The 144,179-nt window shown below is 38.2% G+C and overlaps 1 protein-coding gene across 2 annotated transcripts; it reads right to left on the bottom strand.

Annotated features, from left to right (window-relative positions):
- Positions 1–33,402: 33,402 nt before the first annotated feature.
- EFEMP1 (EGF containing fibulin extracellular matrix protein 1) lies at positions 33,403–103,571 on the bottom strand. Of its 2 annotated transcripts, none has more exons than XM_043917976.1 (11): positions 103,162–103,571; positions 101,821–101,908; positions 97,637–97,685; positions 97,072–97,473; positions 51,240–51,362; positions 47,234–47,353; positions 46,168–46,287; positions 44,816–44,935; positions 40,366–40,489; positions 40,091–40,286; positions 33,403–34,025 (listed from the first exon to the last, which is right to left on the bottom strand). In XM_043917976.1, exons 2-11 carry the CDS (start codon positions 101,899–101,901, stop codon positions 33,864–33,866), a joined length of 1,497 nt encoding a protein of 498 aa, XP_043773911.1. In that variant the 5' UTR covers positions 101,902–101,908; positions 103,162–103,571; the 3' UTR covers positions 33,403–33,863. The 2 variants fall into 2 exon arrangements, with proteins under 2 accessions (XP_043773911.1, XP_043773912.1); XM_043917977.1 differs by having other exon boundaries at positions 103,098–103,432.
- Between the last annotated feature and the right edge of the window lie 40,608 nt (positions 103,572–144,179).

Below are 144,179 nucleotides of genomic sequence, written 5' to 3'. Positions count from 1 at the left end.
AAAAAGGAAGAAGGACAACTAAAAACAAACAGGCACTAAACTGATCCTGGTTAAACTGACCATTCCTTAGGCATACAAATAAAGCCCTGATGTGAAGATAAAACTCTCTTCCTTCCCTGTAAGTGTAGCCACTTTCCTAAAGCACTTGGATCTGGTCCCAGTGCAGCATTCCCTTGCCCAGGCTGGACAAGCCAAGCTTCGAGGTAAGTGGAAGAGATGAGCAGCGCAGGCACTGGATACCTTGGAGCCTTGTAATCTTGCTTGCACAACCTCCAGATTGCATGGTTCTTGGCTTCAGTGCAGCTGGGCACAATTTCAATGCACATCTATGGAGACCATGTCACAACAACAAAACAAACCAATGTAGCTGCTAGTTGCATTAATAGCTTGAAAAAACAAGTCAACAGACTTGAAGACTGCTCTGGGAGTCCCTCCCTGGGAGTCAGCCTTTGGCAGAAAGGGAGTTACTGTGCCTCCTTCTTGACATTTTTCAGCTAAGATTATTCTATATAATCTTCACCTTGTCCCTTTCAAAGAGTGTTTGTTTGTTTGTTTTGACAGAGCCCTTATTTGCTTTATTGTTGATCAGCATTAGATCTTCCTGAGGAGCTGAATGTCCTTGACTGCATGCAAGTGCCTTGTCCTAAGAGATGGCTTCCCTGCTGTAGATTTCACACTCATAAATAGTATATTCTTTCTTAAGCTCTTACACTGCTGTTGGTCAAAAATACAGTGAACCAAATTTTCACCATCTTCTGATACTTCAGTTACTGCCTTCTTGTAGACTGGTAGGAAGAGTTTACACACCTTGCAGCAATATCGCATAAAAGAATTCTGAAGATCTGTTGGAGACATCTTGCTCCTTATAGAGAGTACCCTAGTACATGGAAACCAAGGCTGGTAGAACTTTCTCCATTACTGAACTAAGAGCAAATTGGCTTCTTAATGTTAGTGGGTCTAGCCTAAGAGTATATGTAAATTGGAGTCTTGCCAATATCAGGAACCTCCTGTGTTCATATATATATTTTTATTTCTGATTTTTATGAAAGGTTTATGTGCTGCTAACATTAGGATATGTGGCTGAACACATTGTTAGGAAGCTGGTAAAGAGAAGGAATATTAAACATTTTGAAAGGAATCTTAGCTGTTCAATGTGATTTCTTAAAAAAAAAAAAAACAGATGTAACGTATGCTTTATTTTGCACCTTACATCTTGAATCTTTTCTTCTGATTTGCACATAGCCTTGGCTGATTGCATTTTTTACCTCAAAAAATTGAGTTCCCTCACATATAGCACATTATTACAATTCTAATTTTGCCTTATTTAGTAACTGTAAACTTGTGTTAAAAGAACAACAACAACAAAAACAGCAAAGCCATCTTTATTTTCCTTATTTTTCTTTGGTTGTCTTTTTTTTGAAAATCAAGTCTCTCTGACTCATATCCTGGGCTATCTCAATTTGTGCATGTTTCCAGAATTTTTTTTCAGAATTTTTTTTAATTTTCAGTTTTCCCCCAATTCCTTTTTTTTTCTTTCCTGTTATTCATTTCCCAGCTCCTGTTTCCACATATCCTCCCTTTTCTGCTCCATCTCTTCCTATTTCTCTACATCTTTGTGGAGAGATATAACCTTCTTTGCTCTTTTATCACAGAACTTTCATGAAGTTCTATGCCAAGTCTCCTTAAACTATGTGGGACAGATTGCCCTAGCTTAAGGGAACATTCAGGAGAGAAGCTTGGAGTGACTCATGGTTACAGGTATGAAAGGTGATGGGTTATGACCTCTTGTAGGTCCATTCCACTCTTGGGACACCATGATTCCATGAAAAGAAACTCTTGAGATTTGTGTATCATATAAACTTTTTTCTTTTTTTGCATGTCTAGATTCTCCTTCAAATATTATAGTTTGAAATTAGGTTATGGTGAGCTGAAAAATAGATGAAACAATTTCCAAACCATAAAAAATTTTGGCTCTTTTCAGAGAGGTCAAAAGATCAATATTGTCAGATGGTCAGAAATCCTTATAATACCTGAGAAGAGAGGAACTATCAGAAAGGAGAGTAGCTGTGGCAAGAATAACTCCTAATGCAGTTAACATGTCTTGCTCTAGCACCTCCTGGCTTTCCCCACCTGTATGGTAACTTTAATCCCTCTCAGGGGAACTAGAGGTCATTGATCTCTGAAGTTCTTCATGCTCTCCCCTTGGATTCCTGTGGTGAGCGCTTTATTCAGGGTGAAAAACCTGCTTCCTCTATGGGAGTGTGCCCCAAATGGGAACTACATATTGGGAGACTACACATTTATTTATCACAATTGATAAATATCAATTCAAATCTGCTTATTTTGTTGAGGCCGTTCATTTGTGTATTTGTTTCACAGTGCACCTACTCTGTTCCAGGCACACTGTTAAACAGTGGTGAACAATGGTGAGTAAAACCAGGTATGGAGTTTAGAATCCAGTGGGAAAGACAGATGGTAATCACATAATCACACAAATATATTCAAAATGATATCAGTAGTAAGAGTTAAAAAGTGGAAGTACATGGAGCTATTAGAGCATAAAGTAGGTGGGTTTGACATAGTTGTGAGGTGGGAGGAGATCTGAAGAAGTGAGTTACTTGGTTGAAGAGTTGGGTGAGCCATTCTCCAGAGGTTGTGGCCAAGTACCAAAGTTCTGTGACAGGGCACAGGGAAAGAGAGGGACAGGGAATCTGGAATAGAGTGAGGATGAGGCAGCAGGAGGGGCTAATATGAAGATGGGCAGCCGAGCCCAAATCATCCAGAGGCTCGAAGACCATGTTCTTTAATTCTAAGAACAATGGGGCTGTGGCTCTGCTTAGTCGCTCAGTCTTGTCTGACTCTGCAACACCGTGGACTGCAGCCTGCCAGGCTTCTCTGTTCATGAGGATTCTCCAGGCAAGAATACTGGAGTGGGTTGCCATGCCCTCCTCCAGGGGATCTTCCCAACCCAGGGATCGAACCCAGGTCTCCCGCATTGCAGGCAGATTTTTTTTCCATCTGAGCCACAATGGGGAGCCATCAAAATGCTTTGGGGAGAGGGTTGGAAAGGTGATCAGACTTCCATGTCAAAAATACTTATTTTGTTACTATAATAACCACCCTGTGAATTATTGGAGGCCCTCAAGCATTTAAAACTGAGATATGTTTTCTGTTTTATTTTATTAATGGAAGAACACTTAACATGAGATCTACCATCTTAACACATTTTCAGTTTACAATACATTATTGTTGGCTATAGACACAAATATTGTACAGCAGATCTCTAGAACGTATTCATCTTAACTAACATTTTATGGCTGTTGATTAAAAACTCCTCATTTTCTTCTTCTCTTAACCCCTGGTAACCACCATTCTAGTCTCTGGTTTTATGAATTTGACTACTTTAAATATCTCATATAAGTAGAATCATGCAAAATTTGTCTTTCTATGCTCAGTTGCTCAGCTGTGTCCAACTCTTTGTGACCCTATGGAGTGTGGTCCTCTAGGCTCTGTCCATGGGATTTTCTAGGCAAGAATGCTGGAGTGGGCTGCCATTTCCTACTCCCTTTAGTCTTTCTGTACCTGGATTATTTAAGCATAATGTCCTAAGGGCCCACAATGTTGTAAAATATTGCAGAATTTCCTTTTTTTAAAAGGCTGAAGAGTATTCCATTTTAAGTGTATACCACATTTAAAAAATCCATTCTTTGTCAATGGGCATTAAGGTTATTTCTACTTCTGCTATTGTGAATAGTGTTGCAATGAATATGGAGGTTCTAATACTTTTTTTGAGATCCTAATTTCAGTTCTTTTGGACGTATACCCAGAAATGGGATTCCTGAATCATAACAGTAATTCTATTTTTAAGGTTTTGAGAAACTTTCATAATATTTTCCACAGTGACGACACCATTTTATGTTCCCACCAACAGTGTTCAACTGTTTCAGTTTCTCTATATCCTCACCAATTCTTATTGCCTTTAATCATAATAGTCATTCTGACAGGTATCAGATAATATCTCGTGGTTTTGATTTACATTTCCTGGGTGATCAGTGATGATGAACACTCACTTTTTCTGTAAACCTATTGACCATTTTTATGTCTTTGAAGAAATGTCTACTCAAGTCCTTAGCCCTTATTTTTTTTTTTTGGACAGGTGTTCAGTTCATTTCAGTTCAATCGCTCAGTCATGTCTGACTCTTTGCGACCCCATGAACCGCAGCATGCCAGGCCTCCGTTGGACAGGTGACGTTTACTATAAAACATAATTACATAATTTTTTTTACAATGTTTTAAAAATGGGCTAAGCCCATTTTTGAAATCAAATTATTAGTTTGTTTGTTGTTGTTATTGAATTGTAGGATTTTCTTGTGTCTATTGAAGATGAACTCTTTATCAGATATTTGATTTGCAAATATTTTCTCCCAATCCATAGACTGCCTTTCACTCTGTTGATTGTTGCCTTTGCTGAACAGAAGTCTTTTAATTTGATGAGGCCCCACTTTTTAATTTTGTTTTTGTTGCCTGTGCATTTGATGTCATATTCATGAAATCATTGCCAAAACCAATGTCAAGAAGATTTTCCCCTATGTTTCTTCTAAGAGTTTTACGGTTCTGGGGTTTCTATTTCAGTTTTTTTTTTCAAATGGTGTAAGAGAAAGGTCCAGTTTCATTCTTTTGAAGGTGAACATTCAGTTTCCCAAAGTCATTCGTTGAAAAGACTATCCTTTCCACATTGTGTGTTCTTGAAATCTTTATTGAAGATCAGTTGACTATATCTGTGTGAGTTTATTTCTGGGCCCTATTCTGTTCCATTGGTCTATATGTCTTCATATTCATACCATACTTTTTTGATTGCTATAGCTTCATAATCTATTTTGAAATCAGAAAAGTGATGCCTCAACCTTTGTTCTTAGTCAGAATTGACTTGACTCTTTGTGACCTTTGGTGGTTCCATATAAATTGTAGCATTGTATCTTATATTTCTATAAAAATTGTCTTTGGGATTTTTGATAAGGTTTGCATTGAATCTGTAGATCACTTTGGGTACAGATATTTTAGCAGTGTTAAGGTTCCAGTACATGAATATGGGGTGTCTTTCCATTGTTTTTGCCTTTCTTAATTTTCTTCATCAATGTGTTACAGTTTTTAGTATATAAATCTTTGACTTCCTTAGGTAAATTTATCCTTAAATATTTTATTCTTTTTGGTATAAATGAAAATGTGATTGTTTTTCTAATTTCCTTTCTAGGTAGTTCACTGTTAGTGTATAAAAATGCCATTGGTTTTTGTACATTTATTTTGTATCCTGCAGTTTTATTGAACTCCTTTATCAGTTCTAACATTTTTTTTTAAATGTCTGGAGTTTTCTATATATGAGATCATGATATCTGAAAACAGGGATAATCTTAATTCTTCCTTTGCAATTTGTATGTAATTTTTTTCTTATCTAGTTGCTCTGGAACTTCTGGTACCACGTTAAATAGAAGTAGTAAGAGTGAGCATCCTTGTCTTATTCTTGATTTTAGAGGAAGAATTTTCATTTCTTCACCATTGAGTATGAGGTTAGCTATGGAATTTTCATATATAGTCTTTATTATGTAAAGGTATTTCCCTTTATTCCTAGTTTGTTGAGAGTTTTTCTCATGTAAGAATGTTGAATGTTGTCAAACACTTTTTTTCTGCATCTACTGAGACAATCTGGTGACTTAAATTCTTTGTTCTGTTGAAAGAATTCTGAAATTCTTTCATCTGTTGATGAAAATCAATATAATTGATTTTCTTATACTGAACTCCAGGAGATAGTGGAGGACAGGGAAGCCTGGTGTGCTGCAGTCCATGGGGTTGCAAAGAGTCGGGCACGACTTAGCGACTGAACAACAACGACAACAACAAGAGCATACTGAACCACTCTGGCATCCCAGGGATAAATCCCACCTGGTCATATTGTATCATTCTTTTAATGTGTTATTGGATTCTGTTTTGTTAGTATTTCACTGAGGATGTTTGCCTCTATATACATCAGGGAAGTGAATTAACACACATATTGCAATTTTTAGGAAATGTGAGCAGTTGTTATAGCCAAAAAGAAGGCACTAGGAGGTAGCAGTCTTTGCTATGAATTGCATAGTGTTGTATTTTATTTTTTACTTAAATGAACTAATTATAGGCATTCCTAAATGGTTGCTAAATTATGATAGAGAATGTAATAATGAAAGTTTCTTCTTTCTTTCAAAGAGAGTTAGGTACTAGGTGTACCTAACAGAAAACAGAATATTTTGATCCCATGTTTTGATTTTCCTGTTTGATCTTACCATTTTGACTCCATGACATTGATATCAACAGCATTTTGACCCTTCTGCTTTTTACTTAACACTAATAACAAAAGTGAAAAGTATGATAGCTGTGTTTATTGATTTCTAAGTGTCAGACTCTGTTGTAGGTGGTTTGCATGTATTTTCTTGTAGCAATTTATAAGGTATGCACTATTATAACTTTGATTTTATAAATTAGAAAATAGAAACAGCCAGGTCATCAGGTTAAACAAATTGATCAAGATAATTCAGTCAATGATGTAGGATGTAGACAGTTAGCTCTTGGAATACAAAGGTGATTAGAAGTATACAAACCATACAACTGGCTGACTGTTAATAATTAGGTCAATACTGGATTATCTGAGAGAAATTGCTCATTATCATGAACCAACAAAGCAATCAGTTATGTTTTAATCAAGATCATAATGAATATTATATATGTAAAGAATCAATAATAAATAACAATGACAGTTATTAAAACTTCACATTATAAAATGTGTTATTTATAAAATTTAACAGAAGAATAAAATACTGACAAAATTTAGATGGTAAAATTTTTACTTAGTGTGAAAAAAATGGTCTCGAAAAGAAAATTTGGAATGACTGAAGGTATAATCAGTAACATTTGACATATATAAAAATCTCATAAATGATAAAAGCTTCATTGCAAAACTTACCCCCCAAAGAAGTAATCACAATGAAAATAGTATAGAAAGTAAAAATAAAATAGAAAAATTAGAAATACTACAAGTGTATGTAGAAACTTGGTCAAAGAATTATAATGATTTAGTGAAATTTACTACACTGTGTCTTTCTCCATTAAAGATGTAGTTAAACTAGTGGTGCAAAATTATTTTAGACCTATTTTTTTAATTTTTAGGTATAGCTCATGAGCATCTATTATGTTGTCTTGTTCATCATGTTTATCTTACTAAAGTAAGATGCCATGCTTGGTATGCTTAATTTATAATTTTTTTTTGAAATCAGATTTTTACTTTATCTTATTTGAAAAGTGAGAGAAAAAATGAACTGTTGAGACCCATGGGCTACTTAGAGAAGAAGAGCTAAAAAGAAGTTGATCTTACACCTTTAATCAATAAGTAACCCTTTTATTTCTGCCTATAAATAACGTGGATGCTTGTTTGTTACTGGTACTGACTAGTCACATTATATTCAACAAATTCTATTGAATTGTAATTACTCAGATTATTTAGTAAATTGAAAATTAATTTGTTGTTTTTTGACAGTGATTTATAATTTGACACTTTGGAGAATTCTGATCAGCTTAAATGTATGTGATAAGTATTTGACAGAGAAGCTATCTCCTGTTTTGACCATTAAAAAAATTAAGGCTTTTTGTTTCAAAAAGTGGGCTCACTAGTAGTTACAGTTAATTTCTTATTGATAAAATATGTAGTAACAGTTGACATCTTTTATTTACCCTTAGTGAAAAGTAATACCATTTACAATCTGCAATGGGTTATTCCAAAACCTAGCATAATTTCCACTAATAAATTATGAGGACTGGAACAACTTAGGAATGATGACCAAAAGGTAGAGGCGCTAAATCTCTAGTTTAAAAAAAGGCAATCTTTTAGAGAAAAAGTCTGCATTCTTGAGAAATGTTAAAATAAGTCCATACCTTTAGTTCTTAAACTGAATGCAGTCTTATATTAATTAGTTATAAACATTAGCTAGTGAAATGAAATGCAACACATCAGTGGAGAGGACAGCTTGAAAACTGTGGGATATTGTATTATTCTACTGTCTTAGATCAACAGTTCCAAGATCTATATAAAAATAGAAAAATCTTAAATTTTGTATATAGAATAAAACTTTAAGAAATTAAATCAATCTTATGCATGTTGTTTATGGTTGTGTATATTAAGTCTGACTGATGGTGACTGCAGTCATGAAATTAAGAGATACTTGCTCTTTGGAAGAAAAGCTGTGACTAACCTAGATAGCATATTAAAAAGCAGAGAGATTACTTTGCTGACAAAGGTCTGTCTAGTCAAAGCTATGGTTTTCCCAATGTTCATGTATGGATGTGAGAGTTGGACTATAAAGAAAGCTGAGCACTGAAGAATTGATGCTTTTGAACTGTGGTGTTGGAGAAGATTCTTGAGAGTCTCTTGGACTGCAAGGAGATCCAAAGAGTCAATCCTAAAGGAAATCAGTCCAGAATATTCATTGGAAGGACTGATGCTGAAACTGAAACTGCAATACTTTGGCCACCTGATGTGAAGAACTGACTCCTTGGAAAAGACCCGGATGTTGGGAAAGACTGAAGGCAGGAGGAGAAGGGGACGACAGAGGATAAGGTGGTCAGATGGCATCACCGACTCGATGGACATGAGTTTGAGCAAGCTCTGGGAGTTGGTGATGGACAAGGAAGCCTGGCATGCTGCAGTTCATGGGGTTGCAAAGAGTCGGACACGACTGAGCGACTGAAGTGAATGATATTAAGTCTAGTCAGTACAGCATAATGGTTAAGAGGACAATCTCTGAAGCTTGACAGCTTAGATCTAACTCTTTGATTTCTCATTGATTAGCTATAGAACCTGTAAACAATTGGGAAAATTACTTAACCTTTTTGAGCCCTGGTTTCCTCACTTCTAAAATGGGGGTAATAATAATTCTGCTCCATAGGATTGTTGTCAGAATTAGATGTGTTAATACACCTAAAAAATTCCACCTGTTTTTGTTATTATTTTACTAGCTACAGGTGAAACATTTCTGGCCTATTACAAATAACCTTCTTTACAACTTAACATTCAGTTGTCTTTGGAGAATATTCTTTTCTGCCTAAATTATTCTTAATCCCTCTATGCGTGTTACTCCGGAAGGCCTGTTAGCCAACTGTTGGCTCTGTGTGGTTATTAAGATTATAAAGGTAGCTACTCATAGTATTATGTGGTTATTGTCTAGTTGCTAAGTCGTGTCTAACTCTTTTGCGACCCAATGGACTAGAGCCCACCAGACTCCTCTGCTCATGGGATTTCTCAGGCAAGAATACTGCAGTGGGTTGCCATTTTCTTCTCTAGGGGCTCTTCCCGTCCCTGGGATTGAACCCGTGTCTCCTGCATTGGCAGGCAGATTCTTTACTGCTGAGCCACCAGGGAAGCCATTATGTTGTGATAGGAATCTAGTATTACAGGTATTAAAACAGTGGTGGCACAAGAGAATAACTAATTCTGAGAAGATACTTGTAACTACGTGACCTTGGTGAAATACTTTCTCCCATGTCTTGGCTTGTTTAAAAATGTTTCAATTCGTGTAAAATGCTGGCATTGGATTAAATCCTTAGTTTCCTTCTTAAGCTTCAGATTCATAGTACTCTTTCTTCTGTCCGAAATTCTCTCCTTACATGGCTGCTCCCATGTTAATGATGCCATGCCTGCTTGGACACCTGTAGGCTGGGTGGATCGTCTATTTTTAAGCCACTCAGGGATGTCACTGGAAACCACAGGATAAGGGGTAAAGACATCCAGAAGTGAAGTTTGCAATATTATGTGCAATATTAATATAGAGGCAGTGCTGAATGACAACATGACTTGATGAAAAAAAGGGACCACCCAAACTCCTGTGGTGCTGAATACTAACAGGCATTGACTAACGTCTTACTGAACTGAACTTTCTTTAGGCAACATATTCCAGACAGAAACTGCTGGGAATTTTTACCTTTAACTTTCATCTTCACTAGTCTTGTCTTCTCCATTTATAAAAAGGTACTGCGTAAAGGGTTATTTGTTACCAGTGTAGAGTGTTACCACTATCAAGGACCCACTGTTTTTTAAAGTACTTTTCTGGGTATTGAATAAATATTTGCCAGTGTTCTAAATGCCAGGGCCTCTTGAGAACTTAAGAGGAATGTTGCGTAGGCAGGGATGGGGGAGGGCAACTTGCTGAGCTGCAAGTTTTGGAGGTTTAGGCTGAATGTCTTAAAAACATGTACCACATCACTATTGCTTTAACTGTTACTGTGTTGGTGGCTGCATCTCCCTCAAGCTGCCTTGTTGACACCTGAAATGTGAGAATTCTTTTCTCCTTTGGGTTTTGCTCTGTGTTTGAAAAGGGACTCATTTAAATGTAGGTCTGCGAGGGCACGAGAAGGCAGGCAGTTGACCTCACAATGAGAGCTCAGCAAGTTGCTTCGTGTTTTCCATTCAGAGCTGTCTCCTCTGTCAGCTCTTTTGAAGCACCTATAAAACAAAATAGGCTCATTAACTATGAAGGGGTAAGTGAAGCTGGCAGTTGCACCTATTCAAATAGGTTTTCCTTTGTAGATATTTGCCCTCCAGGAAAAAGAACAGTCAGAAGACAAATGCCTCCCTATCCTTGTCTACACATGGCCTCCCTTTTGGGGTGAGTGAGGTCAGTCAGGTTCTGGAGGTTGTGGATATTTTGCTCCAGATCTGTCACTAACCTGGTCCATGAGGTTATTGTCATGGTGAAAAGGCAGGATGAGCTTGTCACCATCATTTCATTCAGTAAGTTTGCATATATGGATAATGACTATATATTTTTCTTAACAATCAAGGGCAATGCTTCATGACTTGTCTGTGTGGACACAGACTTGTCTTAGCTGTGCCGTCTTGCTGACAGGGACAAGCAATAGTTCTGGCCTGTGGACCAGCTCTTCCCATCCATAGATTCTCCTCTTTTCTTGGAGCTTTCACTGCAAATTTGATTCCTTTTCTGAACCTACTGCATTCACATTTTAATGAGCTTAGAGGGATGCCAAGATATATAAGAGGTGGTTTTAACCCTCAAAATCTTAGTCAGTAAATGAGGTAACATGTGATGATGTTCAGTAAATCACCACGCAAATGTGAGGCGATTTGAGACTATCCTTGAAAGAAATATGGTTTCTAGTTGTAGAATAGTTTGAGCAAAGGCACAGAGGTGTTTATAGTCAGGGGACAATCTTTTTGGTCCTGACTTTATTTGGCCTATTTGATACTGTTGACCCTTGGCTTTATCTTGAAATATTCTCTTGGTTTCATGACACCACACTCCGCTGAGTTTCTCTCTGCTTTTCTGACAGCTCTTTTCAGTCTCACCCCCAGGTTCTATGACCAAATGTAGGCTGATGATGCCTCACCTGTGCCTCTAGCCAGACTGCGTTCTCAAGTCAGACCTATATAGCTAACTGTCTTTTATACACACCCACATATCCAACTGTTACTTAAGTACCTTAAATCTAGCATGTCCAAAACTGAACTCCTTATTTTTCTCCCTAGTTATGTATCTTCCTTAGTGTTTCCTTTTTCAGTGAATAATATACATCTAGTTATTTAAGTCTGAAACATGATTTAATCTTTGACTCCTCCTTCCCTAATACCCTCCATATGATAAATCATCACGCCTTTTATATTAGTTTCTCACTATCTCCTGAATTTTTCTATGTCTGTTGGTCTCCACCGTTACCTCCTTGGGCCAGCTCTCCATTATCTTCTACTTGAATGACTACAGTAACCACCTGCCTTCAATATTTCTTCCAGCTAATTTTTCTTTTACAATGTAGGCAGAGAAATCTTTCTAAAGCACAAATGTGGTCATTTTTTTCTTACTTTAAAGCTCTCTAATAGCTCTCTTCTGCCCTAAGGACAGTGTCAAGATCCCCAAATAAGGCTACTGTTCTTTCTTGTTCTGGTCCTGCTGGCCTTTCCTGCCTCATGTCTTGCTACCACCCCTTAAGCGCCCTGATCTTCAGCCATTTTGAAGTGCTCTTGCAGTCTGTGGGCTCCCCAGATGAGTTCTCCCAAAGTTCTCTCCCACGAGTTCTCCCAGTGTGCACAAAGTTCAGGACTTTGTGCACACTGTTCCTGAGATAGCACACTCTTCTCCCTTGCTCTTCCTCTGGTCTCAGCTGGAAAATTGGTGTTCATACTGAATTCTTATGGCCTGTTCACTTGTCTGTATCCATTTAGATTTGTCAAAACCTCTTCTAGAGCATGGAATATTTTAGATATTCAGTAGATACTTTGTGAATGAATTGGTTAGTGATAATGCATGGGATGTCTTTAAGGATGGCAGATGCCCTGGTTTGACTGGAATGTAGGCATTATATGAAGGACAGAAGTGAAAGATATGAAAGGTGTTTGAGGGCTTCCCTGGTGGCTCAGAGGTTAAAGCGTCTGCCTCCAATGCGGGAGACCCGGGTTCGATCCCTGGGTCGGAAAGATCCCCTGGAGAAGGAAATGGTAACCCACTCCATTATTCTTGCCTAGAGAATCCCATGGATGGAGGAGCCTGGTAGGCTACAGTCCACAGGGTCACAAAGAGTCAGACACAACTGAGCGACTTCATTTTCTTTCACTTTGGGGTATCTTAGGTTGGGTTCCCTGAACATAAATTCTGAGATAAAGATTTCAATTTAGAAAGTTTATTGGAGAATGCTCTCGGGGTCAACTCCTAAACTAAACTTTATTAGGCCATGAGCTGCCATTGAAGGTATTTAACAGAGAAGTGATGTGACTTGGAGCTGAGATTAGGAAGATTAATCTGGCTGAGGTAACTAGATTAGATTAAAGGTAGAGAAGCTGGAGACAGGGAGGACAATGGGAAAGTTTTTAAATGGCCCAGGTGAGCAAATAGGCCTGAACAAGGGTGTTGGCAGTGGAATTGAAAAAGGCAGGTGGTTATTTACAATAAATAACAATGCTAGAATCCATAGGCTGTGGGGCTCTTGGAAGAGTAAATATGGGATATATGGAAGAAGAAGGAGACTCAAAAGTGAATCCAAGGTTTTGAGCCTCATTGATATGTAAGAATGCTGGTGTTGGTGATGGAAGTTCAATAAGAATATAGTCTTGATGGTAGACTAGATTTGTTGAATTTGCAGTATGGCAGCCACTCAAATAGAAGTGACCTACAGGTAGCTGGGCAAGGATGATGATGTTCTAAGTGGTGTTCAATGGTTCAAGATGGGGCAGCAAGGTAGCAGTGCATATCACATGTTCAGGGGACCATGGGAAGACCAATTTGGCTAGAAGAGAGAATTGATTGATAGAAATATTGGTAAAAAAGTTGGAAAATTGATTGTGGAGGTACTTGAATGACAGGCCAAATAGCAGTGGGGTTTAGAGGAGTTCTGGAGATTTCTTATAAAATTGCCTTCTTTTCTGAAGTTTGATCCTATCTACTGTCTGAATGTGGGTCTCCATAAACCCAAAGAGCTAGAGTTCTTCACTTGAGAGACACTCTGTTTTTTACACTGAAGTGGTTCTGAAGATTATTGGTCATTGACAGTCTTTTTCATGGAGATTATATGAAGACACATTAAAGGAAAGTCCAGTCTGCATGCGTTTCTGAGATTTTTATATTCAGTCTTTGCTTAGCTTTCATGAGGCACAAAGAATCTGTGGCCTAGTTGGTCAGCTGATTTACTGGCTCACCCTGTAAAGTAAATACTGTATATCTGCAAGTGGAAAGTCAGTATGTGTAATCTAGCTGCCTAGTCACGCCCGCCCAAATGCTGTTGAAAACTTCGACCAAGGGCTATAAAACTGTCAAGAGCCAGGGCCCAAGCTTGCTTCCACACCAAATAGCTCATTATTGAAGCTATTGTGAAGATAACAGGGCATGCATTTGACTTGCTGGGATACCTTCTTTTCTACAGAAGCATCTGGCAGAGCTGAAAAACTTTGTGTTACATAATTTTGCATTTGTTGTTTTTTATTTATCCTCTAGTTCAGTTTATTTGACATCAAAACTTAACCCACCCTCCTTTAAGCACACTCATAGAATATAAAGTGTATCGATATCAGTGCAGTGAATTCAAAATGAAATCTTCAGATTGGCACTCAAATCATTAAAAAAACAAAACAAATCCAAAATTTCTTCGCTGTTGTTGAGTAGATGCTTGATTTTGACCCTCCTCCAAGGTGATCATGGGCTTCCCTGGTAGTTCAGATGGTAAAGAGTCTGCCTGCAATGCAGGAGACCCAGGTTCAATCCCTGGGTAGGAAAGATCCCCTGGAGAAGGAAATTGCAAGCCACTCCGGTATTCTTGCCTGGAGAGTTCCATGGAGAGAATTCCATTCTTGCCTAGAGAATTCCCACCAGAGGAGCCTGGCAGGCTACAGTCCGTGGGGTCGCAAAGAGTCAGACACTACTGAGCGACTTTCACTTCACTTCACTTTACTTGACTTCATTTTACTTCAGTTTCATCCCAGAGTATTTAAAGCATCTCTTGGGAAAAGGATGAGAATTGCTGCTAAAGGGTTAAGCTTTCTTTCTTTTTTTTTGAACAGGAGGAAGTAAATGATACTTACTGAAGCCCAAGGTTATTTTTGGAATGGTCTGCTAGATTTGACCAACACTTGGAGTGTATACACTCTGATGATTTGCAAACAATTACCTCTGCTAAGGTAAAGTGGCCTGACCATATTTGTAGCTTTCTGCACAGCTAATTGCATGAACTTTCACTTAACAGAAGAAAACATGTCAAATCTTGACACATTAAAAAAAATGAAAAAACTAAGCATGTTATTAAGTTGCAACTGATATTCAACAGCGCTACATAAATCTCTGAGAAGCAAAGAAGAGCGTATTTACTCTTTTATTCATTGTTCAGCTTTGCCCAATTGATTTTATGCTTTAGTCCACAGAAATGTTTGCTGTACTGTAAAGGCTTTTTTATATTCATATTTTACTGTTCTTTGGATGTTTGGTCTAAAGAAGGTACAATTCAGTGATCCAAAGAAGAATTACATAAGAGCTGTACATTGTGTTTTCAAACAGAAATCTTAATTGCTTAATACCTTACTTATTCCACTTAGATCCTTCCTGAATCTGGGCTAGTTTTCATGGTTTCTTAGCCATCTCTAGTATAAACTTTTCATTTCTTCCTTATTTACCTTGGCTAGAGATAAAGAAGAGTCAACTTCAGAGCTTATGATGTAATGTTAGGAATGCTGAGGAGACTTCCTTATTTTCTGAATTAACTCTCATAAATATATATATACACACACACACACATATATATATTTAATAGTAATATTCTTTTAACAGGCACTGAAGATCTTAATGTTCTTTACTCACCTATGGTTTCTATTAGCCTCATCCCCGGTAGATAGGATTTTTGGTTTACTGATATGTTTAAAAAAAGAAGCACAGAAAATATTCATGGCCACAGGGAACTAACCACTGACCTGTAATGAAGTGGTTAGTCTTGTGAGCATTGGTGTCAGACTGACTTGGGTTGCAGACCTGGTACCACCACTTTCTACCTTTGTGACTTGGACAGTTTCCCTCTCCAAGACTCAGTCTCTTCATCTTTCAAATGGGATAGAAATGCTCATGTCATAAAATGAGATAATATCTGCAAGCATATAAAGCATTTAGTGCAGTAAGGCCACAGTCAAAAGTATACAATAAGGTGCTCAGGAAATGTTATCATCATTACTATTGAAATATGGAGGCATTAAAAAGTAACTTTCTTGGAAAAAGGTAACATCAATTTGGTAACACTAAGCTATGATGTTTGTTTGTTAAGATGTTTGCAGGCATGCCTTAGATTTTCACCTGAGGCATGAAATTCCATCCTAGGAGATTAATGTGAACTCCTGGCACCTGAATCCTTGCTCCTGACCCTCACTTAACACTTTTTTTTTTTTTTTTAAATTTTTTTATTAGTTGGAGGCTAATTACTTCACAACATTTCAGTGGGTTTTGTCATACATTGATATGAATCAGCCATAGATTTACACTTATTCCCCATCCCGATCCCCCCTCCCACCTCCCTCTTCACCCGATTCCTCTGGGTCTTCCCAGTGCACCAGGCCCGAGCACTTGTCTCATGCATCCCACCTGGGCTGGTGATCTGTTTCACCATAGATAGTATACATGCTGTTCTTTTGAAACATCCCACCCTCACATAAGGTGAAAAGACAGCCGTCAGATTGGGAGAAAATAATAGCAAATGAAGAAACAGACAAAGGATTAATCTCAAAAATATACAAGCAACTCCTGAAGCTCAATTCCAGAAAAATAAATGACCCAATCAAAAAATGGGCCAAAGAACTAAACAGACATTTCTCCAAAGAAGACATACAGATGGCTAACAAACACATGAAAAGGTGCTCAACATCACTCATTATTAGAGAAATGCAAATCAAAACCACAATGAGGTACCATTACACGCCAGTCAGGATGGCTGCTATCCAAAAGACTACAAGCAATAAATGCTGGAGAGGGTGTGGAGAAAAGGGAACCCTCTTACACTGTTGGTGGGAATGCAAACTAGTACAGCCACTATGGAAAACAGTGTGGAGATTCCTTAAAAAACTGGAAATAGAACTGCCATATGACCCAGCAATCCCACTTTTGGGCATACACACTGAGGAAACCAGATCTGAAAGAGACACGTGCACCCCAATGTTCATTGCAGCACTGTTTATAATAGCCAGGACATGGAAGCAACCTAGATGCCCATCAGCAGATGAATGGATAAGGAAGCTGTGGTACATATACACCATGGAATATTACTCAGCTGTCAAAAAGAATTCATTTGAATCAGTTCTAATGAGATGGATGAAACTGGAGCCCATTATACAGAGTGAAGTAAGCCAGAAAGATAAAGAACATTACAGCATACTAACACATATATATGGAATTTAGAAAGATGGTAATGATAACCCTATATGCACTTAACACTTTTAAATCCAAACTGCTCCTGCAACTTTGCCTTTTATATCAACTTGTTCAAAGCCTGGACCTCTTGCTTTGCTTTTGTGTAGCCAAAGTCCAGCCTTTCCCCAAATTCTCTTTTACTAGGAGGTTTGGCTTTGTTATGCCAAACATCTACTGAGGTCTGATTTTCTGGCCTCAGGACTGCCTTTTGGCTTTGCCTTACCAGCACTGATGGACCTGACACATCCACAGTGATGCTCAGTTGTGGATGTGTCTGGTGGTGAAAGTAATGTTTGAAGCATGTAGGTCACCAAGATGTTATCAGTTCAGTCAGTTCAGTCTCTCAGTTGTGTCTGACTCTTTGTGACCCCATGGACCGCAGCACGCCAGGCTTCCCTGTCCATCACCAACTCCCAGAGCCTACACAAACTCATGTCCATCGAGTCAGTGATGCCATCCAACCATCTCATCCTCTGTCGTCCCCTTCTCCTCCCGCCTTCAATCTTTCCCAGCATCAGAGTCTTTTCTAATGAGTCGGTTCTTCACATCAGGTGGCCAGAGTATTGGAGTTTCAACTTCAGCATCAGTCCTTCCAATGAATATTCTGGATTGATTTCCTTTAGGATTGACTCGTTGGATCTCCTTGCAGTCCAAGAGACTCTCAAGAGTCTTCTCCAACACCACAGTTCAAAAGCATCAATTCTTTGGCACTCAGCTTTCTTTATAGTCCAACTCTCACATCCATACATGAACACTGGAAAAACTATAGCTTTGACTAGATGGACCTTTGTTAGTAAAGTAATGTCTCTGCTTTTTAAGATGGTATAGTCCCCAATTAATGGGACTGGTAGGCTCTTACTACTATTGAACAGGCACTCATATGGAAGATTGTGGTAACCACCTCCAAAATTTTAGACTGAACCTTCAGTTTTACTGTCCATTTTTTGCTTAGGAAGCTTTATATAGTTTGACTGTGATTCAGTTCACTTCAGTTCAATTCAGTCCCTCAGTTATGTCTGACTCTTTGCGACCCCATGGGCTGCAGTACACCAGGCCTCCCTGTCTATGACCAACTCCCGGAGTTTATCCAAACTCATGTCCATTGAGTTGGAGATGCCATCCAACCATCTAATCCTCTGTCATCCCCTTCTCCTCCTGCCCTCAATCTTTCCTACCATCAGGGTCTTTCCCAGTGAGTCAGCTCTTCGCATCAGGTGGCCTAAAGTATTGGTGTTTCAGCTTCAACATCAGTCCTTCCAATGAACACTCAGGACTGATCTCCTTTAGGATGGACTGGTTGGATGTCCTTGCAGTCTAAGGGACTCTCAAGAGTCTTCTCCAACACCACAGTTCAAAAGCATCAATTCTTTGGCACTCAGCTTTCTTTATATTCCAACTCTCACATCCATACATGACTACTGGAAAAACCATAACCTTGACTAGATGGACCTTTGTTGGCAAAGTAATGTCTCTGCTTTTTAATATGCTGTCTAGGTTGGTCATAACTTTCCTTCCAAGGAGTAAGGGTCTTTTAATTTCATGTCTGCAATCACCATCTGCAGTGGTTTTGGAGCCCCCCAAAATAAAGTCAGCCACTGTTCCCACTGCTTCCCCATCTATTTGCCATGAGATGATGGGACCAGATACCATAATCTTTGTTTTTTGAATTTTGAGCTTTAAGCCAACTTTTTCACTCTCCTCTTTCACTTTCATCAAGAGGCTCTTTAGTTCTTCTTCACTTTCTGCCATAAGGGTGGTATCATCTGCATATCTGAGGTTATTGATATTTCTTCTGGCAATCTTGATTCCAGCTTGTGCTTCTTCCAGCCCAGCGTTTCTCATGATGTACTCTGCATATAAGTTAAATAAGCAGGGTGACAGTATACAGCCATGACGTACTCCTTTTCCTATTTGGAACCAGTCTGTTGTTCCACGTCCAGTTCTGACTGTTGCTTCCTGACCTGCATACAGGTTTCTCAAGGCGCAGGTCAGGTGTTCTGGTACTCCCATCTCTTGAAGAATTTCCCACAGTTTATTGTGATCCACAGAGTCAAAGGCTTTGGCATAGTCAATAAAGCAGAAATAGATGTTTTTCTGGAACTCTCTTGCTTTTTCGATGATCCAGCGTATGTTGGCAATTTGATCTCTGGTTCCTCTGCCTTTTCTAAAACCAGCTTGAACATCTGGAAGTTCATGGTTCATGTATTGCTGAAGCCTGGCTTGGAGAATTTTGAGCATTACTTTATTAGCGTGTGAGATGAGTGCAATTGTGCAGTAGTTTGAGCATTCTTTGGCATTGCCTTTCTTTGGGATTGGAATGAAAACTGACTTTTTCCAGTTCTGTGGCCACTGCTGAGTTTTCCATCTGTGATTACCTATCATATTTTCAAAATTTCTGTGGCTTCTTTGAGTTTGCTTTAATTTTTAAAAAGAAAACTTTTAATTTGATATGAATATAATTATAAAAAATAAATTACAGATATAAGGAAGCACAGAGAGGAGACTACAATGTTCTTTAGAGCCTATCTCAGAAATAACTGTAATTAATATTTGATGTACTTCTTCTCTCCATACATATATTTATGTAATTGAGATAGTCCTTTATGCATTGCCCACTTAATACTATGTCATAAATATTCTCCACTCCATAAAAATCTTTCACTAAACATTTTAATCACTGCATAATATTCCATTGTATAGGTGTGCCATAATTTAAATGCCCCCATTATTGTACTGTTTAAACTGTTTTCATTTGTTTGGTTACTAAAAATAACATTAAAGTAATCATGTGTGTGTGTTAGTCGCTCAGTCATGTCTGACTCTTTGACCTCCTGGACTCAAGCCCATCAGACTCCTCTATCTATGGAATTCTCCAGTCAAGAATACTGGAATGGGTGGCCATTCCCTTCTCCAGTGAATTTTCCTGATCCAGGGATGGAACTTAGGTCTCCTGCATTGTAGGCAGATTCTTTACTGTTTGAGCCATGAGGGAAGCCCAAAATAATCATATTTGCACATAAACGTTTTCCTTATAAATTTAAAGTACTGATAACCTTTTTTTTTTAACAGTAAAAGAATAGTTTTCTTTCTTTCTGCCTTCCCTGGATAAGAAGTAAACAACTAGACTGAGACAATTGTAGACCCTTAAATATCCACAGAATGGATAGGTATTGAAAAGGTGATTTGCTTTCATTAAAAATGAATACATATGGATGTGGAATTAAGTAATGTTCCTACTTATTCTTGAACACAAACAGTATGGTAAAGAGAAGGGATATAGAGAAAAACAAATGAAACTGAAAAAGATTCCAGGAGTTAGAAAACTGTACTCTGCCCCAATGGAACACTTCCATTGCCTTAAAGAATATATAGTTGGCCTTTGAACAATAAGAGTTTTTACTTAATGGGTCCTTTTATATGCACATTTTTTGGTAGTAAATTAAACAGTACTACACAGTTCACAGTTGCTTGAATCCATGGATGTGGAACCTCAGATACAGAGTATCAGTTCAGTTCAGTTCAGTTGCTCAGTCATGTCTGACTCTTTGCGACCCCATGAACCGCAGCATGCCAGGCCTCCCTGTCCATCACCAACTCCTGGAGTCTACCCAAACCAGAGTAGAAGGAGGGTCAAATGGATTTTTGACTGGTCAAAGGGCTCGTACCCCTAATCGATTTGTTCAATGGTCAACTGTACTCATTTTCTAGCTTCTGCACTGAGGCAGAGACTGCTAGCAGTGACAAAACCCCTTTGCTCTTCTTTCTGTATGCACAGCTAGATAGACTATTTCCCAACTTTCCTCACAAGTGTGGCCAAAGGAATATAGCAGAGTGATGTAAGCCATTTCCAGTCCTGCTCCATAAAAAGTTCTCATTTTCAATCTGCTATTGATCTACCTCTTGATGTAGATGACCACTGGGACCTTGGAAGCCATCAGTTGCAGGCAGTAGAGCCCCCAGATGGAAGAAGCTTGATTCCTGAATCTCTTCTTAGAAACAATTATCTGCCTATTGGGCTACCAGAAACCTAGGCTTATTTCCAACAAGTCCTTCTCCTTAGTCTCCACATCCAACCTATCATTAAGTCCTTTATTTTGTCTCCCATGTACAATCTGTTCATTTCTCTTCATGCTCTCCACCAATTATTTTGTCCAAGTTAGCATATCATTTTTTTCTGGGCTGCTTGTATAGTCTTCTTCTTCTTCTTTTTTTTTTTAGTTCTTTTTTTAAAAAGTTTGAGTATAATTGCTTCATAATGTTGTTACTTTCTGCTGTACAATGAAGGGTATCAGCTGTATGTGTATATATACATATACATATATATGTGTGTGTGTATATATCTACCCTCCCTTGTAGGCCTCCCTCCCATCTCCCACCCCTTCCCACCCATCTAGGTTGTCACAGAGCACCAAGCTGAGCTCCTTGTACTATGCAGCAAGTTCCCACTAGCTATCTATTTTTCACATCGTTGTTGTTGTTCAGTCACTCAGTTGTGTCTGACTCTTTGCCACCCCATGCATGCCCTGCAGCACAGCAGGCTTTGCTGCCCTTCACTATCTCCTTGAGTTTGCTCAAACTATGTCCATTGAATCGGTGATACCATCCAACCATCTCATCCTCTGTCGCCCCCTTCTCCTCATGCCCTCAATCTTTCCCAGCCTCTGGGTCTTTTCCAATGAGTCAGCTCTTCCCATCAGGTGGCCAAAGTATTGGAGCTTCCACTTCAGCATCAGTCCTTCCAATGAATATTCAGGGTTGATTTCCTGTAGGATTGACTAGTTTGATCTCCTTGCAATCCATGGGACTCTCAAGAGTCTTCTCCAGGACCACAGTTTAAAAGCATCAGCTCTTTGGCGCTCAAACTTCTTTATGGTCCAACTCTCACATGACTGCTGGAAAAACCATGGCTTCGACTATGCGGACCTTTGTTAGTAAAGTGATGTCTCTGCTTTTTAATATGCTGTCTCAGTTTGTTATAGCTTTACTTCCAAGGAGCAAGCCCATGGTAGTGTGTAAAAAAAATCCATTCTGACTCCTTTCCAGTTTAACTGAAGATCAAAGGGAGTTTTTCCAAAGTGCAAATATGATGACATTACTTACCTGCTTAAAATATTTAAGTAGCTTTCCATTGCCCTAAGAATAAAGGCACAAATTCTTCAGTGGTACCCTATCTAGCTTTATCTCCTATCCTCTTATGTTTTCAGCTTCACCTACACTGGTATTCCAGTCCCTTGGACTCTGTCCCACAAAATACTTCTTCCCTCTCCAGGGCCCTTGTGTATGTAGGTCCTTTTCTGAACACCCTTCCCTCCCTTTTTATTCGGTTATCTCCTTCTCATTTCCGATAGCTTAGCTCTAGAAACATTTTTCAAGGGATGCCTGGGTAGGTCATTTGATTTCCCCCATTATAGACTCTTGGAGCATCACCTGCCTTTTTGGTAGAATCTGTCATAGTTGCAATTTTACATTTGTTTGTGGGATTATTTGATTATTTGTTTCCTTCACTTAGTAAATTTACTAAAAAATAGGAAGAGTGTTTAAAAAGCGTTTGTATCCATGCTTGTGGAAAGATTAAAATAAGGAGAGATGTAAAGAAAGGTTGGAAAAATGAAAAAACTGGTGGATGGAGTGAGATTTGTCACCACATTATTCAGTATTAGGAGTCAGGATCTTGGTTAACTTAGGAGGTACAAGGCTTATGAGGTTTCTTGACATGTCCCTTGTTGTGTTTTACTTCCTTGCCTTTGTGTGTAAATTCCCCTCTGCAGGAATAACCTTTCTTTACTGGGACAAACTCATTCCACCTTTCAGACCAGCTCTGCTTTCTCTGATGTCGTCCAGTCAGAGTTAAATGCTCTCAGTTTTGTTCCCAGTAGATCATATTAAGGCTCTAGAGAAAGATAGGTCTTGTTTCCAGTTTTGGTCCTGCTCCTGCTTGACATCTGGCCCTAAACAAGTCATTAAATCTGCTTCTTCATCAGTAAAATGGAACTAAACTTCATTGTTTAAAATGGTACTCCTTCTTCATTGGATGAATATGAGGAATGAGGTAATGGACTGAAAGCTCAATAAATAGTGACTATTTAAAAAAATTGAACTAATATTATTGTGTTTAATTTTCTAATCATGTTGTAAGTTCTTTGAGGCCAAGGACTATGTCATATTTACCTTTGCTCCCTTAGTACTTAGCACAGTGCCCTGTGTATAGTGGATATCCAGTGAATGTTTACTGAAGTGAATTACACTGGAATTATTATATAAGGCCTGGAGCTGGGATGTAACTAGGGGCTTGGAAGTTTATCTCTTTGAGGTCTCTGTGAAAGTTGAAGTGAAAGTTGCTCAGTCATGTCCAACTCTTTGCGACCCCATAGACTTTACAGTCCATGGAATTCTCCAGGCCAGAATACTGGAGTGGGTAGCCTTTCCCTTTTCCAGGGGATCTTCCCAACCCAGGGATCGAACCCAGGTCTCCTGCATTGCAGGTGGATTCTTTACCAGCTGAGCCACAAGGAAAACTCTTATTAATGGCTAATCAACAGATCTTAGGAGGAAGTAAAAGCAGATAATCACCGGTAAGAGACGAAGTGGAGGAACAGCATGTTTAATCACTGTAAGAACACACATAACAGAGGCCAGAGGTTGAAAGAGACTTTCAACTTTTGAGCTTGAATCAGAAATTAGCAACTTTAAATACACAATTGCTATTAACAAGATTAATTGATGCCTATGCATTGTGCTGCTAAATTTGAAATAAAGGGTTATTTCCTATACCTTTTTTCCCTGCTTATGCAAGTATTCTAAAGCTCAGATTAAATGCTCTTTTCTATTTTCACAAAAGCCCCATAATTGCTAGGTGCAGGACTACTTCATGTGATGAGGGATGAATCCAGGCTTTGAGCAAAGCCTCCTTATTTAGAGGCTCACGTTAAGGGAAAGAATACAAATTATAAATACAAAATTAGACACAAAAGGGAATTCTTATTTAAAATAACAAAACAAATCACGAGATTTAAAAGCTGACAGTAAACATCACAAAGTCTAGGGAAATAATATTTTTTATTAATTAGCTACCAGAAACTCCTTGGTAATACTTTTCCTCCTGCATTTTGGATACGTACCTTTTGATTGCCTATGGCCACAACTTTGTAACTTCATTTCTTTTTCTTGAAATTTTTATTTTATATTGGAGTTATTATTATATATATATATTATTTTATATTGGAGTTATTATTATGTATTGATTAACAGTGTTGTGTTAGTTTCAGGTGTGCAGCAAAGTGACTCAGTTATAAATATACATGTATTTATTCTTTTTAAAATTTCTTTCCAGTTTAGGTTATTACAGGCTACTGAGTAGAATTCCCTGTGCTCTACAAGTAGGTCCTTTCTTATAGAGAGAATAGAAAGATAACCCAATCTTTCTTCTAGAATGGTTGAGAACAATTTTAAATTGACAGTTTACAAAAAGATTTCTTTGGTTTCAAGAGCCATCTTGGCAATGTCATACAAATTTTTGAAATTGTTGTCAAATTTGGAAACCTCTAGCAAGCTTCTATTATATAAGATATATACAACTGTAAATCACTCCTAGTTTTCTTGTGGAAGAACTAATGTTAAACACCCTTTGAAATGGCCACATTCACTTACTAATGAGTTGTCAATGACCTTGTTGTGGTGGTAAAATGATCAATTTTATGTTTTCTTTACTGATGTTAGTGTTCCATATCAAAGTAGCAGGACCCTTAAATTCCATCCCAGCATGTTCACCTGACTCATTCCTTTTTATTAATTTGATCAATGTAAGTGTCTATTCATTATTTCTACTCGAAATTTATTTCTTCATTTCAGTGAATTACAGTGTTGGGGGGGACTATAGATTTGGGGGGATTATAATTCAATTCTCATTGTCAGAATAATTTCTAGTGAGTTCTTACAGAAATATATGAAAAATATTTTCATGATATGGTGGATTTATAATTGCATATGCTACATACACGGTTCATTGAAGAACAGTGTATTCAAAACCCTAAAGGATGATGCCATCAAGGTGTTGCATTCAATTTGTCAGCAAATCTGGAAGACCTGACTACAGGATTGGAAAAGGTCAATCCTCATCCCAATTCCCAAGAAGCGTAGTACTAAAGAATATGCTAATCATTGGACAATTGCACTCATCTCCTATGCTAGTAAGGTCATGCTTAAAATCTTGCATGCTAAGGCTTCAGCATTATGTGAACTAAGAATTTCCAGATGTCCAAGCTTGATTTAGAAAAGGAAGAGGAACCAGAGATCAAATCACCAACATTTGCTGGATCATAGAGAGAGCTAGGGAATTCCATAAAAACATCTACCTCTGTTTCATCGACTACATCAAAGCCTTTGATTGTTTGGATCATAATAAATGGAAAGCTCTTAAAGAGATGGGGATACCAGACCATCTTACCTGTCTCCTGAGAAAGTTTGTATGTGGGTCAAGAAGCAATAGTTAAAACCCTATATTAAACAACTGATTGGTTCAAGATTGAGAAAGGAGTATGATAGTGTTGTCTGCTGTCACCCTGTTTTTAATCTATATGCTGAACACATCATGAGAAATGCCAGGCTGGATGAGTTACAAGCTGGAATCAAGATAGGCGGGAGAAACATCAACAACCTCAGATATGCAGATGATACCACTCTAATGGCAGAAAGTGAAGAGGAACTAAAGAGCATCTTGATAAGAGTGAAGGAGGAGAGTGAAAGAGCTGGCTTAAGACTAAATATTAAAAAAAACTAAGATCATGGCATCCAGCCCCATTACTTCATGGCAAATAGAAGGGAAAAGGTGCAAGTAGTTACAGATTTCCTCTTCTTGGGCTCTAAAATTACTGTGGATGGTGACTAGAGCCATGAAATCAGATGTTTGTTTCTTGGCAGGAAGGCTATGACAAACCTAGACAATGTGTTGAAAAACAGAGACATTACGCTAACAACAAAGGTCCATATAGTCAAGGCTACGGCCTTACCAGTGGTCGCGTATGGTTGTGAGAGCTTAACGGTAAAGAAGGCAAAGCACCGAAGAACTGACTCCTTCAAACTGTCGTGCTGGAGAAGACTCTTGAAAGTCCCTTAGACAGCAAGAAGATCAAACCAGTCAATCTTAAGGGAAATCAACCCTGAATCCTGGTTGGAAGGACTGATGCTGAAACTGAAACTGAAACTCCAGTATTTTGGTCATCTGATATGAACAGCTGACTCACTGGAAAAGTCCCTGAGGCTGGGAAAGATTGAGGACAGAAGGAGAAGAGGGTGTCAGAGGATGAGATGGCTGGATGGCATCACCAATGCAATGGATATGAACTTGGGCAAACTTGGGGAGATGGTGAGGGACAGAGAGGCCTGGCATGCTGCAGTTCATGGGGTTGGGAAGAGTTGGACATGACTGGGAAACTGAACAACAACATGTTACATAATTAAATATATTCCTGAAAAGGTATCACATAAAAACCAAATCTTTCGGTTTTCATTTTACATCTCTGATGATTGAGCTAATTTTTCATAGATTAGCTTCTGGCTCTTTCAAAACTTGTTTTTCTTCTACTACTTACTCTGGTGCTGGATACTGTGTGAAAGTGTTGGTTGCTCAGTTGCGTTCGACTCTCGTAGGACACATTAACCTGTGACAAGACCCCTAGCCTTGAATCTCTGTGCATGCTGTTAGGTAAAATCAACATGGAGGGTGGGTAGTAGGAATATTTTTAGAAGATATTCCTATGCCAGACAAGAACTGGACTTAAACATACATAGAAGCGATTGTGAACTATATAGGTATATTTCTCTAAGGTGAAGTTAACTGTACTTTCCTAACTCAATTTCCTGAGCTGGATTCCCCAAAATCCTTATGACCATCCCAGTGCTATCTAACACAAGAAGTGTGAAAGGCGGCACCTAAGAGGAATGATCAGTCCTAACCCATTTGGCTACAATGTATTACTTTTAAAATTTTACAAAAATAATATGATAACATGGACACATTCTAGCCTCAGAGCCTTGGAAAGGATGATGCAAGGGAAAGGCCTAGAAGCTTTAGCTTTACTAGCTTCCATGAAAATTCATCTTTGAATGGCAACTAATTTTATCTAAAACTCTATAGTTGGACTTGTACTCTGCAATCAGGCTCATGGTGTTAAGTGTATAATACCACTGTACATAATATCTTGCATGTCTTTGCATCGAATGAACATGTTTGGGGCCTGATTTGCTAAATGAGTGATACACAGAGGAGAAGAAAACTTGAGTTTTTGCCAGAGAAAGGAAGAGAGGGGGAAAAAAGATGAAGACCCAACAGAAAAAGGTTCGGGAAAGGCTTATGTGGTATGAAACCATCAGGCCATGTGCTTCTGTGGTCAGAATCCAAGCAGTGTGGGTATTGCTGCCTGGCAGACAGTCCTTCAGCAGCAAGAGCTTACTGAGGTTTGAAGTAGAAGTTTCTAGCTCCCGGACAACATCCCGTATTAAGCCTTAGTCTCTCTTCTCCTTTGCATGAGGGCTTTCTCCAGTGCCAGAAAGCTCACCCCACTACAGGTAGTAGTAACTGGGTGTGTGTGGCATTAGTGCCCCGGGGGCAACCCTCCCACAGGGATGGGAGTCTGTCTAGCCAGCTTCTGGTGGGAGGCTTTTGAGGAGAGTTCCACACAGTATCTCAGAGGATCCCCAGAGAAACTAAGTACTAATTTGCTCGCAGAAGAGACCCACTCATTTACTCACTCAGTTATTAGCATCTCTCCCTTCCCTGACTCACTTTCCCAGTTTCTCACCTGTGCTTCCTAAGTTAACCTGTCCAACTTCCCACACTCAGTTCTGTGATAGGGTCTTATTCTGGGGCACAGAAACCAAGACACCTGGTTTAAGTCACTTTAAGAAACATAATATAAACACTAAAATAAAAAACATGGAATACAGTTTTTAAAGGAAATAAATAATTTGGTATTCAACAAAATTACTTATTTGTGTTAAATGTGTCTGTTTAAAAAAATGCTGAGATTCTGATGAAATTAATTTAGTTTCTGTGGGAAGATAAAAAAAGAACCAAATTATTGCATTCAGGGCTTTAAAATTCTCTTGCGTTTATAATCCAACTCTGGCTTATTAAAGGAGTCTGTGCTCTGTTAACATACACATGTGCTTATAATATAAACAGCTTAAATAGACATCTGTGTTGACTACATATAAATGGCAGTTAACTTTTTGCCTTGTTTCTGTTCAACAATCCTGATATTTTAGTCTGCTGGCCAGATGAAACAAGACTGGTTTTTTGGTACCAGATGTGTCACAGTTTGCATTTGTATTTTGCAGGTGCTCCCCCCAGCTGGGAAGATGGAAACTTGCCCTCTCTCTGAGATGATGAGTCAGGATAGAAATACAAATGTGTTAAAAATAATTCAACATATTAATGGAAGGCTTTGTCCCTTGTGGGCTTCTTATGTGTAACATATGAGTAGGCCAGCAGCTGTTCTATATTTAAAAGAAGAACTAGAAAGTTAGAGGCATACATGGCCATTCAAAACATAAGCAACTGCTTGCAATCATGGAAACAAGGTTCAACAATAAACTCGTATTTGTGAAGCTTCCCCCCAAATAATAATCCCATTGGGTGGGGTTCAGATGGTCTTAGGGTATTGAACAATCTTTCTATTTCCATCCTTTGCATTTAGTAAAACAACTTCCTTGTAGAGGCAGAGTGGTAGAGATAACTATATTCTTTAGATAAAAATGGGGATTGATTTCTAGCTTATTTCCACCGTCTATATATTTTAAATCACAGTAAAAAGTCCTAACTTTTTTTTGGGGGGGGGGTCATTTTTCAAATTGAGGATGAGGTGAATTAAGTAAGTAAGTGACATCATCATAGTATTTATTTTGGCTGCACTGGGTCCTCAATGCAGCATATGGGCTCTTTGTTGGTGCACTTGGGCTTTCTCTAGTTGCAGTGAGTAGGGGTTTATTCTCTAGTTGCAGTGCAGACGCTTCTGCACTGCATCGTAGTGATGGCTTCTCTTGTGGAGCACGGGCTCTAGGGTGTGTGGGCTTTAACAGTTGTGGTGCACAGACTTAGTTGCCCCACAGCATGTGGGATCTTAGTTCTTGAACAAGGGATCAAACTCATGTCCCTTGCATTGGAAGGTGGATTCTTAACCACTGGACCACCAAGGAAGCTCCAGGGAGATCATTTTAACTTAAACATCGTGAAAGAACCAAAAGTCCCACAGTCGGCTGAGTTGTTAATAAGATATGGTATCTCTTATGTTATTTCAAGCCTCTAAAGCAAGAATGCTTTAGGTGATGAGGTGATGATGTTCATTGTTTGCTCCTTCAATAAACACCCAATGAATGTTAAGTGATATCAGGACTGGCAGTAATCTTTCATTAACCCCTTACCTTCCACTGATCTTATGGGAGGAAGGACTCACTGTCTTTTGGTCTAGTTTCTGAATGAGGAGAATGCTAACCCCTTTCCACCCTTACTGTTGCTCTCAAAACTCCCCTATGCAGAGAGTTCTGTTTGTACATTTAGGAATAGGCTTTCTTTTTTCCTTTTAGAAATTTCTAAGCTCTCAAGTTTAGTAAGGTCTACATGATTGGTCCTTGAGTTTCAGTTTCTAGAGTTCAGAAGTATTTTGTGTAACAATTCTTTTCCACTCGCTGGAGTTTTTTTAGAGAACAAATGAGCAAAGTTTAACAGAGTAAATCAGAATCAGGTTAGTACCTGTGCTATTTCAATCTTTTTTCAGTTAACAGCAGTGGTGACAACTGCTTGTGGTAATCAGCAAAGCTGGTCCACAGTTTGGGGTGGATACTGCAGGAAGAAGCTTGGAAGGAAAGTGATTGCTTGTTGGTGTTGAAACTTGGAGTATAGCCAACAAAAAGAGCCCTAATCTAAGTCATAAGACATTCATTCAAGGCACAGTGCTCTTGCTCAATAAACTGTGACCTTGAAAGTCTTTTTAAAAAAGTTTTGTTTATTTATGATTGGAGTATAGTTGCTTTACAGTGTTGTATTAGCCTCTATTGTACAGCAAAGTGAATCACATTTAGGTCACCATAAAGCACAGAGTAGGTTGAGCAAGTGTTAATAACTTGGTTTCATCAGGTGGCATCTAAGTTTAGAATCCTATTATTATTAAAAAGAAGTGTAGGTAATGGGAGATTTTATGTTTCGAAGAGATGAAGTCTGCATATTGTCAAAAAACCTATTTAAGAGGGAAATTTGGCAGCTTGAAGGGAAGTTATTCTCCTTTTGAGATGTCTTAGCAACCAAGAGGTCTTTTCTAACTGCTATCAGAAAATACCTCTGTCCAGTCAGAGAGCATGGAAGTTTCAGAACCCAGGTATGGGCATTGGACTGGTGATGGAAATTACTAGTTCAGTTTTCATTATTGAGGCTTACTGAGTAAGAACATGTGGTTTTTCTGGAAGCATGTTTGGAAGTGTGGGAACCTATGACTTGAATTTTTTGCTGGCAAAACAAAGTAAAATCATTTTCAGTTTAACATGAGAAATAATATTTCAGTTAGAATCAGTAGAAAGGAGCAAAACATGCATAATTTAACAGTGACAACCAAAAAAAAGTTATTTTGAATTGTAATTTAAAAATTTATAGCTAAACTGGATTATTTCTCATGTCCTTGTCCCTGGCAATGAACTCTCATTTTGAAGACATGTTTTGGGGTAGGAGCTATTAGTTTTCTTTTTTACCAATGTCCAGTGCTTCCCAAGGGAGAAGGCAATGGCACCCCACTCCAGTACTCTTGCCTGGAAACTCCCATGGACAGAGGAGCCTGGTAGGCTGCAGTCCATGGGGTCGCTAAGAGTCAGACACGACTGAGCGACTTCCCTTTCACTTTTCACTTTCATGCATTGGAGAAGGAAATGGCAACCCACTCTAGTGTTCTTGCCTGGAGAATCCCAGAGATGGGGGAGCCTGGTGGGCTGCCGTCTCTGGGGTCACACAGAGTCGGACACGACTGAAGCGATTTAGCAGCAGCAGCAGCAGCAGCAGTGCTTCCCAACAGCCACTGCATACAAAGAAGACTCAAATGTTGTAAAAAGTTTGGCAAATAAAGCCACCTTTTCTCTCAATGCAGCTCAGGTATAAGTAATGGTTATAGTTTTTAAAGATGAAAAAAAAACACCTTGTTTCAATATCCTAGTTTTATGTATAAAGAAACCAAGGTGCCAAGAAGCTAAGTCTCATAACTCGTTAATGTTCGAACTGAGACTCAAACCCTGGTTCGTCTATGTTCCATCACACTGTTAGATGTTGGAAGAGACCACTATAGAAGCTGCTCAATTAATGTTTGCTGCTGAATAATAATGACTCTGATGATGAATTATTTTCATAGTTCTTATCCATGGGAGCTGGTTTAAATCAGTGATTCTCATGGAGGAGGGAAGGTGGGAGTCTGTGTAGTTTGAAAACAAAGCTTTGCTTTACTGCTTTGGTTTGTTTTCAGTGATGATATTTACTTTATTTTGAATTTCAAATTATGTTTGAAGACAGCACAAGATTTTTATGTTTACTGAGGACAACTGTACCTGTAAAATGACTCATGTGTTAGTTTCTTTCAGGATTTTGCTTCTGTGAATAAAATTTATTTTTCACTTGCTCTTCCTTTTAGTTAAAAATGAAACTAAAAATGGGTGATTTAGACTGTAATCAGTTTCCTTTTGGCTACTCCAGATACAAAGAAATTGCAGGTGGAAACAACCTATCAACTATAGTCTATCAACTGATGAATGGATAAACAAATGTGGTATATTTATACAATGGAATATCACTCAGTCATAAAAAGGAGTGAAATACTTACATATGTTACAACATGGCTGAACTTTGAGGACAGTATGCTAAGTGAAAGAAGCCAGACACAAACGGAAATCTATTGTATGATTCTAGTTGGATGTAACATCTAGAATAGGCAAATTTGGAGAGACAGAAAGTAGACAAGTGGTAACTCCCACCAAAGCTTGTGGGAAGGGGGAATAATGAGTGACTGCTAATGGGTATGGACTTTATTTTTGAGTGATGGACATGTTACAAAACTAGGTAGTAGTGATATTTGCATAATATTGTAATATACTAACTGCCACTGAATTGCACACTGTAAAATGGTGCGTTTTTATCCATATTTTACTATTAAAAAGAAGAAAAGGGATTGCATCAGTGACACTTTATCAACCCTTTTCATGTGTTTATGATTTGTGAATATGACTAGGTGTTGGGATGAAAGGGAAACCATCTTGTTTGCAGTTAATGGCTTCTGTAGGTCCAAAAATATATATACACAAAATATATTATTATTTCATCATAGATTATATTTAAACTATATAAATATATAAATTGTAGTGTATAAAATATTTGTAGAATATATTATTGTGTGTGCTTAGTCACTCAGTTGTGTCCGACTTTTTGCAACCCCGTGGATTGCAGCCTGCCAGGCTCCTCTGTCCATGGGGATTATCCAGGCAAGAATACTAGATTGGGTTGCCATGCCCTCCTCCAGGGGGTCTTCCCAACCCAGAGATCGAACCCAGGCCTCCCACATTGCAGGGGGATTCTTTTACTGACTGAGCCACCAGGGAATAATGGGGTGGGTAGTGTATCCATTCTCCAGAGAATCTTCCTCACCCAGAAATTGAACCGGGGTCTCCCGCCTTGCAGGTGGATTCTTTACCAGCTGATCTACCAGGGAAGCCAGAAGTATATATAACCTATGCAGGGGCTTCCCAGGTGGCACAATGCAAGAGGTGCAAGAGATGTGAGTTCAATCCTTGGGCCGGGAAGATCCCCTGGGGTAGGAAATGGCAACCCACTCCAGTATTCTTGCCTGAAAAATTCCATGGACAGAGAAGCCTGGTGGCTTACATTCCATGGGGTCACAAAGAATTAGATACAACTAAGCAACTGAGCACACAGACACATTTTAACACATAGATTATATGTACTTCTATAATTATATATATTTTAGAGGTGGGGGTAGAAGGTCAGGACTTATGCATGTCACCAGAACCTGACCATGCTGGCACCCTGATCTTGGACTTCCAGCCTCCAGACTGTGAGAAATAAATTTATGTTGTTTATAAGCCACTCGGTTAGTCTATAGTATTTTGTTATAGCAACTTAAACTGACTAGTACACCAAGTGTGCTTCTTCTGGTCAACTCCAAAGTGGTTTAGAAATGAATTTGTTTTCTCATCTCCTCCCCATAGATTTCTCAATATAATAATTTTCTAGGGGATATCTTATTCATTGTGGGAATTTTGCTTGCTGTTTTTGTTTATAATCATAACAAAAATTTCTGAAAAAATGTAAAATATAGAAACTACTATACTATGTGATAGTGATTTATTACTATGTAATAAACAACTACATTTAGACTGATCATAAAAGTAAAAACCAACACAAATATCCTCATTTTCTAAAGAAATATATCTTTATTGACTTTTTCCATTTTCTTACAAAGCAGTTAAAATCTCATTCTTGAACTTGCATGCTGTTCAATGTGGCTGTCTCCTTATGAGACTGTCAGTGGAAATGTGGTAAGTTTCCTTAAGCACCACAGAAGACAATCATTGCGTGGTCCCACTTTTCCAGAAAAGAATCCAAGTTTCACTAGAAAGAGTATGCTTAGCTCTCTTGAAGAAGACCAGTTTAGTGGATTAATGTCTAATTTACATACAGTAAGAAAGACAACCTTTGAATCTTTACAGATTAAATGCCCACTTTATACCATGGTGTAATTGTTTGAATTATTCATGAGTGTACAGTATATAGATGTAGATGAACTAGATATGTCTATAAATAAAATAGTGCTTTAAGATAACAATATTCTTTGGCTGGTTTAAATGCCTACAGTGGACTCTTTAAAAACACTAAAATGAAAATGGCCCCACTATTATTGTCAATCTTAACACTGAACTAGTGCGGAAGGTTCCTATACTGTTGACTGTCAGCATCTCCAGGTCCACTATATATTCTCTTGGTCCTGATAGCGACTTCACCAGCACAAGCATTGCACTTACAGGACTTGTTTGCTAAAATGAAAGAAAAATGAGGGAGTGAGAGAATAATTTTTCCTCTGTTGGAGTTTCTATTATTTGTGAATACACTTCCTTATAAGAATTAGGGGAAGAATTCTGAGGTAGGATTAAAGTCACTACTTAGTCCATTCTTGGTTATAATCCTTCTTGAATCTTGTCTCTTGTCCACACAGTCATTAGTTTCAGATATAGGGACATGTTTTTTTGATAGTTCTTTGTTTTCTTTCATCTCTCTGTGTTAATTTTTCTCTTCACTTTTATTGAGTAGTTATATCAATAAGACTTCCCTGGTGGCTCAGATGGGGTAAAGCGTTTGCCTACAATGTGGGAGACCTGGGTTCAATCCCTGGGTCAAGAAGATCTCCTGGAGAAGGGAATGGCAACCCACTCCAGTATTCTTGCCACTCCCCCAGAAAAAGGGGCTCAAAGAAATATTTTGGAGAAGGAAATGGCAACCTACTCCAGAACTCTTGCCTGGAAAATCCTATGGACGGAGAAGGCTACAGTCCATGGGGTCTCAAAGAGTCAGACATGACTGAGCGACTTCACTTTATATCAATAAGAGACTGCAGTTCAAGTGAGAATGACTCATTATAGAGACTGCAGTTTATGTGAGAATCTGATATTTTTTGGACTGATAAAAAAAGTTGTCACCTTTCACTTCTCACCATTGTGGATCTGTTTATATTCTAATAGGTGAAGAGATATATAAATAGTTTCAATAGAATGTGGCAAATGCTAAGATATGTGGGGATATGCAGGGTTACATGAAGATACATAGAGGCATATGTATGTGTATGTGTTAGTTGCTCAATCGTATCTGACCCCGTGGGCTGCAGTCTGATAGGCTTCTCTGTCCATGGAATTTTGCAGGCAAGAATACTGCAGTGGGTTGCTATTCCCTTCTCTAGGGGGTCTTTCAGACCCAGGGATTAAACTTGGGTCTCTTGCATTGCAGGCAGATTCTGTACCATTTGAGCCACCAGGGAAGTCCATATAGAGGTGTATACACACAGGGAAAAAGAGAGGGACTCTGAAGCATTAAGGGAAGGCCTTTGATTGCTTGAGGACAGTCACTGAGAATAATTGGGAGTTTTGTAAAGAAGGATGTTCTAGAGAAATGGATGCAGTTTCATTTTGATGCACAATATGATGGGTACTGGAGACTCCAGAGAGATCAGTTTGGACAGGCAGGCAGGTAGATGTGTGGATCTGGATGCCAAGAGGAGGGCAGGGATAGAAACAGTGGGTTAGGACTTTCGCTGTCACTTCAATTGTGTGCACGCTAAGTTGCTTCAGTTGTGTCCGACCCTTTGTGACCCTATGGACTGTAGCCTGCCAGGCTCTCCTGTCCATGGGATTCTCCAGGCAAGCACACTGGAGTGGGTTGCCATGCCTTCCTCCAGGGTATCTTCCCGACCCAGGGATGGAACCCGAGTCTCTCATGTCTCTTGAATTGGCAGGCGGGTTCTTTAATACTAGCACTACCTGGGGAACACAGTCACTTCAACAGATGGACATTAAACCAAGGGAGAAAATGTACACATGATAATAATGGGTCCAGGAGAGGCCAACATTTAAGGATGGGCAGAAGAGAAACCATCGAAGGAAGCTGAGAAGAAATAGATAATTAAGTAGAAAACAGATGAACAGCAAGAAGTGCCCAGTAGAGCAGGGGAGGATGAGGGTGACTAGAATTGAAAAATGCCTCTGAATATAGCAGTATGGATGCTGTTGGTGGCTTTTTTTTCCAGAGCAATTTCAGTAAGGTAGTGGGAATAGAAGGCGGAAGAGTAACTAGGAAGTGAGAAAGTAGAGACTGTGATTACAGACTATGCTTTAAGAACCTTGGCTAGGAAGGGAGAACAGAGAGAGGAGGCAACATCTAGAGGGAAAACAAGTTGGATATGTAGGAGGTATATTAGAATTTAATAGGGTAAGTTCCCAAAGGAAATGGAATGAAGAATACAGGGGTGAGTTGGCCAAGAAGGATAGAAGGGGGACACATGGAGTTAAATTTGCAAGGGATAGGATGATAAGTTCAAATAATTCATGACTGTTGGTTTCAGTGGTTTCAGAAGAGCAGGAGGTGAGTTCACCTACTGAAAATAGAGGGTGACTCCATGGACATGAATTTGAGCAAGCTCCAGGAGTTGGTGATGGACTGGGAGACCTGGTGTGCTGCAGTTCATGGGGTTGCAAAGAGTCGGACATGACTGAGCAACTGAACTGAAGTACTTAAAGAGTATGGGGACATTTGCAATCAGCGACTGAAGAGAAGGAACAGAAAGAAACAAAGGAAGTAAGAGGATTGTTGAGCATACTGAGGACACATCTGAAGATTTAAAATATTAACAATCTGTGCTGACGAGGTGGGTATGAAAATAGATATGGATTATGTGATTGATCTAGGGTTGCTGGACAAGGAGTGGAGGTGCTGATGACAGTAGTTCAGGGGTCCACCAAGAAGCTGTAGGCTGTGAGAAAATGGGGGATGAGGGGTCAGAGGACTAACATCACTTTGAGGGTAAAGTGAGGGCATGAAAGAGGAGAATCGGTCCCTGAGGGGATCACTGGAGACTAAGCTTCCAGTGTGGAACTGTTCTGAATGATAAAAGTGTCCATCATTTGGCTATAGGGTGGTGGCAGAGTGACATGAAGCTGAAGTTCATCGGAGATGACATGGCCCCCATGTCATTTGTAGGCTAAGGTCCGGATGACTATAATAGTGCCCAATTCTGAGTGAATTGAATCTTACCTACTCCCTACACACTCCCTGAGTGAGCTCATCCATAGCCATGGCTTCAAGTATGACAAATCTGCCAGTGACTTTAAAGTCTATACTATGAATTCCAAGCCCACATATCCAATACGTTACTCAGATTTACCTGGAAGTCTCAAGGCAACCAGTACTCCATGTGTCCAAACTGAACTCCTTGGCTTCCCCTCCATACTAACTCCTTCCTTATCTCAGTAAATGGTCCCACCATCTACTGTTGCTCAAGACAGAAACTTGGAGGTTATCCATGATGTTTCACCCCCCTTCACCTCCCCATAAAAAATGGCTTACCAAGTCATGTAGTTCTTTGTATATTATCATAAATCTGTCCACTTCTTTTGGACACACTGCTATCACCCTAGACCCCCATCTTTTGAATTACTGGTCTCTCCATTTCATTTTTGCTCCACTTCAATCCAGGCTCTACAGTGTAGCCAGGGTTTCTTTCTTTCTTTTTTTAATGAAAATCTGATAGCAACTCCTCTTCTTGAAACCCTTAGTATGGTCTGTCATGCATTATGTGATATAGGCCCTGCTCATCTCTCCAGGCTTCTCTCAAATCACTCTGACTATAGCACCTGGAGTTGTAGATCAACTTGTTTGCTTTTTATTCCTTCCATTTGCTAGTCTCTAACTGCTGGTCTTTAGTTCAAATCTACTTCCAGGAAGCTCCCAGACCACTGCTATCTTGGTTGGGGTGGACATGTAGTGTATTCATGAGGAATTTGCCATGTTCAGTTGAAACATTCAGCACACTTGTGAACACTTGTTCAATGTCTTGACCGTAAGCCCTACTGGGGCCAAAACTCGTTTGGTTATATCACTGCTCTATCTCTAGAACTTAGCATGGTACTTGCCTCTTATAGGTAACAGTGATACCTTGAAGGTGTTGATTGAATTAATTCATTCATTTAAAAATATTTTTGAGCACCTGCAAAATGCCAGGTACCATTCATTCTATGTGCTGTACATGGAAAAGTGAACAGATAGACAATGTCTCTGCTCATTGTCCTCACACTGTAGTAGGTGACACAGACAAATAAATATTATGGAAGGTGGTGCTAGGGGTTATGAACAAAAATAAGTCTCAGTGAGGGAGGACAGATATTGGTTGGTGTGGGTGAAGGATGGTATTCTACCTTCAATTTCGTGTATTACTTCTTTCTAATGTGTTCACTTTTCTAAGGAAGATTTTCTCAGTATTCTCCCAAAAGGAATATAAATAAAATCCTATATCCCTCAGATTCTTTCAAGTTTAAGGTCCAGTCTCATCCTTATCAAGAAGACTCCTAATTCTTTGATGTCTTATACCATGGAATTAAACACAATTAAACACTGCTGCTGTTTTCATAGGTGTTAACTATGCCACAAAGTAATATTTAAAGCTCTTTGATATAAGGAACTGTGTATTACATACACCTGGGATGGAACTGAGCATATAATAAGTGTTTAATTAATGCCTGCTGATTGTAAATGGCCTCAGCACAAGTGGAATTTCAGTGAAGACATTTTGTAGGATTTGATACAATGACTTTTTGAATTATGTGATAAGAAGTAGTCTTGAAATATCTTTTTATTTTAAATGCTTCTTTTTGGTTTTCAAATAGTATTTAACTCTGGGATTATAAAAGTTGACAATATTTTATATCATTCGTTAAAAGGGATTTTACTTGAGAAAAATACTGTGTTTATATTTGACAATATCAAGTTGATAAGTGCATTGATATGAATCATAAAACTTTAATAGTGCCATGTTTATTAAAAAAACATGCAGGAACTTTGCATAACTATTTGTTGATACTCCTAGGAAATTTTTTTTCTTAAATTATACCTAAGAGTTCCAAATGGAAAATTATTTTTAAAGCAGATTTTAAGATGAACCTATTTTGTTGCTATGGGTTACAAATAATGTGATTTCTTTGGGATAAAATTATGAAATTGTTATTATTTGAACTGTGTGAAGTTCCTTTAAAGTAAATTTCTTATAAATATCTAGTGTATCTCAAATTTAAAGCAGCAAATGTTAAATAAGTTTATTTTTAGTTATTAGAAAAAAGAATAGTAACAGATTGTATTTGGGTTGGGTTTTTCTCTTCAGAAGTTGGTCATGAGAAATTAATCATTTCTAATTTACTGGCAAAGAAACAGAATCACATAATTCTGGAGCTGGAAGGGAACTTAATATATCAAAGAACAGGATAAACGTGTAAACATTAAAAATCTGTAAACTCTACCACAAGGATGAATTTCCCAATTTACTTTTCATATTCTCAAAATGAAATATTGACCTTAAAATTCGATTAAAAATGAAGAGTGCCCAAAGGAGTTTTGAGAAAATTGTAACTGGATGAATAACATCCTTAACATGAAACAGTTACCGTAACCCTGCAAACTGGTTGGTGGGGTGCCATCATTTTCACATGAAGTGGTGAGCCATATTTAAAATGTCAAAATTTTAACCTAAAATGAACTTGCTAAGATTTTGCAGGGGGGCTGGACTGCTGAGACATTGGAGTCAGGAAGATCTGCTGGGAAACCCCTGGAGGGATTAGAGAGGAGCTAAGAGACAGTTTAAAGGAAGAGAGTCAGGGACATGAGGAAGCAAAGATAACACAGGGGACACTGTGAAGAGAAAAATGGCAGAATTCAGAGAAAGGTTTAATATAGGCAATGAAAGAAAAGGAAAACATAAAGGTGACCTCACATTGCCTTCCTGGAAATTTGCAAGAATGGTACAACTTATTGGTTGTATACATGGTACAAGGGTGGGAGGTTGAGGCCACTTCTTAGATACTTCTGGGTCTTAGTTTTGGTGCAAATGTAAATAATCTTGTGAATGTAACAATAAGGAATTCAGGGTTTTTGAAAAGTTCTGTAGGAATTAGTTTTTATATGTCCAATTAAATAGCTATCACTGATTTGTAGTATCTATTTAGTGTGTGTGTGTGTGTGTGTGTGTGTGTGCGCACGCATGCAGGCGGGCTTGTGTTTTGGTGGTCACATATAACTCTGTTAGAGTCTATAATTTTTATCTGAGTGAATTTAGAGAAGCTATTTCATCTCCCTGGGTCTCACTTTTCTGTAAAATATGGAGATAAATATTAATCTTACCAAGTATCAATACTACCAAGAGGATTATGAGATAATGCATACAGGAAGGCCTTACACAATGCCTGCACATAAAAACTCTTTAAATGTTGGCTTTCTTTCCAAGTGAATTACTATCAAACAACAACAAACTTGAACCATTCTCAGCTAAGGTTGCCCTCAGGATACTTACTCTTAGGTAGAACTCTCCATTTTCATTTCCCGATTTAATCCGAAAAGTGTTGATAGTGTTGGCATAAATGGTTGTAGCCTGTATTTGGAAGATGTCTGATGGTACAGACCTATCAGATCGAATGCTCATGTATTTGTAGACGATGGATTGAGGAAGTTCTCTGCACATTGCGTTTGAAACTGGGCAAACACATCGGCTGCAGAGACAAAAGTATTCACTGTTAGGCTTGGTAAAATCAGAAGATTCTCAGTTTCAAAAGTTCTGGTTTTTCTTACTTCTCTGATGTTAGAACATAGGGATCTTGACAAGGATTTCGTGGGTAACAACGGAAGCCGCCATGATAATTCCAACACATTTCATCTTCCCGACATTCATTTGTGGTCTCACACTCATTTATATCTGTAGAGATGCAGAGTCAAAGAGTTTACTGATATAAGTAAATTGCCTAAGTGGCAGATGCGAGTTTGCCACCAGAAGGAGGTATATGAGAATCTGGACTGTTTAATTTGATTTTAGGCCTAAAACTTGGTGGGACCTGAATTCATTGCATTTGATTCAGAACAGACGTAGTGAAACCATTCTCGACAGATTAATATGTGTCATTTCATCGTATTTTATCAAGCATCTATTATTCATCTGTTGAATTCAAAGCCAAATTCTAGGCCATTGACTGCTTAAATAAAAGTGAAAGACACCACTTCTTGGGGGATTAGGGAAGGCTGAAGGAAGGAGGAGCCCTCTTAACTTGGCCTAGAAAAGGTGGTGGTTAGACAGGATTTTTATCATGGAGGTGGGGAGGGCCTTCCAGTGTGAGAAAGCAGCAAACAAAAACTGGAGATGGTAGTTTGTTGTCAGGCTCAGGAGCTTGAAGAGAGGGAAAAGCTAGAATGTGGTTTCAGTAAGTTGTAGCATGCTGCTGGATAGTTGGTGCTCTGGGAGTGGGTTACACTGTCCTTGGGAAGCTGTTTACAGGAACGGAAATGAAGCTATGAAGCATTCCAGCATGCGAAAGTGAAAGTCGCTCGGTTGTGTCTGACTTTGCAACCCCATGGACTATACAATCCATGGAATTCTCCAGGCCAGAGTACTGGAGTGAGTAGCCGTTCCCTCCTCCAGGGGATCTCCCCAACTCAGGGATTGAACCCAGGTCTCCCACATTGTGGGAAGATTCTTTACCAGCTGAGCCACAAGGGAAGCCCAAGAATACTAGAGTGGGTGGCCTATCCCTTCTCCAGCAGATCTTCCCGAACAAGAAATCAAACCGGGGTCTCCTGCATTGCAGGCAGATTCTTTATCAGCTGAGCTACCAGGGAAGCCCATAGAATGTGGCTATTTAAAGATCATGGGGAAGAAGAGGAATTAAGGAAGGGGCTGTCAGCAGTGAGAAGCAACCCAGGAAAATGTTCAAGGAGGTCAGAATAGAGAGAGAGAGTCTCAAGAAGGAGGGTTGTGGAAAGGTCAGAATGGACAAAGACTGAGTTTAGATTTGTGAATCAAGAGTTTCCAGATGACATCTGAGAGAACAGTTTCTCCAGAGAACCATTACATTTACAACAATGACAAAAATTACATTAATATGCACATCCTTATGTGTGCCTCTCTTTACACTTAAATAATGATAAGATTTTATCCAATATAAGTCTTTTCTGAATCATTCCTTCCACACAATCAGATATTTTCATTCATTAATTTACGTATTCCATAAATAATTTACTGAATTCTTATTAACAAGGCAGTCATAGCACAGTTGCTGGGATGTGATCTCTTTCTTCTCTCTGAATTCTTATATCTCATTTTTCCTCTTTTGGGGCCTTTATTGGTTTCTGCTTTGCATTATTGAAATCTGCATGTTTGTTTCAATCCTTCTATTAGCTTGTAAATTCCTGGAGGGTAAGCACCATCGTGCACATCTTTTTATCCCTTTTCACATAGCATTAATGCACTGGAGGCACCTGGATTTTAGCAAATATTAAACTGAATGTGAGAGTTGGACTATAAAGAAAGCTGAGCACCAAAGAATTGATGCTTTTGAACTGTTGTGTTGGAGAAGACTCTTGAGAGTCCCTTGGATTACAAGGAGATCCAACCAGTCCATCCTAAAGGAGATCAGTTCTGGGTGTTCATTGGAAGGACTGATGCTGAAGCTGAAACTCCAATATTTTGGCCACCTGATGTGAAGAGCTGACTCATTTGAAAAGATCCTGATGCTGGGAAAGATTGAGGGTAGGAGGAGAAGGGGATGACAGAGGATGAGATGGTTGGATGGCATCACTGACTCAATGGACATGAGTTTGGGTAAACTCAGGGAGTTGGTGATGGACAGGGAGGCCTGGCGTGCTGTGGTTCATGGGGTCGCAAAGAGTTGGACACGACTGAGCGACTGAACTGACTGACTGACTGAAACTGAATTAAGTTGTTCTTCACACAACATGTGGGGATTGTGAGAAAGATATCTCTATTGGGCATGAAGGAAAAACAAATCAGGGTTAAGTGGCTGACCCAAGTGTAAACAGATAGTGACAGGCATCTTTCCACCACAAGGTACAGCATCCTCTAAATGAGAATAATTCCATTCTTTGTCTTTGGAGAAAAAAAAACTTTCTTTTAGCTTCCAAACTGGCAAGAGCTATCTGGAACCCAAGAGGAGACTGGAAAAGCCATGCAGTTTCCAAGAGTCAGTTACAAAAAGTATCTTCTTTTGGACTGGCTGTGGCTAAAGAAAGAACTTAGATTCCTCAGAAGAAATCATAGCTGACTTGTTCTTTCAATATTTTTCACTTTTTTGAAAAATAAAGATGCTGCTTAACTACAGGACTGGTTTGTTATATGGAGTTCAAAAGTGGCAAAAGGAAACTTTATGTAGTAATTTTATTTATTACTTCCAGTAATTTACAGCCTAGCATAATCAGCTCCTTAATCATTTTGGAAGGTTTTTCAGAAATGATTAATAGTATTAAAATATTTCATGAGTGTGTCTGTGTATCTGAGTATTCTCTCTCTCTGTTTCTCTTCCTCACCACTGTCCCTTTCCCTCCCCACACCAACCAGCACATACACAGAGAGTTTTCATTTTTGCAAGACTGTGGAAATGAGAACAGTTACTTCATCCCCCAAATAAACTTTTTAGGGGAATCGAAACTCTTTTGGTATTAATTTAACCTGTGGACTGTTGGGAAGGGATGCTTTCAGTGGGGTAAACCAGTTGTTTTATATCTTAAAAGAATGGTCTCTGTCACAAAAAATGTTTTAGTTTAACAAATATTCTTCAAGATATAACACTGATGAATCCCTTATTTGCAATTCCACTGCATTTCACCTTTCATCATAACAGATACAAATGTTTCCATATAAATAAAGTAGGCAGGTAACTGAGTGTTAACTTGTTTCTGTCTTTTGCTGGGTATCAAGTCCACTTTTTGATTTAAAAAACACATAGATATTTGTTTGAAGGGCTCCAGGGAAATTGGTTAAGATAACCCTCTGGCTAACATTTTCCTGCATGTAATATTCATGTTAAAAGTCTCAATTAGAGTTCAGAAAATAAAACCTTTGAAATGCAATGTTTTTCCACAATTAACATTACAGAGTCTCTAGTAACCTTGAAAGGGGTAGAAAGATGTTACTTGTGTAATGAACTACATTCTGATTATACTCATGTTTTGTGGTTAGATTCTAGTTGAATAATCACATGCATGCTATAAAGAATCAGGTAATAGATGTTCCTGTGAGTTAATATTTCCCTGCAAAATCATGATGCAGACTAAGAATCTTATCTCCTTTCCTAGATATTTTCTTTTCTTAGCAGAATTTTACTGTCCTTTTAGAAAAAATTTGCTAGGTCATTTATATTGCTAGGTAAATTTCATAAAAACATCTTGAATTTTCCAGGCTTTATATCTTATAGTTTTTCTGTGTATTATTCCATTTCATTCCCTCAACTCCCTTTTCCAAATGAGAAAGTTCAGGCTCAGAGAAGTCTGATAATTTGTTAAAATTGTATAGATAGAATGTCATATAGTTGGGTCTTCAACAGATTTTGTGTCTTCAAATTCAGTCATTTTTTTTCACTTATTTATATAAACATGTGTTTGTACCAAATTTTCCAGGATTTTCAAATCTTTCAGAGAAATTCTGAAATTATCCTATGTAGGGAGCTGCATCTTCTACCTATATGTCACTATGAAGATCACCTGAATATTTATTTTAAAACTGGATCGAAAGACATTAGCTATTTTTGGATTAATAGTTTCTTTTTTTGACTGAAGAATTCAGGCACATTTTAATACACATGATGCTGATTTTGTCAACACGTATTACTATCCAGTTTATAATCCTAATGTTTTAGAGAATTGAGATCTTTTTGAGGTACACCTAACCACACATTAAGCTTATGTTCTACACTGAAATTCATGGTGAAATATTTTAATAATTGAATAATTTTTGGTGGATGATTAGAGGATGTATATCATAGGAATTATGTAGGCTATTTAGAAGGCATATTCATATTTTATTAAAATTATTTCTATTTTAAGAAAAAAATTATTACTTTAAATTTCAAAGAAAGATAACACTGAATATCCTCTTTATGAGGTGTGCATGTCTCATGACCAACAGGGGAAAAAAGAGCTCAAATTGTAAAAAACGAGAGTCTGTGGTAGAGATTCCAATACTTCCTCCCTGCTTTTCTTGGTTAAAACTTAACAGATCTGAAAACGATAAACTTACCCTGACATGTTCTACCTCTCACCACCTGGTATCCTTGGGGGCACATACATGAGAATTTCCCAGGTTCGTTTACACACTGATACTGACACAGGTAGCTCGAAGTTCTGCATTCATCAATGTCTGTTGAACCAGACAAAAGCAACAACATAGAGCTGAACACTTACATGTCATTATTTTGGTAATTTTTTAAAAAAAACATTGCAATCTCTGAAACAGAAATGCAATACTTTATAAGAGGCTCAAATGCAAGTTCTAACAATATCAGCTTATTTCTCATGGAACTTCACAGAGCAGAAAATTTTCTTACCATCAGTTTTACTCAATTACTGCTGACACTTTGGCAAATCCTGGAACTAACCATCCTAGCTGAGCAGACTGAAAGAAGTGGTTTGTGGTTGATGATCCTCGTGTTGTGCTTGGCAGACCCACCCTTGATGCAGATTCATATTTGCCTTCTCAGAAATTAGGTGGCTCTGCTTCCAAGTTCATCTGAGTTTTGAACTCCCAAGTTCCATCCCTGTGCAAGCTTCTAGAGGTTGATGCCCTGGCAGAAGGCTTTGCATTTCTCAATGGTGCTGTTCTTACAGTTTGCTCAGAAGGGCAGAGGCAGCCGTCCAAAGCCAGCCCCTTTTGGTTTTGAGCACAGAGGCATGATGGGAGGCCTCTCTGTGTAGGGTGTGACCTTTGTGGCCCCAAGTAAAGCTGGGACAGTTTGTGAGGAAGTCAAGAGTGTGAAGTGTCAATGGCATCCCCCTCAGGATGTCTTAGGCCATTTGAAGTACACAGTGGAGCGAGCATGTGCAGTGGACTCTGATGGTGATCCCTCTGGTTAAATGGCCCTCTTCTTGATCACGTGGAGAGTGAAACGAAGGCACCTTAAGAAATGTGCCCCGGGCACACAGTGGCAGGGATGCCTAGGGGCCAGATCTTTTGGTTTCTATTCTAATGTTCCTGACATGCAATCAGCTACTTTTGAACTTAAATATGCCACTAGTCCCCTGGAATTCTCATTAGACACAGAATTTGATTCAGTAGGTCTGGACTGGGGTGTGAGAGTCTACAATTTCACAGGCCCCTAGGAGGTGCCTATTCTGCTGGCCCATCACACTTGAGAAGCAAGACACTGGAGTACCCTTGCTAATTATAAGACCCAGCCTACATCTAGTATTTCAATTATTTTTTCTCCTTTCTTTTGATAACATACTAAAAAGACAGTGTTATAAGTGAACTAAGTTAACTGGATTTTAGAACATAATAAAAATTTGCTTTCTTAAACAGGTATATACTCGGATAAAGCAACAGCAAAAACAGGAACTGTGCTATTACTACCAATTATTTGGATGATATTTTACCTTCACAGTTGAGCCTGTCACTGCTTAGCTCATATCCTTGATTGCACTGACAGATGAATGAACCAAGAATGTTGTAGCATTGCTGAGCACATTGATTGCTGGCATCACATTCATTTATATCTGAAAGGCAAGGTCATACACACTTATATATTTATGACTTTAAACATAGCCTTGCTCTTTTGTACCTATGTCATCAGATGATAAGTGAGTAATTCCCTAGCTGGATTCTTTGCCTTGCAGAAGCTCACTGGAGAACATCCATTCAGGTCTCATATTTATTGGAACAACTTCAAACATCTGTCATGTACTTCTTTTAGAAATACCAGAATATTTTTTTTCCTGGGAATGACGGTTAGTTTGGTGTTTGATGAATCTTTCCAAAAGAATTTAATGATTCTAATAAATATACATTCCAATATCTATTTTCTTTTATTGTTCAAATGCAAAATGCCAAGTCTATAAATAATTGATATAAGACACATACTGATACGGTCTCTCAGCATGCTGTAGTGAAGATTTATCTGTGCTATTTATTACTTTTTAAATGGGTCCTGTTAAATTCCATTGCAATTATAACATAAGCCTTTGAGACCCATACAGAGTTTTGCAATGCTCTAAGGCACTGAAAATATTGTGAAAAGGCATTTTTCCTGCACTAGATTTTTTCCATGTCATGCCAATCTTAAAACTGTGTGCTGTGACATTGCATTCTGAAAGGGTAGAAGCAGCATGTGAAAATCAGATGCACTCTCAGCAGAAAGTTTATGTATCTGAACTTGTAGTAAACACTTTGGCACCTTCAGTGTTTGTATCACACACTGTTGACTAACTAGTGTGTGTATATCAATTGATCTATAGTTAAAACCTTTTTTTGATACTGTCACAGAGGAGAACTAAAACCAAAGTTAAAAATTTTTACCATTTACATCTTGATGTGTTTTTAGAAACCAGACTGGTTATTGTCTTTTCAGCTTTATGTGGGGAAGTTGATGGAAACCATGAATATAGAAAACTGGAGATACTGCTGGGAACACAGAAATTGGTTGGCTGTTTCCAGAAGACTTACCTACACAGGTATAGTTGTTTGCTGCCAACTGAAACCCAGGACTGCACTGGCAATAAAATGATCCTGGCGTGTTCACACATCTTTGGTGGCAATATGGAGGGATGGCGCATTCGTCTATATCTAGGTTATTAAGCACACACGCAAAGAGAACCAAATTACCGACTATCCAAATTACTATTATTGATCTGTTTAATCTCAAGTTCTCAGCAGAACATTATCTAGAAAACCTGGAGACCTCATTTTAAAAGTAATTATTTTTCTTTTTAAAAAATTAGGGTATCTGTGCTTTAAATATAACTTTTGTATGCCCTCTGTAGCTAAATGAGATGTTAAGAACAAAGACTTCATAAACCTGGCTGGATGGGTTGAGATTTAAAGAGGGAAAAGTAATTAAAACTATTTCACATATAAGTAAGAATGTCAGGCTGGGAATATAAAAGCTTATTTATAATTATAGAAGTAGAAAAGAACTATGGAAGAATTGAGATATAGTATAAAACCAAGAAAGGAGGCTGCTGCTCAGCTGGTGACATTGGTGAAGTCACTTAAATGTTCAGTAGTTCGTTTTTTCTTCCGTAAAATGTAGACAGTAATGTTTGCTATGTGTATCTCATGAAGTTTCTGTGAGAATCAAGTGAAAGAATGCTGTGGAAGGAATGGGATACTAAACAAGTTAATTTTTGAGAGTGCCTTTCTGATACACTGATCAAGTGTTCCAGCCTGTGTCCTTCTCATATAAATATTTCCAAATATAAAATGCTCAGTTGAGAACTTGCATGGCATGTGTAATTTAAAATAATAATTATATACTATCAATGCAATGATACTATCTTCTGGGAAAAATGAAAATAAAACATAACTTTATGTTGAACTCTTCTGGTATTTTAATAACTATAAGTGTGGGAGGCAGTGTGCTCAAGTAGGTAGTGTACCACGAGGTAACCTGAGTTTAAGTCTTTGTTCTGGCATTTACTAGCTTGGTCTTAACCTCTCAGAGTTTTCATTTCCTCTTTTGTGAGTAATAATACAACAATGTGGTAGGGTTGTTGGGGGGATAACATGAGATGATGTAGGCGAACTTCCTTGCACAAAATAGGTAAAAACAAATGGAAGCTATTATGAATAAGCTGCAAATATATGTGATTTAACTTGAATATTAAATAAACAATAACAGTGTTCACATAGCTTCCCTCCTAACTTATTTAGCTGTCTGATCAGATGTTATGTCAGGGAGGCCATTTCTGTCCATCCATATAAAATAACTTCTGCTCCATCTACCCCTAATCCTGCTTTATATTTCTTTGTAGCCAGTGACACTCCCTGCCATTGTGTTATGTGTTTATTTGCTTCTTGTCTGTCCTCCTCACTATAATGCATGGCAAATAAGATCCATTTTCTCCCCTTGAAGTGGAGATAAAGTATTTTTTGTCTGTTGTGTGCTTAATACCTAGAATAGGGTTTGGCATGGTAGGTGCTCAATAAACATTAGTTGAATGAATGGAAAGTTCATACTAATTAAGAGCAGTTGTGGCACAGTCCTTCTTGTACCTAGTATCATAGCCAGGTGACATATCAATAGCTAAGTTAACTGGTATTTTCTAATAGCTCCATGAGGGCCGTGATTCTGTAAAATCTGTTTGTTTACCACAGTGGTCCAGCACCTAGCACATAGTAAGCCCTCAATAAATATTTGATGAATAAATGGTGTATGTCTTTTCAACAAGTAAACATTCACTGAACCTTTGTTATTTGTTAGCATTGTGGTTGGCAATGTAGGTTTACACTGCTAAACATATGATGATAATCATATGTATATTCTACTCCATCTTGTATGGAAAACAGGCATGAAAACAAATTATTGCATGGAATTATAAGATCAAGAATAGAAAAGTGTACAAGAGATAAAGGGAGCACCATTTCACTCAAAGTGTGACTTGCTGACCACTGCTGGTCTATTTGGGCCAGTCCACAATGAATAAGTATAGAAATTGGGAGCATGTGTTTAGGAATAGCAATTTGGTGTTACTGCAACATTCTTATTGTACTCTACAGAAGTATTGATATATAACAGGCTAGAAATTTACAAAAAGAATCCACCAAAGTTTGAGAATTACTGGCATAGAGGAGGGAGTGACTATATTTGGGGAGATCATGGAACACTTCCCAGAGGAAGTGACCTTGACCTGGAATTTAAGACTTGAATAGGAGTTTGTCAGGAGCGCATGTCTCTGGTACTGAAAGCTTATACAGAGGTAGCAAAGTGTGACACTGTGTGATGTATTGGGGAACTATAACTCGTGGGACAAAGCTAAAGTGTAATTGTTTTGGCAGGAGAAGGGTGTTGTTACAACAGAGTTGGGCAAGGATCAGATGGGGGAAGACCTTATATGCTGTTGAGGAATGCAGTGTTAATTCTGGGGGTGAGGGGAACAGCAGGGAAGTCACATGATTAGATCTGAATTTAAGGACATCTCCTACCGTATCATAAAGAGCTCTAACCATATGTTCTATTTACTTTGATTCTTCCCATAGTAGGCTGGGTTTGTTCCTCTTCTATACTTATTATACCCTCAGTTGTTTATTTTCCTGACTAATAGAATGGGCAAAACTTTGGTGCCTATGAATTTTTCCAAACAATTTTCTCCTAAATCACAGCTTCAGTCACTGCAAATTCCTGGTCCTTCATCCGAGACTGGACACTAGCCCCAGCACCTAGCAGAGCCCCAAGGCAGACAGAGCAGGGCCAGGGCCTATGAGAGCTCAGAGTGGACACCCTGACACCAACAGCTCACATTCACTGGTGAAAATTGAATGTGGTGTTGCCTGTCCCCAGAGATTTTTATCCTCTGTTCCTAAGAGAAAATAAGGACTCTTCACTGATCTAATGGTATGAGGAAGTATGTAAGTCAATGGACAAAGGGGGTCAATTACAGAGTTTCATCCTAGTGCTGGGCCTCAAGATTGCACCCAGAACACTTTAGTTGACTTCTTATTTGCTAGCCTCCCCATATTGTGTTCTCCCAGTCATTCAAAATGCATGCATTGAGCATCTACTTGGCTGGCAGACTTCAGGGACTGGGGAGACAACAATGACACAAACCAGACCTGGCCCCTGCCCTCAGAGAACTCAACTGGAGCTCTCAAGAAGGACTCACGTGTTGCGGTTCTAGTATTGGAGCCACTTGTAACATAAAGAATGTTTAGTACAAGTCTGTTAACTCATTACATAATGATGGCACACAACTATTCAACCCAGGACCAGGCACCATTCTAAGCATTCCTGCACATGAGATCTTGAGATAGGGGCTGGTTTTATTTCCACAGTACAAAGGAAAGAAGTGAGACACAGAGGATTTAAGTAACTCAAAGTGAGTTAGGGATGGAGCTGGGATTTGAACCTTACTATTTGCTCTATAGAGCTTCCCAGGTGACTCAGTGGTGAAGAATCCACCTGCCAATAAAGGAGATGCAAGAGATGCAGTTTCTATCCCTGGGTCAGGAAGATCCCCTGGAGTAGGAAATGGCAACCCACTCCAGAATTCCTGCTTGGAAAATGCCATGGACAGAGGAGCCTGGTGGGCTACAGTTTGTGGGGCCACAAAGAGTTGGACATGACTGAGTGACGGGGCACACACACAGCACACACTTGCTCTGTGAGCTATGTTACACTAAAACCTAGTGAACGAAGCCCATGGCATCAGTGTTTTAGAGCGAGGACACCAAATAACTAGTTTAAATGATTTTCCTCTTTGCTTTTGTGGTCTCACTCATACCCTAAGTTTCTGCTTTGGCTTAGTCTAAGATGTAACTGACACTTTGATATCCAGAATATGCTTAACCTATAAAGTTGTTTTGTTCTCGTTAATGTGGAAAATGGGTGGTAGTCAAAGAAAGAATAAGCATTATCATTCTGCAAATAAAGATGAGTGCTTTGACTTGAAGGCCTGAGGGTTAAACAATTAAGACGCTCCAGACAGGACTTGGCTCACTGCACTGATGTACTTACCTACACACTGCTCTCCTCGCTTCTGATACCCAGGAGGGCATTGACAGGTGAAGGAACCTCGTAAATTGATGCACACTTGATCGGCTCTACAGTTGTGTGTCCCTGCAGTGCATTCATCTATGTCTGATAAAGACAAGAGCACAGAAAGAGTTTGAGTTGACTGTGGAGATGTTGGTATTTCCTCCATCTTTTTTGACATATTTTTCTTAAAGAAACCAAGTTTTCACTCTATTCTTAAAACATTACTCTGTAATACTGTTTTATTGGAAATGCTTAAAACGATAAATTATTTCAAATGTTCAGAAAGTAGTTTCATAGATGCCACTGTATATCACTTATTAATAGATTTAACAAATACTACATTCTGCCATGCATGCTTCAGTTCACTTTGTTTTGTTAAGAAATGAAACACTGGAGGTGTAACCAAAGCTTTACTCTATTCTCATCCCTTTATCCACCCACCTACTACCATCCTGGTAAGTATGAATCCTTCCTTGAGATTTTTTTCTTATAATTCATTGAACATATATGCACCCATTAGCATATATGGTATTGTTTTGGGTGTTTTAAAATGTTAAATTGTATGATACTTGCTTTTTCACCCAATATATCACATTTGAAATAATTTCTAAAAATTATTCTAAAAAATAATAAAATATATAATAATATATATTGTATATATTAATATATAATATAATGCAATGTATATAATATAATATAATATATAATAATATAAAATAATAATAAAATATTCTAATTATTTCTAAAAATTATTAGACCAATCTCTAAAAATCTGCCTAACACCTAGGTAAAAATCAAGCTTTAATGTTATGCATTGCTTGTTGCTGTTTTTTTGTGTGTGTGTGTGTAAACTTTAGCATAACATGGATGAATAAACTTTTCATTGCAGATTTCAAAATAAAAGGGATTAAATTTAATCATATTCCTCTAGGAGAGATAGGCTGGTGTAGTTTAAAATACATATTTTACCAAAGCATTTCACGTCTTGAAATAATTTACTAAATATACCTTAAGGAGTAGGTAGATTTAGTTTTAGAAAAGTAAAAAAATGTTCAGTTTGAGATCAACATGAATATGCATGGCATAGTCCCTTCACTGTTTACCTGAAACTACCACAACATTGTTAATCGGCTCTACCCCAATACAAAATAAAAAGCTTAAAGTCTGGGGAAAAACATGATGTGGATTTGTGTGTGTGCACTCCTATTGGAATAATTTATAAGTGAAATTTAGTTCTGCCTTCTCCACATCACCTTTGCATTCATTTGAATCTCTCATATTTATGAGGTTAAATAGCACAGATGAAAAGATTATGAAATTTTGGCATTCTTCAACAACTGAAGACTCTAAGCTTCATTTAAAAATATCTAAAATTTGTAATTCCTAGATGACAGATTTTGCATAAAAACTGAGAGAGGTTTTGGGGTGTCTGAATCATCACTGTGGTAGACCCGTGGAGGTGCTTTGGAGGAAATAGTGGGCCAAAAATCAGTACTGAAAATGAACCATCAATAATTAGAATTTATTCCTAAATCCTGCCTTCCTTTTAAGAGGCTCAGAGAGTTGCCCCAGGTGTATTGCCTTTCATCTTCCTTTATTTTCAAGCATAATTGCTGCACTTACACTACTCAGTATATTAATGTAGGAAGCTCAGGTTATAAGAGAGTTGTCCTCAGATATCGGCTTTGGTTAGCTGGGTGTGGAAAAGACAAGAGGGATTCTTTCCAAGAGAAAGAGGGAGGGGAGATAAAGAATCCCCGAGGGGTGCCTGGCTGTTTATTGGATAATAACCTATAAAAGCATCTACTTACATAATTCTTATTATCCGGGTTTAAAGTTCTGGCAAAATTTTTGTTATTATTTTTATGTCTGTTTTGAAAATTTTTATTACTATTTTCAAATCAGTGATTACAACTCTGTCCTTTCTAGGTACTATGCAAAGGTACGGCAATCTTTCTTTGAAATTATCTGCTTTTTTTGGTGTGTCTTTTATTATTTTCTCATATGCACTTGATGAAAACATGTCTACTGGGGTTTCTTCAGAGCTTTATGACTCGCTAATACAGAAATGACAGCAGAATTCCTATTGTTTTATGTCAAGAACATTTGCCAGCATTTGCAGTGATAACAGCCCTGAGAGATACAGCAATGTGAGATTCAGATGTGGCAAGTTTCCTCAGTACATGCTGGCAGAAGATCAAGGGCTTGGGTTGGCTGCTGCATTTTCTAAAGGAGGCCTCACCAGTGACTGTGGCTTTTCTTTCTGAGACATCCCTTTGCAAACTGCCTCCACCCCATTGCATTCCTGATGTGATTTCCTTCCTATTCTTTTTTTTTTTTTTTTTGTCCCCTTCAGTTCTCTTTGATAAATAGGCTAACATTTCCAGTGGAATTAATATATCATTAAATAGGTTTCATACATAAAAGTCGTGCTCCCTGGACCAGTTCCTTTTTAAGAGCCAGGTTTGTTTACCTTCTAAGAAGGATAATTTAATAAAAGTATTAGGTGAATTAAAGTAATTCAATAAAAAAAAACCCAAAAGGCAAATAAAATGCCACCATTTCTACTGCCACTATATTCTTTTCTCTGTCAATAACAAACAAAACTGAAACAGGATTTCCCTCACCTAGGATTGACTGGTGATATTTTTAATATACTTTCTACTTACCTGGATTCACTTTTAGTTTTAATTCTTTCAGATGGGAAAACTCCCTGAAATTCAATAAAACACAATTGTATGAAATCCCCTTTAAGAAATTATTTCAAAGGAGTCGAATGGATGCTTCATCTTACACCTTGAGCTGCATCTGCTAGTAAATGAACAGACTAAATTTTCCTTTATGGCTTTTCTGACTAGGGTTTAGAATATTTATCTCCTTTTCTCTTTGCAAGTTATGTAATGCTGAAGGATGTGTAGATAAACCAGATTTTCCTGAACTATCTTCAATAAGACTGTAAATTTGTTGGTTTATTTAAATAACATGGTTTTATTAATTTGAAAGTTGTTCTTTGAGATCTTGTTATTGTTTATTCACACATGTATACAAAATCATGCAAAAATCATTTTACGTTGTTAAACTCTTTTATGCTTATCTTTTCTACTTGTATGCATCTAAAATATACTACTATGCTAGAAACTCAAAGCAGAATATCCATCTCTGTGCAGATGCACCAGCAGACCTGGCTTTCCCAGGTATGTTTATAAAAGTCCTCTGTGGTGGGAATACCTTACTCACAAAAGCAATTCTTTATTCATAAGGGAAACTACTCAGGTCAGTCACAGTTTCCCTGATAATCTAGGAAACAGTACTCTGGGGAGAGGAGTTTTTGTGTTGCTTTTAAACGATTTGTAAGTTATCTTTGACAGTTCAGCTCACTAGGTTCTTTAGGTAGACAGTTATCACGTTTCTTGGGCCTTGAAACCAAGTTCTTTGAGGACAAGGTCTTTGTATTACTTTTTTTTAATGTATTCCTAGAACCTTACAGAGTCCATGAAACATGATGGGTTTTCAAAACATAATTGTACAATAAATGGAAGAATGAATCAAGGTTGTTTGCTAAGAATGGATGCCTATGGTTTAAAGAAAGTAGGGTCAGTGTTTTATCTCACAGAACTAAACATTTACAAGACAGAGTAACAGGCAAAATGTAAGAAACACACCAAAATGTCAGCAAATGGAAATGGCTATAAAGCAACGGAGTAGAGAAATACAGAAGCTAGAAAAGAAAAAGGCAGCATCAGAGGTGGAAGGCTGGCCCAAGGAGGTGAATTTTGAGCTGCATTTTGAAACAGGTAAGGTATGTGGACTGGCAGAAATAGGCGGCTAGGGGTTTTCTTGGTGGCTCAGTGGTAAAGAATCTGCCTGCCAATTCAGGAGACATATGGTTTTGGTCCCTGGTCAGGGGAAGATCTCACATGCCATGAAGCAAATAAGCCCATGTGCCACAACTACTGAGCCTGTGCTCTAGAGCCCAGAAGCTGCAGACTGCTGAAGCTCACACACCCTGAAGCCTGTGCTCCACAACAAAAGGAGCCACTGCAATGAGAAGCCCACACACTGCAACTAGAGAGAAGCCTGTGCTGCAATGAAGACCCAGCACAGCCAAAAATAAATAAAACAACACATGTGAAAAAAATTTAAAAAGAAAAAGAAATAGGAGGCTATTTCTAAGCAGAAGGGAGATCACATTAGAAAATGCTGATAAGATAGAAGTGGTTTGCATGAGAATGGCAAACAGCTGGAGTCAGCATGGCTGGAGGTACTGTGTATGAGGAGTTTGGTGCAGTGCCTGGTTAAAGGCGCTCATAAAATGGTAACTCAACTCATGAGCAAAATTCAAGGCCTTAAATGTGTGATTGGGCTCCCCAGGTGGTACAGTGGTAAAGAATCCACCTGCCAATGCAGGAGATGCAAGAGATGTGGGTTCAATCCCTGGCTTGGGAAGATATCCTGGAGGAGGAAATGGCAACCCTCTCCAGTATTCTTGCCTGGAAAATCCCTATGGACAGAGGAGCCTGGCGGGCTACATTCCATGGGGCTGCAAAGAGCTGGACACGACTGAGCACGGCACAGAGCACAGAGCAAAGGTGTGATCAGAGTTTAGACTGAACACCACAGGAAGCAGCTCTGAACTACGTAGACACAGCCTAATGTAAACATTACCAAAGTACAAAATAATAGAATGTGCTTCCTAAAATATCACGACACATAAATCAACTCACATTTCATCATTCTAATGTATTAAGAATAGCTAATGGCAATATTTGGTGATTCCCTCATTTTTCAAAAATGTGCCCACACTCTCCCTTCCAGTGATTTATACCATTGTAGGTCTCTCTCTTGCTGACTTTGGCATCATCACTGCGTTAAATAATCCAGCTGATCTTCGCTCAGCTCTCACTCCTAGCCTCTTTATCGCACTGATCCCCAGTCTATAGAACTGCATATTTGGTTTTCTGTCAGAGTTAGTAGAGGCAACTGTGTCCACATCTCTGTGGTGTCCATTAAGTCCCTGCTTAGGCCCTCATTCTCTATGTTTTTGGCTCCTGCCCTTCAGTATGACTCATATTTCCCAAACCCCTGACTCATGCTGCTTTCTCTCTCTTATGCAACATTTTAATCTTTGCAATGTTCTTTCCATAATTTGATAACTTACCACGACACGGAGTTACTTCAGTGTGTTTTCATGGGCAAAGACTTTGTGTACCTTAAATGTTCTATATTACCACTTATACTTTTCTTGTGCTGCTTTACATTAAGGGAATAATTTAGAACTACTTTGGAATAAACCACCATTCACCAGATGTTGTATTTGATGAGAATACACTGAAATAGGAATAAGGGGACTGAAATTATTATTCTATCACTGCCTCTGTGATCTAGGGCCATGACATCAATTCCTTTCCTGTTTCTCTGTCTGTAAAATGGACTGTTTGTCCTTAACGATATGCAAAGATTTTTAAAAGTTCAGAATTTTCAAAATACAGCTTTTTAATTCCAGACCATAAATCCTTAGAGTAAAATAACCAGATCTTTACTAGTTCTGAGTGGGCCACTGTAAATATTATTTGATAGCAAAGAAAAGGTAATGGTTAAATTCAAGTTGCTGCTATTTCATGATCTTTGTGGATCTAAAACCTTATTATGTCTTCCCTGACAATACTAATTTAACCTCATAAATGGAGTGAAGTAGGAGAAAAAGGTCAAGATTCATATTTGCTGTAAGGAGGAGTTACTTTACTCCTGGCTGCTTTCGTCCCTCCCTCCCTCCCCCTTTCTTTCTTTTCTACTTTTTTCTTTCTTTTTTTTCTATAGTGACAGGATAATAAATTAGTTCCCAGCAAAGTACACTTTCTACTTAATCTATGAAACTGTTTGAAGAAAAGAGATTCATTGGGTGAAGATCTTATATTTATTTTGGATATTAATCTTATTTTCAATACAATCCTGGAAGGTAGCATCTATTTCAGCAAGTGCTGAGGCATTGCTATTTTATTGCTGTTTTATCCATTAATGACTATTGATAGTGATAGCCTGAGTAATAAAGGCATTATATTATGTTGCCTGAAATCTGATTAAAGATAAGATGTGTAATATTTTATATGACTTCATATACAAATTTGTTAAAATTCTAAAATTAACTGGTGTAAAAATAGGTAAATATTTAATAGTATTTAAACATCTATTATTTGTTTAGGAAACAGACCTACAAGCCTCTGATTTCATCCTAATAACAATCCTGTGGAATAATGGTCTCATTATCCACAATCTTTGGATGAGGCAGGAGGATGCCACTGAAATATAGGTTGGTAAGTGACCTGCTCAAGGTAACACAGAACAGAGAAGTCTCAGAGTCAAGAAAGATTTCTCTTTTGCTTCTGTAATTTAGGTCTCTAGAAAAACTTATTTCTTAAGATTTCTGGATAGTAGAAGTTCTACTGTATATATATACATATATAAAAATATATATATATTTCTTATATATAATATAAATATATAATTTTTCTTAGAATTAAAGAGAGGGTTGTTAATCATTAGGGCATTGATTCCTCCTTTGCATTTTTTTGCTCCATCGGAGTAACATTCATAGCTCTCCAAGTCTTCCGTTTCCCTCCCCAGTTCTTAGCCAATTATCAACAATTTTTGTCAAAGACTTTCTATTTCCCTTGCTGCTTCTTTAATAGTACTGGAATCAGATTTATCTGGGACAGATGCCCAGTTCTAGTTAGCTTTTCACCCTTCTGAAATTATCAGCTAGAATTCACCCAAGCTAAGCAGTTCTAGTGGGGAAAATAAATACTGACATTGAGTAACAAAAGAGGACTGTCTTTGTTGATGGCCAGCAGTAGATTTATAGTTCTAGATTCTTATCTGTTCTGGCAAGACAGATTGTTAATAGTTTGGTGCGCTTTAAATGATAAACAAAAATATCACCAAAATCAAGAAATATTAGCTTCCCAGATAGTTCATTTGTTCGTTTTAGAAGAGTAGTGAATCAACTATACTGGAAGTCCTTGGTACTGCACTGTGTTCTAACAGAACCTTGAAATGTGCTATTACCATGTGGAAAAGTCATGGTACGTGTGCTTGGAGTTGCCTTGTCAGCCCCGATAGCGGATTCGCACTACAGATGACCTTCTCTCACCTAGCTTCCTCTGTCTAGAGGTGTTCATTTGCAAGATGTTGGATGAGATTAGACATGAGGTTCATGCCTAACCTCATGAATTCATATCTAACATTCATGAATGTGGGGGAGAAAATCAACTGGTAAACATAAATGATCAACTTGTGACTCATCTCTGCTACAAACAAACCAAATGGACCAATCAGGCCAAAACAAGGACTCAAAGACCTTAATCCTCATTCTTTAGCTCTTTTTGCACACTTTCAAAGTGAAGCTTATTGCTTTTAGAATCTTAAGGGAAATATATTTTCTACTGATAAATGGTTGTTAATTGTCAGGAGTGTTCTCTGGAATCTCTGTGAATATGTCACATCCAGGTAAACTCTCTTTTTTCTTCTTAAACTTAATAATCCATTAGAAATATTTGAGAAAAGATGACCCTGGTATTTGAATGGTATTACAATCAGTCATTAATCTATAATCAATCATTAATACAGTGGAGGTAAAACTATTTTGAAACAAGCAGCACCGTCAGTCTTTGTTCTAGGGTGGCTCAATACCAGGAATAAAGGATTCTGTGTGAAAGTTCAAGCCCATCCCATACATGTCAAGGACCTACTTCACACTGAATGGCCTTCAGAGGAGTTGTGATCCCATCTTATTAGGGGATGCCTTTGCCTTGACTGAGAAGGGAATGGCAACCCACTTCAGTATTCTTGCCTGGAGAATTCCATGGACAGAGGAGTTCGGTGGGCAATGTCCATGGGGTCACAAAGAGTTGGACATGACTGAGAGATTTTCCCACACTTGCACTAATATTTCAATTGTGTTTTCTGGTGCCCCACTACTTCATCTTGCCCCTCCCACCTCCCTCCTATTTCCAGCTCCAGATCACACCACTGGAGAGTGATGAACTGATTGGAGACTGAGTACATTCAAAGGAGTCCACCATGCCTTCCCTGAGCACTGTGATTTGACTCCTGGCCCCAGTCCTTGAGGCCTTAACGGCCAGATTAGTCAGCCTCTCTAGCCCAAGGCACACACATTCCTGGCTTACTCCTTCAGCCCAGTCATCACTTGAGGTCACATAAGCCGCTGGCTATGGCAATGCCAATTATAACAAGCATGGCTTGAAGACCTCCTAATTGTATGAGAGCAATTACATTATACTTGTTGTTCATTTAACAATAAACAGCTTTTGGGCCCACTAAATTGAGGCATACTACTAAATTTGCTGAATGTAACTTGGCAATACTTCTCCAAATCATTAACTGCCTAAGACTTTGAAAATAAAGTATATCTTTGTGCCTCTTGCCTTCAGAGCATGTTCCGTTCTTGTGTGTACTTTCCTACCCATTTCATTACACTGTACTTATGATGCTTCTGCATAATGTTTCCCCATATGCCTGAATGCCCTTACAGTTTTCTGAATTCCAAATGGATAGGTAGGATGAAGTGAGTGAGGGGTGTGACACCAAATTTGTACTAAATTTCCTTTTGTTTTTCATTCAAAATTTCAGCACAATGAAAAGCAATGAAAGGATAAATATGTGTGTAAATCTTAATGAATACTGACTTTATAAAATAAAAATAGTAAAGTCTTTCATGATTTATAAAAAATTAGAATTAAAATACATGGGAATAAAGGGCATATGCTGGCAGGAATATAAATGGAGTTTAAGTATTTTAAAGTCCTGCTATAGTCTGGGAAGAGGTAAAACAAATAAATAAAACCAATTTGTTCTGGACTTCGATAAGTCAAGGGTATATGTTAAAGTATTCCTTAGGGAAAGCACTAAAGGAATAGTAAAAGAGTATAAAACTCAAATCTAATACAGGGGAGAATGGAATAATACAAAATAGTCCATCATTGTAGTTAGAAAGCAAAAAAGAAAGGAAAGAGAAACAAACAATAATATGCAGAATGAAAAAAAGGGCAAATAGTAAAATGGTAGCTTAAACCTAAACTTATCAATAATTACATTAGAGGTAAGTGAATTAAATGCTGTTATGAAAACAAAAAGTTCTTAAAACAAAACCCAAATATGCTGTTTCAAGAGAAGTGATTTAAATATAAGGACACAGGTAGATTAAAGAAAAAGATGGAAAATATACTATGTAAACACTAGCCAAAAAAAGTTGGCTTTGCAATATTAATATCAGACAAAGTTGACTTTAAGGAAAAAAAGATTAGAAAGGATAAAAAATAATATTGCACTCATCTCACACACTAGTAAAGTAATGCTCAACATTCTCCAAGCCAGGCTTCAGCAATATGTGAACCGTGAACTTCCAGATGTTCAAGCTGGTTTTAGAAAAGGCATAAGAACCAGAGATCAAATTGCCAACATCCACTGGATCACTGAAAAAGCAAGAGAGTCCCAGAAAAGCATCTACTTCTACTTTATTGATGATGCCAAAGCCTTTGACTGTGTGGATCCCAATAAACTGTGGAAAATTCTGAAAGAGATAGGAATATCAGACCACCTGACCTGCCTCTTGAGAAACCTATATGCAGGTCAGGAAGCAACAGTTAGAACTGGACATGGAACAACAGACTGGTTCCAAATAGGAAAAGGAGTACGTCAAGGCTGTATATTGTCACCCTGCTTATTTAACTTATATGCAGAGTGCATCATGAGAAACACTGGGCTGGAAGAAGCACAAGCTGGAATCAAGATTGCCGGAAGAAATATCAATAACCTCAGATATGCAGATGACACCACCCTTATGGCAGGAGGTGAAGAGGAACTAAAAAACCTCTTGATGAAAGTGAAAGAGGAGAGCAAAAATGTTCGCTTAAAGCTCAACATTCAGAAAACTAAGATCATGGCATCTGGTCCCATCACCTCATGGCAAATAGATGGGGAGACAGTGGAAACAATGTCAGACTTTATTTTTTGGGGCTCCAAAATCACTGCAGATGGTGACTGCAGCCATGAAATTAAAAGACGCTTACTCCTTGGAAGGAAAGTTATGACCAACCTAGATAGCATATTAAAAAGCAGAGACATTACTTTGCCAACAAAGGTCCGTCTAGTCAAGGCTATGGTTGTTCCAGTGGTCATGTATGGATGTGAGAGTTGGACTGTGAAGAAAGCTGAGTGCCAAAAAATTGATGCTTTTGAACTGTGGTGTTGGAGAAGACTCTTGGGAGTCCCTTGGACTGCAAGGAGATCCAACCAGTCCATCCTGAAGGAGATCAGTCCTGGGTGTTCATTGGAAGGACTGATGCTGAAGCTGAAACTCCAATACTTTGGCCATCTCATGAGGAGAGTTGACTCATTGGAAAAGAGCCTGATGCTGGGAGGGGTTGGGGGCAGGAGGAGAAGGGGACGACAGAGGATGAGATGGCTGGATGGCATCACCGACTCGATGGGCATGAGTTTGATTAAACTCCGGGAGTTTGTGATGGACAGGGAGGCCTGGCGTGCTGTGATTCATGGGGTCGCAAAGAGTCGGACACGACTGAGCGACTGAACTGAACTGAACTGCATGATAAAAGTTTAGTTCACCAGACAAATGTAGAAATTCTAAATGTAACTGCATTTAATCACATAGCCTCAATATAGATAAAGCAAACATGAATCAAACTAAAGGGCAAATGTCTATATACAGTAAAAGATTTTAACAATCTTTCCCAGTAACTAAAAGAATAAACACACATTTGCAAAAATGAATAGAAAATATGAATAACATGGATAAAAACTTTGAACTGACATATATAGAACACTGTACAGAATATATAGCCTTTTCAAATATTGAGAAAGCATTAATGGAAAATAACTATATGCTGGTCTTACGTCTAAATAAACTACAAAAATTGCAATATATTCTCTAACTGCAAGGCAAGTAAGATAGAAACAGCAGCAATAATGATGACAACACCAGAAAAATCACTCTCTTTTGGAAAAGAAGACATACACTTCAAAAGAGCTCATGATTTAAAGACAATAACAAAATTGAAATTTAAGACTATTTCAAACTAAGTGAAAATGAAAATGTTACTTATCAAAGCCTGAGGGGGGGGAAATGCCAGCCTTTAAAAAGGACTATAGCCCCTCCTCTCCTTACATCATCCTTATCTTCCCCCAACACTGTACCCAGTTTATAAGATCAGATTTGTATCTGAGCTAGTCTGCTGTGAGAGTGACTTGAGGATTTTGAAGGGCTGCTTAAAGAAGAAGGAAAAGATCTTGATTATGTCTTTCCAAAGAGCAGAACTAGAATAAACAGGCAGAAATCTGAGGAAGGCAGATTTTAGTTCAGTGAAAGAAAAAAATATTGTGGTCCTTGAACATTTTAAGGTATTAAGAGATAACGAGGTTCCTATCACTGGAAATATGGAACTGGTGTAACTTTAATCCCAGTAGTGTGTGTGTATATGTGTGGCAGGGGCAGGGGTGGGATTTGACCAGTTATCCGTGTTTAAAGATGGTGTTAAGGTACTGCATGCAAATAGTAACAGTTTCTGAATCTGGATGGTGGGTGATCAATGTTCATTGTATCATACATTCAACTTTAAACTTGAAAATTTTGATAAAAAACACTGAAAAATAGGTGCTGCATACCCCAGTGTAGAAAGTTGTGAGGAATTCAATAAGATTGAATATCTATACTTTCTCTTTTTGACATATGGTGTACATATATATATCTTTGTATATACACAATATATATTGTGATGTTTACTTTTATACTTTTATAATTTTTCCTCTAACATCTGAAAAACTTGCTCTATGACAAAATATAACAAGGAAAGATCTCATCTTAAGTGTTTTATTTTTCATTCTTTCTTCCTTGAGCAAAGAAGTAGTTAAGAAATCCTAGACTAAATAAAAAAAAAAAGAAATCCTAGACTTGTTATTATACTAATATATACTATATGCTATACTGTACTATATTATATAATATACTATATATATAGTATATATAGTTTACTAACAAATACTAACAAAATATATACAGTATACTAACAAATTCCTTGTTAGTTTTAAGAATTTTTCAGGAAGGAAGACTCTGCAGGCTTTATCATATTAAGGCAGAAGATTATTCAGTGTTCAAAATGTTAAATGCAAGCAACTATCAGCTTGTGCCCAAGTGTTTCATGTGCCATCATACCAAGTAAGATTTGACTTTTTTGTTTTGTTCCAAACTGATACTGTAGTTACCATTTCCTCCAAATTATTCATGAATTATCATGCATACTTGAATTTAATTTGCTGATAAATTGTGTTTGACCTACATAAACTATGGGATATCCCCTTACGCAGTGTTAAAACACTTTTAGTGATGTGAAGCAATAGCATTCAAATAACTCCTGATTATTAGTTCAAAGAGTACCTAAAGGCAATAGGGGACAAAATAAGATCAGTTCAGTTCAGTTCAGTCGCTCAGTGGTGTCCGACTCTTTGCGACCCCATGAATCATAGCATGCCAGGCCTCCCTGTCCATCACAAGCTCCCGGAGTTTAATCAAACTCATGCCCATCGAGTCGGTGATGCCATCCAGCCATCTCATCCTCTGTCGTCCCCTTCTCCTCCTGCCCCCAACCCCTCCCAGCATCAGGCTCTTTTCCAATGAGTCAACTCTTCTCATGAGATGGCTAAAGTATTGGAGTTTCAGCTTCAGCATCAGTCCTTCCAATGAACACCCAGGACTGATCTCCTTCAGGATGGACTGGTTGGATCTCCTTGCAGTCCAAGGGACTCCCAAGAGTCTTCTCCAACACCACAGTTCAAAAGCATCAATTTTTTTGGCACTCAGCTTTCTTCACAGTCCAACTCTCACATCCATACATGACCACTGGAACAACCATAGCCTTGACTAGACGGACCTTTGTTGGCAAAGTAATGTCTCTGCTTTTTAATATGCTATCTAGGTTGGTCATAACTTTCCTTCCAAGGAGTAAGCATCTTTTAATTTCATGGCTGCAGTCATCATCTGCAGTGATTTTGGAGCCCCCAAAAATAAAGTCTGACACTGTTTCCACTGTCTCCCCATCTATTTGCCATGAGGTGATGGGACCAGATGCCATGATCTTAGTTTTCTGAATGTTGAGCGTTAAGCCAACTTTTTCACTCTCCTCTTTCACTTTCATCAAGAGGTTTTTTAATTCCTCTACACTTTCTGCCATAAGGGTGGTGTCATCTGCATATCTGAGGTTATTGATATTTCTTCCGGCAATCTTGATTCCAGCTTGTGCTTCTTCCAGCCCAGCGTTTCTCATGATGCACTCTGCATATAAGTTAAATAAGCAGGGTGACAATATACAGCCTTGACGTACTCCTTTTCCTATTTGGAACCAGTCTGTTGTTCCATGTCCAGTTCTAACGGTTGCTTCCTGACCTGCATACAGGTTTCTCAAGAGGCAGGTCAGGTAGTCTGGTATTCCCATCTCTTTCAGAATTTTCCACAGTTTATTGTGATCCACACAGTCAAAGGCTTTGGCATAGTCAATAAAGCAGAAATAGATGTTTTTCTGGAACTCTCTTGCTTTTTTGATGATCCAGCGGATGTTGGCAATTTGATCTCTGGTTCCTCTGCCTTTTCTAAAACCAGCTTGAACATCTGGAAGTTCTCGGTTCACATATTGCTGAAGCCTGGCTTGGAGAATGTTGAGCATTACTTTACTAGTGTGTGAGATGAGTGCAGTTGTGCGGTAGTTTGAGCATTCTTTGGGATTGCCTTTCTTAGGGATTGGAATACTGTTCCCTAAAGCTATGACCTGGTGAGTTTTGATGCTAAAGATTTCTCAAGCTAGCATATAAATAGTCTTTGGACTTTTTAAATGAGTTTGGGGCATTTTACCCTCCATTTCCATTAGAAGCAAAAATACTATATATCCTCTGAAATCTCTCTCAGTTTTAAAAATCTGAAATTAAAGCTCACTTTGCTGAATTCCTGAATGCTGTTGTAAAACGGATTCATTTTCCAGCTCTTATCGCTTCTACCCTTTCTAACACACAATATTTGATCCTGGAAAACCTGAAAAACATGGTCTTGCTTCTTGAGAGCCATGCCTGTTTCTTCGTCCCTTATTTTTCATTTTCCCCTCCTCCTAATCTGTAGAATCAAAGGAGGATTTAAAATGGACTCATCTTTCTGAATAGGATTAAATGGCTCTGTTAACAGAGGGGGATGCATAGAAAGTTCTCTTCAATGTTTAGGCAGTACTGTATACCTGTAAAGTTACATACCTGCCCAGAATTTAGAGAAGCTTAATGCTTGATTGCCAGCTTAAAACTCTGAAAAAACATCTTGTGGGGAAACATGCCCTGTACACAGTTTCTGTCTGTAGACTACAAAGGAAGGTGAACCTGTGCCAGTTATGTGTTAAAGGTAGGTGCCAAACTTAGTCTTTAAGAGAATTTCTTGGCATGAATAAACACAGATAAAAAAAATGTCTATGTTCTTAGATCTGTTATATACACTTAAAATGGTTACCGCATGGAGCACATCCATAGAGTCTATCATATTCCAAGTTTTCATTTTAGAAGAAAAATGGAAAAATTGAGTAATTCATATTGTTAATTTTAAAATTAGCCTAGAATTATTTCTCCCTAGAACTATAACAATTTGTTTATGGAAACCTTTAAATGAAAACCTTTGACTTCAGGCACATATGTGGTCAATGTGGATGACTGTGAAGCTGCCAGATAGCTGTAAGGATGGTCCCCTATCAGTGACCTTCAACTACTGATCTCTTTCCATGGCTTTTTGAATTTGAATAGCCATACTATTTTCTCACTACATAGTATTTTTAAGTTTTAAATTGTTTTACTTGAGATTGTTTCTTTCTTTAGTTGCTTGTGCTAGATTTTTTCCTAGCCTTATTATACCAAGAATTAAGAGTTTCTGGGAGGACTCAATCTTTTTAGAAAGTCTGAGAACCACAGAATACATTTTTCCCCTGTGCACCTCCCTGACAGAAAGATATGAAATATGATTGAGATAGAAGAGTGGGTAAGATAATGGGATTTGGAGTCAAACAAGTCTCAGTTCAAATCCAAGCAACACCATGTTTTTGGTATGTGTCAGGGGAGAGTCATTTAACTTTTCCAAGTCTCACTGCCATGCCTGTCAAGTAAGGATAATATGCATTTCATTAGGTTCTTGTGAGGATGGACTGAAGTAATACACATCTCAAATGGCACCTCATTGACACTAAGGGCTCAATAAATTGTATTTAACACTGTGAGGTTTTTATATGTTGTTGTACATCAGGGTGGTACTTCTGTTATAGACAAGTGGAAGGAAGCAAGAAAACTGCAGATGTCCTGGTATATAATTATACATCCTATCTTGGTTTCCTTGCTCAGTGTCATATTTTGAATGTGGTGGTCATGACTGAAATTCAATTAGGAGGAACAACCATAGCATCGCATGACTTCCCTTCCTTTGGCATATTCCAGATACATGGATGCAAGAACAGGCAAAATCACCCTTTCTTTCTCAAAGTTATTTCTCATTAGGGAAATTGAAACATTCACACAAATGTGATCTGGCAAAACAGAAAGAGTCTACATCATTTGCATTTCATATTTTGAGATATGAAAGGACAGTTGGTGGCAATAGGACCCATCCACAGAAATGGAGTATTAATGTTTATGAAGTATTAATGTCTATTAATGTTTAGCAAACATAGCTTTAATTGGCACTCTAATTAGAACCTATGTGTAATTATGAGAGATTTGAAAAAACTGTGAAAAATACAAATTTTAGAAGCAATTTTTATTATATTTGTGGGAGACCTGGGTTTGATCCCTGGGTTAGGAAGATTCCCTGGAGGAGGGCATGGCAACCTACTCCAGTGTCCTTGCCTGGAGAATCCCCATGGATAGAGGAGCCTGGAGGGCTACAGTCCATGGGTCGCAAAGATTCAGGCATAACTGAATGACTAAGCACAGCACATGTCAAGGATATGGTCATCATTTCTCAAGGTGCTGATGAAATTATAAATCAGAACTAGAGAATAGATGGGGAATTTTTTCAAACATGTGGGAAAAGCTACATGTAAAGTCATGACAAATATTTCTGGGTGTTTGTTCATTAGGGACAAGGCTCAGCATTACATTCTAAGATGAAGGCATCAGGTGCTTAACTTCTCAAATGAGGAGATTTGAGGAATCTCCACAAGATATAATGGTGATCTATATCATTTGTAGTTAATGAAATATCCATTCAATCATATTATACAGGAATGTTTGATCTGGAGCCAATTTTTATTGGTTAAAAGTTATGCTATTAATAAAACAAAAATACATGGTATATGAGAAAAATAAACTTGGGAAAATTAATTTTTGTTCCTTTGGATACCAAATGACCTCCAAATGCTTTCACTATATCCATATATAAATTATATAGGTGCATATGATAAATTCTTGTTCTCATATTAAAAGTAAAACATAGAAAATTAATAGGAAAAATTAAAGAATTTAAAGCCTGAGGGAAAACACTATGCTTACAGTGACAGTGTGACAAATCAGCAAGTGACAAGGCTGACTTCCTTCTCTGTTGTCTTATTAATCCCACCTTTTCCCATCCTGCATTTCTGACTCTTCCTATTTCAGTGTTCAATCTTGCATTTCAGCTCAGTTCTGTTGCTCAGTCGTGTCCGACTCTTTGCGAACCCACGTACTGCAGCACACCAGGCTTCCTGGTTCATCACCAACTCCCAGAGCCTGCTCAAACTCATGGCCATTGAGTTGGTGATGCCATACAACCCTCTCATCCTCTGTTGTACCCTTCTCCTCCTGCCTTCAATCTTTCCCAGCATCAAGGTCTTTTCCAATGAGTCAGTTCTTCCCATCAGGTGGCCAAAGTATTGGAGCTTCAGCTTCAGCATCAGTCCTTCCAGTGAATATTCAGGACTGATTTCCTTTAGGATTGACTGGTTGGATCTCCTTGCAGTCCAAGGGACTCTCAAGAGTCTTCTCCAATACCACAGTTCAAAAACATCAATTTTTCGACACTCAGCTTTCTTTATGGCCCAACTCTCATATGGAAAAACCATAGCTTTGACTATATAGACCTTTGCCGGCAAAGTAATGTTTCTCCTTTTTAATATTCCGTCTAGGTTTGTCATAGCTTTTCTTCCAAGGAGCAAGCATCGTTTAATTTCATGAATGCGGTCACCATCTGCAGTGATTTTAGAGCCCAAGAAAAGAAAGTCTCTCACTGTTTCTATTATTTCCTCATCTATTTTCTATGAAGTGATGGGACCAGATGCCATGATCTTCATTTTTTGAATGTTGAGTTTTAGGCCCACTTTTTCATTCTCCTCTTTCACTTTCATCAAGAGGCTCTTTTCCTCTGCTTTCTGTCATAAGGGTGGTATAATCTGCATATCTGAGGTTATTGATATTTCCCCTGGTGATCTTGATTCCAGCTTGCATTTGTAGTTGATCTTGTATTTGCCCTTTCTTAATTTCACCTCAGTCGGGCAGACCATTCTTTTACCTTGAGAATTCTGATTGATGCCACATCCAAGGGTAGCGTGAGGATCTCCTACCAGTGCAGGCCTTGGGCACTGTTGCTTTAGCAATGGTTTGTGAGTGTTGTTTCCTTGACCCAGGGCTGTGACTCTCCAGTGCACCCCTCAGGGGCTCAGCAGTCTGTCCCTGCCATCTCCATCACTTCAGTGAGGTGATCTGCTGCTACCCAGGTCCCCAGAACCCCAACACCAGCAACAATCCTGTGACTAATGCAAATGCACACAGATGTCAATAAAATGCAGAAGGTCTATATAACTGTATGAACCTCACTATAATATAACAGGTAATTTCATATAAAAACTAGTCTTTTCATCAATATCATCTTGTATGACCCTCAGTATCAGCCAGGCTACATATTTCCATGGTGCAAACACATGTTACCACTTGTCTGTCTTTGCCCACGAGCCTCTCCCCAACCCTTCTACCTTAACAGGATAGATTGTCCTTTTATCCAGTATATATCCACCTTCCTGAAGCTTCTTTTCCCAGGTTCCTTTGCCCAATGTAAGATGATTGCAGAAAGTAACCTGTCCAGTTGAGCTCTGGGACTGCTATATCCACAAATTATCCTTGTTAAGAAACAGGAATAGCAGTATACTTGCTACCTCTGTAAAATCAACTGTCTTGGAGAGTTCTTGGTGACAGCTGCCCCTATCCCCTCCTGCTTAACTAGACTCACCTTAAGGATGAAGGAGTGCCTCTGGCACTATGTCTGGCTTAGGGTCCTAAATAAGTTTTTCTCTGACTACTGAATTCTGGCACACTCCATTAGGAAAAACTGGCAGCTGAATAACCGTAGGCACACATCAGTGGCCTATATAATTTTATAGCCTCAATTTATTGAAGGTACCAATTGAGCTCTCCATTAGATTTGATGTGTAGATTCTAGCACTATTATATTATAAAGTGGCAAAACACTTAAGATAAATTACACTCGATACTTCCATGGCATTTATACAATTATATTGTCACTACAACAATTTTTTTTATAAGGCTAGGGATGCTATGCCAAATAAGGTGAATGTGTGGAAACTCTTGTAGCTTCTGCAAAGTTACAGAGAGGTTGAGTTACAATTTTATTTTCAAACTAGTTTTCCAGTAAGTTTTAGTACAAATTTTAAGATGGAACAGATCTCAAGTAGTAAAAATCCTTTAAGAGTTTACTGTTATATTCTGTGTGGATAAAATCATAATGGCCTGGAACAATGACTAAATGCTGAGTGGAATTTTAAGGCTGGATTTGACTTTATAAGCTTTTCCTTGAGCTAAGGTATTTTCCCCACTGTGTTATGTTTGATAAAGACTGAAACTTATAAACAGGACTGTGCCATTTTTATAATGAACTTCATACTTAATTTGCCTTTGTAGCACTGGTATGAAATGAAGAATTAAACCAGTTCTAATTAGCTACAATAAAATTATCTCACCAGGTTAACAAATTTATAATTTAGAAATAAGTTTTAAAAGCAAATGATGTGTTTGCCTTTTCTGTAAGCAAACCTGATTATGTCACCTCCCACCTATCTTCAGGATGAAATCCAAACTTTTTAACAGGACGTCCATGCCCCTTCCTGATTTGACTTACTTATCATCTTAAATGCTCACTGAACTATACAGAGCACTTATCTCTTCTGTATTCTACTTAATGACTAGCAACTGCTGTTCCTTCTGCATAGAACATTTTTTCTCTTTCCCTCCATCCCTTCCCCTAGTTCATTAAAGGCTAATCCCCACAACTTCCTAAGACTGAGGTCTGGTGGTACATTCTCTGGGAAGTTTCTGAAATGGGACTCAAAATGTCACATTGCTATTACTGTCTTCTTGCTCAGACTGTGAGCTCTTTGTGGCCAGGCATCATAAGCTTTCATCCTTGTATTCTCAACACCTACTATACTTTGCACACAGTAGTTACTCAACTCAGGCTTGTTGAATAATCTCACACTTTGAAATTATGCTTAGGGATCTAGCTATTGGATAACTCTGTGGTCTTGTGCCATCTCCCACACTATAAGTAACAAAGCAAATGTTAAACTATTTGTACATCCCATCTTATTATTCCAAAATCCAATATAATTAAAAGCAAATATAGACAACTAACATTTCATCTCCAGGAGACTCACTCTTGAAAAGCATAAGCATGACTGTTGTTTATGAAGTGTTCCAGAATGGACACTTAGAACAATAAATAGACAAGCCAGGTGTTTTGTCTTTGCAAAATTCTAGCTGTGAGTAGATCTTCAAAAAAACCAAAACCAAAACAAAACAACCACCCCCAACCAAATACTATCAAGACTTAGTGATCTCTAAATCTAGTTAAAATTCCTCTGGATTACTCTATAGGCTAAACTATATAGTCTTATGGTTTTAAGTTCTTGCTGTATTAGTTTAGCAATCTAGCCTCACTCCCATGCTAAAATTTCTGTTCCCCGTTTTGTATTTTTAAGCGAAGATCATTTTTAGCTGGAAAATGCATTTCCCATGCATATTCTCATGACATATCATGAGAACTTGTTGCTCTCCTCTGTTTATAGTCAGATTACTCCTTTAGTTTATGCTTATTTACAAAATGGATGATAGGAGATTCACAGGGGAGACTGGGCCTATCGATAATTGCCTCCTGCCATAATTTTCTATAACTGCAAAACCCTTACTTAATTAGGGTATGACTCTACTTCAGTTGTATTCACTGCATATTTCAGTGTCACAGACTTAAATATGTTAAATAAGAGAAACTGTTGTTAACAGTCTATGTTTAGACAGTTTATGGTTAGAGACTTGCCCCATATTCCTTCAGTCATACAGTATAACTAATGAACATTCTACAGTTTAATGGATGTGGGCACGAAGCACAAAGGCTGATTGTTCAGAAGATCAGTTAAGGGCTTACTTAGCTCCTAATTGGCTATTTCATTAGGTGCGGGAGCTGAATTACACCAGAATGTTATTAATTTCAAATTTCATGTTTACTTTTGTAAAACCTATGAATAAATGTATTGCTAAACAATATTATGAACAGTTTACCCTACTTGAATTAGAACTTGTTTAGAATCATCATTTGACTCAGGAGAAGCACTTGCATGCAAAAATAATGAATGTGTCTATTGGAAATAATTTTTAACAAAGTATTAAATTATTATTATGATTCTGAAAATAGTCCTTATGGAGCAAACTTTTTTATGCCTGTTATTAGCATCATTACTGTATGTACTAACTTGAAACTTACGTACAATTCTTTCTTGAAAAACTCAATTTTAAGCAAATCAGACTAAAATATGTCCTCTGGTTTCAGTTCCCCACCCAAGTCCTATTGGGGTGATTTAACACATTTAACCATATGTGTATGCTTATTTCTCCCCCTCACCTTACAACTATCTGAAGGAAGCATTTTTATTAGATCACTCCTTGCTCAAAACATTTTACTAGTTTTGACAGTACTAAATCTAAATAGCTTAACAAGAATTCAAGGTTCTATATAAATTTCCTCCAATGACTTCCGTATTGTGTTTCTTGCTTCCGCTATAGTAGGCCCTCTTTCCATCACCCTGAACAGTAACACAGTACTGTTACCATTACTCAGGTCCATCTAGCAGAGCCTGCTCTTTTTCTTCTCAGGTTTATTAACATCTGTAAAACATCTGTTCCCTACACAAAACTCTTAACTGGCCCTTGGTTGCAGCAACCAATCCCTCCTTTGGACCCTTCCAGCTCTTTTTGTTAAATTAATCAATTAGTTAATTAATTTTTAATTGGAGAATAATTGCTTTACAATGTGTTACTTTCTGTTGTACAACATCATGAATCTGCTATCTCCATCTTGACCCTTCCTTCCACTTTCCCCACCCCACCCCTCTAGGTCATCCCAGAGCACCAAGCTGAGCTCCCTGTGTTATATAGCAGCTTTCCATTAGCTATCTATTTTGCACATGGTAGTCTATATATGTCAATGCTACTCTCTCAATTTATCCCACCCTCTCTTTACCCTGCTGTGTCCATAAGTCCATTTTCTACATCTGTGTCTCTATTCTTGCCCACAGATAGGTTCATCAGTATCATTCTTTATAGATTCCATATATATGTATTAATATACAGTATTTGTTTTCCTTTTCCTGACTTACTTCACTCTGTGTGACAGACTCTAGGTTCATCCCCCTCCAATGCTTCTTGGTAACCATCATTTACCATTTACTACATAGGGACTATGGCCTTTAACTAGGGTTTTGTTGACTTGAATTGTTGAGCTGAATTGTTTGGTTAATTTTCTTTTTTATTTATGTATAATTGATATATAACATTATATTAGCTTCAGGGATATAACAATTTGATATTTGTGATCACCACAATAAATCTGGTTAACATCCTTTTTCTTGTGATGAGAACTTTTAAGATGTACTCTCTTAGCAACTTTCAAATATACAATACAGTGTTATTAACTATAGTTGCCATGCTTTCTATGTTATATCCCCATGACTTATTTATTTTATAGCTGAAAGTTTGTACCTTTTGATTCCTTTCACTCATTTCACCCACCCTCCACCACCCACCTCTGGCAACCACCAATGTGTTCTATCTATCTTTCATTTCATTTTTAAAAATCTGATATGTATGAATGTGAGAGTTGGGCCATAAAGAAGGCTGAGTGCTGAAGAATTGATGCTTTTGAACTGTGGTGTTGGAGAAGACTCAAGAGTCCCTTGGACTGCAAGGAGATCCAACCAGTCAATCCTAAGGGAAATCAACCCTGAATATTCATTGAAAGGACTGATGCTGAAGCTCCAATACTTTGACCACCTGGTGAAAAGAGCTGACTCACTGGAAAAAACCAAGATGCTGGGAAAGATTGAGGGCAGGAGGAAAAGGGGAGACAGAGAATGAGATGGTTGGATGACATCACCTATTTCAATGGACATAGGAAAGTGTGAAAATTGCTCAGTCATGTCCGACTCTTTGCACCCCATGGACTCTACAGAGTTTGAACAAATTCCAGGAAACTGTGAAGGACAGGGAAGCCTGGCGTGTTGCAGTTCATGGGGTCACAATGAGTCGGATACAACTGAGTGACTGAAGAACAACAACAAACCTCTTCAGATAGACTGAAAAGTGCTTGCAGGAAAGGTGGTGTGTCTAAACATCTAGTATAGTTTGAACACATATTAACTGAATGCATTGATGCAAAAATTGATGAATAAGTGACTAAAAATTGAACAAATGAATGTATGAATGGTATGAATTTCAGAGTACACATGGAAAAAATACACCCTAAATTTACACTAACAATGTGGAGTCTACTGAGGAAAAGAAAGGGAGAGTTCTTAAAAGCCAAGACTCTTGATATTTAAATTATCCTTCGATGTCTGCAGGGCAAAAAAGTAGTGAGTTCAGAAAGAATAGCCAGAAATGGGCTCTTTTAGTTCCATAATCTCTCTGTTGAGTCCTGTGTGTTTAGAAATTTAAGATCAGCATGAAGTTATGGTGACCACCTGGCCACACAATGTCCCCTTTTCCTTCTCTCCATGGAGGGATCATGACCTCATTCTCTGGAAAGTGGACTCTCCTCCAAAAGCATTTGAGGACCACTTCTCTCAAAGATTAAATGAAATGCAAAATGGGTCCAGGACAAAACCGATCTTATTAAGAGAGCATGCACAAGTTCTGGAGGGAAAAGTCATTGCTAAGTTATATATGTATTTTTTTCCTGAACCTTTGAAAAGATCAACTCTGGTTTCAGTTTAATTTTTTTTTTTTTCAAAAGAAACCTACATGGCCACTTCTTCAAATTTGTTCCAGATGGATTTAGTCATAGAATGATTGATTATCCACTCAGTTGTGAGCTATGTGGTTAAGCTCAGAAGAGCCTGCAACAAACTGGTCTGGAGCTGTTTCACGGTTAAGTGGCAGAAAGGATAATCCTTACACTGTCATTTTAGAGTTAGTGATGAGGAAAGAGGAATTTAGTGAGGCTACTTATGTCAAGGGAATGTATTAGCAAATGGATGGCTGAATATGAAGAGATATTATGAGCATAATGCGTCCCCCCCACCCCGCCCTGTATTTCATGGTAAAGGGAACCAGATCTGACTGAGAGCCCTATGAGAGCTGCCCCAGCTCTCACTGCCTGCTTCTTGAACCAGTCCAGCTTCCTGGGAATGCTCCAGGCACAAGGCCAGAGGCTGGCTGCTACCTGGATGCTGAGGCACCTATTATCCTACTACCCAGTCAACAGGTCTATAGAGCCTTTTATTATTGGCATCAGAAACACCTGAGAAAACCTGGAAACTAATTCTGGGGAAGAGTGAACCAAGGAGAAAATGTACTGCTCTCCATACAGAGCTATATTATGTACTTTAAAAAGCAATTTAAGAACATTTGGTTCATTTCCATTTTCTTTTAGGGGAAAAAAAAACCCCTTTCCTTTGGATTTTGGTTACTCCTTTTAATAGCTGCATTAGCCTTTTTTAGGTTCTTTCACTCTGGTTAAGTTACAATCTGGCTACCAGAATATTCTGTTAGGGAGATTGGATGTGGCTGATGGCCTTTCCTACATGTCACCATCTGATTTTATAAGTTGTTCAATTCTTAGTATCTCCCATCATGGTGATTTTCTATTTTTGCTCATATACCCTTGCTCTTTTTCTTTTCCCTTAGAGTGCTATTCTACCTCATTATTGCCTTCTTGTTAAAAAACAAACCATTATTCTGTCTCCTATCAAGACACTTGCTCCTTAAATCCTAAGAAAGTTCATGTTGGATTTTATGGCCGCTGAATTTTTAAGTCTTACACAACTTATTTATTGTAACCTTAGGTTATATTCATCACATGTCTCCTAGTAGAAATTTGAGGCAAAAGAAAAGATGTAAACATATTTAAACACAAAAATGACAACTCTAGGAGTAGGCTTTTGAATAGGTTGTAGGAAGAAAAATGTGACAAAAACAGAACAGTGATTTCTATTAGAGAGATGGAGAACATTTTCCCTGATCCTCTAACAAACACAAAAATATCACAGATGTCTAGGACAAAAGTTCAAGTTGAAGTAAGAACTGTGTTTATTAAATTTCTTTTATATAACAAGCATGTGGATGCATGCTGATCTGCAAAAATAAAGGGAGTTTTTGTGTTTGCTCATAAAGTTCTTGTTTCGTGGATATTGTTTATTTGTAGAGTGGAGTAAAGCAGGATTTTAACTAAAACACTTGAAAATCAGAGAATATATTCATAATTATTTAGGAGTGGTTTTGGAGAGAATTGATAGCATTCTAGAAGTTCCATGTCCATGAAGAAGAGAAGGGTACATTCATTCAAAAGGAGCTGTTAGAAGCTATGAGGTTCTTCTTTTGAACAGTACTTCGCCTGTTTGGACCGCACCCATCAGGATGTGTATCTGAATGAGTCATCCACTCTCCTGAACTCCTGGGGAGGTGGGTGCGTTTTGCTTTTTGACCCATATTTTGCCTTTTGAAACCATTTAAAATTCTAGATTTAACTCTAAAGGTTTAGATGGAATCATTTCAGGGGGAATTTTAATTACAGATTGTGGTAGGCTTCTGACATGGCTCTCAATGATCCTAGACTCCTGGCATTCACACCCTTGACTGTGGGCTGATCTAGTGGCTTGTTTCTAACGAACAAAATGTGGTAAAAGTTCTGGACTGTCACTTCAGCGATTGACTTATAAAAGGCTGTGACTTTAGTCTTATTAGTACTCTCTCTTTTGCTGACACCTCTTGCCTTTTCTCTTGCTTACTCTGATGAAGAAGGCTGCTGTGCTGTGAGATGCTCTACGGAGAGGTATATGTGGTTAGGAGTTGAAGGAAGAAGAACTCATGAGGAATGGACGCAGGAAGTGAATCCTACCAGCAAACTCTAGCTGAGTGAGCTGGGAAGGGGATTCTTTCCAGTCAGGCCTTGAGACAACTGCAGGTTGTAAAAGACCCAGAGCCTAAAGACCCAGCTAAGCCATTCTTTGATTCCTGACCTGAAGAAACTGTGAGATAATGAATTTTTGTTGTTTCAAGCTGCTATGTTTAGGTCAATTTGTCATGTGGCAAGAGATAACTCATAAACTTCATTATGGTCCCTGTGTAACAGGTAATAATGCACACAGTCAGGAAAGACCTTTGGTTGTAAGCCTAGTTTGAGTCTGAGGCTGAGAAAGTCTTGAAATGTGAAATGAACAAACCTGTAGACTTTTAACAGGTTGTTCATTGCTGAAAGCTATTCATGTCCCATAGTGAAGACAGAAAATCTTAATTCAAAATCAAGAAAAAAGAAAGAGAAAAAGAAAATAATAAAGAACCTGTAACATTTAATGTTGGCACCTTTACATTTTAAATGAGTTTATAGTAATACCTAAGCTACTTAAATACATAAAATACATAAACATATATATATACTATATAGTATAATATAGTACACTAGTATAGTGTATATATAGTATATATATATGTATGTATATATAGTATATATATAGTGTACTATATTATACTATATAGTACTAGTGTACTATATTATACTATATAGTATATACTATATACTAATATTACTATAGTAATATAGTAATACTGCCTCTTGGGATATCTCTTCAGGTCAAGAAGCAACAGTTAGAACGAGACATTGAACAACTGACAGGTTTCAAATTGGGAAAGGAGTACATCAAGGCTGTATATTGTCACCATGCTTATTTAACTTATATGCAGAATATATCAAGCGAATGCTGGACTGGATGAAGCACAAGCTGGAATCAAGGCTATGAGGAGAAACAGCAATAACCTCAGATATGCAGATAACACCACCCTTATGGCAGAAAGCAAAGAGGAACTAAAGAGCCTTTTGATGAAAGCGAAAGAGGACAGTGAAAAAGTTGACTTAAAACTTAACATTCACAAAACTAGGATGATGGCATCTGGTCCCATCACTTCATGGCAAATAGAAGGGGAAACAATGGAAACAGTGACAGACTATTCTCTTGGGTTCCAAACTCACTGCAGATGGTGACTACAGTCATGAAATTAAAGGATGCTTGCTCCTTGGAAGAAAAGCTATGACCAACCTAGACAGCATATTAAAAAACAGAGACATTACTTTGCTGACAAAGGCCCATCTGGTCAAAGCTATGGTTTTCCCAGTAGTCATGTATTGATGTGAGAGTTGGACCATAAAGAAGGCTGAGCATTGAAGAATTGATGCTTTTGAACTGTGGTATTGGAGAAGACTCTTGAGAGGCCCTTGGATTGCAAGGAGATCCAACCAGTCAATCCTAAAGGAAATCAGTCTTGAATATTCATTGGAAGAACTGGTGCTGAAGCTGGAGCTCCAGTACTTTGGCCACCTGATGTGAAGAACTGACTCCTTGGAAAAGAACCTGATGCTGGGAAAGATTGAAGGCAGGAGGAGAAGGGTACGACAGAGGATGAGATGGTCGGATGGCATCACCGACTCGATGGACATGAGTTTGGATAAATTTCGAGAGTTGGTGATGGACAGGGAGGCCTGGTGTGCTGCAGTCCATGGGGTCGCAAAGAGTTGGACACGACTGAGTGACTGAACTGAATTGAACTGATATAATACATGCAAAAAAGTATATTTATCCTGCATGCGTGCGCGCGCATACACACACACACACACACACACACACACACACATCAACCAACCCAACTCCTTTCCAAGCTAGGATTGAAATGGAATCCTTGGCTGTGGCATGAACTACAATAATTACCCATGTCAGTGCCTGGGGGGAAGACTGCAGTGATCTAGCTTTTAAAGCTTCAGTGATTTGGTCCAGACTTTTAGCAAACAACAAGTACTAGGTGTGAACTGTTTTGTCAGTAAAGCTTCAAATCATTAGAAATGTCTGGTTTTTTGCTTCTGAGTCATTAATTTTATTATAATCACAGAATACACCTGCATTCTTCTCAGGGCAGATTTTTAACTTGCTCTAGTATGCTTTTCCTTATAAAAAAATGCAAACTGAAAGGCAAAGAGTTCCTATCAATAGAAATAGTTCAAGAACCATATTAGTGACCACACTTCCAAGGCTTGTAGCTAGACAAAGTACACTTTCTCTACCTCTCTTTCTTGTCCTGTTAAAATTATTTTGAATGAGAGCTGGAAGAGACAACTCTTAATTTTGACAGTTGAGAAAGTTGAGTCTCAGAGAGGTTAACTGGTTTAATATAGTCAGAGTCACTTGAGGAAGATTCAGATGGGAATCTTTTTCTTTTACTGTTTCATGGAATTTCTGCCACTCTTTTCCTGCCAAACTACTTTCTGTATCCTCCTGAGCATTCAAGCATAAAAACATTCCACTATAGGACAAAATTCTATTAATTAGTAGGCAAAGGAAATATCTATGTATTATAGCTGTAACTGTTACAATGGAATTTATATTGGAGACATTGAGTATCTAATCAGGAAAGAAGAATACCTTTTTGGGAAAAAAAACCCCACCACATGCAGATCTAATTTTATCCAAAATATACCCATTTTGATAACTGCAGAAAATAGAAAATGAAGAATCATTAGACATATCAGTTTCTTGGAGGGAAGCACAAACTGCCAGCTACTGGAAAATAGGCTCTGTCTATATCAACAAAATCTGGGAGCTTGTTAGAAGTGTGAATCTTAAAAAAAAAAAAAAAAAAGTGTGAATCTTGGGTCTCATCCCACACATAATAAATCAGAACCTTCATTTTAATAGGATCCCAGGGAATTCATATGTACATTAAAATTTGAGAAGTGCTGGCCTATCACACATAGCATATAGAAGTTTCTCAGAAACATATTAGAAAATTGAATCCCAAATTTAAAGAATCCCTTAGCCAATTTCATAAAAACAGCAAAACTGACTGACCTAGTTGTTACCTTTTCTTTTTTACCTTCATCAGTCTGTTGAGGAGAATAAACATTTATACCTACTATATACATAGGTAAAAAGTGGTCCTTATAATACTATTTTATAAGACACTTCAGTACAACACATTTTTGATGAGAACAGTCTTACACTTGCTCATTGTCCTCTACTCTTCTACCTTGCTTTATTTTTCTCTCTCTCACAGTTTCATTCAACATCTCCTTTTCTGCCTCTCATTCCTCTTACCGCTGCTTGTCTCCCAGGGTAAGGGGAGGTTCCTGAAAGAGAAGGATACGGTTCAACCGTTTATTTTGCTTTTTTCCTCCACAAAAGTGTGAATATCATACTGGCCTCTACCCTCACTGGTGTTCACTGCATTTTTGCTTTTTCCTTAGATGACTAATTTTCATACTAAGTGGTGTGTGGTGATGGTAGGTGGGTGTTGGGGGGACAGCATTACTGTTACCTTGAGTCACACAGCAGAGGAGCCAGGGAAATTTTCATAACTGGCATCACTGTTTCATCTTAATTTGTGGTTTATATTGTTGCCCCTCTTATCTCTGGTTTCACTTTCTGGAAGTTTCAGCTACCCACATGGTCAACTATGGTCTAAAAATATTATATGAAAAATTCCGTAAATAATTCATAAGTTTTAGACTGCCCACCATTCTAAACAGCATGATGAAATACCTTGCCATCCCACTCCATGCTGTCCGGGACATGAATCATTCCTTCGTCTAGCATATCCTGCCCAGCAACCGGTAACATCTTGCTTTCAGATCCACTCTTTTGGGTATTGCAGTGCTTGTGTTCAGGTGACCCATATTTCACATAATACTGGTCCCAAAGTTCAAGAATTGTGATCCCGGCAATTAGGGTATGCCGCAGAGAAATTATAAAGCGCTTCCTTTAAGTGAAAAGGTGGAAGTTCTTGACTTAATAAGGAAAGAAAATAAAATTTGTACCCTGAGGCTACTAAGATCTACATTAAGAAGGAATCTTCTAAATATGAAATTGTGAGCTAGGAAAAAAAAATTGTGCTAGTTTCACTATCAAAACTCAAACTGTAAAAGCCATGGTCAGTGTGCAATAAGTGCTAAGGTAAAATGGAAAAGGCATTAAATTTATACAAAAAGATATTTTGAGAATGAGATCACACTCACATAACCTTTAATTACAGTATATTGTTATAATTATTTTATACCATTATTAGTTATTGTTGCTTATCTCTCACTGTGCCTAATTTATAAATTAAACTTCATCATAGGTATGTATATGTATATATAGGAAAAAACAGTATATTTATAGAGTTCAGTACTCTCCATGGTTTCAGGCATCCACTGGAGGTCTTGAAATGTATTTGCAGATAAGTGGGGACTTTTGTATTTAAAATTGATCAATGCACAAGCAACACTTAAGTCATGAATTTTCAGTATCAGTAATTACCCAATTATGATCTTTGTCGTTAAGAGATTCACCTAACAGTAACAGAGAAGAGAAAGTATCTCTTCTCCTTTAAGGGAAAGTGGTGTTTTCTTTTTTGCTGAGTAATAGAGTTGACATAACATAGAGTGTGTCATCTATTAAACTGATTTTAAAATGTTTCCAAGTCTGCAAAGGCTGACTTGACTCTGCACTGATTCTTCTTTTCCTAATGTGAGATTTATACTGAGGAATAGGCAGTTGCTTGCAGTTGGTTTTACCCACTTCTCAGGACTTCTACTTGATGTTTTGAGTTCTTGAGAAAATACAAAACATCATTCATATTTAATCAAATAACTCATTCAATTTTCCTTACTGATGTCTTCTCTATTCTCTATCCCTATATATTATTCTTTTTAATATGAGACCAGAAACAGAGTATTTTACCAAGAAAAACAGTTATAACAATTTTGTTATGGATTGATAATGCTTTGGGGAATGTGTAATTCTGTCTACTCCTGACTTTGACATTATAGTCAGTTTTTCCAATAATTCTTTTAAAACCCTATTAGAATTCTAATACTGTTTGGGGCTGGGTTTTTCAATGACAACTAAATAGCCCAAGCTCTTTTTCTAAGAGTGATATTCTATTTGGGTATTAACCATTAGTGAAAGCGTTGTTTATTGAAAACTTGTTCTGGCATGCTTACACAATCTATTTTTCTGCTTAAATTGAAAAATCAATGAGAAGATTTTTTTAGTTTACTTAGAGTTGAACTCCAATTTACAATGGTTTTTCTATTTAACATTTTTTTTTAAATGAACTAGGGGCTTCCCTGATAGCTTAGTTGGTAAACAAGCGGCCTGCAATGCAGGAGACCCTGGTTGGATTCCTGGGTCGGGAGGATCTGCTGGAGAAGGGATAGGCTACCTACCCCAGTATTCTTGTGTTTCCCTTGTGGCTCAACTGGTATAGAATCTGCCTGCAATGTGGAAAACTTGGGTATGATCCCTGGGTTGGGAAGATCCCCAGGAGAAGAAAAAGGCTACCTACTTCAGTGTTCTGGCCTACAGAATTTCATGGACTGTATAGTCCATGGGGTTGCAAAGAGTTGGACATGACGGAGCAACTTTCACTTCACTTCACTTCAAAATGAACTAGTCACCAAATAATTTTTCCTGGCTTTTCAGAATTATCATTAGCTGTATAAATTACATCACAATTAAATTTCCTTCTTTCATTTAGGTTCTTTTTTATCATTAGCACCCCTACACCCCCATCACTAAAGAAGGGAGGTCTTGCAATTGAAGTTTAGAACAAAGTCCAGCATTTTTACCAGCTTGTGTGGGAGAACTTTTTTCTCTGGCTACCTTCCTCCTTGGATTAGGGTTCTTCCTATATGCCAGGTCATGAACAAAAAGGGCCCATAGCTTTTATTGGGAAGTTTAATTAATAGAGAATGACTGGAATTTTCTGCCTTGTCTGTTGAGTGAACTTTTATTCTGGGCTACATCCTGACTACAATTCACCAGAGTCTGTCTAGTCAAAGCTATGGTTTTTCCAGTAGTCATGTACGGATGTGAGAGCTGGACTATAAAGAAAGCTGGGTGCCAAAGAATTGATACTTTTGAACTGTGGTGTTGGAAAAGACTCTTGAGAGTCCCTTGGACTGCAAGGAGATCCAGTCAGTCCATCCTAAAGGAGATCAGTCCTGAATATTCATTGGAAGGACTGATGCTGAAGCTGAAGCTCCAATACTTTGGCCACCTGATGCGAAGAACTGACTCCTTGGAAAAGACCCTGAAGGCAAGAGGAGAAGGGTACAGCAGAGGGTGAGATGGTTGGATGGCATCACCAACTCAATGGATGTGAGTTTGAGCAGGCTGCAGGAGTTGGTGATGGACAGGGAATCCTGGCATGCTGCAGTCCATAGGGTTGCAAAGAGTTGGACATGACTGAGTGACTGAACTGAACTGAAGAATAAAAGAGTATGACAATTCAATAATAGTCCCAGATACGTTATTTTCTAATTCATTCTATCATGGCCTATCTAAAAAGTTTATTCTGTTAAAAATTCAATTGCTCATTTTCTTATTTTCTAGCACAAAGATAGGTCAAGATGGAATCCAGTTAAATCTCTAAGAAAGATTAGTCAAGACATGGCCAGGATGCTGCAGAAGTGTAAGAGAACACAATCTTAGAGGTTATGTCTTAATATTTTTATTTCTATTTTGTTGACTCTTTCTATACTCCATCCAACACATTTTTTTGTTGCTTGAATCATGTAGTAGCTGTCCAAGGTGCCCTGTTGTCTTGTGATAGGTAAAAATATGAACTTACAAAGCAGTTTCTAGAGTTGATTTTACAAGAATAATGAGAGAATCATTTTAGAAGCATTATCAGCTTTGATCAGTTTAATTTTCTTTTTTTTTCTACCTGCACTATAAGCACTTTAACAGTTTAATTTTCACACATGTTACTTTCCTGTAAAAAAAAATGGTGTGTTACATGTTTGTGCACATGTGTGAATGCAAATAGCTGGAACAAACTAAATCCAGGCAAGGAAGAGGGGCATTTAGGCTGTGTAGGCAGGTCTCTAAGGTGTCTTTTAACAACTTCTTTTGGATATCCTTTCCTTTTTTAGATGAGATACATTCTGATATCACAAATTTCTCAGGACAGAACAAGGATAAGCAGAGAAAACCATTTTACACAACATTATCTCTTTAGGCCTCAAATGATGAAAAACAGTGATTAGGAAAAAAGCTTACTGGTGGGTTTTGAATGATGCCAGATACATAAATTGCTCACATATTTTAGGAGAATGATTTATTTTGAACTAATTCTTTAAGAAGCTTCTTCAAATAAACAAATTCAAAGGACTGAATAACAGACTCTGGAAAGCAGACTTATACTGCTCTGCATAATTCTGGCATATTAAAAATATAGAGATACTTAATTTTTTTAGTTAACAGTAACAATTTAATGACAATGTAATGACATTTTGTGAATATGACAACAACAATTTAATGACATTTTGTGAATGTATGTATAAGAGGAGGGCCTTATGGCAAAATAGTGAGATCTAATTAATCACCACCAAACAAAAATTCTCTGACCCACATTGTGACAGATCTGGTCTCCAGGTTGGACAATGAGTGGGAACCCCTGAATTCTTTCTTATTTTAGATTGTGTTCCACTGTCCACTCAAGGGAGTAGGATTAGATTCTCTGCAGCACACACAGCTGTTTAGAGTGCAAAACTTATTTCACTACAGTCCCTAGAGCTTTTTGAGATTTTATATGCACAAAGGAAGTTGTGGTTTCCATCGTGATTCTCACTTTAGCTGGGCACACTTAAAGCAAAACACACAGCTTTCATGGTTGTCTCTAGTTCTGTTGTCTCCTCCACACCCCTAATTCACATACAGTTAAGTACAAGCTAGCTATTAGCTCCCAGGGTCCCCTCAGTATTCTACATTCTTTCTTCCTGGGACTCTCAGATCTATGGATTTCTTTCTTACTTCTCTAGAAATTCAGTTCTTCCTACCTTGGGACCAGATCATAGCTGTGCTTCTTTAAGTTACCTACAATCAACTAAGTAACTTTCCTGGATTCTACCCTTTAGCATTTTAACAGGATAGATTTTAAAAAATGGTTTCATTCCTAGCCACAGCAATCAGACAAGAAAAATAAATAAAAGGTATCTAAATTGGAATGGAAGAGGTAAAACTATTTGCAGATAACTTGATACTCTATACAGAGAAACTTAAAAGACTCCAGCAAACACTTTTAGAACTAAATTAATGAATTCAGCAAGACAGGCAGGACAAAAGATTAATATACATAAATCTGCTGCATTTCTTTATACTAACAATGAAATACCAGAAAGTGAAAGTAAAAAAAAAAAATCCCATTTAAAATCACATAAAAATACTTAGGAATAAACTTAACCAAGGAGGTAAAAGACCTATACACTGAAAATTATATAAAATACTGATAAAGGAAATTGGTGGTGGTTCAAGGAAATGGAACAATATCCCATGCTCTTGGATTGGAAGAATTAACATTGTTAAAGTGGCCATACTACTCAAAACAATCTACAGATTTAATATGATCCCTATCAAAATACTCATGACAGTTTTCACAGAACTAGAACAAATAACCCAAAAATTTATATGGAACCACAAAAGATCCATAATTGCCAAAGCAATTCCGGGGAAAAATAACAAAGCTGGAGGCATAACCCTTCCACACTTCAGGTGACACTGCAAAGTTATAATAATCAAAATAGCATGGTATTCGTACAAAAACAGACACATGGATCAATGGAACAGAATAGAGAGCCCAGAAATAACCCACATCCCTACAGTCAATTAATCTATGACAAAGGAGGCAAGAATATACAATGGTTCAACAAGTAGTGTTGGGAAAGCTGTACAGCTACATGTAAATCAATGACATTAGAACACTCTCTCACACTATATACAAAAATAAATTCAAAATGGTTTAAAGACCTAAACACAAGACATTACACCATAAAACTCTTAGAACATAGGCAAAATATTCTCTGACATAAATTGCAGCAATATTTTCTTAGATCATGCTCCCAAAGCAATAGAAATGAAAAAATAAACAAACAGGGCCAAGCAAACTTAAAACCTTTTGCACAGCAAAGGAAACCATTATCAAATGAAAAGATAACCTACAGAATGGGAGAAAATTTTTGCAAATGATGCAACAGACAAGGGGTTAGTATCCGAAATATACAAACAGCTCATATAGCTCAATATTTAAAAAAAAAAAATATCAAAAAGTGGGCAGAAGACCTAAACAGACAGTTCTCCAAAGAAGACATACAGATGGCCAACAAACACATGAAAAAATGCTCAACATAACTAATTATTAGTGAAATGCAAATCAAAATCACAATGAGTTATCACCTTATATCAGTCAGAATGGCTATAATCAAAAAGTTTACAGATCATAAAATGCTGGAGAGAGTGTGAAGAAAAGTGAACTCTCTTACACTATTGGTGGGAACGTAAACTGGTACAGTCACAATGGAAAACAACATGGAAGTTCCTTTAAAAAACTAAAAATAGAGCTACCACATGATCCAGCAATCCCACTCCTGGGCATATATCCAGAAAAGAAGAAAACTAATTTGAAAAGATATATGCACTCCAATGTTTATAGCAGCACAATTTACTATAGCCAATATATGGAAACAGTCGAAGTGCACGTCAACAGACAATTGGTTTAAGAAGATGTAGTATGCCAAAGAAAGTTCAAACTACCATACAGTTGTGCTCATTTCACATGCTAGTAAGATTATGCTCAAAATTCTTCAACCTAGGCTTCAGGAGTATGTGAACCAAGAACTTCCAGATGTACAAGTTGGGTTTAGAAAAGGCAGAGGAACTAGAGATCAAATTGCCAACATTCACTGGATCAGAGAGAAAGCAAGGGAATTCCAGAAAAACATCTACTTCTGCTTCATTGTGAATGGAAATCACAACAAACTATGGAATCACAACAAACTATGGAAAATTCTTAAAGAAATGAGAATATGAGACCACTGTACCTGTCTCCTGAGAAACAGGGCAAGAAGCAAAAGTTAGAATCAGACATGAAACAATGGACTGGTTCCAAATTGGGAAAGGAGTATGTCAAGGCTGTATATTGTCACCCTGCTTATTTAACTTCTATGCAGAAGTACATCATGCGAAATGCCGGGCTGGATGAATCACAAGCTGGACTTAAGATTGTTGGACTTAATATCAACAACCTCAGATATGCAGATAATACCACTCTAATGGCAGAAAGTGAAGAGGAACTAAAGAGCCTCTTGATGAGGGTGAAAGACAAGAGTGAAAAAGCTGGCTTGAAAGTTGACATTCAAAAAACTAAGATCATGGCATCTGGTCCCATCACTTCATGGCAAATAGAAGATGAAAAAGTGGAAGCAGTAACAGATTTTATTTTCTTGGGCTCCAAAATCACTGCAGACAGTGGCTGCAGCCATGAAATTAAAAGATGCTTGGTCCTTGGAAGAAAAGCTATGACAAACCTAGACAGCGTATTAAAAAGCAGACACATCACTTTGCTAACAAAAGTCTGTATAGTCAAAGCTATGGTTTTTCCAGTAGTCAGGTACAGATGTGAGAGTTGGACCATAAAGAAGGCTGAGTGCCAAAGAATTGATGCTTTTGAACTATAGTGCTGGAGAAGATTCTTGAGAGTCCCTTGGACAGAAAGAATATCAAACCAGTCAATCCTAAAGGAACTCAGTCCTGAATATCCATTAGAAGGACTGCTGCTGAAGCTGAAGCTACAATACTTTGGGTACCTGATGCGAAGAGCTGACTCATTGGAAAAAATCCTGATGCTGGGAAAGATTGAAGGCAACAGGAGAAGTGAGTGGCAGAGGATGAGATGGTTAGATAGCATCACCAACCCAATGGACATGAGTTTGAGCAAACTCCAGGTGATAGTGAAGGACAGAGGAGCCAGGTACGCTGACATCCATGATGAGGTCACTAAGAGTTGGACACAACTTAGCAACTGAACAACAACAACAAACATACACACACACACATATATACATATATACAATGGAATATGTCATAAAAAAGAATAAAATATGTCATTTGCAGCAACATAGATGGACCTAGAGATTATCATACTAAGTGAAGCAGTAAAAGACAAATGTTTTATGGTATCACTTACATGTGGAATCTAAAAAATAATACAAATGAATCTATATACAAAACAGAAAAAGATTCACAGACATAGAAAACAAACTTATGGAGGGGGAGAAGGGATAAATTAGGAGTATGGGATTAACATATACAAACTACTATACATAAAATAGATAAGCAACAAGGATTTACTGTATAGCACAGGGAACTATGTGCTTCCCAGGTGGCTCAGTGGTAAAGAATCTGACTGTCAATGCAGAAGACACAAGAGACATGGGTTCAGTTCTTGGGTTGGGAAGATTCCCTGGAGAAGGAAATGGCAAGCCACTCCAGTATTCTTGCCTGGAAAGTTCCATGGGCAGAGGAGCCTGGTGGGCTGTTCTTGGGGTCGCAAAGGGTTGGACGTGACTAAACTACTGGGCATACATGCACAGGGAACTATATTCAATATTTTATGATAACTGATAATGGAAATCTGAAAAATATAGCTGAATCAGTTTGCTGTACTCTTAAAATTAACACAATATTGTAAGTGAATTATATTTCAATTTTTAAAAAAAATTACATAACCAAAAAACAACAACCAAAAAACTACAGATGGTTTGTGGTTTGCAGTCAAGGGAAAGGACCAAGATAGATTGCTCTGATCCCTTCTTCCTTTTTTGCTCTTATTTTCACAGAGTTTTACCCAGTGCCCTGATTTCCTCCACAATATTGGAGAGCTTACATAAACATTTTTCCAGCCTTGTGATTATTTCACTTCAAATATCATAAATATTAACATTTCCCCGAGCCAACTGTATTTTCATTATTCACCATTATATATCTGATGAAGGATATATCTGATACAGAGATGCAATCACTTGTTAAATGGCTTGTCAGAAAGTTAAAAGAATTATAGTGTTTCTTATTATTAGTCTTGCTTTAGGAATAACAGCAACTTATTTATTTGCCAATGTTTATTAAAAACCTAACAATCCATAATATAAAGAATAGATTTCATAGTTTCTTCTTTCAAATGTCTTAAGCTTAAGATAGGTACTAGATGTCTAAGACCTCCATTGTTAATAAAAAGTTTGATGCATACAGAGTTGGGAAACATAATTTATACATATACAGTATACATAATACCTCATTTTCAAGGATGGTTTTAGAACTCAAGTAAACTTTAAGCATGAATTCTCTAATGATTAAAAACCATCCGTTTATTCAAACAACACACACACACATACACAAACACAAAACATTTGCTTAGTGCCATTTCAATAATAAGTAAAATGGGACATAACTTGGGAAGATACTGATACAGAACTGGAGGACCACATTAGTATTTTGTTGGGGAGAGTTACTGAGGATGGAGCCAGTCATAAATGTTTGCTCTACAGTGCTTCAGCATCATGGGTACTGCCTAATTTTGTATTCCTCCACATACCCCCACTCCTAACCTTGTTAGCATTCCTATCAGCAGCACCCTGCTTCTGGGGGAGTCTCCTGGGAAACCACTCTTGAGTAGGAGGGACATGGACACAAAGCTGTTTTTCCCTTGTTCTGACTTGTCTACATGATGCTTACTTCCCTCGCTGTTTGGACCTTAATTTCTGCTTCAGAACTCTCAACTTCCCCTCATTATTCTCTTCTAAATGTTCCATTCCAGAAAGGAACCAGGCTTTTGTTATTCACCATATATCTGGGGACATGTTCTTTTTTTCTGTCCAAATGTGGATTTTAGTAAATTGTAAGGATACCTGTATCACATATTGATTTTGCTACTACTTCTGGCAATTCATTATGTACTTCTCGTGATGTCCCATGAGTTATTTTCCAGAGTTGTATTTTGTTTCTTTTATTGTTATTTGATAATTCATGAGTTAATGATGGCAAATTCCCAAAGGACAATGTCCTACTTTGATTCTACCAAAGTGCCTTAACAACAAAAAGTGATTCTTAAAATTTGATGGAATTGCTGAACATTAACTAAATGGTTTTGCATTCTGTTTGATCAATTTCACTTGTGATATTGCTTGGTTACCCTTGACTAGTATAAACATACAATTATTTTAAAGGTAGTTAAAGTTTTAGAATTGAGTTAGCCAAATATCTTAAGTTTTTAGGTCTATTTAGCATATATTTATATAACATCAATTCACACTCTGTCCCTCCTTTTAATCTGTGGTTATACAAAATTGACAGCAATAAGCTATCCATGCTGCTGCCAGTATCCTGGCACTCAGCCTTCCTTTCATGTCATTCCTTCACTTCATCTTTATTAAATGTTTACAAATCATTTAGGTTCAAGCTACAAGTCTGCAACTGTGGCTAAATGCTTACAATGAGAGCTGTTTTCTTCTGCCAATATTTGAATGCAGTTTTCTTGATCAGTTTTATTTTTGAGTGTGCAATTTGCAGTTACCTCCTGGAAAAAGAAGCATGCTAATGAATTTCAGATGTGGCACGGATTACTTATTTGTACATTCGTGCAAAATCAAACACATTTGGGACAAATTTTGTTTACTCTTTGGTTTCAAAGAACAGAATTGTGCCAATAATTCAACAAGTGCAAAGGCAATCTTTACCAATGGGGCAATTTGTTGATTTCAGAGACTCTAGTTTGAAATTTTCTTCTGGAGAAAGAGATAATGAGTACCCACTGCACATTCCTGAAGTTACCCAGGCTTGCAATTCTACTCTAATCTGCTTCTTTTTGCTTCTATGGGGCAAGGAAAATTCATTCTGCAGATTAAGTGTTAACTAGCTTTAAGAATCTTGTCTTTGATGGGAAGTAAATCTTTGATAAAGTTTTAATTGAACAGAAGATACTTATATGAATAGTATTCTAATATTTGATGATATTCACAGAATCTAAAGGGGATGTCAATTCAGCCATGTATCTGGTATTGAAAGGATCTCCCATCAGTTTGGTAAATAAAGCATATTTTTAAGGCCAAAATCAGAATCAACCTCTTCCTCTTTTGCAACTCTACATGAACTGAACCTCCAGACGTTTGTGACTTGTGTGTAAGAGGGATGCCTTTAGAAGGTACAGGTATCACTTAGCACCAATCATTATCATAGCCAAAACATAACTGTGAGTTTTACCTACTGACAATTTAAAGGCATTTATAGTATTTCACAGGGCTTCCCAGATGCAGTGGTAAAGAATCCACCTGCCAATGAAGTAGACACAAGAGATGCAGATTTGATCCCAGATTGGGAAGATCCCCTGGAGTAGGACATGGCAACCCACTCCAGTATTCTTGCCTGGAAAATTCCATGGACAGAGGAGCCTGGTGGGCTACAATCCATGGGGTCACAAAGAGTCAGACAACTGAGCGACCAAGCACAGGACAACAGCATGGTATTTCACACTTGCAGGCTTCATAGAGAGGTAAAAGACCTCTTGTTTTCTTGTTAAGATGCCCCCTTTTCCTCTAGATTGCACATTTATGTTCTTGGTTCAGGAATACAGTCCTAACCAGGACTCATGGCCAATCATATTCGGGGATGAGGGCACTGGTGATGACAATAAGAATGGTGAGAGAAGTAGACATATTATTCTGTCTCATAAGCAGAAAGTATTTTTGATATTTTCTCCTCCTTACTTCCCACACCCCACATAAAGTATTCTGACCCCACCCTTTGATTTTTACACCTGAATACAACTTCCTGAGGTTAAATTTATGTTAGGCCATTGGTTCTCATACTTGAGTAGGGATCAAAATCATAGGATTGTTAAGACATAGATTGCTGAGCCCCATCCTTAGAGTTTCCAGTTCAGTATCTGATGGGGCCCATGATTTTGCATTTCTAATAAGTTACTGGATGATGCTAATGTTTCTGGTCTGGAAACCACATTTAGAAAATCATTGAGTTAAATAGTTATATAACTTAGTCTTTTGTGGCAGAAGTGTGATCATATCAATATCTTCCATCCTTCTACCTCAAGTAACTATCATTCAATATTTATGAAGGAATTTTCTGACTGTGCAAGAATCACATAGATTTACATATTATTTACAAATGTGTATTAAAATGGGTCTTAACTGAAATTTGATGACTATAGCATTTGGAGATGTAAATCATGAAACAATGCTAGATTTTTCAGGAGGAAATCAATGCAATTATATGGCATCAGCTTATTTTAAAAGGAATTAAGTTTTCCCTATAAACTCAACTCCTATGCATTTACATGGCCTTAGAGAATTTTAAGATACTCAAAGATAATTAATAGCTAAATACAATAAACTATTAGCAGGTGAAAGACTCATTTTACATTCTGTTTGAAATATTTCTTTTCTGTTAATATAATAATTTACTCAATTATAGTCTTCTTTTTGCAAGATATCTATTTTCTGAGATCAAAGCTCTTTGCTGGGCTGTATAATTATATATAACAAAAATTAGGCACTTCTTCACAAAACTAACCGGAACAACCAGAGACCCTAATGACAGTAGAGAGGATCAACGAAAGGCTAGTATTTGAAAGTTGCTTGGTAATGACAATGCCAAGTATGCTAAGCTACTTGATTACACTGTAATTTATAAATCCTCTTTTGGATATGATATCATTTAAGTTTCAAATGAAAGAAGCCAACAAGAGATGTCCCTAACATCTAAGAATCTCTATGTGTTAGTTCAAAATTTCTCTTTTCTAAAGTAGTTGTAAAGATAATAACTTTTTTCCTTTTCAAAATAGTACTTTAGTTATGTTTATAAAGAAATGTGCGGACGATAATATATGGTCTCCAAGAGTGTAGAGCTTTTTAACCCTAAGTATAATTTTTTAATTCCTTTAGGCTTTACAAAAGGCAGTATATTTCTCTTTTCAGCTTTTTAGTTGCTCCTGCATCATAGGTAATAATAACAGAAACCAAATAAAATCATTGAAAATATAGCTAAAACTGAAAAAAGAAATTTGGCAAACAGAAGTTTGTAGTTGAAGTATGGTTTTTAATTTAGCTGAGTGGTAAAATTTTTCCCAGTGGAAATGAGGAAAGATGTACTAACTATGGTATGACATGTATCCAAGTATGTAGGTGCTAATATCTAGGTATCCTACACATGCAATCTAGAACAATGTGGAAATTGGCAAACGGGCAGAATCCTGACAACCGCAAAGAAAGGCTCTGTCTAGGTACATAAATATCAATGAAATATAGTTTTTCAAAGTTTTAAACAAATGGAAAAAACAGTCTTACCGGACAAACAATGCCTTAACCTGGAAAAGTGGCTTTAACACTGAAGCCTGTTAACACTGTTGGCTGTGGTGTGCAGGATATTTGGTTATTGGGGGTTTTCTGAGGTGCTCAACAATGCCATTTCTCCAGGACTGAGGCATTTCCAGGGAAGTGGGACATTTAGTTTTCATATCAAGATAGTCTTGGGTAGACAGAGATGGTTGGAAACTCTAGGATATGTTTTCACATCTTTCAGTTATACCTTATATAATACAAGCCAGGAATTGCACTCTGGATATGACTCCACAATCAGCTTTATTAGACATTTGTATCAAGTTCATTTTCTAATGGCATGGTTTCTTTAGCAAGTAAGTAATGATACTTGCAAACCCTGGCTGAGTTTAGTAATGATTTAATTACCAGCCATTCAAAATATTCTACATTTAATTTTTGTAAGTTCAATTAAGTGGACAAATTCCTTTCAATTGGGCAATTGATTTTCTTATTTCTCTTATTTTTTCCCCTACAAGAATGGGGCTCTTAGAACGTTATATATGGTAAAAAACAATTCTTTCTCAACTTGAACTAGTGTTTTCTAACTCCATATCCCTTGAAGATTACATAGTGACTATGCACTAAAGATCCAACTTCCTTTTGGAACAAGATGAGTATCCATTGTCTTTGAGGTGGATGATATTTCATGGAAAAATAATTAATTTCTAAAGCTTAATTTTTACATGACTCCAGGTATGTGACACCTAAATGATCTTCAGGAAATTTGATAGCTGCCAAAGATGCCACCTGTCATTCGAAATTCTCAATGTGAATGACTTCCCCAGTATCACGCTCATTTGGTAAAAATTACCTGGAAAAAAATGCTTACTGTGAATTGATATTTGGATGTTATGTTTTAAACCCCTTGGTTTTGTATAAAATTAAAAAAACCTGGACAAATAGATGAATAAAAGTTAAAGAATCATGTTTTCACTAAATGTTAAAACATGGAAAGCTGGTTAAAAATATATTTATAAAATAGAATACATTTATTCATTTACTTTTTATTTTTGGCCACACTACACGTGGCATGAGGTATCTTAGTTCCTTGACCAGGGATTGAACTCTTGTCCCTCTGCATTGGAAATGCAGAGTCTTAACTGGACCACCAGGGAAGCCCCTAAAATAGAAAATATTTAAAAATATCTAGTGGTATTTAAATGACTAAGTGCCAACTGTGATTGATAATAGTGCATGCAAAGGCACAATTGACTAACACTGAAATACAGTTCAGATTTCAGTCATTACATTAAAAATGTCCTCAGTTTTAAGTTATATAATGACAAACTGTACCTGCTGAAAAATATATGTGGAAAAAAGAAATAATTTTATGACAAAAATGTGACTCATCTAAGGCATTCATTTATTCTGATCCAGCAATCATGGTAAATGTGTTTGGATTACTGGTCATAAGTATGCAACATTTAAAAGGAGAATGGAGATCTTTATTAAAATAGAAAGTTCCTCAAACTCTACAGTGATGTCAGTAATATAGGTCCTTGGAGCACATAATTGTTTTAAGCAGAAGTCCCTATACTTTCACATTGGTTATAAAACATTATTTTGTGCTGCTGGCCTGGAATGAGAATGTCATACATCTGTAGGCAATTAGAAGAAGCTGGACTGCATGTTTGATCAGCTCAATAATAAACGGGCACAAGTGTGACTCGACTTATGTTAGTCAGATTCCCTAGACAGATTATCCTGTTGTTATCATATGAAATAACCCCCTTTTATCAACAATTAAGTAAATCCACATTTATGGGCACTTTGAAAAAGTGTGATGGGAAGAAATCCAACTTAAGCCTTAAGTCATCCAAAAAAACTTTTAACCCTGCTTTTACATGATACAGACCCCCAATCTCAAATTGTAGAAATTGGTTGAATTATGCAAAACAGTTTGGGTTGGAAATGCCCCATGTGCACACAATCAATGAATATGTATTTAGCATCTATCATAAGCATTTAAGAGTTTTAGCTTATAACTGAAAAAGAAATTCCCAAAGAAGAAAAGTAGTCTAAATCTTGTTTAAGAAAGATTAAATAGGATTTCATTTTTATTGTTCACTTTTTATTATACAGCTTTTACTGTAACCAGTGCATATTGTAAATCCTGAATATGTTTTATTCTAGAACTTCATTCGATTCTAGGCATTCTTCTTGCTTTCCATGACAACTGTCAATGATGGACCATAAACTACTTTGTAGTTTCTGATAAATGATCCTTTCATTTACCTGTTTTTTTTCCCTCCTAAGTACCATTCAAACATATGTCCAAAGTATAAAAAATAATTCAATATGTAAAAGTCAATACTTTAAAATTCACCAAAACTTATCAGTTTCAGGAAAAATACCACCAAACCTTCCAATATAACTATATATTTAAATAACACAATTAAAAGTTGGTATCGTAAATAAATTCAAGGTATTTTTAAACCAATATTCACTTAACTACACACACCATACATATATAAATATATATTTATTTGTAAATATATATTTATATATATATATATATATATAAATAACCTCATGAGGTTATCTCTTTGACATAATCCTTAAATTAAATATCTGAATATCAAGCAGATGCTGAAGAATTCATCATCGATATTGGAATTCTGACTCATGACAGTAACACAAAACAGATGCTAATAAGATAGGCACTCTGAAAAGTGACACCATCACAGCATGGGTTAGCTCTTCATGTGGGATACTGAAAATTTGAATGCAAAATGTAAAATAATAAAAGTCAGAGCCTGATAGGTTTCCTTACTTCATCTACAAACCATTTAAAATCTACTATATTTTTATACGAAGATAAAACTCAACACCCATGAATAAGGGGCAGCATCCTAGAAGACCAAAAGATGCTTCTTTCACTTAATACAGCAGCTAGGTGATCCCAGTTGAACCTTCTATGTTGAGGGAGGAAGGTGCTCTCTTCTTCACTTATGTAAGTAGAAGGTAAGAGCTCCTGGGCCCTTCCTATTGGCCAGTGTTTATGAGGCAGTTATGGTGTATATGGGGTGTACCCAGCCAGTGCCTGGCAGTGAAAAAGTAGTCTGAAGCTCCTATGGCCACATCAGGCAGATCTAAAAGGGTTTGCTAAGTAGGCAAAGAGGAACAAAATCCCTTAGCACAGTCCAGTTAGTTCATATGCTACACGTCTTCAAAGCCCAAGATTCTTATCAGTTTGCTAGCATGAGTCTACTGGATGTGTATTCTTTGTGAGGATAAACAGAAAAACCCAGGCAGATGGTGCCACGGTGTAAGTGATATAAGCAAAATGTGCTCAAATGAGAGCTTAAAAATAGATATAAGTGTGAGTGGGGGAAGACTCCTTCAAAGGTAATGAGAAGCAGAAGTCCCATTTCTTTATTCCTCAGTGAGGAAAACAAGTCACTGGCAAGTTCAATTAAAAAAAAAAAGAAAAAGCTTGAGACCTTAAAGGGGGGCATTTGTGGAGTAGCTTGACAGCACAATTTCAAATTCCAAATGAATAATCTGACTGCTCCTTTTGACAGCTCTGACTCTAGTCCCATCTGTCTGGGTTTGAAGGCTGGCTCTGCACTCACCACCTGTGTGACCCCTGGTTCTTAAACTTGGCTGCACACTGGAACCACTTGGGGAGCTTAAAAAAATCCTGATTCCTGGAACCCACCCCCAGAGAGTGTTATTTAATTGGGCTAGTGTGTGGTTTGGACATGGAGAAGTTTTAAAGGCTCCCAAGTGACTCTAAATATGTGCAGCTAAGGTTGAGAACCACTGGTGACCTCTCTGAGACACAGTTTCCTCATGTGTAAAATGATGACGACACGGGCAGCAACTACCTTTTATGATTTTTGTGATGACTGAATAGGATAATGCGGCAAAGCACTTGGCACAAAGGACAGTGAGGGGGAAGCTCCCAGTAATGAGAGCTGTTGTCTTCCCCACCACAAGATGCACTTGGGCAAGAACTTTCTCATTAGCATAGAAAGTCATGCTTACCTTGGCACACGTTATGCTCACTCTGCTCATAGCCTGTTGCACACTGGATCCGGTGAGAAGGGTTGGCAGGAATGCGCTGAGGGTCAGCTGGGTTCCGCCGGATGACAAAGTTATTTCGGCCAGTCTGCACTTCAGCAGCAGCACTGGCGACAAAACCACCCCCAGGCACCACTCCACTGGCAGCCATGCCACTGGCTGCTACACCCCCAGTGCCTGTACTAGAGGTCGCGGCTGCGTTTGCAGCTGCACCCACGCCTTCGGCTGCTGGTGTTTCTTGCTGAGGTTGCTCATTGTTGACAATAATCTGGGCTGTTTTAGGAAGGCAGAGGTATCCTCCATAGTGGTTGACACATTTCATTCCACCTTTGCAAGCATCTGGGACAATGTCACATTCATCAATATCTGTGGTGAGTAATAGAATAAGTCAGGAATCTTCTTACAGGGGGAACCGAACATGTAATCACATGCTTATACCTTTTGGGTGTAATACAGGTGGGGCATGAAGGACATACTAGATGGAGACAGAGAACTGTGATCAGATGGGAAGTCTTTGAAGCTGGCTCACCTTTGCACTGCTGTCTTACAGGATCCCACTCGTATCCATCTGTGCATTGCTGTGAAGAGGGGCCAGGAGACAGTTAATTGAGTATCCACTCTCTAAGAAGTCACTCTAAAAGCTTCATATTTATGGCAACAGTCTTGGTACTAAAGTCCCACATAGATGATGAGATGGGTAGTTTAACATTCTGTAGCTTTTTAAAAAAGACACACCAGTGCACTGGACTGCTTCAGGGATCTCTTCTCAATCACCACCTGTCTAAACTCTTGTTGCATTTCTATTGGATCCAGTTGCCCATAACCATCTTGGAATTCCATTCAGTCTTGATACTAAGATTCTGTAATCTCTCTAACTGCTTTTATCACTTTACTTGACTCTGCTTCCACATTATAAATTTTACAAAAAAAAAGAAATCCAACTGAGTTCTTTTATTCAGCCCTTGACTATTCCCTTTCTCTCTAAATCCTCTTAGAACATTCCAGCACCTGACTTTCCTTATCATTCCTATTCAGTCAAGTCCTGATCCGTCCTCTCATACCATGGCCTGCCTCCCAGCTTCAGTTTCTAAAGGTCCTCTCTAGTTCACTCACAGAACCATCTATCAAGTACCCTTTCACACCAGGCACCATCCTAGTCCCTGGGAAAGCAAAGATGATTAAGACCTTGTTCCCATTCTCAGGCAGCTTGCAGGCCTGAAGAGGAGACAGGTAGATTAGTTGGACCAAGATGTCAGGTGTCGTGACACAAGTTCACCTGTGGAAGGAGTGATGGACTCTGCTCAGGACTGTGGGTAGGCAAGACAGGGTGGAAGGGAGGGCTTTATGGGTGAAGCTGTAAGTGAGTTGGACTTTTTTTCCAGGGAGATGTGGTAAGTCTAGGATGAGGGACCACAGAAGCAAAGGTGCAAAGCTGGAAGGAGCTACCAGTAGTCCTGGGTAGATGGAGTGAGGTAAGAGAGGTAGGCAGGGCCAAACCTGGGAAGCCTTTCTCTGGACAGGCCAAACGGGAACTGAATTCGACCTTGAAGGTCAGCGAATCTCAAGCTTTATTACGCTTAAGAATCAGTTAAATCAGCTTGTTAAAATGAGATTCTTGGGACTAACCAAAGGCTCTGACTCTGTAGGTCAGGTAGAGGGCATGGAATCTGAATTCCTAACAAGCATCTCAGGTGATTCTGATACAAGTTATCTATGGGCTACTTCTTGAGACATGCTGGTCTAAGTGATGAGGCCTCTGAAGAATTCTTAAGCTCAAGAAAACATCTGATCACATGCAGATTTGAGGAAGAGGTTTCAGGAAGGATTAAGCAAAAGCAGAGTAAACAAACAAATAAACTTAAATTCTTTCATAAGAGCCAAGAGTTGCTTGGCAAACAACAGATGCTTGGCAAATAAATAGCTGAATGGAGACAGAGATGAGTTTAGATATTTTACTGACTTCCAAGACTTAATAAGGTGAAAACTAAACTCATTTTCTCTCCCAAACTAATGCTTCTAGTTTTACCAACACTGTCCAAGGCACTACCACATTTCTCAGGAACCAGGATAACAATTTTAACATCAAATTTTCCATTATTTTCCTTCAAGCTCTGCTGTCTTTGCGTCCATTTTCATATCTCCCATGTTGGTGTAAGCCTTCCTGACCTCATGAGAAGGCAAATCTCCTTAGCTGGTCTCCATATCACTGCATTCTGCACACAGGCCTCTATGATAACCTTTCTTTGCTCTCTTGGTTACACTGCTCCTCCATCTAAGAGCTCACAGGGGCCTATGGACCCCTCATCTTCCACTGTTACCATCTTTAGGTTCTCCCTCACACCACCCAACTTCTTGTCACCTCCTGAACTTGACTTGGCTATGTTCCCTTCTAGCCTTTGATTATGCCACCTTTTCTGATTCAGGTGCCTCTTCAGCCTTTCTAGAATAATCCAAAGTCCTCACTTCCTTCAAGAAGTAGCAGCAAGTTCTAACTTCTTCAATAAGCCAGTCGCTCATTGAAGGCAGCATGTGCTAAGTCGCTTCAGTTGTATCCAAACCTTTACAACCCTGTGGACAGTAGCCCACCAGGCTCCTCTGTCCATGGGATTCTCCAGGCAAGAATAATGGAGTGGGTTGCCAGTATGAACATTAATTACCTCTCTGCTTTTGTATTTCTTTACCAACATGTATAAGCTGCATAATACTTCGTACTTTTCAACAGTACTTTTCTCAAGGTAAATTCCCCAAGGTTAAGGTCTGAAATTTTTTAGTAAACAAGTAAACTTGAATTCTTTTGATAGTGATGAGACTTGCTTATGCACAGGGCAGGTACATGATGAATACATAACTGACTGGATCCTATCTTTAATATGAAAGGAGAATATGAGGCTGTCTTGTAGATATGATCTCATCCTTCTGAGGAGTATCATTCAAGCCAGGCAGAATGGCAGTTCACTTGATAAATTTGTATGCTAAATAGAGGAGACTTGAAGTTTGTTTTAGGTTTTCAGTTCTAGGACATTCAGTATGGATCACTATTAAACAAGCCTAGATTGAATTTAGTTTCACCACTTACTGGCTGTGTAGTCTTAATTTAGATACCTCTCTGATCTTCAGTTCTACTATTAGTAGAAGTAAGAGCATGCCATTTAGCTCATACTTTGCTATGAGGATGAAAAGAGATAGTGTCTCCATAGGGAGTTACTAAAAAAATAGTTACATCTTGTCCTTTAACCATGAACTAATAGCCATATCCAGTTTAAAAGAGAATAGATTTAATCTTGGCACAGAAAGGGTGTCATATCTGGGAAATCTGTTATACTAATGGTGAACCCTAGTTAGTGGTCTTAAAACTACAGTGTCTAAACCACAGGGAACTTTCTCTGCTAAAGATGAGTAAGGTTTAGGTGATTAGCAAAGGGAAGGGAGTACAAGATAAGCAGTTGTAAAAGCAATAAAATCTATTATTACATGAATATAAAAGGGGCGAGCTAATTTAATTTTAACTCCCTAGGAAGGTAGTAAGTTTAGCCTGAAGAACAAAACAATTTCATCTGAAGATAAACAACACATGTATTCATTTCTCTTGCTTTATTTATCTTCAGCAGAGGAAGCAACTACACTTACCATTAAGTTAACAAAATATTTATACTAAACCCCATTTGATTTATAGTTGATCTGGACAACAAGGAACATTTGCCAGATGAATACTAACATTCTAGGGATAATATGGTATCAAAAAAGTGAGATAATGTTTATTATCAGTAATTAACATTAGCTCACTTTTAAGAGTTTTATTTTCAAAAATTTCCCACATTCTTTTGAGTAAGATTACTTAATTTTATGTTGGGAGCAAGTAGAAAAATATGTTTTTCATATTCTGATCCAGGACAAATGTCATTTGCCTCACAACACTGATTAAAGACTAGAAAACACAAAACAGAGGGCAAACAAACTCACCAGAAGTGAGGTAAGCACTGCCCTCTGTTCTCACCGTATCCATTCTGGGCAGTGGTGGGGAGGGGGGGATAGATGATGATATTTTCAATACTTTATTCAATGTTGGTTGTACTCATGCAATTAGCTAATTAATAAAAATTACTTGGAAATATCAGATATGCTAATCAGAAAATACAAAACCAAATTTCACACAATGCATTTTACCAAATATTGCATCCTGGTAACACATGTCTATCTGAGTGGCATTTATATGAGCTATCAGTTAGATTGTAAGTGAATAATAGCCTTTATAAAGTCGAGAAAATCCACTTACATGAGAACATAAGTCACATGCACACATGAGGTGATGGGCTTTTGTGATATTTAACATTCCTATTTGAATCTTACTCCTTGAGTTCTGGTTTTATCTGCATGTATATAGTAATTCATATTTTCCAATTACTTATACTCATTAATATGCTGAATGTTTCACAAACATGTAGCTTACTTTGATTTTTGTTTTAAAGGAGTTTCCCTTTTTGGCCTTGCATAAATCCTTACATTTTGCTCCCTATCTCAAATGGCGATCTAAGTGAACTTTTGAAATGACTGGCTATTTACAACGTATCTTAAACGTGAACTTTGCTAATGCTGGTTTAATTTATTACCCTCCGCAGAGAATAGCCCACATAGACTGGCAGGACTGGATAAAGTCTCCCTTGTGCCACAGAATCCCACTGAACCGCACTTATCTCAAATTCCATCCCCCCTTACCGTGTACGTGATGGTTTCCTCAGTGTCCTGGGACTTGACCAACGCCAGAGTCAGCATAGTTAGGAAAAGGGCTTTCAACATCGTGAATCTCAAATAAAACACAGTACAAACCGATGCTTAGCATCTGCAGCGGAGGAAAATAAAACTTCAGCTGTAAAGTAAGGAGCAAGGTAGAGAAGGTGGAGAAGGCTGAGGCTCCGTCATACACAACTTCTAATCTACTTCTCATCTCCCCACCCCCTCTTCAACTTTCCCTTGGCCAAACGGGACACCAAAGGCTGTAGACGGCTGCAGAATTACATTTCAGTTTACACTGTCCGGCTACGATGAATATACACAAAAGCTGTAAGGTACGCATTTTACACTGCACCTACATTAGGCTCGAGAAAGGGGGTGAAAGAGAAAGAATACAGGGTAATTAATTTCAAAGGTGACGGTGAATTTTTTTTTTTTCGATCGTGGAAGTGGGGCAGCAAATCTCATATTCCTTTGAACGTTAAGGCTTTCCCTATAAGCTCACCTCCAGCTAGTTAAGTTCCTTGCAAAGTTCAGCAGAAAAACTTGTGAACCAATATGAATTACCTTGGCTTCAAACTTAAAAAAAAAAAAAAAAGACAAAACAAAATACCACAGCGAAACTCCGGAGCAATCTCCTCCCATAGTAAAATACCTGCCCTTCAGAACTTCTCACATTCCCCAGCGCAAACTCTCCCGAAGTGGCATTTCCACGCGTTCTCTGCGAACAGCTTTGTTTAAAAGCCCCAGGTGGTGTAGAGGAGCAGCCCAAGCGTCTAGTTCCTTCGCGCCTTACGGGTGTCTCGGTCCCCGAAATGCTACTACCTTCAGGATCGGGTCTGCCTAGGGCCAGAACTGGGGAGCCACGCCGCAGCCCGAAGTACCAGTTTCAGGGCGGCCGGTCAGGCGTCCCCAGGGAGGCGAGGTCTCCTTTCTTAACAGTATGTTAACAGGCGGCTGTCTCTGGGGAGCTGCTCAGTGCTCCAGCTTCTAACCAGTTACGGTGGAATCCAGGTGCGGCTTGAACCTCACACATTGCCCCCCCTGAAACTTTCAAAACCTCATTTGCGGGCAAAGCCCTGTCGGCTGGTTGTCGGCACGCACACACATGCCCATCCAAACAGATGTCACCTAGTGCTCGCACATCCTGACAGATCGCATTCCGAGACCTCACACCTCCACCTCCCGCTCTGCCTGAGAGATCCTGCACTGTATGGGGGCAGTTCTCAGGTTCACTGCACCCCTCAGGTCACCCCACTTACTCCTCGGCGCGCGGCCCCGCGGGCACTGGGTGCGCTGGTGTGACCCCCGCTCCGGGGCTCCTACCTGCGCGGCCGCGCTGCGCTCCGGGCCCGGGCAGCGAGGGGAGAGCGCAGGGGAGGGCAGCCCCGTGGGTCTGAACTGGCGAGGTCTGGCAGCGGCTGCGGCGGCAGGAGGAGGAGGAGAAAAGGAGGGAAAGGGGAGGGCGAAGGGGGGCGGAGGAGAGAGCTGAGGGAGGCGCAAGGGCTGAGCCGAGCGCTGCAAACCCGGAGGGAGGGCGAGACGCGCAGCTGGGTCTGCGCCCCTTCCTCCGAGCGCCCGCCTGCCCGCCCCTCCCGGCCCCTCAACCTTAGTTCCCAGACGCGCCGGAGCTCTAGGCAGAAGATGGCACGTTTGGCATGTGATGTTTGGGATATGAATAGGCCTTGGTGATGCTCCAGCCTCCCGGGAAATTTCTCTTGCCCCGCGGAGTGGAAAACTGCTCTCCCAGAGAGCTTGCGAGCGTCCTGAGAAATTACTTTTTTTTTTTTTTTTAAACAATAAGTGAATCCCAGGAGAGTGAATTAACCCCATTTATAGGACTAGTTCTTTCGCCTTTACTTTAAGATACTTTGGGGCGGGGGGGATGGGGGAGTGTCTACTTCCTCAAATATAGAAACAAGAGCATTCATTCAACATATATTTGTGACTTACTGTGTGCGAGGTGTTGGGACTAGGCCAAGTAGAACTCACACAAAATTGTGAGGTTGCGTTGGTTTTGGTCTCTCAACCACACTCCCCCCCTTCCTTTTATCATCTACTGCTTTTCTTCTCTCCACTGGTTCATTTGTGGGGGTCCCCAACATCGGTCATTCCAAGTTGGATATTTCGCTCTCACCTTTCATACTAATGGTGGAATTTCAGGAATTTGGGGAGAAAAAAAAATTTTTTTTCTGGCTTCTTCAAGTCATACCACACAGATTGTGGTTATCTTTGAAAGCTCCAACTCTAAAGTCAGATTAATAGTTTGCCTCCAAGGCAGTTATGACTTCTGAAGAAAATACAGTTTCGTGAATGAGACAATGTGCAAGCTGAAGTTTGCACCCTCAGCAGGGGCAGAGGCTCTGCCCAACAGCTCCTTCTCCTTCCCTGAGGACCAAAGGGCATCAAATGATAGGGAATGCAAGAGAGAGCGAGGCTGCCAGGGGGAAGCCTCTGTCCTTATCTCTGGGGTATGTAGTAGGTTGCCAGCCTTGCCAGTTTGGTTGCAAGCCCCACAACAGTGGACACGATCAGAGGAGCTTCACCACCCTGATGCCTCACCACAGTTATTTTAGTGTATGGGGTTTTGGTAATAGTATTGAAGATTTTGGTGCCAGAATTCCAATGTTTGTTTCCCCAGTCATTAGTGACCTCCAAAGTTTAGTAAATTGTATCTTTGCTTTTTTACAGTAAGAAGATCTGTCTAGACATTTTCTTCTACTTTTTGAGTTCTTTTTACCTATCTTTAGTCCTTTCCCAGAAAAAAAGGGTTAAAACCCCCAAATTTCTATCTCCAGCCAGGAATTGTTCCTGTACATTCAACTCCTGATCTGCCATCTTCATTTGTGCACCTAGTGGACATTTCAAACTGAACAGTCTGCTGACTTTCACCCTCCTTCCCAACCTTCTCTGCCCACCTGCTTCACCATTTAATGAACAGCAATTTCATCTTTCCATTTGTTTAGATCCAAGATCACAGAGTCATCCTTGGTTTCTCTTTTTTCTCACACACCCTGCATTCAGTTCTTCAGAAAACTCTGTTGGCTCCATCTTTAAAATGTATCCAGAACTGAACAACTTCTCATCACTTCTTTCATGACCATGCTCTCCTCTGCCACCACCATCTTCCACACAAATTATTTTAGTTTCCTCATCTTTCTCTTTAGTTACACCCTCGCTCCCCTGCTGTCATTTTTCAACAGAAGTTCATGTAAATGGAATCCTAGAACATGTACATTTTTGCATCTGGCTTCCTTCACTCAGCATACTTTTGAGATGCATCCTTGCTGTTAGGTATATCAGAAGTTCACTCCTTTTAAATTAATGAGTATCGTTCCACTGTGTGGATATACCCTGGTTTGTTTATCTGTTCATGGGTATTGGTGGGTATTTGGATTGTTTGTGAATAAAGCCATCATGGACATTTAATGTAGAAATCTTTGTATGAACATATATTTTCCCTTCATTTAGATAAATACTTAGGAGTGGAATTTCTGGGTCATATGGTATAGGTATGTTTAACTTTATAAGAAAGTGCCAAAATGTTTCCCAAAGTAGCCATACCACTTTACATTCCTACCAGCAGTATGTGAAACTCTTTATGATATTGTCAGCAATTTATAATGCTAGCCATTTTATGGCAGGTGTGTAAGTGGTAGCTCATTGTGGTTGTATATTATGTTTCTCTGATATCTAATGATACTGAACTTTTTTATATGCTCATTATCCACCATTGTGTCTTCTTTTGTGTCCATTCAAATCTTTAATTTATTTATTTTTGTTTTTTTGTCTTATTAGTAGTAAGAGCTTTTTAAAAAATATAGTCTCCCTGAAAGTTCTTTGTCAGGTTTTTGAATCTGTTCTCCCAGTCTTTGTTTTGCCTTTTCATTCTCTTAATGCTGTTTTTTTCAGAGCAAACATTTTTAGTTTTGATGAAGTCTAACAATTTTTTCTTTTATGTTTTGACCTCTTTATTTACTATTTACAAAATCTTACCTTTGGGAAATCTTGTAAGCGCTATAAGCCTCAGTTCCTGCTTCTATAAAATGGGGAGGATAACACACTTTCTTTCTTAAGGTTGTGGGGACTAGGTAAGAAACTCATGGTAACTATCAAATACATGTGAATGATTGTTCTGAGATATTAGAATATATAGTGTGATAGGCTATAGTAGACTGTTCCTCCATCTTAACTTAACCCAGGATTCTTTAGGTATTCCTTACAATAGGGCATCTCCTGACAGGTCTAAGGTAATGAAATCAGCAATGGCATTCTCTGGCTGTTGTTTCAGGATAGCCCATTGTCCCACCTCAACCAATCAGACCTGAGGGGAACGATTTCTTTCCTAGGTGAAAGGTCTCCTAAGCCCACACTGGAGAACAGTGGAGCCCTTTGCCTCCATTGCCACTGGCAGCCATAACAGCCCAGAGGTAAGCCAGCCTGAGCGTAAAAAGGTCATACATGCTGTGTGTGGCCAACCACACGGAGAGAACCTGGATCTTGATGGATTGTTCAGAGGGCCAACTGACCCTAGAACTCATGATACTTTTAGGGGCCCTCCACAGTGTTTTTTAAAATTAATTAATTAATTAATGTTTGGCTGTGGTGGGTCTTCGTTACTCCTTGAGGGCTGTCTCTAGTTGGTGAGCAAGGGGCTACTCTCTAGTTGTGGTGCATGGGCTTCTCATTGTGGTGACCTCTCTTGTTGTGCAGCACAGGCTTTAGGTGAGCTTCAGTAGTTCTGATGCCTGGGCTTAGTTGCCCCATGGCATGTGGAATCTTCCCAGAGAAGGGATCGAATTCATGTGTCCTGTACTGGCAGGTGGATTCTTAACCACTGAATCACTAGGGAAGTCCTCTCCACAATATTTTAATTTTTAAAGTCAGAAGGAATAAATAAATATCATCCAGTCTGGATTATATTTGTCCCTATACTATTGCAGTTGTAAAATATAATTTTTATGGAGAAAGGGGCCCAAGAAGGTAAAACTGCCCAGGGACCAGAAAGTCATAATGTGGCCCTGATTGTTGAGCTTCCAAATTAGCCAAACTTGAACTCTGACCCTGACTCTGCACCCCTGTTTTGTGAGGTAATATATTTCCTTAAGGCTCAAGCCAGTTTGAGTCAGGTGTTCAGTTACTTGAAACAAAAAACGTTTTGCTGGTAACATGAGGAAGAATCCCACTCTGGGAGCTCTGGTTCCTGTGAAGTGTTGTACCTGTGTCCTGCACTCCAGAATGCCAGGCCTTGGCTGTTTCTTAGGAGAGTCTATTGGGAGAGCTTCCCAGGCTTTCTGTCCTGGGGCAAGTTGAGTGTTCTGACCACTTCTGCATGGATCAGCTTCTGGGTCCCCCTCCATCCTCTTACCTTTGTGTGTGTGTTTGTGATTTTCAAAGATTTAATAATTGAGATCTTCCTTTAATAGTCACTGCCTCTGGAAGACAATTCTGGCTTCTCTTCATAGGATTTGAAAAATGACCAGTGATAAGGGAGCCCTCTCTTTTCCAGTTTGCCAACTATTATACTATATGCATCACAAAGAAAATTTTACTATTTCTCCCTTTTAAATGGAGAAGGAAATGGCAACCCACTCCAGTACTCTTTCCTGGAAAATCCCATGGACAGAGGAGCCTGGTAGGAGCCCAGAGGAGCCCAGTCCATGGGGTCACAAAGAGTTGGACATGACTGACTTCACTTTTTTTTTTCCCTTAAAAAAAAAATTCCCTGAAAATAATTAGAAGTCTCAAGGACCCACAAGCTTTAATTGAGGCATGGAGCCACAAATCTTGTGGTTAAAACCTGATTAATAATTTTCACTAGTGTGTGGGTAACTGGAAAGTGAAATCTGTGAAAAAAATGAATTTAGTTAAGAAGGCAGTGAATATGGAACAATTATGTAGGGATTAATGGCAGGGTGATTGACTCATCCCAGTTTTCCTAGGACTTTTCCAGTTTTTGCACTGGAAGTTCTATACCTTTGGAAAGCCTTCAATCCCAGGCAAACTTAAAGGTATAGAAAAGGAATTCCTTGGCAAGCCAGTGGTTAGGACTCTGAACTTTCACTGTTGAGATCTGGGTTTGATCCCTGATATGGGAACTAAGATCCTAAAAACTGTGTGGTGTGGCCAAAACAAAAAAAAAGTGTAGAGAAAAGGTGTGGTAGAAAGAAAATATCAAAGGACCCAGGAGTTCTTGGCTGGACTTTTGCTGTACTTTAGCTGGGTAATCATAGCAGTTGCTCAATTTCTTTGTGTCAGTTTTACACAAACACTGACCTGGGTAACAACATTTATTTGTAGTTATTATATTGAACCTACCTGTTGTCACATTCTACTTACCTGTATTTCTCACATTGCTTTTGCCTGTTCGTCATTTCTTTCCTTACAGTGGTAGGCCATGAGCAGTCTTGCCCATAGAATGCCCCCTAAGTGCACAAAGGAAAAATTCCTAGGTCCAAAACATAAGGAGAAGTGACTCAGTGCCAGTAGGAGAAGAAAGTCACAGTCTAAAACCTGGCTGTTAGGTCTGGTAAGTTGTGGCAGAAGTATTGTCTTCTCTAGTGCCAGTAAAAGAAGAATGTCAAAGTCCAGAACCTGGCTGTTAGGTCTGGTGAGATGGCGGAAGTACTGTCTTCTCTAGTGGTTTAAGTTGCCTCTGTGTGCTGGTGAGCCTGGGACACAAAGAACACTGGGCCCATGACTCCAGGTTTCTCTGACTGGAAGGCAACTCACGCTACATGAGCTGTCAGGACTTCCAGATTTAGGTTTGCCTCTGCAAGCCACATTCAGGATCACAGCAATCCAAGTCTATGCCCCAACCAGTAATGCTGAAGAAGCTGAATTTCAACGGTTCTATGAAGACCTACAAGACCTTCTAGAACTAACACCAAAAAAAGATGTCTTTTCATTATAGGGGATTGGAATGCAAAAGTAGGAAGTCAACAGATACTTTGAGTAACAGGCAAAGTTGGCCTTGGACTAAAAAATGAAGCAGGGCAAAGGCTGACAGAGTTTTGCCAAGAGAATGCACTAGTCATAGCAAATGCCCTCTTCCAACAACACAAGAGAAGACTCCACACATGGACATCACCAGATGGTCAATACCAAAATCATATTAATTATATTCTCTGCAGCCAAAGATGGAGAAGCTCTATACAGTCAGCAAAAATGAGACTGGAAGCTAACTGTGGCTCAAATCATGAACTCCTTGTTGCCAAATTCAGACTTAAATTGAAGAAAGCGGGGAAAGCTACTAGACCAATCAGGTATGATCTAAATCAAATCCCTTGTGATTATACAGCAGAAGTGACAAATAGATTCAAGGGACTAGATCTGATAGGCAGAGTGCCTGAAGAACTATGGACGGAGCTTCAAGACATTGTACATGAGGCAGTGATCGAGATAATCCCCAAGAAAAAGAAATGTGAAAAGGCAAAATGGTTATCTGAGGAGGCCTTCCAAATAACTGAGAAAAGAAGAGAAGCTAAAGGCAAAGGAGAAAAGAAAAGATATACCCATGGAGTGCAGAGTTCCAAAGAATAGCAAGGAGAGATAAGAAAGCCTTCCTCAGTGATCAGTGCAAAGAAATAGAGGAAAACAACAGAATGGGAAAGACTAGAAATCTCTTAAAAAAAATTAGAGGTACCAAGGGAGTATTCCATGCAAAGATGGGCACAATAAAGGACAGAAATGGTATGGACCTAACAGAAGCAGAAGATATTAAGAAGAGGTGACAAGAATACACAGAAGAACTATATAGAAAAGATCTTCATGACTCAGATAACCACAATAGTGTGATCACTCACCTAGAGCCAGACATTCTGGAATGTGAAGTCAAGTGGGCTTTAGGAAGCCTAGCTACGAACAAAGCTAGTGGAGGTGATAGAATTCCAGTTGAGCTATTTCAAATCCTAAAAGATGATGCTGTGAAAGTGCTGCAGTCAATATGTCAGCAAATTTGGAAAACTAAGCAGTGGCCACAGGACTGGAAACAGTCAGTTTTCATTCCAATCCCAAGGAAAGGCAATGCCAAAGAATGCTCAAACTACCACACAATTGCACTCATCTCACTTGCTAGCAAAGTAATGTTAAAATTCTCCAAGGCAGGCTTCAACAGTATGTGAACTGTGAACTTCCAGATGTTCAAGCTGGTTTTAGAAAAGGCAGAAGGACCAAAGATCAAATTGCCAGCATCATTAGATCATTGAAAAAGCAAGATCATTCCAGAAGAACATCTACTTCTGCTTTATTGACTATGCCAAAGCCTTTGACTGTGTGGATCACAACCAACTGTGGAAAATTCTTCAAGAGATGGGAATACCAGACCACCTTACCTGCCTCCTGAGAAATCTGTATGCAGGTCAAGAAGCAACAGTTAGAACTGGACATGGAACAACAGACTAGTTCCAAATTGGGAAAGGAGTATGTCAAGGCTGTATATTGTTACCCTGCTTATTTAACTTATATGCAGAGTACATCATGAGAAACACCGGGCTGGATGAAGCACAAGCTGGAATGAAGACTGCCGGGAGAAATATCAATAACCTCAGAAACGCAGGTGGCACCATGCTTATGGCAGAAAGTGAAGAATAACTAAAGAGCCTCTTGATGAAAGTGAAAGAGGACAGTGAAAAAGTTGGCTTAAAACTCAGCATTCAGAAAACTAAGATCATGGCATCCGGTCCCATTACTTCATGGCAAATAGATGGGGAAACAATGGAAACAGTGAGAGACTATTTTTCGGGGGCTCCAAAATCACCGCAGTTGGTGACTGCAGCCATGAAATTAAAAGACACTTGCTCCTTGGAAGAAAAGCTGTGACCAACTTAGACAACATATTAAAAAGCGGAAACATCAGTTTTCCAACAAAGGTCCATCTAGTTAAAGCTATGGTTTTTCCAGCGGTCATGTATGGATGTGAGAGTTGGACTATAAAGAAAGATGAGCATCGAAGAATTGATCCTTTTGAACTGTGGTGTTGGAGAAGACTCTTGAGAGCCTCTTGGACTGCAAGGAGATCCAACCAGTCAATCCTAAAGGAAATCAGTCCTGAAAAATATTCATTGGAAGGACTGATACTGAATCTGAAACTGCAATCCTTTGGCCACCTGATGTGAAGAACTGACTCATTGGAAAAGACCCTGATGCTGAAAAAAAATTGAAGGCGGGAGGAGAAGGGGATGAAGAGGATGAGATGGTTGGATGGTATCGCCGACTTGATGGACTTGAGTTTGAGCAAGCTTCAGGAGTTGGTGATGGACAAGAAAGCCTGGTGTGCTGCAGTCCATGGGGTTGCAAAGAGTCAGACACAACTGAGTGACTGAACTGAACTGAACTCTGAGCTACAAGGCAGGCCTGGACCTGGGGCATTCACCTTGAACTTTTATTTTCATTTACACTGTCATCCCCTTCTATCCAGACAGTGTGCATTCCAAGGCCTCCAGAGGATGCTGAAACCATGGAAAGTACTGAAGTTTATATATACTATATTCTTCTTAGGCATACATACTTATAAAGTTTAATTTATAAATTAGGCACAGTAAGAGATAACAGCTCTTCCCTGGTGGTTCAGTCAGTAAAGAGTCTGCCTGCAATGCAGGAGACCTGGGTTCAATCCCTGGATCAGGAAGATCCCCTGGAGAAGGAAATGGCAACCCACTTCAGTATTCTTGCCTGGAGAATTCCATGGACAGAGGAGTCTGGTAGGCTATAGTCCATGAGGGTCGCAAAGAGTCAGACACGACTGAGTGACTAACACTTTCACTTTCACAAGAGATAACAATAATAACTAATAATAAAATGGAACAATTATAATAATATACTGTGATAAAAGTTATATAGTGTCTCTCTCAAAATATCTTATTATACTCTACTCACACTTCTTGTGATGATGTGAGGTGATAAAATATTCACGTGATGAGATGAATGAGGTGAATGACAACAGAAATTGTGACTTAACATTAGGCTGCTATTGATGTTCTGACAATAAGCCAGAAGGAGTATCATCTGCTTCTGGTGATCCTGGGTCATTGGACCATGATGATGTCTTCGACTGGATGTAGGCAGATGATGTCGATGGTTAGCATCTCAGGAAAGATGGAGCAGGACAGCTCCAGATTTCATCATGACACTCAGAATGGTGCAATTTAAAACTTGAGTTGTTTATTTATGGAATTTTCAATATAATATTTTCAGACCATAGTTGATCTTGGGTGACTGAAACTATGGGAAGGAAAACCATGGATAACTGGGAACTGCTGTATCCTTTGCCTGCTTATTCTTGTGGTTCTTCAATCCAGACACCACCATCTGGTCTTGAGAATTTCCACTTCAAATAGTTTGTAGAGAACTTATTTTTCCTCTGACTTTTTGGGAGATCATGTGGCTCAGACTGTGCCAATCAATATCAAATCTACAGATACAGTAGTTGGTTCAGAAATAATGGACATACCCTAAGATAACCCCCAATGAGGAGTTAGTGTAGTGTAGGGCTTGGGTCCAAAGAGCCTGGGTTCAAGTCCTGCTGTGCCACTCACTCATTGTGTGAACTTGGGAAAGTTACTTAACTCTTTTGGGACCTCAGTTTCCTCATATGTGAGATGGGAATAATTATAATTCCTAGCTCATAGAGTTTTTATGAGTATTAAATAAGAAAATGCACATAAAGGCTTTAATACAGTTCTTTGCACATAGCTATTGCTATAGTTGTTATTACTGATCACGGTGACTTAAGTCAGGTAATCAGATTAACTGAATGATAGAGTGAAAAAGGTCATTAAGATTAAAAATTTTTTTCATAATTTTGTGTGTAACTCTCTAATTTATGGGATATTTAGAAGAATCAGGGTCTGGACACTTAGTCTGCTGCAGTTTGATGACTGGATCATGGAAATCTGTGGCCCCACTCTGAACAATGTCCTCAGACAATAGTATTTTTTGAATAAATGGATCTGAGATATCTAATTCCTTGGATTTCAAGTGGCTTATGAAATTATACTTTTTTACTGGTAGTAAATAGCAGTAATTACCATTTTCATAGTCATTACACCATGTGTAACAGAACTATTATTGTGGCTGTTTTACTAAAAAAGAAATTGAGTCACCAAGCAGTTTAGTAACTTGCTCTCCTCAAACAGTAGTGAGCAGCAAAGTGGGGATTCAAAAGCAGGCAAGACAGAAAAAGAGACACAGATCTATAGAACAGACTTTTGGACTCTATGGGAGAAGGTGAGGGTGGGATGATCTGAGAGAACAGCATCGAAACATGTATATTATCAAGTGTGAAACAGATTGCCAGTCCAAGTTGGACACATAAGACAAGTACTCAGGGCTGGTGCACTGGGATGACCCAGAGGGATGGGATGGGGAGGGAGGTGGGAGGGGGGTTCAGGATGGGGAACACATGTAAATCCATGGCTGATTCATGTCAATGTATGGCAAAAACCACTACAATATTGTAAAGTAATTAGCCTCTAACTAATAAAAATAAATGAAAAAAAAAACCAAAAAACAAAAAAACTAGGATGGAGGGAGAGATGAAAAAAAAAAAAAAGCAGGCTGTCTGGTGCCAGGACCCTTATTCTGAATTCTCATCTCTGTTACTCCTTCCCCACCATCAACAGAATTTAGGATTTCAGGGATAGAACAGAAGCATTGTGGTACCGCTACAGAGATTCAAACTGATATGTAGATTGAACAGACTGTAATTGGAGATTGCAATAAATTCACCTTGTTAAATTGCTCTGAGCCCTTAGGAGTCTGAAATGTTAAAGATTTGGAGATCTGTTTGGTTGGGGCGGGCGGGGTAGCAATCACAGTTTAGAAGGAATTCAGAGATGTTGATGACTACACAATGTGCTTTAAGTCTCCATTTACATCTCAAACAAAGATGCCCTGTGAGTGTAGCTCAGTTCTAGGAGTGGCTGATTAAGGTGCACGCTGTGTCCCGCTTTGGGTACCCCTGGTATTCTAGAGGCCAACACATGAATAGCAGAAATGTGTTATAACTTTAAAAGTTATAGTTATAACTATAACTTTTGGCCATATAACCAAATCAGACTGTATTTGGGTCCAGTTGGTTTGTGAAAGTATATGCCCTTATGAATCTGTTGAAAGAGAAGCCAATGTTGGGATCAGATTTGCCTGTACAAGCCTTTGCCTTCCATAAAAAGAGCTTTTTTTTTAAACACTAGATTTCTTAGTATCATGATAAAATTTGATTACTGGCTACTGATAGCCCCTGTAACATCATCTTGCAAGAATAATGTTGATTCACTTATTTATTTTCTTGGGCTGCTTTCATATTGATGCTTAAAAAATCAGCATTTTTTTAATAACTAAGTTTACCATTATTATCCAAGAAAATTTTCTTGTGGTGAATACATGTATGAATTTCTGATATACTTGCCTTTATTAAATAATCTTTAATAGTCTTTTTAGTGCTAAGTTTCTTTTATTTTAATCTTTTGTCGCTGAATTGAAGTCAGCATCAGGCCAATAGAAAATATGAATTTTAAGAGGGTTTTCAGCACACACCTGAGTCTTTTCAAATACACACACACACACACACACACACACACACACACACTCTCCACAGAAGATAATGTGTGTTTATGAAATTGATTGCTGAAACACCACCAAAGGTTAACCTATGTGATTGGTGGCCTGTGCTTTAGAAGAAGACTTGTTGAAATACATGGAAGTTGGATTGCAGCTTTGGCCTCAAAGAATATTGGCAAATTTGCTTTTATGTGATATTAATTTGCCTCAATTATGTCATTGGTGAGTTCTTTGTTTTAGTGAATGCCAGATGTATTCGTCTTCAGAATATACTTGGTGAAATTCTTCTTCTAAATGCCAAACGGACATGAGAAAACTTTCAGTCATCTGGAGCTTGTAAATTGTTCTGAAATTTTTGGAATTTTATTGAAGGCTTGATTTCATCATAGCGCAGAGAATACCTTGGATGAATAAAAAGCAAATCAATCAGAAATGATTGGAACCAGTAATTAGAATTTCCTTGGAGAGAGAAAATGTATGATGTAAATCCATGGCCTGGCAAAAAAAAAAAAAAAAACAACCCAAAAAAACCAAAGTTGCTTTCTAACAAGTTATCAGATCTTACAAAGCAACTTCAGATGTGGACACAGATGTGAAACTTTATTTTGTTTTCGGCAACAAGTTCCTCCCTCTCTGTTTTCAAAATTAGCTTTTCCGGAAACTTCATTTAACTAATCAAAGCTGATGGGATTTTGAGATGGCTGTACTGTGGAGCATGAAATTAGAAATAACGTCCTCTGAAAATCAGTAATTTTATTTCAATATGTAATTTATTGAAATGGGTCATCACTCTCCCACTTTTGTGAGTTTGGAATCTTTCCATAATATTCTGTTGACTTTTAGAATTTTCTGTGTTCTACTTTCCAATTTTGTTTACTTTATTTGGAGTCTTTTTCCCTTTTGTTGTGAATTTTTATTTGAATAGAAAATCTCCCTTATCTGTCCTTTTGTAAATACTTAATCTTGTATCTTGATACTGATTAAAGATAACAAAGCAGGTTTCAAAATCTCTTTGAAAATGTTTTTTAAAAGGTGTAATAGAATTACTAAAACTGATTTATGATTTTCCCTCTTTAATATGTCTTATCCTATACCAATGGAACTGCTGAGACCAAAGCCTACAATGGAATGGACATTATTATTTTCTCTCTGCCCTTGGAGGAATTTTAAGGCATAAATTATTTTGATAAACTAGCATTAACTTCTTTCTCACTGTAGAATGTGGAAAGGGAAAAAAAATCCCTTTCTTCTTGGAATTTATAGTATGCTGCTAACAGAAAAAGTATAAGGAATGAAATATCTGACTTTTATTGTTGATTAAATAGGGCAAATATGGAAACTGTATTCAAGGTAAGAGGCTAAAAGTTTATATATCCACAAGGGAGATATCACAAAAATATTGCTTGGATTTTTGTTTTTTTTTAAAAAATAACTCTGTTCAAGCAGATGATTCAATTGCAGTTAATTTTTAAAAAGGACAAGAGTTATAAAATACTTGAATTTATTCAATACATTTGGAAGAATGGCAGGATCAGCAAGGACTTTCCAATCTGATCTAAGGTGAATTCCTTTTATGGAGAAAAGGAAAAAGAAGAAAAAGGGGACCTTAGCAGCCATCTGCTCTAATTCTCATGAGGAAATTGGAACTTAGATGACTTGTCCAGCTTAGCCCTTGTTAGTAGTAGAGCGAAGGACTAGAACTAGGTGTCTTGACACCTAGTCTTTGGAGCATTCCACCTCCCTGTCCAATCTCTTTATCTACAGCCTCCTTTGTCTCTTTGACGTCACCATCCTTATTATCATCTATTCACACAACACAAGTTGAGCATTTGACTGAGGCGTGTTTCAAGGCTTAAGGAGCTGTTGGGTGGAGCTGACAAGTAAGTGTGCAGGATGACATGGATCTTATCCCTTCTGCCAGGCTCTGATTTTCTTGAAGTCAGGGACTGTTTGTCTGCCTCCCTTCCGGGCCGCATTGCAGAACATGCTCTACGAAGTTTTATGCAGAATGTCCTCTGCTTTAGGAAAATCCTCTGCCAGTCCCTAGCCTATGAATCTGTCTGTCTATCTTGATTTCTACCTGTTGCCTCTTATTAGGAGTCCTGTATCCTCCTTTGGGCTGAAAATTCACTTGGTTAACCTGACTTTGATTTTGGTGTTTCTCCTGGAGATTACCTTTTGTATTAATATTATTTCTGCTTAGCACTATGCTCTGTAGTCTTTGGTCAAGTGACCCTTGTATCTGCCCGTACTGCAAGCTCCCAAGATACTGCCCATAGCCTGTGCTGGAGCTGAGCTCCCAACCACCTGGAGCTGAAAGTAGTTTATCTTCGTATTGCTGAAGAAATGAGGATAGCCTTACACTTGGTAGATACTCATCAAATGTTTGTGGAATGAGCAGTAAAGACATTACGTAGTGTGGTCTTTGTTGTCATCCTCATTTTTTATTGAATGTTTGGCTTGGAGGGAAGGTGCAATGCAAAATGGGTTATGGTTCAAATGATCACATTCAGATACATAAAAATGAAACCTATTCTCATTCTTGAATCTCCAAATAGCTAGTTTAAACATCTGGCAAATTCTATGAATATCTGGTTATTATTTTCCTTCACTGTGTATTGTGAAGACTTAGTTTGCATATGAGTTTTGCTATATTAAGGAGTTATTTTCTCTTCTCTCTGAGGAAATATCCAATCAGTGGAGGAAACATGCTGAGTTTCTATCACTTAGTCTTCTTTCAAAAACTTTCAGAAATTCTTGGCTGGAGTTCATTAATAACTAGCAATTTAAAAATAATGTATGAATCAGCTTTACTTTAGACAAAATAGCACTTATTTTTTTAAGAAGAAGTACATTAAAGTATATTAAAGGAATATGGACAATAGGTTTTAACATTTTAATTGGCTAGAAGCTTATTTTTAGTAGTTTGCTAGCAGTTAAAAATGAATTTATTATGTTTCTAAGCATTCTCAATCTTCCTTCTTCCTAATGACTCTTTTTGACAACAGTATTTGTCTTTTTTTTATTTTTAAAAGTAATATTTGCTCAGTGCAGAAGTTTATAAAAATTGTTGTTCAGTGGCTCAGTCGTGTCTTACTCTTTGTGTCTCCATTGACTGCAGCACACCAGACTTCCCTGTCCTTCACTGTCTCCTCGAGTTTGCTCAAACTCATGTCCATTGAGTCAGTGATGCTATCCAACCATCTTATCCTCTGTCACCCTCTTCTCCTTAAAATCATCCACAATGAAAATGACTTAAACATTATCATTCTAAGAGAAAACTGCTGTTAACATTTGGTTGTATTTCCTTCCAGACTTTTCCATATGCTCCCTTGCTCTCTGTTTCTCTCTTTGCCCCATATTTATTCTAAGCTTATATATAAATGTAGACAGTATTAGACTTCCCAGGTGGTACTTGTGGTAAAGAGCCCACCTGTTAATATAGGAGACTTAAGAGACGTGGATTCGATCCCTGGGCTGGGAAGATCCCCTGAAGGAGGGTGTAGCAACCCACTCCAATATTCTTGCCTGAGAATCCCATGGACAGAGGAGCCTGGTGGGCTACAGTCCGTGGGGTCGCAAAGAGTCAGACATGACTGAAGTGACTTAGTTGTGCATACACTCACACATGCAGACAATATTGTTATTTTTGAGCATGTACATTATATTAATGTATATACAAGATGTTGCATGTTGTTTTATTCTTTCTTAACATTTATATTTCAAACATTTCTTCATATTTCATAATATTTTATAAAGCTTATCTTTGATTTTCTCTGTGATAGGGGAGACAGGTAATGCTTAATCTTTTCTGGAGGAATCACAGGTATTTTTTGAGACTCATTCTACATGGTTGTAAGATAGTTACCACATCTGGGAAGTGGTTTATAATAACAGAGTAAAGTTATAAAGGCATATTATCAAGGTGAGAGTTAAGAGATTCTTATGTTTTCCCCCAGTTATAAACTACTTTCAAACATTCATTATATCTAAGTCTAAGCTACACAAGGTAGGGGCTATCCACCTCTGTATTAGCACGTGGCATGAGATTCTCAAGAAAAATGTGTGGATGGCTTATTGAATGATTAGTTTTTTTCTTGGAAGCTCTGGTTTAGTTGAAGAATCTCATAGCACACTGACGAATATTATCAAGAATATGTCTCTCTTCCTCTCTTCCTCTTACCCTCTGGTCAAGAGTGATTGGCTTCGATAAATGTTTATCATCTTCTCTTTGTGACTCTGTTTTGCTACCGTTTTCTTTGGACTATTGACAGACCTAAAGAGGCTGCTTGCTTAATGGACCTTGGAAACACAGCAGAGTTAATTTGTGTATGTTTTAGTCTTTCCAACTAGATTTCTTAAAGTGCAAATTTGTAAAAGTGAGGATTTGTAATTTATTCTTTTGCTTCACTATTTCATTTGGACAACAGTTAGATTTTTAAACTCATACAATGTTTAAGATACAACCAAACACAAAAGTCCTTTGCCAATAAGAAGTGAACATGCATTTCTGTTGTTGGTAAGTGGTAATGCACTGAGTCTAACTTCTAGTTTGTAATGTTTATGTGAGAAAGCTCTTAATCATTTATTTGAAACTGATTAATAGACTATTCCTAAATTATAAAATCACTGTGAAGTCAATGACTATATGCTCTTCAAGTAGCCTGTTAAATCAGTACATTCTGTGAAATATAAACCTAATAGTCAAACTATTTATGGGTAGCAATGTAGTAACTAATTTATTTTTGTTTTTACTGTCATACAGAAATACCAGTGTTTAATTTGCTATTTAGATTTAATTAAGTGATTGTGTGCTGATTAACTGGTATTGCACTTTATTTGAAATTTTTAAATGTATTTGGTTGCTATAATTGAATCCTATGAACAGAAAGTAAAACTTCGTCAAATATCTATGTAATATTATCTGGATGGTTTTTGTGGCTGGATGTGTGTTATTTATTTTACAAATTGTTTTTAAAAATTTTTATTGGTCCCTTACTTTTTCTACAGATATCTGTAGAACACATACTATGTACTAAGCATTGGGTTTACCACCATGCCCCTGAAGATATTATAGTCTGGAGAGGGGTCGAAAGTTTAAGCAGGCATTTAAAATGCAGTGTAAGGGGGCAGTACAGAGACCACAGGAAGAGGCAATTCACCTCATTTTGGAAGGCCAAGGAAGAGTTGTTTCCCAAAAGGAGGACATTTAAGGCAGTCTTGGAGGATAAGTCAAGCTAGTCACTGACAAGGGAGGAAATGACCCTTCACTAAGGCTTAGAGAGCCTCTAGAAGAGCTGTAAGCAATGCAATATAAATGGAGTTGAGAGATCAAGTAGTGGAGGAAAAGGAAGTTGAAGCTGGAGGGATAAGCTGGGGTTGGATTTAGAGGCCTTGTTTGCCACATTAGGCAACCTGGGCTGCATGATGCTATGTAAGTGGATTTCAAGCATTGAGAAATGTCAACTGGATTTAGAAGCAAGGTTGTATTTGACCTTGAAGAGAGAAGTTTAGTTCAAGGTGTGGGAGTGAAAACCAGATTGCAGCAGGTTGAAGACTGAGCAAAAACTGATGAGAGCAAAAAATAAGTAGAGACAGTGGCTGTTGTCAGGAAGTTATTTTGATTTATGAAACATTTACAGTTTGTATGTCATTAAATGTATAGGATTAGTCTGGAATTATACATTGACTACAATAACAGATACTAGATTTACTATTATTATCATATACCTCTCTTGATGTATGGTAATTTTATTTTCCAAAAGTTTTTGAAGAAAATAATGTTAGGTGATAAAACTGTTTCCTCTAAAAAGAAGAGTCTCTTTATGATCCAGACTAATGTCTTCTGAAGAATTGTGGTGTATTTTAGATCTGATAAGTTCCTACAAAGTTCTGTCTACACTTAAAATTGTAGTTACTGCTATAAACAAAGCAAGCTACAAGAATTAATTTTTGAGAATAAAGAATTCTTGACATTATTAGAGACATTGGCTCTAGGATTTCTTTGGCTCTTTTATACATGTAAAATTATCTGAGTAAGAAGAATTCTGCTTTCATAATATTATACAGTACTATGTTGCCTTCTTTTCAGCACAAATTATTGGTTTGGCCAAGAAGTTCATTCGGTTAGTGAATATGTTGTTCAATAAAGTTCTTGGTAAAAATAAAAAATGCATCTTTATATTTTTACTTAAAGCCAAATGAACTTTTTTGCGCAATCCAATTTTTTCAGGCTGCAAGCATTAAAAATGAAACTAGTAGATGATGCTTTTGATGTTAAAACTGCTATCAGAGGTGGATTTATCTTGAAGTTTATGAAACTTCAGAGCCCCCTCACTTGTGCAGCCCTATATTCAATTTTCTATCTCAAATTTCTAAGACCTTACACCTAACATTATATTCATAATTATTCTTTTTCATAAAGAGCATCCCCAAATTGTATACATTTCAAACCAAAAAAATCTGAGTCTGCCCTGATTTCTCTGTAATAGATTATTCCTAAATAAAGAACCTCAATGTATTTAAAGCTTCTACTTTGAACTTTATCAAGAAAACTGGAGAAGTAGGCTCCTGAAGGGAGAAACACACACACTTAAATTTAAACAAATGATAATGAATCGAGAATATTCTTGAAAACCAACAAAGTGAAAAAGTTCCTACAACTAGGTAATTTTATTTTCTCTTGTGTGGCTTTATGATCTAGAAAGAGGACATGAGTTTTGAGTCTTACTGTGTGTGAGACCTCGATAGACATGAGTTTGAGCAAGCTCTAGGAGTTGGTGATGGACAGGGAAGCCTGGCGTGCTGCAGTCCATGGGGTTGCAAAGAGTTGGATACAACTGTGCAACTGAATTGAACTGAACTGAACTGTGTGTGAGGCATCAATCAATCTTCTCAGCAATGAAGACCCCCTACTGTCTATGGATGAGGAAGCTGAGTCCTCAAGACCTGAGACTAATCTGGTTCTGCTTATTAAGGATGTGCTTAGCTTTCTGTGCATTGTTCAAATGGTCCACACACACTGTTCAAGTGGTCAAGTTTATCTGTTTGATAGCTGAACGAACTTAACTCTTCACAGGAGAATATATCTAAAGACAAATACCTTTGAGCATAAGGGGCCATGGCTGGCTCAGAAAACAGAACTCCAAGCACAAGTCTCTTCAACAGTGAGTCTTATCTGTGCTATTATTAGCATATACAGATAATGGATCATTACCTTGGTGTATTTTAGATAGCTGTTCTACCTAAGATATTTTATTGCTTTTCTATTTCTGTGCTGTGCTATACTAAATTGATTCAGTCATGTCCGACTCTTTGTGACCCTGTGGATCATAGCCTGCCAGGCTCCTCTGTCCATGGGATTCTCCAGGGAAAAGTACTGGAGTGGGTTGCCATGCCCTCCAGCAGGGGATCTTCCTGACCCAGGGATTGAACCTGTGTCTCTCATGTCTTCTGCATTGGCAGGTGGGTTCTTTACCACTAGCACCACCTGGCTGTTCTACCTAAGGTATTTTATTGCTTTTCCATCTCAGGAGAGCATTAAACCATTCAAAAAGTCCATAATTTGGAACTTACTAGAACATTTGAATTGCTATCAGAAAACTGACTTTTTAAGAAAGGAAGGGTAAAGCTACAGTCTCATCACAAAATCAAAGACATGAGTCTAAATTAACTATGGACATGGGAAAAAAAGAAATGTTCAATAAAAGCATTCAATAAAAATTCCCTTCAGTAGTTTCTTATATGACCCAGGTACCTGTTGTCATGCAAACAACTTAAAATTTATTTGTCACTAAAATACTCAGCGTGCACAGGGTTTGTGGTTAGACATAACCAGAGTCAGGAATCTCATCTATTCTAAAGCCATCTATGAGTAGCTGAAGAATAGATCTTTTTTTTTCCCCTCAACTGTCAAAGCATTTATATTACCCAAATAGGGTCATGTAATTCCATAGAACCTAGAGTATGTTTAATTGATTCCTCCTGTGGTGATTCTGTTTTCAAGCTGGTTCCTGGTCTTCAGGATTTCTAGAAGTCTGGAAAGGGTTTAGTTGTTTATTACTGGCTTTTCCCAGGCTATTAAGGCCTCCCTTACTCCCCGATACTCCAGCAATATTTTATGTTTAAAGAGCACCTGGTACTCTGAGCATAGTTGATTTTCCCATTTCTAATCTGAAATATGATTTTTAGAAAAAATAAAAAGCCAACAGCTGGAATCAGGAAGCATCTATTTAGCTTCAGTAACATATTTCTTTTAAGTAGCTCTATTTGATTTTGTCTTTTTTCCTTTTCTTTTCTGATAGTAACATTTTCTTCAGAAGTTGAGTTTGGAAAGGAGGCTGAAACAAGTGAAATTTTTAGGGCTATCACTCTATAATATTACTGTAAAATGATTTTTAGCATCTATTTGGTAAGAATTACCAAAAAAAAAAAAATCTCCTGTTAGAAATTTGCCAAATCATTTTATAGCTGAAAGAACTGCTTCTGAATGTTATATTTAACCTAAATAGCTGACAGATTTATCCTTCCAATAACCTCCCACCTCTGCCCCTCAAACCCCCTACCTACTAATTTTGTCTTCTTTAGTCATGAATAAATAACATTTATGGTTACAGTTTGCGATGGCCCTTGGGAACTGTGAGATGCTCTCAACTGGAATTTAAATCTACAAGCAGTAATCCAATTTGTCAGATTTTGGGATTTTAGCCATGTATACTTAGCATTATTCAATCACCAGTCATATCTCTCAAAAGAACAGGTCTCGCCACATAAATTCAGTTTCTGAATGAAAGCCAGTGTGAGTCAAACAGACACAACTAATTGGGTCTTCACAGTAAGGAACATTTGTTAGCAAGTTGCAACATAATTCTTCATTACCCGATAGAAAAGTTTTAGCTCTATTGGGTAAATATTTTGCTATGAAAATATAAAATATATGAGTTCAGAGTACTTACTGGGAGACGCTCATTGGGAGGTTTAAACCATGCTTTAAATGTAACTAAAATCTTGGACTTTTGATGCTAGAGCATCAAATTTGAAGTGAAATTTAAAATATTTTTGGACTGATCATGTTTGTCTTCTAATTATAGCATGGTTTAGTGTTAATGAAAACTTTCCAAAACTTTTGTGAAAGTTAGACTGGATGATTTCATTTGGAATTTAAGTCAGTTGCGTCCTAACTTCTTTTTTCACTTTCTCAGGGCCTCTTTCAATACCTGTGTAATTATTTAGAGAATAAGTAAAAATCAGGACTAAGTTTTAATTTCTACAGTGTTTGCAAAGTCCTAGTAGAAGTGCCATCTCCGTGGGTTCCTCTTGAATACTTTCCTCCAGGCAAGAGGGACCTTGTAACCACTGGGAATGAAGTGTAGGTTATAATTCTTAGTCATTTGTTGTTGTAGGCTTAAGTCCAAACAATGAACTAGAGGTGAAAGTCCCTAGGTCCTATTACTAATCCCCATGGTCTCTTAGGTTCCTTTCAATTTTCTTCTCATTACATTATTAACTGTATAGTGTCAGGGGATACATCAAACTCCCATAATGGAAGTACAATGTATAAACAACTTATAACCTGGAAGATTTCTTGTTCTGTATGTAGGGTTCTATATTTAATGTGTATCCTCACCAAACTCTGGATAACTATTTTAAAACTTTGTCAAATTTCTGCAGCTTTCCTAATGTTTTCCCTGATATTTGATTTTAATTATTATGATTTCCTTACTTTGTTGTATTAAACTGTGTCCACATTACAATAGGGCACTTAAAAATCACTTCACTAGAGACTACTATTGTATTCTGTAGTTTGAACAGTCTTGGTTGGATTCCACAGTATTTCCTCTTGAGTCTCAGCATCTTCTCTTTGAAAAGTTTCAGATTCACCACAAAACAAAAGGTGAAGTTTAAAAAAGTTGTATTATCTCTGTTATTAATTACACACAATATACTTTTTCTAATTAATACATTTGAATTTTTTTAAAAGTTCAAATGTATAATTCATTATACATGCATATTGCAGAAATGATGACAAGCAAATAGATAAAAAATTACTTCACATCCTACCACTCAGAGGTGACAAGTGTTAACATTTTCTTTCTGATGGATATTTTTTACTTTCTCTATATTTATACATATATACATATATATTGACTTCCCTGTGGCTCAGACAGTAAACTATCTGCCTGCAATGCAGGAAACCTGGATTCAGTCCCCTTGTTTTACCCCCATTCAGTATTATTAACAATAGATTTTCCTGTTTATGATAGGTTATCCATGGTATCATTTAGTGGTTGCTTAAGGTGATATTGTGTAGATTGCTATAATTTATTTAGCCAATCTCTAATTATTGGACATTTAAATTGTTTCCAAGTTTATATTATTATAAAGAGTTTGTACTGCGCTATGCTGCTTCAGTCGTGTTTGACTCTGCGACCCTATGGACTGTTGCCTTCCAGGCTCCTCTGTCCATGGGATTCTCCAGGCAAGAATACTGGTGTGGGTTGCCTTGCCCTCCTCCAGGGGATCTTCCCAACCCAGGGCTCGAAACTCTTATCGAATCTGCATTGTAGGTGGGTTCTTTACCACTAATACCATGTGGGAAGCCTCTATAAAGAGTTTACTAATCATAAATTCTTATACATAAATCTTGTGTAACTAATTGTTTATTTTCTTAGGAAGAACTTCTAAAGGCATAATTCTAGATTAAAGGATATGAGCACATTAAGGCTTTTGATATCTGTTGCCAAATTGTTTCCCCTAAATAATACATCAATACATAATTCCTCCTTTGAATATGAATGATCTTTTATCCCTTACTATCCTTTTCTTTTTAATATTTGATGTTTTCACAGTTGGAAACGGCATCATGTGGTTGCTCTGATTTCTATTTCATTAATTACTAGTGAGATTGAAATGCCTTTGTAATGTATTTATGTGTTAGCTATAATTTTTTAATGGATTGTTTCAGTGTTTAGCCTGTTTTTGTATTAAATCTATTTGTAGGACTTAAAATGTAATAACTTTTGTCTATTAAATAGAAGATTTTCTGCTTTGTCATTTGCCTTTTAATGTTTGTGGTATTTTTGATACACAGTTTAAATTGTTAACTTTTATTTTAAAAATTAAATATATCATTCATACAAATGAACATGTAAATACCATACATATACTGTTTGAAGAATAATAAAAATAAAACAAGTAATTGTGCACTTACATCCCAGTTTAAGAATAATACATTTCTAAATTCTTTAACATTTGTATGAGCTCCTATCATATCATATTTCCGTTTCTCTCTGGAGACTACTGAGTTCCTTAATTTTGTTATTTTCTTTATATTTGTATCAAATACAGAGAATTCCTAAATAATATATTATTTAACTTTGCATATTTTTGGAATGATTTAGAACTAGAATCATATTTTGTGAATTCTTTTGTAGCTTCCTTTAAAAATACTAAACATTCATTTAGAATAATCACTGTTGATGCTTCCTTTTTAGTGCATGTATGGTATTCTGTTGTAAGGCCATATTACAATTTATTTATTCCTCTGTTGTTTCCAGTTTTTGATATTACAAAAAAATGCCTCCATAAACCTTGTACGTATCTCCTGGTGCTTATGTGCAAAAAAAAAAAAAAAGTGTTCTTTGAATTGCTGGGTTATAGGGCAGACATATTTTCTGCTTAAAAAATGCCAAATGTTTTCCAAAGGATTTGGACCATTTTATCCTCCAACAAATAGTGTTCAAGAGTTTATGTTGTTCCAGATTATTATTAACATTTGATAGTATCAGTTTTTAAAACTACTGGTGGCAGTAAAATTTTATCTCATTGAGATTTTCATTTGCATTTCTCTGATTACTAATGAGGTGAGCATCTTTTTCGTAAGATTACTGGTCATTTGTTGATGTTCCTCTGAGGAATGCCTTGTCATGTCTTCTGACCATTCTTTTATTGGGTTGTCTATCTTTTCATTATTCCTTTACTTTCTTCTTTCCTTTCCTCCCTTCCTTTCTTTCCTCCCGTACTTCTGTCTTCCCTCTTTCCTCCTTTTTTTTCCCCTATGTTTTTTCTTTCCAAGGTGGTTCTTTATATATTCTGGATATTTAGATTGATTTTATGTGTGAAAATGCCTTCTCTCCATCTGTGACTCCTCCCTGCGTCCCTTTATGGTAACATCTGAAATTAATTTTTGTGAATGAGGGCTTCCTTTGTGGCTCAGTTGGTAAAGAATCCACCTGCAATGTGGGAGACCTGGGTTTGATCTCTGGGTTGGGAAGATCCCCTGGAAATGGGAAAGGCTACCTATTCTGGCCTGGAGAATTCCATGGACTGTATGTCCAGTTCAGTTCAGTTCAGTCCCTCAGTTGTGTCCAACTCTTTGCAACCCCATGGACTGCAGCACGCCAGGTCTCCCTGTCCATCACCAACTCCTGGAGTTTACTCAAACTCATGTCCATAGAGTCGGTGATGTCATCCAACCATCTTATCCTCTGTCGTGCCCTTCTCCTCCTGCCTTCCATCTATCCCAGAATCAGGGTCTTTTCAAATGAGTCAGTTTTTCGCATCAGGTGGCCAAAGTATTGGAGCTTGAGCTTCAACATCAGTCCTTCCAATGAATATTCAAGACTGATTTCCTTTAGGATGGACTGGTTGGATCTCCTTGCAGTCCAAGAGACTCTCAAGAGTCTTCTCTAACACCACAGTTCAAAAGCATCAATTCTTCGGTTCTCAGCTTTCTTTATAGTCCAACTCTCACATCCATACATGACCACTGGAACAACCATAGCCTTGACTAGGTGGACCTTTGTTGGCAAAGTAATGTCTCTGCTTTTTAATATGCTGTCTAGGTTGGTCATAACTTTTCTTCCAAGGAGTAAGCGTCTTGTAATTTCATGACTACAGTCACCATCGGCAGTGATTTTGGAGCCTTCAAAAATGAAGTCTGCCACCTTTTCCACTGTTTCCCTATCTATTTGCCATGAAGTGATGGGACCGGATGCCATGATCTTAGTTTTCTGAATGTTGAACTTTAAACCAACTTTTTCACTCTTCTCTTTCACTTTCATCAAGAGGCTCTTTAGTTCTTCTTCACTTTCTGCCATAAGGGTGGTGTCATCTGCATATCTGAGGTTATTGATATTTCTCCCGGCAATCTTGATTCCAGCTTGTGCTTCATCCAGTCCAGCATTTCTCATGATGTACTCTGCATATAAGTTAAATAAGCAGGGTGACAATATACAGCTTTGACATACTCCTTTTCCTGTTTGGAACCAGTCTGTTTTTCCATGTCCGGTTCTAACTGTTGCTTCCTGACCTGCATACAGATTTCTCAAGAGGCAGGTCAGGTGGTCTGGTATGCCCATCTCTTTGAGAAATTTCCACAGTTTGTGGTGATCCACCCAGTCAAAGACTTTGGCGTAGTCAATAAAACAGAAATAGATGTTTTTCTGGAACTCTCTTGCTGTACAGTCCATGGGGTCGCCAAGAATCAGACAGGACTGCGTGACTTTCCCTTTCCCTGTTACACGTGGGAGGCTGCATTACTGGGCCTATTCTTTCCTCCTCCCTGTACCCTCGTTGGTATGTGTCTTCAAGTTCTCACACAAAGTCAGATGGTATTTCCCCAGCTCTTGATTTGGAATCAGTCGTGTGGCTTGTTTTGGCCAACAGAGTGTGCAGAAGACATGTCAGTTCCAAGCCTAGGCCTTAGGAGGCTTTGAGTGTTTCTGCTTCTTCCACTTCTAGGATAAGAGCATGTCTGAGCTAGTCTACTAATCCCAATTGAAGGAGAGCTACTTTAGTCAAGCTTCATGAGCTGAGTCCAGTCAATTTCAGCTGAATCCCAGATGACTCATAGACATACCAGTGACAGCAAACCATTTCTGTTTTAAGCCATTGAGTTTGAGGTAGTATGTTCTGTGACAGAGTTAACTTTTACAGGTGCTGATTCAATTTCATATTTTTTTCTATATGAAAATTAATCATCTCTCTTATCATTATATAGTAATCTCTCTAGTCTTTTGGATTTCTTTGTATTAACAATTTTTCATTGATAGTAGCTGTTATTGCTTTTGAATTTATCTCTACCATCTTAATTTTCATTTTCTCCTTCTCTAATTTTTACTATGTTCCTTTTTTCTCTCTTTTTACTTTCTTTTGGATTGGATTGTAACTGGCCTAATTTTTATTCTGCTTTTTCTTTTTTTTTAAGTTGTACTTAGTAATTCTATTAATTTTGTGGTCACCTTAAAATTTTTAGCATACACATTTAACTTAACAGTCTTTAAAGTCTTTTCATCCTCTGGAACAATAAAAGGACCTTAGAACACATTAACAACCATATTCTGTAGTATTATTTTTGTCTGCTCTATCTTTTTAAAATGCCACAAATTACACGTTGTTATCATGGTGCTCAGGCTTCCTCTTGCAATGCAGAAGACCCTGGTTCAATCTCTGGGCAGCGAAGTTCTCCTGGAGAAGGGATAGGCTACCCACTCCAGTATTCTTGGGCTTCCCTGGTGACTCAGATGGTAAAGAATCCACCTACAATGTGGAAGACCTGAGTTTGACCCCTGGGCTGGGAAGATACCCTGGAGGAGGGCATGGCAACCCACTGCAGTATTCTTGAGAATCCCCATGGACTGAGAAACCTCAGCCACGAAGCGCACACAACACAGCATCATGGCAGTCAGTGTTTATGGCATTTGCCAATGTTTACTATGTTTTCACTTAATATTTCCTCTTCCATTTCATATTTTTCTTTGGTGACTTGTCCTAGAGTGCTACCTTTAGAAATTTCTTTAGGAAGCATCTGTTGGTGGTAAGCTCTCTCCTTTTTTTGTTTTTCTGAAATAGCTTCATCATGCTTATCTTGAAAGGTAATTTTGCTGGTATACAATTCCAGACAGAGTTTTATCATTGTCATTTGGCATAATGAAGGTATTGTTCCATAACCTTCTGGCTTCCGTGGTTACTCTCAAGATGTCAGCAGTAATTTAAATTGTTCATTTGTCAATAATCTCACTTTTCTATCTGGTGTCTTTTAAGATTTGTTTAATTCAGGCATGCTTCATTTTCTCATGATGTGTGTAAATAAGGGTTTGTTTTTATTTGTCCTTCTTGGCATCATTGTGATGCCTGAATCTGAGGGTTTATGCCTTTTCACAATTCTCTTGCATTTCCTCATACTCTTTTTTATCTCTTTTGGCTGTCTTGTTAAACAGCTCTCTCTTCCTTCCAAGTCTTTTGACTTCTCTTTTATATGTTAATTTTTGATTCTCTTTGCTGCATATAGATTCAGTTTTAGCTTCTGGCTCACAACTTCTCTCTTCACCTCTAATGATTAAGCTGACAATTGAGTTTCTATGTTTTCATTACTAGAAGTAATATTTCATTTTTTTAAAGCCCTTCCCATTTTTATAATCTTACTTATTCATAATTTTGAATATGTCTTTTCTTTAAAATTCCAATATTCACATTCATTGTAATTTTATTATGTTTCAAATATATAATTCATTTATAATTTATCTTGATGCAACATGAGAATAGAAATTAATTTTATTTTTTTCTCAAATAGTTAACTTATCCCAATATCTAGGTAATTTGTCAAAAAATAGAAATGTGAAATAATAAAGACTGAAGTTGTTATTGCCAATGAATATAAGTTGTGTTTGAATAGAAACTGTAATCATACTATAATCAAATTATTAGCTGCATAATATGGAAAACCAATAATGAAAATTAATGGTTTTTTTTACATATCTTAATTTCCTTTATATTCTTGGAAAGAGGAGGACTTTTAATTCTTTGGTTTTATTTGCCAGTGTCTACCGTATAAGATATCTTTTTACCTCAAAAATTCCCAGGATACTCTAAAATAAGGCATTAAAACAGGAAATCCTGGGTAGCTAAACATTTTTCTGTCCTCGTGTATATTCTCTCTATTTTTCTAAAGTCAGAAACTTGCATGTATTCAGTTTCCCATTGTGACACAATTATTGGTGGCCTTGTAGAGAATTGGAAGATGAGACATTAATTTGGAAGGGAAAAATGGAATTCTCTTATTTTCCCAGGAATGTGGACCAAGAAGGTAGGGCAAGTGTTGCATGGATAACCTCTGTGGAAGAGTATTAGGCTCTTCTTCATAGATTAGATCTTGCTTTCTAGTCAAACTTCCCTGTATCTGTAGAATCATTTCCATGCAAACTAGAGAAGTAAAATTAAACTTCTAATTGTACCTTTAGCTCACGTGTCTACAGATGTATGTATGGACACAATCTCAATCATTCAGCAGTGGTTGGCTGACCTTTTGAAATCTCCTGCTGGGTCTTCCTTAGCATAAGAAGAGACTTCAATCTCCATTTATTTATAATGTGAGAGGATAGGTTATTTTTATTAATAGAACATATGAATTACTAGTCACATTTTTAAATCAAATAACAAATATACATTTGAAACTAAAAGTATATGGAAAAGACTTGACTCTGGAGATTTCAGATTTTAGTGTTTTCCTCTTGCTGTCAGAACATGTACTATTATTGCCTGGTGATTATAGATGAATAAGGCAGTTACAGATGGAATCAGAACTACCTTTTTGATGTGTTGAAAGTTGCTTTATGGACTACATTTCTGAAAGCTTGTTTACTTGTTATTTTTCCTCATAAAAGAGAAGCTACACAATTCTAAGCAATATTTGTGACTCATTTCATATGCCCACAGCAAGCAAAACAGTGTTAGGAACATAGTAAGCGTGCAACAAACACCTGTAAACTAACAGAAAAGGGAGCATAGGAAAAACATTATTCAGTTTATTTTAACTTTCTGGTCACTGCATTCTAAATAAATGACAGTTTATTGTAGAGAGGAAAACAGGACCTGATGGAATCTAGGAAAGATGTGGAAAGAGAAGGTTGTCCAGTAGGTCAGGGAAATTTTAACCCGTTGTCAAGAGTTCTGAATGTTTTTCCTGTTCAACGTTACGAGGTGCTCACCCATCATTAATTTTAGTTTGTTTTTATGTGAACTTAAACTTTAGGTGATTCTTGACTAACGCTTTTTTATGTAACATCAGTTTTTTAAAAATGATTTGCATTTTGTTTCAAAACAGTTGCCCAAAATATCTTTGAAAAAAGAGGGCTGTGTTCACCTTTAATATTTAAAAATCACTTGGAGGCAGTTCAGTTGAGCCTGAGTGTGTGTTTCCAAAAATTAAAACATAACCAGAATGAGTAACTTCTGTTCTCTGAGGCTTATTGCATATCATTTATGCTTGAACAAATAGAATGAATTTATTTGCTTTAATGTAAAAAATCTTTGACCCAAGAGTTGAAAGGAGTTTGCTGACCAATCCAATAAAAATAGCCACAAACTTACTTTTTAACTGAAATTATATTTACCCTACATCTCTTCATCACAGGACAAGTTGAAAACAGTTTGAAATACTTTTCTAGTGTTAGCAGGCACATTTAGAATGTCTACTCTGGTACTATGAAGTGTAAGTCAGCCAAATTATCTGAATATCCCAGACCCCCAAACCAACCCTGGAGATAAAGGTGAATTTTTTTTTTTTTTTAGTTTAAATTATCCAAATAGCTTATCTTTATAATCCCATGACATTGGGTAATTGCTCAGTCTTCATTGAATCCCTGCTGCCTTGTGGACAGAGCTCTATTAATAAAATGAAAGGATTTTAAAAAATGGTATGTCAGAAATCGGCAGCAAAAAACTCATTTTACTTTAAAAATGTTATTTTTAAGTTAAACATGATACATGATAATTTAGTTAAACTTGGTGAAATCTTGATAATCTTTCCATATATCTATATTTTGCTGATTAATCCTGGGAGATTTTGCTTTGTTGTGTTCTGTTTTCTCTAAAGGAGTGGTTGGGTCTTAGCTTAATTTGATGTTCCCTCCCAGGCCACTAATAAAGGCAGGCCTCTTTGCAAAATGACTTTTTTATTATCGTTCTAGAAAAATGCTGATGACAATATTTTTCTTTATTACCCTTTATACCGGACTTGCCAAGCCTTCTCAATTGAATATATAACAGTCAAATAGTTTAATGAATAATTTGGGGGCAAACAAGGGCCTTCCTCCTCCTGGCAGTCATTTTACAGTTGTCAGTGCAACCTAGAAAGCACAGTCATGTGAGCAGGAAACTCAACATTTAGTTGAGTTACTCCTTTGAGACTTGGAGTTTGATTATAGAAAAAATAACATTGATTAAATGGCTTTTCAATAATTAAGCACTTTTGTTTTGTCTTTGATACTGTGCCACATGCATTGTGTGGTGTAAAAGCTTTAAGATGTGATTACTCTTACCAGCTTATTCACAGTCTAGATGAGGTGATCATATTTACATCTGAAGTCCGGCATTTAAATGGTGGCATAAGATAGCATATGACTATACATCAAAATAAGCAGTGTAAACAGCAGGTACTACAAGAGCTCCTGATGGAGGTGAAGAATCAGTAGAGAATATTTGGCTTAACCAGAGGAGTCACATCATACTTAGGAATTAGGTGCCAAAGTTAACACACAATGTAAAATGTCTGTGAAGTCAATATCCAGCTCTCTTAAATCACCTGTAGATTTCAGTATACATAGTCACAAACACTTGCTTCACTGAATACTGACACATTCTCTCCTTCTTAGAAAGTTATGAACATTTAGTATTTCCTTTATTATACAAACGGATCACTGGAAAACTGCCTCAAGTTTAACTTCAAACCCAACAATCAGGCTCAGCATCATGAGCTGCTTATATGATGAGGGGACAATGGGAAGTGGGGTCTGACTGACTTGGCGGTTTTTGCTCCCTTAATGAAATAGTGGGCAGAATTTTCCATACTTTATAATTCTTTTTCTCTAATTCTCTCCTTTCTGTTGAACCTGTAGAGGCAACTTTACTTAAGTTTAAAGTGTATATGATGTGTTCCACTGTATATAATTCATTAAAATTCTTGCCGAGTCTCTACTCTTAGATGGTGAATTCTGAATTGTTTTTATTTGGCTGCATTTTACATTTGTGTGCACACCTAGTTTAGTATATTATTGTTTCATGATTATTGAGGACGTTTCTATTTCCTGTATCATTTTCCTATATTTTCTTTTTTATCCTTCTAGTTTCATGAAGCTAAAATCTCTCTTTCTATAAGCTAAAATCACCACCTGTCCTGGATTTTATTCCTTCTCATTTTCTCTAAGATTAAATTTACTAAAAAAGTCGCCAATCAGAAAATATTAAGGAGCACCTACTATAAAGCAAACTATTGAGCTAAACTTCGGGAAAGAGACTTTGAAGTGCATCAGAAAGGAAAACAGGGACATTTAATAGCTCAAATCATCATGTTGTAAATGTCAAACTGGTGATACAGAAGGTAAGTGGTGAGGCTGTTCAGAGGAGGGAGATACTCCTGGCCTGGAGTGAGTGGCCTGAAAAAGTCTGGGCAAAGGGCTGGGATTGAGTCAAGCCCAGAACCTTGGGTACAGGTCAGATAGGAGGAGGGCAGTGTGTGTGTTCATAATTACATTCATTCATTGAGATAAATGAGTAGTACCTGGTACTGGTTTTCTGTGAGCTCACAGTTTGGTGATGCAGACAGACAGGCAAACAGATAAATTTCAACACAGTGAGGTACACGTGCTCATGTAGGGGTTGAAACAAAGTCCTGTGTGGGCATAAAGACTGTTGGATTGTGATATAAGAAAGGAGGTATCGTCTGGACCACACTAATTATCGGAGGGGCTCCCCTGATAGCTCAGTTGGTAAAGAATCTGCCTGCAATGCAGGAGAGCCTGGTTCGATTCCTGGGTCAGGAAGATCCACTGGAGAAGGGATAGGCTACCCACTCCAGTATTCTGGCCTGGAGAATTCCATGGACTATCTAAGGGGTCCCAAAGAGTTGGACACGACCAAACGACTTTCACTTTTACTTTTAATGGTAGGTAGCGGCTTGCAGGCACAGAAGGAAGAAAGGTACATTAGATCAGAGAAAGCACTTCTAGACACAGATCTGGAAAGAGCAAGAAAGCACAATGTCAGTGACAAAGGGCTGGGGTTGAGAGCATGGCGCATGGGAAAGCAGATTATGAAATGCCTTTTAAGACTCGGGAAGGACTTACATTTCAACTTGAATGAAAAGAGGAGTGAAGACAGAGTTGTAAGCCACAGCATGACATTATCAGATTTGGTTTCTTACAAGGAAATGCATTAAGCTTGGTGGCAGAGGGACCAGCTGAGATTGAAAGCTACACAAGGGGAAGGTTATGTTTAATCCCTCTTGGTATACTCAGCACTATCACATGGTGCATGCTAAGTTGCTTTAGTTGTGTCCTATTCTTTGTAACCCTGTAGACTGTAGCCCACCCAGCTCCTCTGTCCATAGGATTCTCCAGACAAGAATATCAGAGTAGGTTGTCATGCCTTCCTCCAGGGGATCTTCCTGATCCAGGGATCAAACCCGCATCTCTTGCGTCCCCTGCATTGGCAGGGGTGTTCTTTACCACTAGTGCCACCAAAGCCCTGTGTTCTATAATCTTGTACTGAGTTGAGATTTTTTGTTACCTGAATAGTCCAAGAAAAGGTTGAGAGCCCAATCTAAGGCCTTAAGCAGAGAAGGTAAACAAGAAGTCAAATATGAGTGAGGGTTGTGAGATGGAATCCATAGGGTCTATTGTCTGATTAGGTGTAGTAGGAAGTGATTAGGAAGAAGAGAAAGTTGAGGAGAATTCCGTGCTTTTCAGCTGGGGAATCAGATGGATTATCATGAACTAAAACAGAAACCACTGGGGGCAGCATGGGTTCTCTTGGGAGTCAACACACTTTGTTTCAAGGGTCTGTGAATTCATGCTTAGCCACATCCAGTCTGGAGAGTGAGGCCGAGACTGAGGTTGGAGATACAGATTTTAGAATCTTGAGCAATGAGTGATGGATTGGAGGTAGATGAGAACACACTGGAGTGGCCACTCTTCTGAGGAATGGATGAGGATTGTATAAGGTTGAATAGTATCCCACCTTAAATTCATGTCAGCGCAGAACTCCAGAATGTAACTTTATTTGGAAATAGAACCTTTGCAGATGTAATTAGTTAAGATGAGCCACACTGGATTAGAATGGGCCCTAGTCCAGTGACTGGTGTCCCTCTGAAAAAACAGAAAAACAGATACAAAGTGGAGAAGGCCATGTGAGCACAGGTGCAGAGCCGCATAAGCATGGGTTGATTAGAAGAGACGATTTGTGTCAAGAGATGGTTTATAGATTGGGTCCCAAAGTACTTAGAACCAGTTTGAGGTGCACCTCTGTGCCAGAGGCAGATCTGTAGGCAGCCTCTGGCCAGTGAGGGCAGACCGGGGACAGGGTGGGTCTGGGCTATTTCCGTGCTTTGAATCTTCTGTCTCTCGTGGTCAGCCTTTCCCCACCTTGCCTGCAGACTCAAACGGGTCTCCCCTATTGTGTGAAGGACAAAATGAATGGCCCTGGGTCTAACCGGCTGCCGCTTCTCATCTCCCTTTGTGCCACTGCCTCCATTTCCTCACCACTCATCCTCTGGGACTTGACTTCTTTCCTCAGTTTCTCAATTAGTCTTTAACTTGTTGAATTTTCCAGAGCTTCCTCTCCCCACCCCTCATTTTTCTTGACCTCACTTGCATCTCTACATCATCAACATTTCTGATTTTCTCTGCCTTGTTGAAAGTTTCTCTTCCTATGAATTCTCTGCTGTTCTGTTATTCCAGTTCTTAAATTACATCTTGGTCTCCCCAGGGTTCATTCTTCCTGCTCCTGCACAGTGTGGATGAGATGATTCTTTTGGTTTAACTATAACTTCTATGATTTCTTCCTTCCTCCCACAGTCAATTTATATAACTAGTCACTGAATGAATTAATATGAATTAATTCAAAGCATATTAGTGCCATCAAAATTCCTTCTTTACATTTGACCTTCCTCCAGTTGGGATTTCCTGATAGCTCAGTTGGTAAAGAATCTGCCTCCAATGCAGGAGTACCGAGTTCGATTCCTGGGTGGAAAAGATCTGCTGGAGAAGGGATAGACTACCCACTCCAGTACTTTTGGGCTTCCCTGGTAGTTTAGCTGGTAAAGAATCTGCCTGCAATACAGGAGACCTGGGTTCAATCCCTGGGTTGGGAAGATCCCCTGGAGAAGAGAAAGGCTACCCACTTCAGTATTCTGGCCTGGAGAATACCGTGGACTGTATAGTCCATGGGGTCACAAAGAGTCAGACAGGACTGAGTGAGTTTCACTTTCACCTTCCTCAGGTCAAACCTAATTTTGGTCAGGAATGTGAGTGTTCTTAGTCACTCAGTCGTGTCCAGCTCTTTGTGACCCCATAGACTATAGCCTGCAAGGCTCCTTTTGTCCATGGGGATTCTCCAGGCAAGAATATTGGAATGGGTTGCCATTCCTTCCTCCAGGGAATCTTCCCAACCCAGGGATCGAATCCAGGTCTCTTACACTGCAGGCGGGTTCTTCACTGCCTGAGCCACCAGAGAAGCCCACGAATACCGGAGTACTGAGCAACAGTTATAATCTGTCTGTTTAAAATTTCTCTTATTTTATTTAAAACGTTTCCTTAATGAGGTCATTGAAGAAAATTTGAAAAGTATATAAAAGGAGAAGAGAGATATAAATTTGCGCAGTGTTTCCTTTCACCTTTTGTTACCTGTAGGGATTTACTGTTTATTTTTACAAGCAGAGCTAAAAGCAAATGCTTAATATAGACACATACATACATACATATATATATATATCTGTGTATGTATAATATATGTTTGTCTTCTCTTTTTTAAATTTAATATTATAAACATTTTCATGTTACCCATCCTTATAAGTATTTATAGCTTGCATAGTATTCTGTCGAGAGATTATATTAATTTTTCCTTAACCATTTTCCTATGTTTGACATAAAAGTTGCTTCTGTGTTTTTCTGTTATAAAATGATAGTAAATATCTTTATGCATGAAGCTTTATTTTAGTCTCAATTTAAAAAAAAAAATGATACATTTCCCAAAATGGGCTCTTTGGATCCAGGCTATAAACATTTAAAACCTTAATATATATTGTCAAGTTTCTTGTGACAGAGTTGTACCAACTTGTACACCAGCAATCTATAAAGGGTACTAATTTACCACAGCCCTGCTAAAATGTTTACTTAAATTTTCTGCTCTTTAAATACTTGACTTTTTTCATCTAATAACACCAATGATGTATCTTAGTGAATAAACTTACAATTCAGATATTCTAGTGATACATGCATTTAGGGACTGATAGTAGAAATTAAATTGATGACAAGGGTTTGTCTTTCACTAACAAAAGCATGTTTACTTGGCAAGGAAAATCTTAGAAAAAGGAAAGATCTGAAAAGAAAATTTGATATGGTTTTAGAAGCAGTTTCTTTGAAACTGTAGGACAGTATCTTGGCTTGAATTTCTCTGTAATTCCTCTACAGAAAAGAAAATATTCTTAATTTATTAATTTTAAGCAGAAAAACAGTTCCAACAGAGAGGGAATAACTTTCTCTCTGCAGATATGAGATTCACTTATCCTTATAGAAAACATTTTCCCAGAGGCATGTACAGATGAGCATATCTGATGTGTTTCTTATCTGCCTGCCAAATGAAGTGCTTGTTTAGCAAAGCTTCTATGAGAGAAGTGTGCATTATCCTAATGTAGGTATGTGTTGTTAGTGGTATGTGGGTCAGCTTAAAACATTAATTAAATTCTTCCCGCTAGTTTATACAGAACATACTGTCAGTTTATAGAAGAGATATTTATATGTTTGTAGAGTTCTTTCAAAGAGTCTGAGATCTGATATGTTTCAAAAAACAATCCATGTCTTACCCAGTCTGATTTCTGAAATAATTTTCTCATAACCCTCTGGGTTTCTGGTTAGTGACACTTGAATAAAATTCAGAGAAAATATAGGTGCTTGATAGCACCTAGTATTATGTTCTGTATTCCAAACTTTTGAAAAAATCAAACCACTATTAATATGCTAAAAGCTAAATTTTGTAGAATGTTAAACATTCATGAAAGGAATGATGAAAGAAAGGATAGGTTTTCTGCCAGCATTGCGGTCAGCAGCAGTACTCTGGCCTGATTACTTAAGCCGATGTTTTTCCTAAATCAGTCATGAATCAGTAATTATCAAGTTTTGCAATACGAGGCAATTCTCTTGAGAATAGCAAATGATTTGTAATGTTCGGTTGATAGCTTTTTGAAAAAAAGAAATGTTTTGGCTCCTCTTGGTGGGTTTCCCTGGGCACTGGGCAGAACCCCTATTGATTTAATGAAACTTGTCTGGGGAGGCTTTGTAGGTTCAGTTTTCCTACATGATCAAATAGCACATATTTGCTTTCTTTCCCCACAAAAATAAGAATGCTGCTGGTGTGTGGTATGTTGGTTTCACTTCCATTCATTTGGCTTAACTATTTAAACCACAATGTCGTCCAAAAAGGGAAAAAAAAAAAAAAAAGAAATCACAGATGAAAATTCAGGAATCAATTTTTTTTTTTTGCTTTAATTCTGTTTCTTCCAGCACATTTTGTGATGACCTGTTTCTTCTATCATATTCTTCTGTCATAATACGTTCTCCTTTGTCCACTGGGATTCTAAATCTTAAGAGTTGGAAGGGATCTCATGAAAAGTTTCTAATTCAATCCCCTACTCCTCTGTCTCAGTTACAGAGCCCAGAATTGGTTAAATAAGGATCCAAACATGGTTCTTTCGTTTACTTGATAGTACGGTTAGCCAACATGCCTGCATCGATGCAGTTGCCTTATTTTAGAAACAGGAAACCTGGAGCTCAGCTTTCCTAACAAACCCTTTTGCAGTTTGTCCCAGTGTGCCATGTGACACTAGGATTTTAAACAGTTGTTCTTTGGTGTCCAGGACCCTCATGCTGGTGCTTCTCTTTTATGATCACCATCCTGCAACTACATATTTACTCAGGAGCCTGTGTAACGTTGCTGTGTCCACTCCCTACTTCCTTCACTGTGGAGATGCTCTTTTCTTGAACATATCTTTGATAACACCTTTGCTTGGAGGTTCCTAGGAATTTTAATGTCTTAACATACAGGAGGGCTCCTCAGTGTGGGGACCTGTAGAGCCCTCATCAGGTGAACCTTTCAAAATATTCTAGAATCCTTCATAGCTCTTCTTCAAGGGCTTACATTTTTAGCTCTTTGGTCAGTCTTTGTCTCGGGGTGCTCCTTGCCTCATAGCCATGATCCCCTTTGAGAACTAATGAATTCTGGCATTCTGAGACTATCCCAGACACTCTGACCCCAGGAGTCAGGATTTTGATATAAGTTATGTATTCTCGTTCTGTCTGTTTCCTCATCATGGATCTGACAGTCTGGTACCTGAATGAGCCTAAGTCATGGCTAACCTGCAACATTGTGACAATTCTGCAGTGTGGGTTCCCAGACTCGTCTGTTGTGCTATCAAGTGGGAGCTGCAGAACCTCACACAATCACAGGATTGGAAGGGAGCCTACTGGTCTTTGAATGCTTGAGTCACCCCTGCAAAGTCACTGCCAAGTAATTATCTAGCCTGACGGGAAACTTATTACCTCCCAAGGCAGTTCATTCTAATTCGAACAGTTCCCACTGGTGGGAAATTCTGTCTCATACCTATTCAGTGTTGATGTGTTTCCCGTATTGAATAAAACAGAATTCCTATTAATTAGGCACCCCCCCCCCCCCAGAGTCTTTCCAGAGTTGACTTAATACCTTTGAGAGGAAAACTTATTTGTGTTTACAGAATTTGGTGGAGGCTGCCCTGTGAAATTCACAATGTAGCCTTACATAATCAACAGACCTGTAGTGGGCATTTAATGTAAAACACTTGTTGAACTAGACTGAATTTTCCTCTGAAACAAGCAGCAATGGCTAGGAATATAGTGCTTATAGCATGTGTCATTCTTTTGGCAGCTCTTGCCTTGGGCTTTTAGTTGCTTTATATGCACCAGCCTTGCCTATACAGCTAGTTGTTAAGCTCCTCGGGGTGTGGACTTGTCTAGGATGTTCAGTCCCTAACAAGCTTACTCATGACCTTGCATTCACAGGATCAGCTAATGTTTTGCAAGAAAGCAAAAGCCCAAGAATTGCTACTCCTGTCATTGAATTGCTTTTCTTATTTGCCCTGGAAGGTGAGTGGTGGTAGTGGTAGAGGTGGTGGTAGTCTATATGTGTGTGAGTATGCATGCGCATGTGTGTGCTTGTGCATGAGTTCAGGGCCAGTTCTGTCTTATTGAAGGTTTTAGAACTAATCTCCCAACAGAAAGGTCAGCCTGCAAAAAACATATTCCCTTTCTGCTCTGTCAGTGCCTCAGGGGTTAAATTGACACCTGGGTGTTGGTCTGGAAGCCTGCCAATCACATTCCAGGAACACCCTTCTCCACTCATCTGCCTGGTGCATACTTCCTCATTCCTCAGCAGGAATGTCTCTTTATGGAACCTTCCTGATCCACCCAGGCAGAGAGATCACCTCTTCTTTCTTGTCCTTGCAGTACTATGGACAGTCTTCTATTTTTACACATGCTGCTTTGTATACAAATATTATTTGCTTTGGCCACTGTCTCTTTGTTATTCTGTGAACTCCTGGAGGAAAGAGTCTCATTCCTCTTTGTTTCCCCTATGTCAAGAACAGTGACTAGGTACACAGCAGGGAGATACTCATGAATATTTTTGAAGGAAAGACAATTAAAATAGATGAGTTGTTTGTGACGGCTTGGGAAATATTCCCAAGTGCTAGAGAACCTATTTACAGACAAACTTTTGAAACACAACAATTTTTGAGGTTGGGAGTTTCTTGCACGGTTTTGTGTGCTTTCAGGGCTTTGCTAAACAGCATTAGTTAACCACAGTAAAGGGAGTGCAGTTCGGATAAGCCATGAGCTAGAAAAGGAACAAAAGTGGGGTACCCTCTGAAGATACAGACCCGCTGTAGATGTCTTGAGGAAAATGGAGAGGCAGGTAGGACATGATAGCCACTGGGTAGGGCAACCAAGAACAGATCAGGCAAGCAGCTGACTTTAGAGTCTAACAGAGTAAGTGAGAAGTCCCCAGAGTAGTTGAACACACAATTGACCCTTGACAAACGTGGATCTGAACTGTGCAGGTCCATTTATTTGTGATTTTTTTTTTTTTTTTTGGATACCAAATAGTACTGCAGTACTACATAATTCGAGATTGGTTGAATATTTGAATTTGGAACTGGAGATACAGCAGACAGTTGGAGAGGGGTGACTATAAAGTTATACATGAATTTCGGATTGCGTGGAGGGTCAGTGCCGCTATCATTCCCATATTGTGTAAGGGTCACCTGTAGCAGTAAGAACTGAGGAAGAGGTGATCCTCTGCAGTGTAGGCTGCTGATGCTGGTTCGTCAGCCAGCATTAGGGAATCTCTCAGCAGGTAAGTGGTATGTATGTGAAGGATACAGTGGCAAAGGCCTAGCAAAGCTTCAAAACTAGGGGGAAAAGCTTCAAAACTGGCCTTTTGTCATTCAGTTGTTCTGCAAATATTTATTGAATACAGTATGTCCCCTACATACAAACAAGTTCCATTCTGAGAGCAAGTTCCTATTAATAAGGCCAAATTTTCCCTAAGTCCAACAACATTAGCCTAGGTACCCAACAAACTCAATTGGCTATGTAATGACGTACTAAAATAGGTTTATAATACTTTTCACACAAATAATACATAAAAAACAAACATAACAATTAAAGAAAACATTTTAAACCTTACAGTACAGTACCTTGAAAAGTACAGTAGTACAATGCAACAATTGGTATACAGGGGCTGGCATTGAGTGAACAGGCAAGAAAAGTTACTGACTGGAGGTTGGAGAGGACTTAGAAATGGTAGAGTCGAAGGATTGTCAGCAATAGGAGATGGAGGGCAAGCTGCAGTTTCATTCATGCCTGACATTGATGGCACAGGTTCTGGTTCCTTGCTGGATTCAATTTGTCTGCCCTCTTGAAAAACTGACCCAGTGACATGTGGGTAGTAGCTCTTTTTTTCTTGTCTTAGATAATAACACAGTAGCACCGGGTTGCATTCTTTTCTTAAATTTTTAAAAAAATCTATCTACTTATTTATTTATTTATTTATGACTGTCCTGGGTCTTTGTTGCTATGCCCAGGCTTTCTCAAGTTGCAGAAAGTGGGGGATGCTCTCTAGTTTCGATGCACAGGCTCCTCATTATGGTGGCTTCTCTTGTTGAGGAACACCAGCTTTAGAGCTTGGGCTTCAGTAGTCGTGGCACACGGATTTAGTTGCCCCGTGTCATGTGGAATCATCCCCACATGATACAGGATCACACCCGTGTCCCGTGCATTAGCCTGTGGACTGTTACCTGGTAGACCACCAGGGAAATCCTGGATTGCATTCTGAATGGCCGCTGTAACCTTTGGTTTCTGTTCAGGTCCTGTGCCTCAAAAATGAGCAATGCCTCCTCAAATAAAATCCCCTGCCATTTGCTGTGTCGTGAATCTCTTCTTAGCAACACCAGATATATCACTGCTGCTTTTATGCTTGCTTTTAGATGTTCTGGGATTGAAATAAAGATACTGAACTACCGTACCCTACTTCCCAGGTGGCTCAGTGTTAAAGAAGCTGCCTGCCAAGCAGGAGACACAGGTTTGATCATTGGGGTGGTAAGATCCCCTGGAGACATAAATGGCAACCCACTCCAGTATTCTTGCCTGGGAAATCCCATGGACAGAGGAGCTTGGTGGGCTACAGTCCACGGGGTGGCAAAGAGTCGGACATGACTTAATCGACTAAAATAGCAACAGCAACTAGTGTGCTCTATACAGTGTGTGTGTGTGCACGCTTCATCATCTCCTCTGTCCATGGGGTTTCCCAGGCAAGGATACTGGAGTGGGTTGCCATTCCGGTCTCCAGGGGATCTTCCCGACCCGGGGGCTGAGCTCACATCTCCGGCACTGCAGGCAGACCCCTCACTGCCACAGGACCGTCAAGTATAGCAGAGCACGACCAGTTACAGAGGGTGCACGCATGTGACAAGGTACACCAGACAGGTGAAGTAACTTACTTGGTTGGATATGCAAACACATGTTTGCATCTTTGAAAGGTTTGTATTTAGGGGACTTACTGTATTGCTATAGACCGAATACTTGTGTACCCCAAATTAATATATTAAAGCCTAATCCCCAATGCAGCAGTATTTGCAGGTAGAAGATTTCAGAAGTGCTTAAGTCATGAGTATGGAGCCCTCATGAATGGGATTAGTGTCCTTATAAAAGAGACCCCCATCTGAGGACACAGTTAAAAGACAGCCATCTATGAGCCAGGAAGTGGGTCTCCATCAAATACTAAATCAGCTAGCACTTTGATCTTGGACTTCCCAGCCTCCAGAACTATGAGAAATGAATTTTTGTTGTTTATGAGCCACCTAAAGTATTTTGTTATAGCACCCTGTGAGGGATAAAATAAATGCTTATGTGAAAATGCTCCCAAGAGAAGGTGAATTCTTTATCTGATTATCAGTAGGAAAAGAAGAAAGAGCCTAGTTACCAGTATTGGGGCACATGACCAGGGCTGGACTAAATACTGGGACATGATGTGAATTCCTTGTTATGGGGCTACATTACCCTTAAATGCCTTCTGTTTCTAATCAGGATTTATCCTAGAGATAGGATGGGGCAATGTTTCCAGAGCCAAATAAACTCAGCTGTGGTGAAAGGCAGATCTGGGGTCTGGGTACCAAGGAGGGCCTGAAAAACCTCCTTTAACTGACCAAA

This window comes from Cervus elaphus, chromosome 11 (genome assembly GCF_910594005.1).
Source record: "Cervus elaphus chromosome 11, mCerEla1.1, whole genome shotgun sequence".
NCBI classification, from domain to species: Eukaryota; Metazoa; Chordata; class Mammalia; order Artiodactyla; family Cervidae; genus Cervus; species Cervus elaphus.
This window is presented reverse-complemented; position numbering and strand designations above follow the sequence as displayed.

Bases quoted from the DNA above. Each gene is read 5' to 3' on its own strand.
- EFEMP1 (XM_043917976.1), bottom strand. From the start codon at position 101,901: ATGTTGAAAGCCCTTTTCCTAACTATGCTGACTCTGGCGTTGGTCAAG. The intron at 51,363-97,071 runs GTAAGCATGACT...TGTCTTTATCAG, and splicing joins TGAGCATAACGTGTGCCAAG to ACATAGATGAATGCACTGCA. The intron at 47,354-51,239 runs GTAAGTACATCA...TTAATAACCTAG, and splicing joins GCGAGGAGAGCAGTGTGTAG to ATATAGACGAATGCGCCATC.